This window comes from Benincasa hispida, chromosome 6 (assembly GCF_027475165.1).
Source record: "Benincasa hispida cultivar pf3 chromosome 6, pf3_genome.v1.1, whole genome shotgun sequence".
NCBI classification, from domain to species: domain Eukaryota; kingdom Viridiplantae; phylum Streptophyta; class Magnoliopsida; order Cucurbitales; family Cucurbitaceae; genus Benincasa; species Benincasa hispida.
In genome coordinates, this window is record NC_143483.1 from 3,709,006 (window position 1) to 3,853,184 (window position 144,179).

At 33.8% G+C, this 144,179-nt stretch overlaps 9 protein-coding genes across 23 annotated transcripts; 5 read left to right on the top strand and 4 right to left on the bottom strand.

Annotated features, from left to right (window-relative positions):
• The first annotated feature begins 2,329 nt into the window (after nt 1-2,329).
• Nucleotides 2,330-5,396, top strand: LOC120079034 (complex 1 protein, LYR family protein). The gene is made up of 3 exons (XM_039033216.2): nt 2,330-2,881; nt 3,877-4,164; nt 4,919-5,396. The coding sequence occupies exons 2-3, from the start codon at nt 3,946-3,948 to the stop codon at nt 5,030-5,032; spliced, it is 333 nt and encodes a 110-aa protein (XP_038889144.1). The 5' UTR covers nt 2,330-2,881; nt 3,877-3,945; the 3' UTR covers nt 5,033-5,396.
• Nucleotides 5,397-8,919: 3,523 nt separating this feature from the next.
• Nucleotides 8,920-14,259, top strand: LOC120079032 (TMV resistance protein N-like). Its single transcript, XM_039033214.2, is given in 5 exon segments — nt 8,920-9,496; nt 10,715-11,819; nt 11,896-12,189; nt 12,966-13,911; nt 13,914-14,259. Coding segments are annotated over 5 exon segments (2,997 nt in total). The 5' UTR covers nt 8,920-9,017; the 3' UTR covers nt 14,087-14,259.
• A 2,091-nt stretch (nt 14,260-16,350) lies between these two features.
• On the bottom strand, nt 16,351-19,188 carry LOC120080025 (uncharacterized). The gene is made up of 4 exons (XM_039034558.2): nt 19,023-19,188; nt 18,083-18,294; nt 16,960-17,131; nt 16,351-16,841 (listed from the first exon to the last, which is right to left on the bottom strand). Exons 1-4 carry the CDS (start codon nt 19,057-19,059, stop codon nt 16,660-16,662), a joined length of 603 nt encoding a protein of 200 aa, XP_038890486.1. The 5' UTR covers nt 19,060-19,188; the 3' UTR covers nt 16,351-16,659.
• Nucleotides 19,189-22,428: 3,240 nt separating this feature from the next.
• Nucleotides 22,429-38,165, bottom strand: LOC120079838 (uncharacterized). 6 transcript variants are annotated; one of them, XM_039034267.2, is made up of 5 exons: nt 37,586-38,100; nt 37,214-37,279; nt 36,281-36,492; nt 35,054-35,225; nt 22,429-22,853 (listed from the first exon to the last, which is right to left on the bottom strand). In XM_039034267.2, exons 2-5 carry the CDS (start codon nt 37,248-37,250, stop codon nt 22,792-22,794), a joined length of 483 nt encoding a protein of 160 aa, XP_038890195.1. In that variant the 5' UTR covers nt 37,251-37,279; nt 37,586-38,100; the 3' UTR covers nt 22,429-22,791. The 6 variants fall into 6 exon arrangements, with proteins under 6 accessions (XP_038890195.1, XP_038890196.1, XP_090171030.1 ...); XM_039034268.2 differs by lacking the exon at nt 22,429-22,853 and adding an exon at nt 32,535-33,315; XM_090314904.1 differs by lacking the exon at nt 22,429-22,853 and adding an exon at nt 32,535-33,315 and having other exon boundaries at nt 37,572-38,098.
• Nucleotides 38,166-41,695: 3,530 nt separating this feature from the next.
• LOC120080146 (endoglucanase 9-like) lies at nt 41,696-47,192 on the bottom strand. The gene is made up of 6 exons (XM_039034714.2): nt 46,918-47,192; nt 45,750-46,253; nt 44,033-44,182; nt 43,841-43,952; nt 42,979-43,142; nt 41,696-42,270 (listed from the first exon to the last, which is right to left on the bottom strand). Exons 1-6 carry the CDS (start codon nt 47,134-47,136, stop codon nt 41,944-41,946), a joined length of 1,476 nt encoding a protein of 491 aa, XP_038890642.1. The 5' UTR covers nt 47,137-47,192; the 3' UTR covers nt 41,696-41,943.
• A 25,371-nt stretch (nt 47,193-72,563) lies between these two features.
• LOC120079725 (pentatricopeptide repeat-containing protein At3g13880) lies at nt 72,564-80,861 on the top strand. Of its 9 annotated transcripts, none has more exons than XR_016529969.1 (8): nt 72,564-72,710; nt 74,692-74,805; nt 74,893-74,996; nt 76,021-76,676; nt 76,772-77,916; nt 78,369-79,393; nt 79,620-79,779; nt 80,218-80,861. XR_016529969.1 is itself a non-coding variant. In XM_090314451.1 (6 exons), the coding sequence occupies exons 5-6, from the start codon at nt 76,895-76,897 to the stop codon at nt 79,111-79,113; spliced, it is 1,767 nt and encodes a 588-aa protein (XP_090170577.1). In that variant the 5' UTR covers nt 72,586-72,710; nt 74,692-74,805; nt 74,893-74,996; nt 76,021-76,676; nt 76,772-76,894; the 3' UTR covers nt 79,114-80,861. The 9 variants fall into 9 exon arrangements, 2 of the variants coding, with proteins under 2 accessions (XP_090170577.1, XP_090170576.1); XR_016529968.1 differs by adding an exon at nt 72,801-72,868 and having other exon boundaries at nt 72,649-72,710; nt 78,369-79,779; XR_016529967.1 differs by having other exon boundaries at nt 72,586-72,710; nt 74,692-74,996.
• Nucleotides 80,862-82,538: 1,677 nt separating this feature from the next.
• LOC120079439 (rRNA biogenesis RRP36-like protein) lies at nt 82,539-85,879 on the top strand. 2 transcript variants are annotated; one of them, XM_039033615.2, is made up of 10 exons: nt 82,539-82,709; nt 82,784-82,913; nt 83,001-83,134; nt 83,224-83,290; nt 83,488-83,540; nt 83,705-83,759; nt 83,885-83,959; nt 84,254-84,371; nt 85,385-85,431; nt 85,534-85,879. In XM_039033615.2, the coding sequence occupies exons 2-10, from the start codon at nt 82,812-82,814 to the stop codon at nt 85,642-85,644; spliced, it is 762 nt and encodes a 253-aa protein (XP_038889543.1). In that variant the 5' UTR covers nt 82,539-82,709; nt 82,784-82,811; the 3' UTR covers nt 85,645-85,879. The 2 variants fall into 2 exon arrangements, with proteins under 2 accessions (XP_038889543.1, XP_038889542.1); XM_039033614.2 differs by having other exon boundaries at nt 82,547-82,694.
• Nucleotides 85,880-101,569: 15,690 nt separating this feature from the next.
• Nucleotides 101,570-108,719, top strand: LOC120080136 (mannan endo-1,4-beta-mannosidase 1-like). Its single transcript, XM_039034706.2, has 5 exons — nt 101,570-101,977; nt 103,913-104,107; nt 105,906-106,028; nt 107,262-107,467; nt 108,145-108,719. Exons 1-5 carry the CDS (start codon nt 101,645-101,647, stop codon nt 108,536-108,538), a joined length of 1,251 nt encoding a protein of 416 aa, XP_038890634.1. The 5' UTR covers nt 101,570-101,644; the 3' UTR covers nt 108,539-108,719.
• Nucleotides 108,720-109,370: 651 nt separating this feature from the next.
• LOC120080135 (kinase family with ARM repeat domain-containing protein) lies at nt 109,371-122,149 on the bottom strand. The gene is made up of 14 exons (XM_039034705.2): nt 121,431-122,149; nt 120,269-120,373; nt 119,724-119,834; nt 119,051-119,233; nt 116,441-116,567; nt 115,846-115,907; nt 115,643-115,729; nt 114,543-114,629; nt 113,545-113,658; nt 113,195-113,323; nt 111,803-111,865; nt 111,057-111,218; nt 110,830-110,948; nt 109,371-110,703 (listed from the first exon to the last, which is right to left on the bottom strand). Exons 1-14 carry the CDS (start codon nt 121,920-121,922, stop codon nt 109,749-109,751), a joined length of 2,796 nt encoding a protein of 931 aa, XP_038890633.1. The 5' UTR covers nt 121,923-122,149; the 3' UTR covers nt 109,371-109,748.
• Nucleotides 122,150-144,179: the final 22,030 nt, after the last annotated feature.

The window sequence follows — 144,179 nt, forward strand, 5'->3', positions numbered from 1 at the left end:
GATATTACAGTAGATGATAAACAACATTCATGTGAAATGTAGTAGGATTTTGTAAGAATTGACTTAACCTATGCACAACGAATGAGATGTCTGGACGAGATATTTGTAAATACAAAAGATGTCCAATTAATCGTCGATAACTAGTGTCATCAGGAGACAATGTTGCTCCTTCATCTTTTGAAAGTTTAAGATTTGGATCCATAAGTAACAAGGCTTGTTTAGCATCAAGAAACCCTGTGTCCTCAAGGATTTGAAGACAATATTTTCTTTGAGATATCAACAGACCATGGTTAGAACGAGATTGTTCTAAACCTAAGAAGCATTTCGCTTGCCACAAATCCTTCAATAAGAAGTGCATCTTGAGCATGTTGAGGGACCGGTGATGATAATATCATCAACAGAGACTAACAATGCAATAAATGTATCAGCATGTCCTCTAGTAAAAAGTGAATAATCTTATTTTGATTGTCGAAAATCCATGTGATGATAAAGCACTTGAGAATTTGATAAACCATTTTTTAAGCCTGTTTAAGATCATAAATGGATTTGTTTAACCGGAAAACAAGATGCTCCCCCTCTTTTGGTACTTCAGAAGTCTTGTATCCCGAACGTAGAGTCATGAAGACTTCTTCAAATAGATCTCCATTCAAGAATGCATTGTTGATGTCCATCTGTGCCAAGGACCAATTATATGAGGTAGCTAAAGCAAGGACTATTTTCACTGTAACAATTTTAGCTACTGGTGAAAATGTATCAAAGAAATCAATACCCTCTTGCTGGTTATATAATTTAGCCACAAGTCTGGCCTTGTAACAATCAACGGTCCCATAGTATTTCATACGATATACCCATTTGCTACCCACTGTGTGATGTCCTTTTGGTAAAGACACAACTGTCCAAGTGTTGTTTCTTTCCATAGCATCAATTTCACTGTCCATAGCATCTCTACAACCTTGAACTTGACTGCCTGATGATAGAAAGTAGGTTCATAGACTATGGCCACATTCAACATATATGCTTTGTGAGCTGATGAGGAAATATCATAGGAAAAATATTTGCCAAAATTAATGGAGATGTGGAGTGAGTAGGAGTGTTGGTATAATGTTGCAATGGAAGTCTTTTAAATAGGAAGGTGGCTTGTGTTGTCTTTTTTAGCGTCTTGGAGCTGGTTCACTAGGAGAAGCAACTGCTGTTACATCAGGTACTGAAGTAGAAACCTTTGGTTCTATCAACTGATTGTTATGCATATAATTATGTATTGAGCAATAGACATACTGGCATTAGGATACAGTGAATTTATATTCAAGTTAATGGTACTTGTAGTTGTCAGAGGTATATCCATAAGAACCGGAGAAGGAAGTACAAACTGATTTAAGAAGTAGATATGTGAGAAGGATTGGCAGTGATGCTGTGAAAAGGAAATAAATCTTCAAAGAAGAGGACATCTCGAGAGATAAAGAAACTCTACTTAGCAATGTGATATAATCTATATCCTTTTACACCAGGTGGATATCCCATAAAGACACATGGATGAGCTATTGAATCGAATTTAGATCTCTTAACTAATAGGGTTGAAGCATATGTCAAGCAACCAAAGACTCTTAACAGAGAGTAGTTAACATCTTTCCCATTCTCCCCAGAAAATAATGGGAACTTTGGCTTGAAGCATCAACATCTCTGTTTATCAAGTGGGTTGCAATGAGAACACATTCTCCCCAGAACATAATGGGAACTTTGGCTTGAAGCATCAAGGCTCATGCTACATTCAAGAGATGTTGATGATTCCTTTCAACAATAGAATTTTGTTGAGGTGTGTAAGGACAAGAAAACTGATGGATTATTCCAGTTGTGGCAAAAAATTCCTTAAAGTTGAGGTCAGGTGCATTGTCGGATCGAAAGACTAATGGTTTTAGAGAACTGTGTTTCAACAAGTTTAAAGAAACGAGGGATAATATGCAAAACATCATTCTTATGTTTCAAAAGGTACGCCCATGTATAACGAGATTTATCCACAACTAAGCTCACAAAGTAAAAAAAAAACAGCATATGTGGGATTATGAAAAGGTCCCTAGATGTCACAATGTATAAGATCAAAAGCTTCATCAGCAACTTTATTCAATACATAATTAACTTTTAACTTTATATTGAATTTATAATTAAAAAATCTATTTTAAATTAGTAATTTAAATAAATAAAATAATAATGATAATAATTTGTTTTCTAAAAGATTTACAATTTCCATATAAAGATTAAAATTTAATTGATTTTAAATAAATAATTAATTAAAAATAAAAAAATATAAATAGAGAATTTTTCCGCGATAATCGATCTCTGAATGGGATTTTCCAAATCCAACCCCGACTCTCCAAAATGGAGAATAGGACGGAGATGGGTACTACAAATCTCCAGGGGAGAGGGGTGCATCTCCGACCCTGTCCATCCCATTGTCAACCCTACAAAATGGTACATAACAAACAATTTTTTAGGATGAGGCTAACCATTGAAAAGTTTTGCATTTGGGTGATTTTGTACAATTTCCCTCGAAGAGGAGAAAAGGATTAAAGAATACAAATAAACTAAATCAAGCCCTAGCCACCAAAGCTATCTTTGACACCCTCGACGGCGGTTAAATACTGCTACCCGACATCGATTTTGTTCTTCCTCCGGTGAGCAACGGCGGCGCGACACCGAGCAACTTTCCTTGCGTTAAGGCGAACCCAACAGCGTACTGTTCTCCAGTAAAACACCCGGCAGAAGTTGGACTCCAAGCAGTGGTGAGCGACGACCTGCAGCGAACGCGAACCAGCAAACTCCGACGACCCATTCTTCAGCGAAAAGTGTCTTAGCAGCTTTCAACAACGCAATTCCCCATTTCGACAAGGTCCGACACGTACCCACTCTCATTCGACTTTAGATTTGAGTTACCCACTTCTTAATTGCTTCAAATTTCAAATTTTAGCATATTTGGACACGTCCCAACAATGATTCGAATCCGTTTGGATAGTTTCAAGGGTAAAAATGCTCGAAACTCCTTTTGCCTGCTGTAGCTTAGCTTCTAACCTTTAGAATTTCTCTCTTTGTCGTGTTGGATTGATACTCATATATTTTTTCAGCAAAAATTCTAGTCCGTTTGGTGATTTTTAAGTCGTAAAACTTGTTTAGGCCTTTTTTGAAATCGTTATAAATGTTGGGAAATTAGTTTGTCACTCTTTGTTTGTAGTTGGAGACTGTTTTGGACTGTTCAAATTAAGTTTTAAGGCTGTTGTTAAGGTAAGAATATCTCCCTTGAGCATTGTTGTAGAGTTTGGCCTCCACAACTTGAGTTTGTTTTAGGTGCCAATTCGATTTCCCTAGGTGTTCAAATCGCTAGTCTAGTTGCTTTCTCTTGTAGAAGTTGCAGAAGCTTTTTAAAGCAGGCACCATTTAGTAAGCATTTCTCTGATCTCTACTTCCTACAATGATTTTCTCTTGGCTTTGTTTATCTTTGAAGACGAATTTTCCAATTTTTCTCGAAGGAATTGCACTTATATTTGTACCCCCGATTTAATCCATGTCTAGAAAAGTGCTTAGAGACAATGAAGGTCTTGAAATAACCTCAACTCAACTATCATAATATCTGTAGAAACCAAATCAAATTTGATTATTTGAATCAAGGAGATTCAGTTTCGTTAGTCATTTTGGTCATTTCAAATTAAAACAAACTAATTTATGATGGTTCGGTTAGCGGTCATATGTTGTGATTTATTGTTTGTAATTCTACTTTTAACCACGTAGGTGTTTCTTCTCAAATCTTATTTTCAGCTATTCTGCCTCTGTTTCCGCCACTACCATAAATTTCTGAAAAAATATGTTGTTGTTCAATGTTTTCTTGGGCAGAGCACAGAATGAAATTGTGGAGTTTTTGAGTGTCAAGAAGTGGCCATTGAAGACTTCAAAGTTTTGAAAATGAATTCAGAAGCCTTGCAGGTAGCTAAGGTCTATCGCCAGCTTCTTAAAGCTGTAAAGAATCATATTGGAAAGGAAGAGAGCAAGAAGCATTTTGTGGACTATGTGGCTCAAAAGTTCAGGGATAAAACCATACTTTCAAAACCCCACTCTGTTCAACAGGAAATCAAGCTTGCTCTGGACTACACATTTCTACTTAACAGTGTGCACCATCAAAAGGCAATAATACTTCACTCTCACCACTATCCTTGAAATCAATTTCTTTTGGCGCGTTTGAAAATGAACTTTTGTGACCATTTTGAAAATGCTCTTGTTTTTTCGTAGGTTCTTTACAATGATTTTCGTCTTTTGTAATTTATGAAGAAGCATTTGGATTTTAGTTAAATTCCTAAAAAAAAACAAGTCTTTTTTTAGGTTTCAAACTTTTTCTTGGATTTTGAAACTATCCCTAAGAAGTTGTTAAAAAAAATAAGAAACTCATAGGTGAAAATAGTGTTTATAACTTTAATTTTTAAAAAATCAAATGGTCATCAAATGAGGCCTTTCTAATCCCTTGTTTGGTTATGTGATTCATTCATTATAGTATTTGTCATCCAATGAGGATTTGACAAATGATGACTTGTTAATGGCCTTCAATCATAATTTCCATTCATTTAAGTAGGACATATGTTATAGATACTGTTTCGAGGTGGTTTATCAATCAATTTGTCAAACCACAATGCTAGATTCCTAGGCCAATTAGTTGCTTCTTAGGTTCTTACTATATGCAATTACAGAGTAATGAGATATTCGAATTCTAAGTTCTACTATATGCTTCTTACGTTCTATTCTATCTAAGTCAACTTGTAAATCTTCTTATGTTCTTAGGCTCCAAATTATAGCTCAGAATAAAAAAGAAACAAACTTTTGCTTCTTTCCTCGTTTGATCTTTGTTTATAATTGGTATTGTTATTGGGTGGCTATGTATGCACAGGACTTGCTGTTCTCGTACAATATTGCTGTTGATAGATCAGAGGAAATGAAGCGAATATTGGGCAAGTCTGCAGCAAGTGTGGGGCTTAAACTTCCCGAGCCTTATCAACCCTGATGCCCTGTGGTTGTTTTATTAAGAAGCAATTTTTTACCCTAATCAAAGAAGAATAAGCACTTGGATGAGCTGCCAACTTGCCAGCAAACTTACATATTCTTGATCTTTTTCTACCTTTTGATGCATCAATTTTATGTGCACCGAAAGAAACAAAGGGGGGCGCTAAAATTTTTATCAAAGGTTAGATTTTTCTTCTTGTTACTACTTCTGAAGGTGAATTTGACAGCAATCTGGTGTGTTCTTTGGTTCATTTCCAACTAATATAAACTTGAATAATGTGAAAAGGAGCTACTTAGAAAGACCTTCTATTCTCAATTCTGATATTAATATTGATGCTATGTTGTTTTATTGCTGATAAAACAAACTTGAGCTTACTTATAGTTGAGTTATTATGTTCTGGTTAACATTGTTTTTAAATTTTAGTGTAAATCTATTGGATAGATCATGAATGCATATAGAAGGTAGAAGTTGGATTTTTAAACTTCTTTATGGCACCCATATTCCATAACTTACATTCAACAAATACCATATAGAATTTCGCTAAATCGAAAAGGGAGGGACATGAGAAAGCTGATCTATAGTGTGAGTACGAGAGACAATAATCTCCCCAATCTGGGTGAGGTCAATAGATGCACTATTTAGAAGTCTAATCATCTTTCAACAATCAGATTTCACTTTGATAGTCATAGTAGTCGATCTAGGGGTACAAAAAAGTTTTCAAAGGTATATGGCCATAACTTGATGCAGTTTGCTCAAATATCATGCTGAAAAAGTGTGGAGTTCGTTTGATAAATATGGAAGAAGAGAAGAGACAAAGAAATTATATACCTATATCAAGAACAGTAAGTTGCAATTGCTAAAATTGTAATGCTAGATATGGGTGTACATCAGTTGGTATCGGTTTTGAGAGAAAACCGACACCAAAAACCAACCATATAAATGGTGTGAAAATTGACCGTCGTTTGGTCACTCGATTTTTTCTTTTTATTCTTTTTTTTTTTAACAATCAAAGCCAAGGTGAATAAAAATAAAGATGAATTGATGAAATGTTGCTATTGGTTAACATGATTTGTAACTTTTTTAAATTTAATTTCATCATTTTAAAAAAATTAAAATCAATCATGATAGTGGGTTGGTGGTAGTGAGCTTGGTTTTATACTTATTTAAATTAAAAAACTAATATATATATATTGATCAGTCAATCGATCGATTTTTAATTTTTTATAGGAAAACCGACAACTAGCCAACCTTAATTCGGTCATTTTCGGTCTGTCGGATCAATTTTTTGGCATTTATGTACACCCCTAATTAGGGTTGGCAAAAATCCTCGCTCCGGAGTCCCCAGTTTGATCGGGGATAAAAAACGAGTCCCCGACTGGGAATGGGGCAGGGACAGGGACGCTAACCTCGTCTCATCCCTGTCCCCGACCTCGCCCCAAATATTTTTTTAATAATTTTTAATAATATATAACAGTAGCTACTCTTTTATTTTTTTCAATTTTTTAAAATTTATTTCATAATATAAGTATATTAAACTTTTTATTAAATCTAAAATATTTTTAGTTATTAATTTAAATAAATAAAATGATAATAATACTGTTTTGTTATATTAAATATTTAAAATTTGAATATAAATACTAAAATTTAATTGATTTTAAATAAATAATTAATTAAAAATATAAATATAAATATAAACGGAGATTTTTTTTCCGCAGGGAGAGATCTCGAACGGGGATTCCCTGACCCCAACCCCGACTTTCCAAAATGGAGAATGGGGCAGGGACGAGAATTATAAATCCCCACGGGGGCGGGGTGGGGGACGAGGAGTGCATCTCCGGCCCCACCCCGCCCTGTTGCCAACCCTACCCCTAATGCTAGAAGCCCTCTAATACAATTTTGTATGTAATGCTATGTTTTTATCATACTAGGCGTATGAGTAGTAGATTTGTTTAGATTTTTCCTGACAATTGTAAGATTGGACAATCGAATCGAACCATCCATCTTTGAGATTATAATTGGTGTCTTATCTATTAAATAATATTTGTATTGGCGACTAATCTTTTCTTCTAGTTTTCCTTTCTGATGGGGTTTTGTATGTCTTTTCCATCAAAAGTTCATGGAGGAGGAGAGAATGAGTTCTCTACTATTTCCATCGCTTACAATGAGAGCGAAATGCGCGTGTGGATGTTATGAAGCTGTTTTTATTGGAGTGTACAACGAAGGAGATTGAACCTATTTAAAATTTGTGAAAATATCAATTCACGAAGAAATTATCAGAAATAACCTTTTAAAGTTTTCACGTTACAAAACTAATATTCTTGTTGGAAACTCGTTAGAATAGTTTTTTTTCGGTTCATCTTGTCGGAGATCAGCCATCGAGATTTAGTTAAAAAAAAAAATAATTTTGTAACGTGTTGATTGTTTTGAAATTTCTCAGTACATGTCGTCACATTACACACCGAGATTTGCTAATTTTGTAGGTAATCTTCCCAAATCTTATATCTTTTCAAATTTTCTCCAAATTTGATTATCTTTACTCAATATTATATCAAATTATTTCGTACTTTTTTAAATCTTTAGCATATCTTATGTTTTCACAATTGTATGAATTTTTAAAATGTTAAATGAGTTTTCCAATTATCAAATAAATTTTCCAAATTGATTCAAGATGATTGCGCTATCATTTTTAAATTTTGGGAAAGATCAAATTTTGCTAAAAAATGGGTAAGATTTAAGATATATATTGTATCTTGGTATTAATTTTGCCTGAGATTTTATTGAGAATGCTCAAATATATCGAATCGAATTTGGTGTTAATTATGCACAGGTATCATCGAGAAAGCCCAAATATAGAGAACCTCGATGTTATTTTGCCCGAGATTAATACCAAGATCCACATAATTATGTGAATTTCTAAATTTTTTTGCCGATTATCTAAATAATTATCTGTTATCTTTTCAAATTTCTCGAAATTGTGTAATATTTGGTAGTATGATTTTTTAATTTTGTAAAAATTTGGGAAGCTACATAGCATTTGGAAAAATTATAATTCTAGTGAGATGTACCGAAAAGGCCTAAAACAAGTTAGAAAAAGCTTTTTTAACAAAATCTTGGTGGCCGATCTCGGGCGAGATGTCTGAGAAAAACTATTCTAACCATTTTTCAAAAAGCGTGCTAGTTTTGTAAGGTGACAACTGAAATAGGTTATTTCTGACTATTTTCCTAATTTATACTCCTAAATTTTAGGGATTTTAACTATTAATTGTTTCAATTTAAACCCAGAACTTTTGTGAGTGTATCAATTTACACCCTTCATAACGTTTCGCCTAGAAAAACCTCAGGTAAAACTTATAATTGTATCAATAAAGTTCCTAAACTTTTCATAAATGATTCAATTCAGACTCTTAAACAGAATTTCCTTAAAAAGTTGTCCACATATTTACTCTAGTTATCTTTTTTTTTAAATGACATTTGAAAAAGTCACACACGTTTGAGAACTAATGCATTGATGTTTTTCAAAAGTAATCATAATCAAGAGTCTAAATTGATTGGTATATTAAAATTTAGAAATTTAATTAACTCAAGTTATAAGTTTCCCACGATATTGATCAAACGAAATCTAAAGGAGTGTATAAATTGATACACTTTCAAAAGTTTAAGATTTAAATTAATACAATTATTAGTTTAAAATTTTAATTGGTATAATTATAAAGTTTAAGGGCATAAATTCATATTTACCCAAGACTAAATTTGTAATATAATGGTAAGCAATAGCATTTAAAAACTATCATTATTTTAATTAATTAATAAAATTAATTTTAAAAAAATAATAATAAATGGTCAAGGACAAGTAGTAGACGTATCTTTATGAATCATTAAATATAGAAAGACACGAAGACTAAGTCCCAAGAACCACACAATAGCTTAGGATATGGAGATAAAAATGACATAATAGTAAAAGCTCAAGCAAAACCAGATCTCTCCAATGGCGGCTTCTTCTTCAACTGGCCGTAGATGGAAATATGATGTGTTTTTGAGCTTTAGAGGTGAAGATACACGTGGTGGCTTCACAGACCATCTCTACCAAGCCTTATCGCGTAAAGGAATATCGACATTTAGAGACGAAAATGAGATCAAAGAAGGTAGTGAAATTTCTTTAGATCTTTCAGCCGCCATCGAAGCGTCAAGATTTGCAATCGTTGTGGTATCAGAAAACTATGCTTCTTCAAGATGGTGTCTCGGAGAATTGGTTAAGATCTTCGAATGCCAAGATCAGTTCGGAACGACTGTTTTACCAATTTTTTACAAAGTGAATCCTTCTCTTGTAAGAAATCAGAGAGGAAGTTTTGGTGATGCTTTTCTTAAACATGAAGAAAGATTTGGAAAAGATGAGTTTAAGGTCCAAAAGTGGAGGCAGGTTCTGACCAACATTGCCAACCTTAAAGCATGGCTTCCCCAAGATTGGTAACAATACTAACTCATTATACAATATGTACTAATTTTGTCCTTTAATTTCCTCTAATTACAAGCCTTATTTAAATCTTCATAACTTTTACTTTCAAATTAGCTTCTTGTTAAACTTGAAGGCAATGTTTTAAAAGGCTATTGTGGCTTACACTTTGAGACTCTCCTCGAGGCTAGACTCTAAGTTTTAGCTTCGAGACGTACGTCTTTGTTGAACCATAAGAGGCTTGCGCTTTTGTGAAAATGCATTGAGGCTTAAATCTCTATTGCCTTGCCTAGTGATTAGAAAAATAATAGTCATTTGCCTAATTCTTACAAAATATTAAGATTCGAGATGTGACAATTTGAATTAAGACTATTTTTACCGTTGTGACCTTAAGAACTCTTAAGGCAAACATTTATAGTGTAAATCAATCCTATTAATGATAATAGTAGCAGTAGAGATGATGAAGATGTCCTTATAGAATTTTTTATTGAGTGAAAACTGTGGGGGTGAAGTTTCTTTTAACACTTATATGACTTGATATATTTAGCATTACTTAGTCATACGAATTTAGGTTTTATAAAATATTTTTAATTCACTATGAGGTTTACGCCTCATACCGTCTCGAGGCGTTGAAGAGGAAAAGCCTCAAGGCCGCCTTTAACCTTTTAAAACATTATTTGAATGTTTGGTGAAGAATCACATAGAGATGTGAAAATAAATTGAGAACGACAAATTTGACAACGGTTTTATTTATAATTTTTTTTTTCTAAAAACTAGGTTTGAATAATTGGTAATACTCCAAAAACAAAATCAAATTTTGTAAAATTACTTTTTTTTTTTAGTTTTTAAAAATTTGTTTCAATTTTTAAAACACTTAATTTGCTAATTAAAAAAATTAATGGTTTTATAGGCCTTAAATATAGTGAATTCTTCATCTCTTTTCATAGTTCTTGTTTTTTCTTAACAAAATTTTCTGAGTTTTTAAGCATGGCTGTGTGAGGCTTATGTGCTATTGTAGCTATGTACTATGTATGGAGTGTAGCTTTAAAATTGGGAAACATTCGCCATTTTAATCCAACATGTATAATAATTTGATTAGTTGAGATATGTTCAGGTGACCTAAACAACATTATGTATTTTTTACGTTTTAAGTTGATTTTTTTTTCTTCTTTTTTTTTTTTTAATCAAACCCTTCAACTAAACATGAAAAGCATTTGGTTGGAGTGAAATAGGTCATATGAATCAGAAGTGATAGAAAAAATCTGTGAAGAAATATGGAAAAGAATCAAAAAGAGCTTAACAACAGTCATTGAAGAAGGCCAACTTATAGGAATCACATCAAAACTAAACCAAATATCTTCACTTTTAATCCCAAACTCAGAATCAGAAAATGATGTGATGTTCATAGGAATACATGGAATGGGTGGCATTGGCAAGACGACAGTAGCTATGGCTCTCTACGAGCAAATTCACGACGAATTCGAAGCTCATTGCTTCCTCTCGAACATTCGAGAGACTTTCAAGACCCACAATCTTCCCTATTTACAATCCAAACTCCTCACAAAGATGTTTGCAATAAACAACAATGACATATATGATGCTCAAGAAGGCATTGCTTTGATAACCAAAGCAATTTCTCAAAAAAAGTCACTTCTTGTACTAGATGATGTGGATCAACTAGAACAAATCACTGGATTAATTCCAATTACGAAGAAATGTTGTTTCGGATACGGTAGTCGAGTCATCATTACAACAAGAAATGCAGATTTGATGTCGATATTTGAAGCGAAACGAATGTTCAAAATGGGAGAACTTGAATACAAGGAAGCAATTGAGCTCCTTAGTTTGAATGCTTTCATGGAAAAATGTCCTAAAGAATGTTACTTGGATCACGCCAAAAGTATTGTGAAGCTTGTGGGAGGCCATCCTCTTGCACTCAAAGTGTTAGGGACATGTTTGAGAAACAAAGATTTGAGTGTGTGGAATTGTGTACTACAAGAGCTCCAAGAAGGTGGGAACATTATTGTTCATGAACAAATTTTCAAGTGTCTTAAAGTAAGTTATGATGGATTAGATGAAAAGGAAAAGGTGATTTTTCTTGATGTTGCTTGCTTCTTCAAGGGAAAGGCAAGAGATGTTGTAGAAGAAATTCTAGATGGGTGTGGTCTTTATGCCAAAAGAAGGATTCAACTTCTAATTCAAAAATCTCTTATAACATTATCTCATGACAATAAATTACAAGTACATGATTTGTTGCAAGAAATGAGTTGGAGAATCGTTCGTCGAAAACTCGTTCAAGATCGATTTTGGTGCCACAAAGATATCATCAAAAATGTGGTAAACCTTTCTTATATTAAATCATGTTGTAAATATTTTACTACTGATTTGAATCATGTTGTGTGTTATTTTATAGTTTCAGGATACAAAAGCAGACATCCAAAGCATAATTTTGAAGTCAACAAGAAATATTGTTGAAATCCCACCCATTTTGTTTTCAAGAATGCACCAACTTAGGCTGCTTAATTTTCACAATGTGAGACTGAAAAAGCACATGGAATATTGCTGCATTATTCCAAGTGAGTTAAGATATTTGAAGTGGAAAGGATGTCCCTTTGAGTTTTTGCCATTTAGTAGTTCTCAAGAATATGAGCTTATTCAACTTCACGTCTGCCATAGCAACTTCAAACAATTTTGGCAAGGACAAAAGGTAACAAACTAAATGTTGTTTTCTCAAATATAGAAAAATAAACTAAAATATTTACAAGATATAGCAAAATTTCAGTATCAGTGTCTATCGATATCTATCATTGACAGATTCTAAAATTTTGCTATATTTTGTAAATATTTTCAGCAGTTTTTATGTAAATTGCATGGACAATTTTGATGCTAAATCTATATTATATTGAAATAATGATAGAAGAATCTTTAACTTACCTCTTTCCCCTTAAATATTTCCATAATACCTATTTTGCCCTCAAAATCACGACGGTACTTTTGCACCTTTTCTTTCTTCTCTTTTTTAATTTTACATTCTTTTTGTCATTAGTACTTTCAACCATTCATATTTTTTCCTCGTACCCCTTCATATTTTGCATATACCTCTTCTACTCTTTTTTTTTTTAATCTTTTTCTTCATGAATCCTCTTTGTTTTTTCCCCTTATTTTGTTTCATCAATAATAGATTCGTAAACTAAAATTTATTTTGTTTCATTAATAAAGGATTCGTTAAATGAAATTGAAAATCATACGCATCTTTTGATGTTCTAATTCATTTTACTAAAGAACATGGTTTGTATGTTTCTAAGTGCTACGTTTTTACTTCTTAAGTTTTGAGTTTGGTTTCAATTTAATCATTAGATATTAAAATGTTACTTGAGATTTGAGTTTTATTTCGATTTGGTTCCTAAATTTCAAGAGTTACACTTCTAACCTCGATTTTCCACTAAACACATATATCAACCATATGTTTATGCTTTTTTACAGCATTTGGGGAAGTTGAAGTATATCAAACTGAATCATTCTAAGAGACTTTTGAGAACTCCAGACTTCACACAAGTTCCATATCTTGAAAGATTAGAGCTGGAAGGTTGCACAAGTTTAGTCAACATTCATCCATCCATTTTTGTTGCAAAAAGACTCATTTTTCTAAGCTTGAAAGATTGCATCAATCTCACCAAACTTCCATCCCATATTACCATTGAGGTTCTTGAAGTCCTAATTCTCTCAGGTTGTTTAAAGCTCAAAAAACTCCCAGAATTTACAGGCAACACAAGTAGATTACTACAACTCCATTTGGACAACACCTCCATTGCGTCCCTACCTTTATCTATTACAACCTTGACAAGCCTAACAATGCTAAGCTTAAATAATTGTAAAAGGTTGTTCCACATTCCTACAACCATTAAATGGCTGGTGTCTTTAAGCCACGTCAGTCGACCCTCGAAGCTTGAAAACCGAAAAAGAAAATTGGATGATGTTGAAGGGTTGGAGGAGCTCGATGCACGAGAAACAAGAAAAAGAAGAGACGGTAATGATAATAATAAGGATGAGGGTGGATGTAATAAAGTAAGACGGGTGTTGTTATGGTTATGCAGAACTCTAGGAAGCAATAATGTTTTTGGGATTTCGTTGGTGTTTCGTCTACAATCTCTTACCAAACTGGATCTAAAGGATTGCAACCTGAAATCTATCCCGGAAGAAATCGAGTACTTGGTGTCATTAAGAGAGCTGAATATTTCGGGTAACAACTTCTTACAATTTCCCATGAGCATTTCTCGACTTTATAACTTGAAAAGATTGATTATGAACCGATGCAAGATGCTTCAATATTACCCGAAGCTTCCTCCAGCGATCAGGAAGGCACGGTCAGTTGATTGTTTTATGGTGGAAATGTTTCCAAATTCAACTAAAGAGGGGGGTTCATATTTGGTGAATTTAATTGCTACAGACTAGCTAACAACAAACTCTATAAGTCGATCACGTCCAGTCAAAATGGAGCATTTAACATCCTAGTACCTAGAAATGAGATTGCAGAGTGGCTTACAACAACAAAAATGGGATCTTCAATTCTGATATTTGCATGTGCAAATATCAGAATGAAATAGTGCGGAATTCGTTTGATAAGTATGGAATAAGAGAAGGAGGTAATGAGATTGTGTACCCTTATCAGTAACAAGACAATTGTTAAAAAGGTCATAACATACACAATATTCAGTCTATGCCTTTGTTGATAAAAGCTTATATACCTCACTCTGTCATGTGCTTTGGTTTGTGGATACTGGATTATATCCTTTCACATTTTTTAACAATCATATTTTCCCACTTACATGGTTTAGTAGCTTTTCATCAAACTTAAATAGTCAATTTTAAAGATTTTTCATTAATCAGAAGTAGATTTAATAAATTCACTCGAGTGAAAAAACAAATTGCTGAACTTTAGTTAAGAAATTAAGGTATTAGTGGTAATGAGCTTGAATGCAGGTCAAGTGTAGTTTCTGTTCTTATGAGCTTCAAATTGATAAAACGAATGCTAATATTTACTATATATTTTTTAAAAAGACAACACAGCAGTGACAAAATTTAAGATTTAAGATTTATTGAAGCTACACTAAAAGGGCCCATAATAATACTCCAACCATGAATGGCAACCACTCTGATACAAAATCACCCACATGCTCGGCTTTACATTTCATCATATTCTTCACAAAAACAAAAGGAGAAAGAAAGAGATTGAGATTCCTGAACCCGTACCAATGACCAATATGAGATCGAGATTTCCTTTATAATCCAACAATCAGCGCAACCAGCGGGTTGCTACCAGTTGAAGTTTTGATTGCTAACCGAGATTACAATAATATGCTTCTCTTTAGACAAGAACCACGAATTCTCTATACACCTACACCTGAGGAACTATGCTACTCTAATTACACTGATAGGCAACTCTACTTCAATACAATTCAAATTCATAGTGGTGGCACAAAATCAAGTACAAAACAACATAACACTAGAGCCCACCAAAAAATCAATCAAATTCCCTATATGCTTCAACCTCTGCCTCCAACCATCTATCACATTCTCTGTTCTCTCATCATTCATTTCAAAGCTCCATATTTTCATCAGATTACAGCCAGCCTCTGCCTCCCACACTTGTTCACATCTTTCCAAGTATCTTTAATTGACAATATCATCACATACATATTCAAAACTATAAACATATAAATGTCATACAGAAACAAACTCATATGTATTCTACACCACCATTATAAGTCTTAAATCACCGATTGACTCAAAAGTTTAACACTATCATAATTCATAAGTCCTTAAATCACCAATTATCCCAAAAACTTGAGCTAATGGGTGAAAATAAATTTAATATTATATCATCTAACACTCCCCTCACTTGTGGGCTTGAAATATGTAGAAGACATAACAAGTGGAAATCAATATTAATTGAAGAAGAAATAACATTGCAGGGGTTTAAATACAAAACCGGGTTTAAATACAAAACCTCCTAGACTACCACCATGTTAAACTACCGATGGACCCAAAAGCTTAAACTCAATGAGTGAAAATAAATTTAATATTATATCACCTAACAATAGGTTAAGAGGAACTTTGTCCTATCCATTAGGGTATTGATGCTTTTAATTCTATTTTCACTTCTTGTTTGAAAAAGAAAATGTAAACTCTTTGACGTACCTTTAGGACAAAGCACTTGAATGTTTTTTTTCTCCACTAGTGCTTCATACTAAAGGATTTCACTTAAAAACACTACTTGCCAACTAAAGCTATACGCCTATATCAAAGTTGTACCAAATTTTATAAGGCAGCCAAAGAAAGATCATTTATTATACACATACAAACAAATGTATACATATTACATCAAATACAGGTTTCACAACCAATAAACAGGGTAGAAATAAAAGGAAATGAACAAATTCATATTATGATACAAAGAATAGTAAAACTAATGGACAACTTCAGATAGGAACTTCGAGCCCAAATAAGATAAAGGAGGGATTTAGATTCTTGAATTTTGATAGAAATCATTATAATGATCCTCTGATAGAACTGCCACTAGCCTGATCACCAAATGTTTTATCTACGATCTCACAAAAAAATGAATGGCTCTCAGGACTAGTAAATACTGTCTTTCTCAAAGTAAACTTTTAGTCATTAATTCTTTTCAAAGAAATTGCGTCTTGAAAATTCAAGCACGCCATGCAATACATTTATTTCAGATGAAGCCAAGAATTAGAAGCCTCAAAACAATAAAAGCACAGGAACAAGATAAACAAAAAGTAATCCTTGATAATAATTTTTCTTCTGTTTTCAAAATTATTCTTGAAGAGAAACAGATAATTAAATATTATTTGCTCAAGTAAAACACTTCATAAATAACTAAATACTCAATATACAATAACAAAAACTGACAACGTAATAAAATAGGTTACAATACTTTAATTAGTGTATCAACTATGATGACACATCCAAAATCATATGAACATGTGCACCTAACAAAATGACTGTATTCAATAACATAAACTAGCATGTTCCATAGCAAATATCATATCATTCACCACTAACCCATTTGCATCCTAATCCAACTAAGCAATACTACTTTATCTAAGATTTAAATTACCATTATGATTACCAAAAATGGAAGGCACTAGCTGCATTACTTCAAAAGATCATAAGAATGATAGTATACTGGATAACTTGTAACATGGCGGCGTGATTTAGGTTGGTTAAAGCTATCCAAAGTTGTTCCAGAATATCTCTGACTGTATTCTTTATTGTAGTTATCCAAATGTGATCCATACCCATTATATTGGTTAACTAAACCAGGGTAAAGAAGCGCTGAATAAAAGAAATAAATTTTTGTTGAACTAGTGTGGGAAAGGTCAAGAAAATAAAAATACACAATTCTTAGTGAAACTAACAATGCAAAGACAAATATAAAGAAAGGTAAAATCACCTTCTACATGGTCTTCAGGGTACGTTGAGAACCTGCACGATGTTGACAAGTGACTGGAATACTGAGATATTTCAGAGTAACCTAGAACAATATGTGACCTCGATTTATGAGATACATTTGATGATGAAGTGATTGCACTACTACTAGGTGAAGACTTGTCTTGCCCAGATACCTGCTTGCACAAAGTCGAAACCTATGAATCATTCCCATAATTTAATGACTCGCTACATAATGAAATCTGACAATGGAAGATTGCACAATCATCTAATTAATAAAATTGAAGTATGAAACCACATAGTAAATAATCATACATTAAAAGAAATAATCTATAATAAATATATATTCAGGAAAAGAATCTTTACATTTCTATCTAGCACTTCATTTTTATGTTGTCCTATTTCGTCCAAAATCATATTAAAAGATATTTTTCTAGGAAACTAAATAGATATCATTTTAAATATATAAAATTATAGATTGAAACTTGTTTTGTTTTTCTAATAATGTTTTAGCATCTATCTTCGTTCTCCAAACTTCAATAAGTTCACCTGTTTTTCAACAAAGTCATTAGTAATCATAGTGATGTGATAATTTCTATCTTCCCTTTTTTCTTTTGTTTATCAATAATGTACTAATGCAGAAGCCAAAGGTTTTCCAACCAAGTCATTTAAACTTCTGGTGACATGAACTAACCTAGATTAAATTCATCATGATCCAGGAATATCTTGATTCTTCCCGTCAATTAATTATGATTACAAGGTTTGCATCTAAACGCAAGTTAGGTAAATAACAAGAACAAAACCATATGATTGGAATGTAATTTCTAAAACCTCAAAAAAGTTACGCAATATACTAAAATTAAGTCCATCAAATTTTATTGTTATGAAGTCAAGAAAACTAAAATTTCAAATCCAACGTGCATCTTAAAAGACTAATAATATATATCTAAAAGTGAGGTATTCATCAAAATCCGTCAAATAAGAAGAGATGGTATATGACATGAATAAATAAATATAAAAACAATATGTATAAGTTTGGAAACAAAGTTGATCAAGAAAAACCAAGATAAAAGAAACAAAGGGAACCATGAAGAATTTGCAATGAGAAAGAAACAATAATTACATACTGCAAACTTCAGGGTACGGTTATAAAGAGTCACGAGACCAGAGAAAAGCTTAACAGCATAGTTGGTAATCTCCTCACTTTCATACACTACAAAAGCAAAACCTTTGGGTTTACCAGATTCCTTGTCCCGAGGAATGTGCAAGTCCACTACTCGCCCAGCTTGGATTAGAATATCATAAAGAACCCTATCACTTATCCTTTCATCCAAATTACCTATAGAAAGTGAAAAAAAAGTAACAAAATCAGACTCATAAGAAAATGTGGCATCTTAAACTCAAAATGATAGGTTGCATCCTAAAAACTTTAATACATAACGAACGTTGTATCAAAATATTAAAGGGAACGAAAAGTTCCCCGAAAGAATAAGTTCGTTGCACATCTAGTTATGTTAAATAAATATTAAAGAACAAACTGGCATCAATACTCAAATGGAGGAAGCCTACACAGAAGCAGATAAAAGATGATGGGGTAAGTGAAAATTAAGATTGAACCAGTTAAGCAAAAACGAAGATAATCTAAGAGATCTAAGAAAAACAAAAACGAAGTAAGTTTAACTTCCAACCCTCTTCGCCTAAAAGCAAAGAAATCACGCATGTTATGAACAGAAGTAAAACGAATTTACAAGAGAGGAAAAAAAAAGTTGGGAAGGAAGAAATCCAGCAAACAATGCAATCCTTTTTGTTCAATTATGAACCCGCCAAATGTCTAAGCAGAGCTTTTCCAATCAAGAAATATGTTTTGTGTCCTATAAATCAAATCGTAGAACATGATAGAAGAAAATAAGCATACTCCTTACAAAATTGACCACCCGAAAGCATAATTTTCAAACGGAACTTCACGGAAGTAAAAACACGAAGCTTAAAACGCAAACAGCAGAAATCTCATGAGAGGAAAACGAAAAAGTTCAAAACGAATTAGGGTAGACAAATCAATGAACATACCTACGTAAACGGTGCAGCCATTTGATCTTCCTGACATGATTGTTCTGCAACTCCAAAAGCAAAACCCTAAACTGAAGTTTCAGAAAGCAAGCAGAAAGGGGGAGGAGAAAGAGCAAATTCAGTCAGCCAATGAACCTCTAGTTCTTTTGTTTTTTTTTTCTTTTTCCCTTTATTTATTTATTTATTCCTTTTATTTTTTAGAAAATCGTAGGGGTTGTTTCTTGTTTTTTTATGAAAACTTTTTTCGAATTTGATTTAAATTGTAGGCTCTATTTATAAGAGACTTCATCTAAAGTTTTATCTTACTTCTATTAGGATTAGGATATGAGTTTCCTAATCTAAATTAGATCAAATATTATATTATTTTGTATTATATTATATTATCTTTTTTTTTATTTATTTTACTAGAACAAAATCTTTTTTTGTAAAAAGAATATAAAATAAAATAAATCTTTACCATTTGATGAGTATTGAATGGCTTTTTTAGATAATAGGTGGTCTTATTTTTTGAATTTTTCTTTAAACGTGAATGGTTTTAAGATAAAATGAGATTTAAAAAAAATATTGTCACTCAATGTGTATGGTTCTTTTAGATAAAATGAGATTTTTAAAAAATTATTATTTAACGTGAATACCAATTTATAATGAGATTGTTGAAATATTTAAATGTGAAATTATCTAAAATATCCGGTGTGATCATCAACTTCATGGGTAAGAGGAAAAACTAAAAGTTTTTCCCCTCACCCTTTTTAGAGTATTAGTAAAAAACACCTGACATAGACGTGAAAAATCATAGTTTAATTTAATTTTATAGAATAGAAGACGGTCATTTTAATCTCATGTATTTTATTCAAATTTAATTTTTAATATATATGATATTTTAAAGATAATTGTTTTAAATAGCAAAATTGTTCGATTATAGACAATGATATTTTGTTATGTTTATAAATAAATTAACTCATTTTTTTATATTTGAAAACTATGTATAACAAATTTATATTTTAATTTGTTCACTGCATACTCTGATTTTTAATAAAAAAAAAAATTAACATGATTTTTCTAATTTGCATTTACAAGTGATTAGCCTTACAAACAACATTAGTCCTCAAACATCAAAACCCTATTGCTTATAAAAAAAAAATTAAAAAAAAATTAAAGAAAAAAAATAATAAATTCCATCTTTTTTATTGGGATTTTTCCAAATAACGTCAGCTATATGTGAAAGTATCTATTTAACCTGAAAATACACACGAGGGCCTTCCTCTCAATCTAATTTCTCGCTCTCGATTCTTGCTCTAACTTTTCGCTCCTTCCTCTAGTTCCTCATCAGACACAACTATAATTTTTTTTCTTCAATTTTTCATTTGATCGGATTTTTCCTCTCGATTCTTGCTCTAGCTTCTTGCTCCTTCATCTAGTTACTCATCAGACACAACTACAATTTTTTCCCTTGTTCAGATTCTTCCTCTCGCTTCTAGCTCTCGATTCTGACTCCTTCCTCTAATTTCTCATCTGACATAACTGTAATTTTTTTTTTCTTCGTGAAAAGATGTAGAAAGAAGACGGAAAAGAAAAAAAAAGCAGAAAAAAATGGAAGAATAAGAAGATGAAAAAGACAATGACGTTGAACCAACAAGAAGCGAAAGGATAAAAAGAAGTTGAAAAAGAAGAACACAAAAGAGAAGAAGATGAACGCAAAAGGAGAAAAAAAAACCTTTCCAAATCCCACAACTGCAAAATGAAGAAGGAAGAAATGTATTTGGGATTAAAATGGTAATTTTTCATGGGGCCAAAATTCATTTGTTTACAAATTTGGGGTGAATTTTCATTTGAGCTCCAATAAAGGTAATTTTTCGTGTGTAGATCACCATCTCTTTTTTTTGCAACCCTCTTAGTTGTGGAAGTGAAGCAAACTCTCTAGCTTAAGCCACCCACATATTCTAAAATCTACCAAACTAACTTCTTCAAATTTCAATCTTTCCATTCTTCTTCATTGCCACCATTATTGCATCATCATCGTTGTTGTCATTATATCGAGGTCAAGAACAGTATCATGAGCCTTTTGAAGAAGACGATAGTTGACGTTGGGCAAGAATAAGCGTGAGCAATATCCTGAGCCTTCACAATTTTTATAATTTTTATGTTGTGGAAATGCAACATTCTTATTCTAAGAAGTTTAGTAGACTTTGATGATTCGTTTCATTTTCAAGAAGTTTCATGAGAAACGTAAGTTTTAAGTCTCTTCTTAAATCTAGTAATATCAATACAATCAATATTAACTTAACATAAAACTTTTAAGTTTTCTTTTCAGTTTTTATTTAACAAATTTTACAATTGACAAATTGTACCACTAGTGTAATAGTTTAGAATGATGAAAATGGAAGGAACAAATTGGAGGAGAGAGTTTCTCCCTATAGCTCCTTTTATATATAATATAGATAGATGTTTTAAAAAGACCAAGCTAAATTTTGAAAACTAAAAAAAATAGTTTTCATTTTTTAAGTTTATCTAAGAATTAATTCTTGCACTTAAAAAAATATGTAAATCTTTTTAAGAAACTAAGAGAAAGTAAGTTTAATTTTCAAAAATCTTAAACAAAGTAGTTAACAAATGAGATGTTTATTTTCATATTCTTGTTTTTCAAGTTGTCTACTAAATAAGTTCCTATTTATTATTGCTTTGATTTCTCGCGTTGCTTTGAATTTCTCTTGTGCATAGTATTTTAATCCCAGAGAATTTAACTAACCTCAACGTCAGAGGTTCAAATGTTCTTATTATTAAAAAATAATAATAATAAATAAATAAATAAATAATCCTTGTTTGATAACATTTTTTCTTTTAATTTTTTTTTTAAAACTTATATTTGTCTAATCCTTAAATTTCATACTATTGTTCTTACATCTCTTGACAAGAGATACTTTAGTGCATGTTCACAAGGGATTGTTCTAAGGAAAATTTTCACAGATAAAAAAATGTCAAATTATTTATAAAAATAGCAAAAAAAAAGAAAAAAATATATTGATAGAGACCGATAGACTTATATCAACATCTATCACATAGTACCACTAATAGATTTCTAACAATTTCTATCACTCATAGACACTACTGATGGACACTAATAGACTTTTATCAGCTTATATCATCCTCTATCATAGAAGATTAAATTTTGCTATTTTTATGTAAATAATTTCCCTAATTTCTATTTTTGAAAATCTCCCTTGTTTTAATGAAATTAGAAAAAAGATATTTAGGTGCAATTATTTTTTATATAATCATATTTATGTTTAATTCCAAATTCTTAAAAGTAATTTTAAATTATTGTGTTTGGTTCCAAAATTAATTTTCGAATTAAAAAGTAATAATAAAATAAAATAAATAGAAAAATGAAACAAAACATTTATAAATATAACAAAATGTCTCTATCTATTAGTGATAAACACTGAATTATTAGTAACAGATACTAAATGATTCAAAGTCTATGTCACACCCCGCATCAGATTACCCTCCTAACCTGGATGGAATGGTGACTGCAACAGTTACCAACCCTTTTGCTGGCACTTACTGCCCATCTTACCTGTTAAAGTTTGCTCAAAGTTTGCTCAAACCCTGAATACTTACATATTAATTCAAAACTTAACACATTTACATTAGCGGGTTTCGTAGCATTGTTTATTCATGGATATTACAACTTAGTAAGCCCCATCAAGAATACTAGTCTCTAGACAGACACATGTGTACTAACTAATATAGGTCTTCAAATACACTTCCTTCAATCTATTCCTTTAAGTGGCAGAGCAGCAGCAGAAAAGTCCTTTGGGAACTGACCGCTACCTGAAAAGAAAAACATTTGAAAACGTGAGCTAGAAGCCCAGTGAGTGACTTAATAAAACATAAATCTCATGCTTAAACTGAATGCTCGAAAACATAATACTAGAACTAAAATATACCAAACAAACATGTACATAAAACCTTTAACATCATTGTATCTGAAACATGAATCTTAGCTGAGGATGAACATTTATCGCTCTAATTCCCAGTGCCAAACCATGGCCAAATGAGACCTCTACTTCGATCTCTTCATACTGAACTATGTCTAGGAGAGATCCCTACGTCGATTTCTTTAAATATATCGATGGGCATCTCAAGTAACTTCCTCTAAACATTAGTATTGATAACTACTCTTAAACACCATTAAACATCAGTATTCCTTAGTTGAGAACGAGCATATCTCGCTCTAGCTCTCAACGTCTGTTATCAGCCACGAGACTCATGCTTCGGCCTCTCTTTGCTGGTTTATGGCCTAGGAGACCCATACTTCGGCCTCTCCTTCAAAACTACCTACGTGTACGTGGAGGTTTCTATGTACCGTCAACACCTTAGGTACATTTATTTAGATGTCTTTCTTACCTTCAGTACTCCTCTTCATTGTGTTTAGAAATATCGACGCATGTACTTTGGCAATCTTAGGTATATAAACATAGTACATCAAGCTTCACCCAACCTTAGTTTTAAACCTAACGCATGCTTCATACTTTATAAAATAAGTTGACTTAAATCGTGTTAAACTAGCTTGTAAAAACTATTAGCATGCGTTAGATATGGAAAACATACTTGGAAACTCATAGTAACATCATGTGTTGATAAACATTCCTAAGCATTAGCAATTTCAAACTATCCTTCTAGTCTAGGAGAAGATATGACTGCCTTTATCATTAGTTGAGAGTGAACTACTAGATCTAACCCTCAACGTCAACCTTAGTTGGGGAGAACCCTTTTGCTCAATCCCTCGACGTCGTATTACCTACGTGCACGTGCTCATAACTAAGTACCGTCATACCTTAGGTACTTAACTAGGATACTTTCTCATTGTCCTTCAGTATCCTTAGGTACTTATCTAGGATACTTTCTCGTTGTCCTTTAGTATCTGTCATATAACTAGTCATAAACATTTAGTTAAACACTAAGGCTTAGTGCTCAAATCATCATACTAGTTCATCCATCATACTAGTTCTTCATAAAAATGGAGTTATTAAAACATGCTAAAAGTATTTGAATAAGATAACATATTTAAATCATGTCAATTTCCATGGAAAACATGCTTTACATAGCATGAGAAATAGCTTCAAACATACGTTGCTTGGTACTTCATTTAAACACTTGGCTTGAGGAATAACTTCAAAGAAATCATAGTTTCTAAATCATTAAAACATTAAATCATCACATAGTCGCTCACAGCTCGTCGAGGCTCTTAACGGGTTATACGCCTCTCCTAGCTCTTCTTGGCCTGAAATGACATAATTCCCGGTTAAATTCCTTAGAATTCTTAGCAAAATACCTCAAACAGTTTATTTACTAATGGAACTTTCATCAACAAAGACAGCATTGCTAGCAAGATAATCATTATGAGTGAATTCATCCTCATGTAGATTGCCGAAACCAAGTTTTCGAAGTTCCTCCTCTTTTTAATCTTTCCGCCGCCTCCCGAGCTCAAGGATTAACCGCCACGTCACCCCTATTTAATGCCTCCAGCCCAAGCCAATAAGTGAGCTTCCTTATTTAATATGTTTTTCTTTTCCTTTCTCCACAACTCCTATAAATAACATGGACTTTCACTTATTAGATATTTAATATATCATTCATTTGGCTAAACGTACTTGTCTAGGAAATTTAGAATTCGGGGTTTACATTCACCTCCCCCTTAAAAAAAATTTCGTCCTCAAAATTTGCTCAGACTTATTTATAACTAGAGTTTCATAACATTCTTTGGTCGTAAACTTTACAATCTTCTACTTTTCTTTCTTCTTTTTCTCTTCTTTTTTTACTACGCTTTCGCTACACTACTCTGATATTAACTTTGTTCATGGTAAATAATACTGGTACCTATGAACAACTTGATCCTCATAGTCACTGTATTCGTCACATCCTCTGGTGACTCTTCCATTCTCACTAAGTCATAGTACTCATTTATTACTAGGGTTGTCCTTTTCCATTTCCCAGCAATATCACTGAAACATTCTTTTCCAGTTGTCACACCTTTGAATTAATTGCTAGCTGTAAAATCAATTTTAGGTCAACTAGACTTCTCGACCTAACCGAGGGCACTCTTCTTAGAATGTCCTTTCTATCCATAATTGGGAGAAAATATTCTTTCTACTATAACATTCCCCAACTATGACTTCCCATACTATATACGTAAGGTTTTCTTAACTGTACTAGTCCCTAGCTCAGTCACATTTCAAACTTTGAGCTATTACCTGGAACATCAGCAGATCTGGACCTTTTCCAGGTCAACTAGACTTCTCGACCTAACCGAGGGCACTCTTCTTAGAATGTCCTTTCTATCCATACTTGGGAGAAAACATTCTTCCTACTATAACATTCCCCAACTATGGCTTACCATACTGTATACATAAGGTTTTCTTAACTGTACTAGTCCCCAACTCAGTCACAATTCAAACTTCGAGCTATTATCTGGAACATCAACAGATCTGGACCTTTTCCTTTTTGTCTTCTGCTGACCATTTTGTTCCTTATTTTTTATACTCAACGTACCCCTAGTATATTTCGAGCTCACTGTTGCTCATTTTTTCCCTCCTCTCAGGATTAATCTGACAAGGACTTCCTCTAGATTACACCCTTTCCACTGAATTCACTAGAATAGACCTCATGTTTGCCACTAATCTTTGAGCAAACTTGCTACACATTCTATTTATAGTGAAACGTCTATGTTTACTTGCATGACTCCCAACTTCCACTCAAGTACCGATAGTGGATTGAGTAATCTTGCCGGAATCTGCCTTCCAGGTTTCACTTGTTGACAAATCAAACATCACATAGTACTTTTCTTATCTTGCTAGACTATGCCTTAGTCTATTAGTCTAGAGTGGCCATTCTGCTCACTCCTTATCATTCTTTACTACGTTACTACTTAACCGGGAAGGAACCCTTTTGTTCACTTCCTAAAACATAATTTGCATCCTTAGTTGAGAGAGAACCTTTACTCAATTCCTCAACGTCAATCCATAGTTAGTATGGAGTGATCTCGACACTACCAATAACAACTTTTCTTTCATCATGTGATTCTAGTTTAAGTACCGTCATACCTTAGGTACTACTGCTCAGATACCTTCTCCGTGTACTTCAGTATCGAGCTGCTTGGATACCTTCTCCACGTCCTTTAGTATCGAGCTATTCAATTTCTAAGACTGAGCTTCAATACCTTCTCCGTGTACTTCAGTACTGAGCCACTCATACTTAACTTGCATATTCTTATCTTTCAACGACTTAGTTGCCCAAAAACATTCTATACTGACGCATCCTCGTGGTCATTGAAAAGCGTAGCATAAATACAACATTAATGTGAGATGCGTTGCTTGGTAACTATTTGAGAATAGTTGTCATAAATAGCTTTCAGTAAACATGCATTGCTAAACATTCATAAGCTTTAGCAATTCACTTAAAACATTTTCCAACTATAGCTTACCATACTGTATACATAAGGTTTTCTTAACTGTACTAGTCCCTAGCTCGGTCACAATTCAAACTTCGAGCTATTACCTGGAACATCAGCAGATCTGGACCTTTTTCTTTCTGTCTTCTACTAACCATTTTGTTCCTTATTTTTTATACTCAACATAACCCTGGTACATTTCGAGCTCATTGTTGCTCATTTTTTCCCTCCTCTCATGATTAATCTGACTAGGACTTCCTCTAGATTACACCCTTTCTTCTGAATTCACTATAATAGACTTCACGTTTGTTATACCTTTATTGTTATCTAGCATGTTGCACTGCTTGTAAGGAAGATTGTAGAGAGCATGTCCCTAAGTAGTTATTATTATGTTGTGGAGAAGTTGTAATAGTATAATAGTTTTACAGACTCTGGGTAGTTGTTGATAGTTATAGTTATGAAGTGATTCCGTTAGGTTTCCTGGAATTGGTGTCACTTTGGAGCATGGATTTCCCGAATAAATATTACGACCGTATGAATTGTTTTAAGAATAGATAGTGTTCGAGAGATTTGGTAGGGCAAGAGACAATATTTGTAGGAAGCAAAGGAATGTTTCAGGAAGCTTAATATCAGCAGTGAAGGCTAGAAAGCTGCTAAGTAAAAGATGTGAAGCCTATTTAGGCCTATGACGGTTTCGTAGGGTGAGAAACTGAAACCTGAGGATGTACCAGTTGTACAAGAGTTCCTGGATGTTTTTCCTGAAAAGTTATCATATTTACAACCTGACAGGGAAGTTGAGTTTACTATCGATTTAATTCCAGGTACAACATCTATTTTTCAGGTACCATTAAGGATGGTGCCATAAGAACTTAAGAAGTGGAAAGTTCAGTTACGAGAATTAATAAATAAGGGTTACATCAAATCCAATGTGTCACCTTGGGAAGCATCGGTCTTCTATCAAGAAGAAAGACGGTACTCTCAGTTATGTATAGATTATAGGCAGTTGGACAAGGTGACAATCAGGAACAAGTACACATTGCTTGGTATAGGTGATCTCTTTTATCAGTTAAAGGGAGCCACGATTTTCTCTAAAATAGATTTGAGATCAGGGTATCACCGGTTGAAGGTAGAGGCAGATGTTCCAAAAAACTGCATTCAGGACGAGGTATGGACATTACGAGTTCCTAGTAATGTCATTTGGACTAACGAATGCCATGCAGTATTTATGGACTTGATGAATAGAATATTCCATCTCTACTCGGATCAGTTCATAATAATCTTCATCGATGGCATATTGGTGTATTTAAGCAGTATGGAAGATCACAGGAACCATTTGAGGATAGTTTTGCAGACGCTGCGAGCGAAGCAGTTGTATGCCACGTTCAGCAAATGTGATTTTTTATTAGACTAGGTTGTATTTCCTGGTCATATGGTTCCAGCAGCAGGAGTGAGTGACTCTAGATGCTTTAAATGTTTTAAGTAAATTGCTAAAGCTTATGAATGTTTAGCAATGCATGTTTACTGAAAGCTATTTATGACAACTATTCTCAAATAGCTACCAAGCAACGTAACTCACATTAATGTTATATTTATGCTATGCTTTTCAATGACCATGAAGATGTGTTAGTATAGAATGTTTTTGGGCAACTAAGTTGTTGAAAGATAAAAATATGCAAGTTGAGTATGAGTGGCTCAGTATTGAAGTACACGAAGAAGGTACTGAGGCTCAGTCTTAAAAATTGAATAGCTCGATACTGAAGGACATGGAGAAGGTATCCAAGCAGCTCGATACTGAAGTACACGGAGAAGGTATCTGAGCAGTAGTACCTAAGGTACGACGGTACTTAAACTAGAATCACATGATGAAAGAAAAGTTATTATTGGTAGTGTCGAGATCACTCCACACTAACTATGGATTGACGTTGAGGAATTGAGTAAAGGTTCTCTCTCAACTAAGGATGCAAATTATGTTTTAGGAAGTGAACAAAAAGGTTCCTTCTCGGTTAAGTAGTAACGTAGTAAAGAATGATAAGGAGTGAGCAGAATGACCACTCTAGACTAATAGACTAAGGCATAGTCTAGCAAGATAAGAAAAGTACTATGTGATGTTTGATTTGTCAACAAGTGAAACCTGGAAGGCAGATTCCGGCAAGATTACTCAATCCACTATCGGTACTTGAGTGGAAGTTGGGAGTCACGCAAGTAAACATAGACGTTTCACTAGAAATAGAATGTGTAGCAAGTTTGCTCAAAGATTAGTGGCAAACATGAAGTCTATTCTAGTGAATTCAGAGGAAAGGGTGTAATCTAGAGGAAGTCCTTGTCAGATTAATCTTGAGATGAGAGAAAAAATGAGCAACAATGAGCTCAAAGTGTACCAGGGGTACGTTGAGTATAGAAAATAAGGAACAAAATGGTCAGCAGAAGACAAAAAGGAAAAGGTCCAGATCTGCTGATGTTCCAGGTAATAACTCAAAGTTTGAATTGTGACTGAGCTAGGGACTAGTACAGTTAAGAAAACCTTTTGTATATAGTATGGTAAGCCATAGTTGGGGAATGTTATAGTAGAAAGAATGTTTTCTCCCAAGTATGGATAGGAAGGACATTCTAAAAAGAGTGCCCTCGGTTAGCTCGAGAAGTTTAGTTGACCTAAACATTGATTTTACAGCTAGCAATTAATTCAAAGATGTGACAACTGGAAAAGAATGTTTCAGTGGTATTGCTGGGAAATAGAAAAGGACCACCTTCGTAATAAATGAGTACTATGACTCAGTGGAGAATGGAAGAGTCACCAAAGGATGTGACAAATACAGTGAACTATGATGACCAAGTTGTTCATACGTACTAATATTATCTACCATGAACAAAGTTAATATCAGAATAGTGCAACGAAAGCGTAGTAAAAAAATAAAAAGAGAAAAATGTTGTAAAATTTACGACCAAAGGATGTTATGAAACTCTAGTTATAAATAAGTCTGAGCAAATTTCGAGGACGAAATTTCTTTAAAGGGGGAGGTGAATGTAAACCCTGAATTCTAAATTTCTTAGACAAGTATGTTTAGCCAAAGGAATGATATATTAAATATCTAATAAGTGAAAATCCATGTTATTTATAGGAGTTGTGGAGAAAGGAATAGAAAAACATATTAAATAGGAAAGCTCACTTATTGGTTTGGCTGGAGGCACTAAATATGGGGTGACGTGGCGGTTAATCCTTGAACTCCGAAGGCGGCAAGAAGATTAAAAGGAAGAGGAACTTCGAAAGCTTGGTTTCGGCAATCTACATGAGCAAATTTAGTGAAATCGGTGTCATTTGAAAGCTGAGATAATCTAGTTTTTTAGGTTGTCTTGTCGGAGAAAGATTGCAAGAGAAGAACAAAAAGTGAGGAATTTGTAGAAGAGACAGAATCTCGGATTAATCAAGACCCGAGGTGAAGATTGGAAGCTCCAGGCCAAACCATAAGGAATATTCGGCTGAAATTTTAAGGTAAGAAAGTTACTCAATTCTAAACAAGTTTGTAGAAGAAAGTTTCTTGAAAAGAGTTCAGTATTTTGAGTTATGAATTTTTGAAGTTGAAACAGAGAATTTGTGCAGAAGCAGACAGTTGCTTAGGAAGAACAAGCAAACAACTCACCATGAAGAGCGAGGGCGAGATGTGGAGGATGAGGATCTCGCTCAAGATGATAATCTCGCTAATTTTATGATGAGGATCTCGCTCATGAGGATGAATTCACTCATAATGATTATCTCGCTAGCAATGTTGTCTTTGTTGATGAAAGTTTCATTAGTAAATGAACTGTTTGCGGTATTTTGCTAAGAATTCTAAGGAATTTAATCGGGAATTATGTCCTTTCAGGCCAAGAAGAGCTACGAGAGGCGTATACCCGTTAAAAGCCCCGACGAGTTGTGATTGACTATGTGATGATTTAATGTTTTAATGATTTTAGAAACTATGATTTCTTTGAAGTTATTTCTCATGCTAAGTGTTTAAATGAAGTGTCAAGCAACATATGTTTGAAACTATTTCTCAAGCTAAGTAAAGCATGTTTTCCATGGAAATTGACATGATTTAAATATGTTATCTTGTCCAAATACTTTCAGCATGTTTTAGTAACTCCATTTTTATGATGAACTAGTATGATGATTTGAGCACTAAGCCTTAATTTTCAACTAAATGCTTATAACTAGTTGTACGACGGATACTGAAGGACAATGAGAAGGTATCCTAATGATACTGAAGGATAATGAGAAAGTATCCTAGTTCAGTACCTAAGGTACGACGGTGCTCAGTTATGAGCACGTGCACGTAAGTAATACGACGTCGAGGGATTGAGCAAGGTTATTCTCATGCTAAATTTTATTTGATTCCAAGCAACTTATTTCTATGATTGAAAGCATGATCAATGCATGATGTTACTAATGTATGGGTTTTCCAAGTATGTTTTCCATGTCTAACGCATGCTAATGGTTTTTATAAGCTAGTTCAACATGATTTAAGGCAACTTATTTTATAAAGTATGAAGCATGCGTTAGGGTTAAAACTAAGGTTGGGTGAAGCTTGATGTACTATATTTATATACCTAAGATTGCCAAAGTATATGCATTGATATTTCTAAACACAATGAAGATGAGTACTGAAGGTAAGAAAGGCATCTGAATAAATGTACCTAAGGTGTTGACGGTACATAGAAACCTCCACGTACATGTAGGTAATTTTGAAGGAGAGGCTGAAGTATGGGTCTCTAGGCCTTAAACCAGCAAAGAGAGGCCGAAGCATAGGTCTCGTGGCCGATAACAGACGTTGAGAGCTAGAGCGAGGTATGCTCGTTCTCAACTAAGGAATAATGATGTTTAATGGTGTTTAAGAGTAGTTATCAATACTAATGTCTAGAGGAAGTTGCTTGAAATGTCCATCGGTATATTTAAAGAAATCGACGTAGGGATCTCTCCTAGCCATAGTTCAGTATAAAGAGATCGAAGTAGAAGTCACATTTGGCCATGGTTTGGCACTGGGAATTAGAGTGATAAATGTTCATTCTCAGCTAAGATTTAGGTTTCAGATACAATGGTTTTAAAGGTTTTATGTACATGTTTGCTTGGTATATTTTAGTTCCAGTATTATGTTTTCGAGCTTTCAGTTTAAGCATGAGATTTATGTTTTATTAAGTCACTCACTGGGCTTCTAGCTCATGTTTTCAAATGTTTTCCTTAAGGTAGCGGTCAGTTCCCAAAAGACTTTTCTGTTGCTACTCTGCCACTCAAAGAATCAGGTTGAAGGAAGCGTAATTGAAGACCTGTATTAGTTAGTACACATGTGTATGTCTAGAGACTAGTATTCTTGATGGGGCTCACTAAGTCGTAATATCCATGTATAAACAATGTTACAAAACTCTGTAATGTAAATGTGTTAAATTCTGAATTAAAATGTATGTATTCAAGGTTTGAGCAAAATTTAACAGGTAAGATAGGCCGTAAATGCCAACAAAAGGGTTGGTAATTACTGTAGTCACCATTCTATCCAAGTTAGAAGGGTAATCTGGTGCGGGGTGTGACAGTCTATCACTAATAGAATGTGATATTTAGTTATATGTAAAAATAGTATGAGCAATTTGACATTTAAAATAATTTCTCAAAACATATTTTCTTTTTGAGAAATTACTTAACTACTTTCCCAACTAGGGGTTTTCAAATAACCCAACAACCCGAACCCGAACTACCCAACCCAAAATGTAAGGGTTATGTTGGGTTAGTTTTGTTCTTGGGTTGGGGTTGAATTTTTCTATTTTTATTGGATTGGGTTGTGGTTGAATTTTTCTATTTTTATTGGATTGGGTTGTGGATTAGCTAAAAAAAATTTTTGGATTGACCCAACCCAACCCAAATTTTGTATAAATATATACATTCTTCTTTGTTTAAAGTTTGATTTCTTTGTATTGATTAATTTTTGAATTTTTAATATTTTTCTTTTAAAATTGTTATGATATTTATCTTTGTTTAAAATTTACAATAAATATCATAGATATTTGGTATTTAGCATCTTAATTTTATGAGATTTTAGTTATTAGTCATGTATTGTATTTAAATTTACATATTTTTTATAAAAAAAAATAATAATAAGTTATAACCCGACAACTTATCCCAACCCAACCCGAATTTCAAGGTTTGGATTGGATTGGAAACTTCATTTGGGTTATTTGGGTTGTCAATTACAGGTAAGTCCAAAAAATACCCTCAACCGAACCCATGTACATCCCTATCCCCAACTATGTCTGGAAGCTCCTGCCGTTCGCAATGTAAATCTAGACAAGTCATTGAACCCATTCTTATGACCAATATCAGCTCTAGATTTTCTACAAGCGCAACCATCTGGTTGCTACCCCGTTGAAGTCGGTTTGTTAAGCAGAAAAACAATTCTAGTTACAATTATATGGAAGATATACATTTAATCAAAGGGAAGCCACCAGTCGAACCGCATTTGCACAAGAAACCATTCCTCGTGGGATGGATTAGGAGAGTTGCCGCCTCTTCGCTCTCCTTCAACCAATTCGGCTAAGGAGTGCGTTCCACCACTTGATGCAGATGCAGACGCGGTTCCCTCGTTGCCAAAGAAGTAATGAAAGGAAAGCCCCAGTCAAACCACCTTTGTTGTTACCTGTATAGCTTTCTAGAACAGAGATCTAGAAATGCATTCTAGAAACAGATCATTGCTGTTGGATGCATTGTTAGTTTGGCCTCTATATGGTAAACTATGCTTATACTGATCACAGTTGTAGAACCTCCCTTAATTCAAATTCTTGGTGATTCCACAAAATCAAAATGCTTCAGTATGGGTTCTGTTAAAGCTGGATTATAAACAGAGTGATTTTATTATCCATACAAAAGGATTTCACTTAACACTACTTGCTAACTAAAGTCTAAAACTATTGACTACATCACGACTACTTGAATAAGATTTGTTCTATAAGTTGTACAACGTCTTTGAATTCTAAAACTATGACTATATCAATTTATCCCAAATCTTTACAAGGCAGCCAAAGAAAGACCATTTATCATACACTTACAAATAAACGTATCCATAAATTGAAAGACTCGACATCGATATCAAATATCCATGGATATCTCCAACATCTTTTATAAATACTCGTAAAACATTTAAAAAAATATAATCTATTTTTTACAATATGAACAAGAATACTAATAAAGTATTTATAAATTAGTATGGGAGTAAAAACAACTTAAATATTAATCTAAATAAATTTTATAAATTTAGTGACTTATAGAAATATCCATCAAAATCGATATATCCGCAAAACTAAAATCTCGATACCGACATCGATATTTCATCCTTGATTTCACAAAACATACAAATGGGCAGAATAAAAGAAAATGAACAAATCCATATTATGATACAAAGAATAGTAAAACTAAAAGGCAACTTCAAATAGAACTATCAAAGATCATAACTCTAAGGTAGTTAGCAGATCGACCTTCATGTTGTACTCGCAATTCCAATAGGACTTTTGAGCCCAGATGAGAGAAATTACGTCTTGAAAATTTCAAGCATGCCATACATTTATTTCGGATCAAGCCGTATTTTGATATATAAGAAGCATAAGTCTCAAAACCATAAGAGTACAAGGACAACACAAAAACGTAGTAACAATTTTTCTTCTGCTTTTAGAATTATGATTGATGACAATCAATGAATTTTCTTTGTAATCTACTTTTAAAATGTTTCCAAAAAGTCGGTGGGCAAAGTTAGACGATACCTTAAAATTAAACTGTACAGGCATGTCCAAACGCAGAAATGGCAATAAACTCGAACCAAAATGCATGGGTTTACATGTAATCCAGCTCACTTCATTAAAACCAAAATGTTTATAATATTTATGTATTGACTCAAGTAAAGCACATCAGAAAAAACTAAATACTCAATATACACAAGCCAAAAGCAATTCCTTTCAGTCACCATAAAAACACCATTTATAATTCCATAACACTAAACATGAATATTACAGAAAATCTGAATATTCAATAAAATAGATTACAATAATTAGTTAGAGTATCAACTATAAGTTTAAAATACCACAGCCAAATCATATGAACACATACTCCTATAGAATGACTATGCATTTACTATGCATTACATAACAAAAACCAGCATGATCCATGGCAAATATGGTACATTTTCCACCAATCCTTCTACATCCATCTAAAAGGTTCAACTTTTCCTAAGACTTGTATTACCATTCAGATTCCAAAATGGAAGGCACTGGCTGCATTAGTTCAAAAGTTTGTAAGGTGGTTAATCTACTGGAAAACTTGTATCACGACGGCGTGATTTAGGTTGGTTAAGGCTATCCAAAGTTGTCCCAGAATACCTCTGACTGTATTCTTTATTGTAGTTATCCAAATGTGATCCATACCCATTATATTGGTTAACTAACCCAGGGTAAAGAAGCGCTGAATAAAAGAAATAAAAGTTTGTTGAACTATGTGGGAAAGGCCAATAAAGTAAAAATACACAATTTCTTAGCAAAACTAACAAAGCAAAGACTTATAAAGAATAAGGAAAATCACCTTCTAGATGGTTCTCTGGATATGTCGTAAACCTACATGATGTGGAAAAGCGATTGGAATATTGAGATATTTCATTAGAGTAACCTGAAAAAATCTGCGACCTTGATTTATTAGATATACTTGATGAAGTGATTGCATTACTACCAGGTGAAGGCTTGTCTTGACCAGATACCTGTTCGCACAAAGTCAAAAACAATGTGTCATTTCAATAACTAAAAAGCTCACCACACAATCAAGGCTAATACAAGAAGATTCCACAATCTTGTTTTTTCCCACAATCATCTGATTATAAAATTGGAACGAGACTGCCAGTAAACAATAATATATCAAAGGAAACCATCTATAATTGGAAAAGGAATCTTTATATCTGTTTTGCTTTTCATTGTTGATACTGTTCTTATCTATTTATAAAATCAGTACAGACATCACTTTTTAGAAAACTAATAGATATCATTTCTTAAAAAAGATGAAATTATATATTTAGATTTGTTTCGGTTTTCTATTCATGTTTAAGCATCTACCTTCATTCTCCCAACTTCGATAACAGACTACAGTTATTGGAGTCATTAGAGTAGTGATGTGAACAAATTATGTTTTCCTTTTCTTTTTTGTTTTTCAATAATGAACTAATGCTCATGTTCATCCTCTAAAATTGGAAAGCCAAAAGCTTTCTAACCAAGTCATTTGACATTCTGATGATATACATTAAACTAGATTAAATTTATCATGAGCCACAAATATATTGGTTCTTCCCATCAATTAATTATGATAACAAGAAAAATTAATATAATTGGATTGTAATCTAGTTTCTAGAACTTCAAAAAAGTTATGCAATATACTGCATAAGGCATACGAAGGAATACAATTTTTGGACTACTGTAATTTATCACAAAGATTACTTCATTAGTTAATATATATTTTAGAACACCTAAACTTGGGCATAAAAATCAAATCATATATTCTTCCAAGACTGTTTAATCATTGACTTTTTATTAAGTTCATTAAATTTTAAGATAAAAAAAAAGGTCTGAAGTTTCAAATGCACCAGACATTTTAATACTTACTGATCAAAATGTGTCAAATTAGAGGAGATGGCATATAACATGAATACAGAATCATAAAGCAAATATGTGTGTGTGTGTGTGTGTAAGTTAGAAAACCAAGCTCATCAAGAAAAAAGGAGATAAAATGAAAATTTTCCGTTGAGAAAGAGATAAAATGACATACTGCAAACTTCAAGGTACGGTTATGAAGATTCACGAGACCAGAGAAAAGCTTAACAGCATAGTTGGCAATCTCCTCACTTTCATATTCTGCAAAAGCAAAACCCTTAGGTTTGCCAGATTCCTTGTCCCGAGGAATGTGCAAGTCCACAACCCGCCCAGCTTGGATTAGAATGTCATAAAGAACCCTTTCACTTACTCTTTCATCAAAATTACCTAAAAAAAGTGAAGTAACAAAATCAAATTCAGAAGAAAATGTGTCATCTAAAATTCAAGTAGGCAGGCTGCATCCTTAAAATTTAATAGATCATGTTAAAGTATAAAAGGGGAAGAAAAGTTCCCCAAAAGAGTACGTTCACTGAACAACCAGTTATGTTAAAGAAATATTACAGACAAACTGGCAGCAATACTCAAATGGGGTAAACCCCACATTGAAGTAGATTGAAGACGATGGTGAAAGTGAAAATTTAGATAGTACCAGTTAAAGAAAAAATGAAGATAATCTAAGAGATATATTGAAAACAAAAAGAAAATAAGTTAGGTTTCAACCCTATTAACCAAAGGCAGCAAATCAATTATGCCATAACGAGAGATAAAAAAAAATTACAAGAGAGGAAAAAGTTGGAGAGGAAGGAATCCAGCAAATAACCCAATCCTTTTTGGTCAATTATGAACCCGCCAATAAAACTACATAGCTTTGTGAGAGAATCGATAAATATATCATATGCCATATACATCCAATAGTAAAACATGATAGCAAGAATTTAACACAACTACGATAAAACCAACCACCCAACAAAAGCATAATATTTTTATAGGAAACTTCACAGAAGAAAAAATGCAAACAGAATCCTCGTGAAAGGAAAACGAAGGAGTTCAACGAATTAGAATAGAAAACATGAATTAAGATGAATAGTGATTTTAAAAAAAAACATACCAACGTATATGGTGCATCCATTTGATCTTCCTGACATGATTGTTCTGTAAGTGCAGATGCAAATGCCTAGACCGAAGTTTCAGAAAGCAAAAAGGAACGGTAAGGATAAAAGAGAAAGAGGAAAACGGCAACGAGAGTAAGCCAATAGACGTCTATTTATTATTGCTTCGATTTCGATAGACGTCTATTTATTATTGCTTCGATTTCGATTTTCCTACTGTGGTTTGTATTTCAACCGTATTTCCAATAAGTATTCCAAATTTGTATATCGCGGTCTCTACAAACAAGAGTTCCCAAGTGTTGGGGACAATTCTAAAGCACTTTATTCAAGTTCGAAAGGAATTTAGGGTGTACTCACTCACTAAATCTTACCCAAGAGGACTCGAAAAGTGTTATGATTGTGTTCGATTTCAAAAAATCGACCACCACAGCCTATGGGTAATCCGTTTCAGGGCCGATTGAAGCGTGGGCAGTCGCCGAAGCTGACCTCCGAGATTAACAACGCTGTTGCTTCGAGTCCGATTGCGTGGGTTTGATGGGCCGCCTGCGTTTCGTTTGTGCGTCGGTTGCAGGAGAGGAGTCACTTGGCACAGTGCAGCGCCACTGGAGAACTATGGATGTGTGGGTCGCCGTCTGTTCGAGCACCGTCGACGACGAGGGCTAGTGTAGCTCGCCAATCGCCAGGAACGGGTAAATCAGAAGAAGCTCGGAAAAACGCCGCCGCCGATCGTTGATATTCGCCGGAGTCCCGTGAGCTGCTCTTGGAAATGCTGGCCGGAGAAGAGAAAAACAGCAGATTGGGAGGGGATTGACGGCCGGAAGGTTCAGCAGAGGGAGGGGGAAAAAAGAGAAGTGGAGGAGATTTTTGTTCGTGAAAATGGCCCTATGTTTTAGTTTCGGATAATGAACCATTTATAAAACAAAACAAAAATTGACTTTTTTTTTCCGATTCAAATGACAAAATTACTAAATATATATATAATAACAAAATATCACAATTTATTTATAATAGAGTGCAAAAAACAGCAATATATCGTGATCTATCATATATAAAATGTGATATTTTACTATCATTTATAAATATTTTGATTTATTTTTCTATATTTGAAAATAACTCTTGCCATTTTCGAGCACATTTATGGTTTTTTTACCCACCCCTACAAAAGTTCAAATTCTAATATTATGTTTACATCATAATGCACTATAAGTGTTTTAACTGACAACATGGTTTCAAAGGAGAGGACTATGGAAAAAACATCGATTGGGGTTGGACCTCTCTCATGGGAGGTGATTTCGAATAGAAAAATTGTGAAAAAAATGATCTCGCATTGGATTATGTCATTGGATCAAAGTAGGGGTGTACATGGGTTAGATAGACTTGACGGTGTTTTTTGGACCAACTTAAAATTTTGATTGGTTGGGTTGGCCACCTAGAGAACCCAAATAAATACTCCAACCCAACATAATCAAAATTAGATTGAGTTGTCGGATTATAACTTATTTTTGTCGGATTATAACTTATTTTTTCTTTTTAATTAAAAATATGTAAATTTATAGACAACACATGACTTACCCAAAGTCTCATGATATTCAAATTCTAAACACTAAATATCTATGATATTTATTTCCAATTTTAAACAAAAACAAATATCATAATAGTTTTATCACAAATTAATTAATACAAAGTAATCAAACTTTAAACAAAGAGAAACATATTATATATATGTGTGTGTGTGTGTGTTTGTATGTATATGTATGTATGTATGATTCAGTTTGGTTGGGTCAACCTAATTTTTTTTACCCAACTCAACCCAACAAACAAATAAATTAACCCAAGAACAAAACTAACTTAATCCAACTCTTACATCTTAGGTTGGGTAGTCCGAGTTGTTTGGGTTGTCGGGTTATTTGAACACTCATAGGTCAGAGATATTCTCTTTGAATTATATTACATTGAAATGGGCTTTTTACTATGTTTAATATATGCATCACGCTTTTTCTTTGAAATCGAGATACGGTTGGAAAAAGGCATCAAGCTAGGATGGACCTCCCTCACGCAAGACAATGCTAAATGGAAAAATCACGAAAAAAGTGAGTCATGTCGGGCCATGTCATAGAGTTAGAGATAAGTCATTGTCAGGCAGAGAAGTTCATCTCCAGCACGATGTCCCTTAAAACGATGATAATGTGCTCTAACATGAGTATACCGCTAGAATTCATATATTGATCAAAAAAACATAAAGGCGCTCGAGAAAGAATCGTCCTTGAAAAAAAATAAAAATCAATATTTAGTACATTTCAAGATACACTTTTCTCTATCTACCGCACTTTCATTGCACACACAAAAAAAATTATATACATACATACATATATATATGACACACGACAAGTTATGATTGGATAATTTATTTGGACACTTAAACCTAGGTGTAAATTGGGATATTTTTCTTTGAAAAAATTGAAGTTTGTTTTAGTGACAATCCAAATTATGTTTAAGTTTTTTGATTTGTTGAGTTTCACAAATATGTGTTGCATATTATCTAAATTATAGTTCTAAAAATTATTTTTAGATATCCGAATAGTAAATTTTTTTAAAACAGTAGTCATCCATATATCGAGATTTTGAATTTAAAATTTTAAAAAGCATAATTATAATAAGCAATGATAATAACATTTAGAAATACTAAACTCAATTCTTTATATAGGATAGTCTCACTCACATGTCTCCACATGAATGTTTTGGATTTAGTTGTTTTTAATGATTACAAGGTGGGTCGTATCCATAGTATCACTGGATAAGGCAGCTAATCTTATCCTTAGTTATTGCTTAAACAACATGATTCACTTATATGTTAACTAAGTACTCTTTAAGATTATATAAAATAACATTGGCTCTTTCTTTCTTATTTTGTTTTCTTATTCTATAAATGAGAATATTACTCCTATTTATAGATATGATATCCTTAAGCTTAAGCTACATGATTTTTCTAGACTCTTCTAGGATTTAAACTATTCTATATATTTCTATGAAGTTTATATCTATCTAAAGGAATTATAATAATTCCCGGGAGCCTAAAGAAAGTCTAAGATATTTCTAGAATTTTTTTAGACATTTATTTACATATTTTAGAAAAGTCTAATTTCTATATGTAAATCATATTGTAGTGCTTCAAGAAGTTTTTGGATTAGTTAACGTTACTTTCTATTTTAACATAGATAATATGAAAGTCACTATTTCACCATTGTTGTTTTAAAAGGCATTGTATCAAAAAGTTTTTCTTTGATCTCATTCTTTCATAAAAGTTTGAATGAGAACAATGAATTTGTTGTTGAATCAACTTGTATCCTTACAAAAAGTGTGGTTTGGGTAAGTTTATCTTGCATTTTAAACCAAGTTTGAAACTTGTTTTAGAGATTGTCACAAGGGGTAAAGAACATTATTTTCCAGATTTCTCACTTAGTGTGTTTTTTTTTTCTCTTGCTAATTTTATTTCTTTATATTATCTTATTAAACAATCAAGTTATTGTTTATTCCTTTTATATCGAAGAAATTTGGACAGAGGGAAGAGAGACAATCTTGAAAGAAATAAACTTTTATTTAAGAAAAAACAAAGATGGTCACTTTAATTTTGAGAGATTACTTTTTTACTCTCATGACACTCACTTACTTTTCTATCTAACTTTACTTGCGGCTCACATATGGGACCACATTTGAAATAAGATTTTGACTTTATTTATATCTAACTAATTCTAGATAATTCTATGAAATTATACTTATCTAAATGAATTCTGATCTAGAGTTATTTGGAGCCTAAAGAAACTCTAGGATATTTCTAGATGTTTTCTTTGAGATATATATTTACATATTTCAACATATTTCTAGAAAAATCTATTATACATACTTTAATAGAAACTTCTAGAATAATTAATGTTACATCTATCTCAACGTTTTATTATGAGTTGAATTCTTTAAGGAGTTCGGTTATGTTGATGTCCTAAAAAGAATGAGTTACGCTTGGCAAAATGAGATCACATTGTCATCCATTTTCTTATTTGTTATTTTCCATGTTGATTTATTAGTTGTTGATATACTCACTTTAGTACTTGAGTTGATCGATAGAATTAACTTTTTTTATGGAAGCAACATCTATACGATCCAACGAACTCTACTTTGTGGAGTCGATCAAAGGTCAACAAATTTTTAAATGAGAGAAAAAGTCTTATAAAACAAAAATGTTTTTTTATTCAAGTGAAAACCCATTATTGAAGAAAATGTATATTTATAGACTGATTCAGGGTAATTTAAATAGTCACGTCCCTTCTTCAAATTGTTTAAAATTATAAAAGACATATACATTCATGTAATAATGCAACTCGTAAAATTGAAAGGATGCAAACTTATAAAAAAAAATGACATACCATTAATTTTAACGATGGCCGAAAAAAATAATTTTTTCAAGTGAATAAAAGGAGAAAGAAAACTGAAAAAGTAAAATTTAATTCGATTTGATTTGCCATTTTTGTTACATTCCTTTTTGGTGGTAGGACAAACAATGACAAGCTACAAATTAAAATACTTCTAAAGAAAAAGAGGGAAAAGACTGATTACCATCCACCCTTTGGGGATCAATCTAGCTATATATATATATTCATCTACTACTACGATGAAAGATCGAACTTTCAACTTTAAAGAAGCTATAAATATCTAAACTCTGACATGTAATATCAAATCATTTCTTGCCGGAGAAGAAGGCAAGAGGGCCAACGAGGGCAGCGTTGATATACGTGGCAGGCTCAGAGTGGCTGTAATCGGTGCGATCGTCGGGGAAGCCATCGTTTTGGTTGGGGCCACCCACGACGGCGCCAGTTAAGATATTGGGGTTGGGGTTGTAGGAGTAGAAGAAGGGTTGGAAGCCGCCGTCGCAGGCAATGGCCTGAGGGTGGCTGGCCTTGGAAGGCAGCGAAGATCCTCTATGGTGAATTCTTCTTGGGAAGCTTTTTCCAAACCCCACCATGTATGACATTTTCAATGGGTTCACTCCCAATATATAATCCACCTGGATTTCATAACCCAAAACAAAGAAAAATATGAATCTGAAAATACCCCTCAAGTTATGTCGGTTTTTTTTTTTAAATAACTATTTTGAAGTTGAAGTTATAAAGTGTAAAATGATTTTTTAATAATTATTTTTTATATATATAATTGTCACGTGACAATTTTTAATGGGGTAGGAGGAGGGTGCACAAAGCTTCAACTTAATTTTGAACATAAAATTGATGTTTTTTTAGTTGTGAGGTCCTTGAACTTTTTCAACCAAAACACCCATTTGGATAATTTCAAATTTAGCTATACAATATCACCAAATTTACCGAATGTTATTCAACTTATATTGTTTTCTCATTAGTAGTCTCTAGAGAGAGATTTAGAGAAATTTCACAAGATAGAATATATTTTGAAGAAAAAAATTATCTTTTTTTAGTATCTAAATTTTGGTTTTAATTTCTATTTAGCCCTTAGATTTCAAGATGTTATACAATTAGTCCAAAATTTGAGTTTGATATCAATTCAATTTCTAAGTTAAAAATGTCAAACTCTTTAGGTTTGAGTTTTGTTTCGATTTAGTTTATAATTTTCAAGATTTATGTTTTTTAACATAAATTTTACACTAAATACTCACTTTCGGTATTTTGCTTTAATGTCTATTAATTAGTTTGAAATTATTATGAAATGAAGTTTATAGAAACGACGGCGTTTTGGCTATTACCTGTTTCTTGGCGAGGTTCTTGAGGGAAGCGGGAGTGACAATAAGGCTGCCGCAGTTGAATGTGTGTTTGGCGGCGGACATGTATTTGGAATATGTGGTGAGCAAAAACGTTATGGATGTCACATATTGGAGGTTACTTTCTGGCAACTTAAACATCAACCCACCTACAAAACATAACAAAATTCAATTCAAATTCAAATATCTCTTCTTATCTTATTTTCAAATTACTATAAAATTCTCGCCTTAAACCAAAAAGTACTATCGCTTTTTATATATTATCGTGTTAGGGATGACTATATTTATGAAAGTCTTAAACGACGATCATATTTATCGTGATCTTCATTTTTTTCCACATCATTGTAATATTCATGACGAAAACACTACATAGTGTGAGAAAAATGAAGATCATGATAGACATGACTATCGTGTTAGGGCTACAATAAACATACATAGTAATCCATGAGTTTTTTACCTGAATAAAAAATTAGATTTAATATATTTTTTTGGATTAGATCATTAATCATTTAGGAGTTTGAGGATGAACTATCCGTACAAAAATCTACTAAAACGACAGTCAAAGAGTAACGTTTGAAAAGGCTAAAAATACATTTATTACCTCCAAAATCACTCCAAACAACATGTATTGTTAATACTTCATAATCGATTTTTGATCTTATGAAAATCATATTAATTAATTTCAAAGTGAATTTTAAATTTGACAAACTTGATTGAAATCATTTCAAAATCACTCTCAAATATGTTTTTATTTCTACAACTTACTATAATTATATGCTAAATATATGAATACTTGATCGAACTATGCTCAAGTTGTTTGGTATATGTTGATATTTTGGTTGCGTACCTTGAGTGTATTGAGTACTAGAGTAGGGAGAATTTGGAAGAATTCGGCACATGAACGACTCGGCTTCTTGTTTGTATGAATCAAAGTTCTTGTCATTGTTTAATAACGCTCGCTATACATACGAAAAAACCACAAGATTCAAACACAGTTTTCTTAGAGTGAAATTAAAAGAGGGATATAAATCAAATTTACCCTAGACAAAAGGACATGAGCACCAGCATATTTGTTGTCCCAACTAAAGATATCAGTCACATCGTCACCTCCCAATGACTTCAACAAATTGAAGTATTGAACATCATTTGTTGCTCTTAGAAGCCATGTTGCTCCCCACACCAATTCATCCTATTTTCATATATCAAATACATTTTTAATATCATATATTAAAATTTTGGTTAAAAAATACTTTTGGTCCCTAAACTTTCATGAAAGTAACACATTAACCTCTAACCCTTGGTTTCCAATGATTTAGTCCTTATATTTTCAACTTTTTAACAATTTAATCTCTAAACTTTAGTATATTTAGATGTCAATTTTAGTACTTTATGTTGTAAACTTCATATTTTGTAAAAATATTGAGTTTCTAATTAGTTCAATGGTTATGCATGAAATCTCATTAATCTTAACATTAATTTTCATACTAGGGACTAAATCGTTACAAATTTTAATATTAAAGGATTAGATTGTTACATAGTAAAGTTTAAGGACTAAATTGTTACAAAATCAAAAGTATAGTGACTAAATCGTTACAAACCAAAATTCAGAACTAAATTATTACTTATATGAAAGTTTAGGAACTAAAAGTTATTTTTAACCTAAAACATAAATAAACCACTAAATTTGAAGATGTAGCCTAATTAATATTTTTTTAGGGATTAAATACTATTTTGTTCATTATATTTTGCTCAATGATTTATGTACTTTTAAAAAGTGACAGTTTGTTATTTTTATCTCATTTTTAAATGAAAATTTAGCATGGCATTCAGTAAATTTCTTAAAATATGAGATAAATATGTAATGAAGTGTTTCCATATTTATGTTAACATTTTTCCAAATATAGATCAAATGATCACAATTTAAAAGTTTAAATGCTAAAAGAAAGGAAAATTGAAAGCAAATGCACCAAAATACAATTTAGACTCATTCTAATAATTAAAAAATGAATAGTTTTTATAAGTTTAACTTTGAAAAAGTTAAAGTTATGTCTAGGCCCCGTTTGTTAACCATTTTATTTTTTGTTTTTGTTTTTTAAAATTAAGCTTATAGATATTAGACCATATTTCTTCGTTTATTATCTACTTTTCATTAATGATTTAAAAAAATCAAGCCAAATTTTGATAACTAAAAAAAATAGCTTTCAAACAGTTTTTTTGTTTTTAGAATTTAGCTAAGAATTCAACCATGGTAAGAAATATTGATGGAATAAACTTAATTTAAAAATAAAAAAAAAAAACAAAACAAAACAAAAATTAAATGCTTACCAAAAGGGACTTTAATAAGTATGATTTTTGTTTTTAGTTTTGAAAGTAAAGTCTATAAACGTTATTTTACTTTTAAATTATTTGTTTTCTCATCTATTTTCTTTCTTGATATTTTTAAAAATCAAATAAATATTTGAAATTTATAAAAATAATTTCTAAAAATTTGTTTTCGTTTATAGAGTTTTGGTACTAAACCATTGTATCGGGGAAGATGCAAATTATTTTTTAAAAATAGAAAAGTAAGCTTGACTTTAACTAAACTAAAAAACCAAAAACAAAACATTAAAGTCTAAATAATTGTCAAAGTAAGCCAAGTATTTAACTTATTTTAAAAACAAAAAATATTAGCATAAACAATATGGAAAATTCCTCAAAAAAAAAAAAAAAAAAAAAGGAAAAAAAGAAAAGAAAAGAAAAGAAAATTAGCTGACCTTATATCCAGAATAAGAGCAATAAAAGGGACAAACAGCAGAGGAAAGCGAATCACTATACGACCCACGATGTTCCAAAGCAAACTGCATCACCTTCTTCGCCGTCGCCAATAGTACCCGGGAGTATTTCCGGTCAACCCGGCGGAACACCAGCGATGCGGCGGCGAGTGCGGCAGCGGTCTCGGCGGCAACATCGGATCCAGGGTTCCCGGCGGAAACAGAGTATACGGTTCTAACAGTATCCATGTCCTCAGGTCGTTCCCAGCACTTGTGGTCGACGTGGGGGTCGCCGACGCCGACGTAGAGCTTGCCGGGAGTGGCGGTGGCGCACTTGAGAAGGTAATCGGTGGCCCAACGGATGGCGGCGCGTGCGTTGGGTAATTCTGTGCCCATACGCGCGCCGTACTCGAGTGCTCCCCATGAAAGCATTGTGGTTGTGAATGCCATTGGAAGGTTGAATTTCACATTGTCGCCGGCGTCGTAGTAGCCGCCGGTTAAATCCACCTAACAATTACAAAACAATTCTATTTCTTTTATGGGGTCTTTTTAAATATAAACAACTTTTAATTTACTGGGGGAAATCACTGTTTAATAATTAAAATTTAAATAATAATACTAAAGTGGAATTTATGAGGACATTTCATGGATTTTTTAAATTAAAAAATAAAGATTTGATTGGGTTGTTTTTTTCTAATTTTCTTTAAAATGTCTACTTAATATTTAAATAGTTTAGATGGAGTAATTTTAAAATAATTAAAATTATTTTTGGTATTTTTAGAATCACACGAAAAAAATATTTTAGATTATTCAAAATCACTTTAATAATATGAAAAATGTGATTAAAATGTAAAATTAAACCTGGAATAAAATTTGAATAATTAAAAATGATTTTGAAACTCTTAAATATGCACTTATGAAAATGTTGAGATAATTATTATTTTATTTCTACTGTAAAATTAATTTTATGTTAGTTTTGTTTTTTTTAAAAAAAAATTTGAGAGAGGGAAAAAAGGAAGTTACCAAAAGTAAGAATAAAGAATTACTACCAAAAATTTTTAAAAGAAAAGAATGTTGAATAGTGTAAAAGAAAAAACAAGAAACAAGAAACGAGTATAAATATTATTAAATGGACTCAATAAAGTTGTGAAATATTATGATTAACACATACATGAGCTAGTTCACCATCATAAAGGCCAGAGTTGGACCTCCAAGTGATCCGTTGGTTAGCCGGAATCCTACCGGAGCGTTGTCCTTCAAAGAACAATATCGACTTAGACAAGGCATCTCTGTAATTCGGGTCACCTCGAGTGTGATCGACCAATGAGAATGAAAGCAAGAGGAGGAAAAAGAAGAAGAGAGTTGAAGAATTTGTGATGGCAGCAGCCATGGGGAAGAAGAGAGCTGAGAAATAACTAGAGAAATATTTTAGTTTGGATTATTGAAATTGATACCAAGAGAATATTGGTTTATATAGAGATTTTAAAAAAAAGTGAAGTGGGGATATTCAGTTACATGATTTTTCATTAGCGCAATCTTAGGCTTTTGTGTTGCAAGTCAATAAGAATAGTGATTTATAATATATATCTCTTGAAATTTGCATGCTTCTTTCTAAATTAAAACTTTCCCTTTTTTTCTTTTTCTTGTACCAAAAATCATGTTCAACTATGGACTTTATAATGCTTAAAGAGTTACTATATACCCAAAAAAAAAAAAAAAAAAATCCATTTAGATGATCCAAGATTATGTGTTTAATTTTGTTTGTCTAGAAGAAATAATGAACATATCTATAGAAGATGAATAAGGAATCGAGACGTTCGTTGAATTTAGTTTACGCGTCATCGCGAAGGTTCCAATTTGATTTGATGTTCATGTTTAAAACGTGGAAGTCATGTATACGAGATATTGCAATGGGTAGGAATAACTTGTATGCCAATGATGGGATTGATCAAAGTTATAAAATAGGGTTCTTGGAGATTATATATGAAAATAATGATGATTTATTTAATGTACTCAACATGGTTCAAGCTTGCTTTCATGATCAATCTTCTAATGTTCCCAATATATTTCACTATATGTTTGGTGACGCTAAGAAGCCATTATATCCTTATGGATTGAACTCATATGAAGATATATATTTATTGCCCAGATATAATTGTTAGTCAGTAATTACCATGATGTACAACCTTCCGCCAATGGTATATAAGAAGGAAGTACGTATTTGTCGTTAACACTCATATCGGTATAGAAATATCAAAATTTTGGATGAATTATAGATAATGGTAACTTGCCACAATACACTTAATACTGACAATCTATAATTGTCAGCAATTATTTATTGTTGACAAGAATATGCTATCATAAAAAGACTAATTAAGATACCTTTTAAAAGTGTCATTAATCCTCTTATTTAAGTGTGTCATTCAACTACCAAAAATAACTATCACGAAAATTGGTTACAATAATTTTAAGTGTCATGAAATTCCAATTTTGTTGTAGTGTAATTTGTGCTTAGCTTAATGAATTAAAGACTTTATAAAGTTTATGGCTTAATTTTCTACTCACATACATAGTTGAACTAAAAACAAATTTGTGAATATATTAGTGAGTGAATCAACTAGAATTTTTTTTTTTTTCATTTGTGTAAACGAAAAGTAGACGTGATAAGTCGAAATAAGCGTAATTCAATTGACATAATGTTTGTGCTATTAACTTTGAAATCAAACGTCTAATTTTTATACCTCACATATCGTAAAGAAAATGAACATAATCCAACTAATATAAAGTGTATATTCTTAATCAAAATGTCCAAAGTTAAAAGAAAAAAAACAGTTTTTTTTTTCTTTATAATATTTGGGTGATGTTGATTGAACAAATGGTGGGCACTAATATAGAGGAAACGCTTTTTAATAAAACGGTTGGCTCAAAGTGCTTGGGTTATGTCCGACCATTTCATGCCCAAAAAATAAGGTCTCGTTTATGAGAAAAGCAGATTCCATGATTTTGGCCCTCAATTGTTCTTTAAATTAAACCAAATTAATATTCAAATCATTCCTAAATATTTTACTTATTTTGTTTTAAGCTTTCTTTTTATGCATGCTCTTAAATATTTTCTTCTCTCTCTTCATTATAACCAAAATCCCTTTTCATCTTTTAATTCAAAACTTCACATTTATTTATTTTAGTATATTTTGTCTACATATACAAGAACTCATATGAAATTTAGCCACTCAACAAATATAAATTTCAACTCGATTTATTAACTATGTCGAGGTTTACTCTTTGATACTTAGCTTGAATGTTGTGGACTTAAATTTTATTCCACGATTTTGTAATATGATGGCTCATAATTGCACCAACCATACTGTTTTTTCGGGTTCTTCTTATTTGTAAACTAATGACTTTTCTTCTTAATTTTTTCAAATCGATGAGGTTAAGAAGTTATATCGATGGTGTCTTTGAATATATTTTAGCCTCGAGGTTTTTTTCACTAAAAAAAAAAGGGGAAAAAACTCAATTTGTGACCTCTCATGCTTATTTGAACATTAAGCATGAGACTTCACAACTATTCTCTTTTAGGTTTTTTCTTTTTTTAATTATTATTATTAGTTTCTCTTTTAGTCTTTTAATCTTAAATTTGTATGAATTTATATAGGTAGGATCATAATAGGTTTGATGAACGATTTTTAGGAAGTCTGTTTATTTAGTTTTTCATGTTTTTACAAGATTCCAACAAATCAATAAATTTTTACTTTTTTTGTGTTTATTCGATTTTTATCATTAACCCACATTCATATATGCTACCTAAAGAGTTAATAGGATAGTTAAATTGACATAAAACTTGTCCAATTATCCTTGGAGTTAAAGATTGGATTTTTCCTCCTCATATATTATAAAAAAATAATAATAATAAATAAATAAAATAACTGGCCCAAATTTTACTCACTATAAGCAATATTTAAGCCATGCAATTATTGTACCACATAGAAATTTGAAAATTCTATACTACCATTGTACTTGTCACTCTTTCATCACAATTTGACATGTAATTAAGTGATATTATTTTCTTTCACAATCTCTACATTACTTTTAACTACTACGTATTGGTTCAAATACTAAATAGACAAAACTAACAACATACGGGGTCTATTACATATGAAATTGAAAAAATAATAAATAAAACTATTAGAAGTATCAAACAAGATAAGCACTAATTTTAAAAGTCAAGTGACCAAATTTATAATTCAACACTGTATTTTATTCATTTAGAAGACACGTATAAACTTTAATCAATTGAGTTATGTTCGAATGGGTGAATATAAAAGGTATATAATAATAATAATAATAATAATACAATTAATTGAAAGTAGATATTAAGAGCGAAATAAAGTAAAGTAATTATCGACAATACTCATCTAACATAAATTTATAATCAACCTCAAAATCTAAAATTTCATCCCTGATTCTCCATATTGTGGAAAATAATGGGAGGTTGGGTCAAATTTCAAAATGAGATATAATTAGAAAAAAAAGGAAAAAGGGAAGGGCGCGAATGGCGCATATTTTGGTTATTTAATAATGAGGCCTTGGATTACGGTAAGAAATCGGCGCCCAAAGCGTTGAAGTAATCAAAATTAGGGCAAATTGCAAATTTAAAAGGAGCGAGGGATCAACGATAAAGAAAGGAATCTAACTTATTATTATTATTCTTTTCCCCCACTTTTTCTTTTTCTTTTATTTTTTCCCCATATCCCTAATCCCTTCGCAACAAAGAATTTGATTTCATTTTCTTCCCTTTACTTTCATCCCTTATCTTCCTTTTTCTTGCTTCTTCTTGTACTTTTTTTTTAAAAAAGTATTCCCATGTGTATTTGAGTGGGTCCCACATATGGGTTATCCGTTTTACAAAGCTTGTTCATCTATGCTATGTTAAAAGAGAGACAATAAGGGAAGAATTTCTCTCTTTCATTAACTTTTAACAATTTTCATTTTGTTCCTATTTATAATTCTTCGATTAAAATCTTTCAAGCATTAATCAAACTCTTTCGTCGAAACAACCTTCTACAAAGAGACTCCATCCCTTCTACAATGATCACCCTAACCTTTATTTATTTATTTATTTAAGCCTTTGTAGGATTTTTTTTTTTTTTTTTTTTGTTAGTTGTTCATAAGTAACTATTTCTAAATTACGAGATATTGAAATGGGATCGGAGTGCACGAGACTCTAAAACCTATGCCACCATTGATACAACTAAGTGATGATTCCAAAATGAAAAATTAAGGTTAAATTTCAAAATGATAATTCCATGTTCTTTTTTTCCTCTCTTTTATTTTTGTTCGAATTAGTTTTTGGAAAAAATGTTAATGTTCGTGCAATTTTTATGGTTCACTTTGTGTAGATGCATTGTAAATGTTTTAGAAAGTGTTGGAATCACGAATTAGTTGTTGTGATGTTTGTTTATTAGTAATTTTCATTGAATTATATTTTTTTTAGGAATAATTTTCATTTTTATTCGATTCTGTGTGGAAAGGCGAATAATAAATATATTTGGATAGAATTTTCTAATATTCCCACACCATTACGATAATAAGTATCTACATTGATTTGTTAAGATTCATATTTATTTTTTTTAATATATTCTACATATAAAGGGGGCTAGAAGTAGATAAATTTTATATACTTATTTTGCCATTTTGTTTTTAATAAAATACTATGTAGAGTGAGTATGATAGACTGAAAAATTGAGCCAACCAACCAAATTGAAGTCAATCGAAGAAGGAGAGGGTCGGTTTAAGAAAATTCCAAAACGGAAAATTTAGAAAAGAAACTAAGAAAAAAACCAATCGATGCTTGCACTATTACTATGTTACCCTTTTGTCGACAGAATGAATCTTTTTAAATGTAGGAGTCCATTCAAAATCTAATATATGTGACATTTCTGATTTTTAATTCATAAAATATGTTTATATATTTAAAAATTAACGTTTTATGCAAAATAAGAACAATCGGTGTTGGCAAGACGTAACTCTTTAAATGTATGTGCTTGATGAGCACCAATTGATGCAAATAATATCAATGGGATGTGAGTTAAATATCGAACATATGCTTCTTTTTATGTAGATATGAAATGCACATCTAAAAAAGAGAAATTAAAATCTTTTGATTATGTTTTTAATAAAAAAAATATATTTCATATAACAAAAATTTATTTTTTTAAAAAAATCAGATGTCTTAGAAAGACAAGTCTAGAAGTAAATTTATATATAAAAAAAGTTCAAAGACTTGAATCATAAACATGTGCATAAGTAAAAATTAAGAAAATTGAGATTAAAAATTAGAATAAAAGTTTCAAAACAATTAAGAAAATTGAGATTACTTAATTCTAAAAGAAATGATTAGTTTTCAAATTAAAATGTTTAAATGTATTGGTATTGGTTTTTTAAAATTAATATATAATCTTAATTTTTAAATTATATTATATATTTTTTTTCATAAATTTTGGGAGATTAAACCAAACTTTAAATAATGTTTATTTATGACAAAATAATATTTAAACAAATACTAAACATCTTTTAAAGGCTATAACAGAGAATATTTGTCTTACTATTTAATTCTTAATTTTCCATAAAATTTTCCTTTTATAATTCTCTTCAAGTAGTTATTAATAAAAAAAATGTTTGGCACCGTACAGTATAAAATAATTTATTTATGAAAAAAAAAAATGAAAGCACAAAAAATATGAAGAAAATAAAATTTGTTATCGTTTCTAACTCTTAAAAATTTATGGTAATTAAAAAATAATAATAATTTATTTATTACATGCTAAAATATCATCATGTTTTAAATTTGTATAATAAAGACTACAAGATTCCCCGTACATATATACATGTTTCTTGACTAGTAGATTAAAAAATGTTGCTCCTCAATTATTTGAAGTTTCAAATTGACTATTTTTGTCTTTTTAGTCTATAAATTTTCAAAACATCTATTTTATTTATTATTATTTTTTAAAAGAAATTTTAATTTTAATTTTCAACTAGAAATATTCATTTATTTGCAAGAATTGAGTTTCAATGGGATTTGCTAAGTGGGGATGGAGGAAGGTGTAGGAAGACTTGTCTCCCAAATGGCTAGGGTTGACAATGGGGCCGGGACTGGTGGGGAAGGTGGGGATTTTACCCCATCCCCATCCCGTCTCCACCATTTTGAAGGTGAGGACGGGAGCGGGGATTCCCCATAGGAACCCATTCCCCGTTTTCCTTTGTTTTCCATGGGATTCCCCATATATATATATATATATATTAATTCATAAAATTCTCTTTAGTTTGGGCTTAGATACTTTAATTGGACTTAGATTGAGTTAAATTAAAAATTAGGATAAATATAAAAGTTAAATACCTGATATAACATATATCTAATGGGGGCAAGGTCGGGGTCAAGGACCCTAAAGAGGTCCCCAGTTTGACCCCATCCTCGGTCAAATCGAGGATTCGGGGCGGCACTCCGCAGGAAATTTTACCTACCTTACAAATGGTTAAATGGGTCCCCGTCTCCGTCCCACCTCATCTACCTTTTAATTAAATATAAAATTGATATTTAATATTAATTTAAATTGAATAATTGAATATGTTGTTTTAATATTTAAATTTTAACTTTTATAAACCTGGGAACTAAACATTGTAATTCTATCTTTTACCTAATATTTTATTTAAATAAAAATCATATTGAAAATGATCGATCTAATATTGGAAATTTTGAAAAATTATTTACTTTAAAATAAATTTAAAAAAAATAAAATGAATAAATAAATAAATAAGAAGTAGATGATTTTTTATGTAGAAAACCGAGGAGAATCGTCGTTCCCATTTCCAAAAATTAAATAGAGAATTTTGGGGACATGGATATTAAAATAAGGGAGTAGAGAAGTCTTCCCTATCCCCACATCTCCACCTTACTTCGTGAATATCTCTATTATGAATTTTCAATTTTGTAGTTATTTGGTCTCTCAACTTAAAAACAATCTAACACATCTTTAGAATTTAATTTTGTATCTAATAGATTATTAAATTTTAAGAATTGTTTTATAAATATTTAAAATTTCAATTTTACATTTAATAAACCTCCATTTTTAGTTATGTATTTAAGAAGTTAGTAACACCGAAGAAAAAGAGAAAAATGGAGAATTCATGCCCCGATTCCCACCGAATTAAACGGAGAATCTATGCCCCAATTCCTGTAAAATTAAATGAGTAACTTTAAGAAGTATGTCATAAATTTATAAATCTTCAAAATTTCAGTTTTAAATTTTGTGTGTAAAAAATGAGTAATTAACCGAAACAGAGTAAAAAGAGAGAAATGGAGGGCACGTGTTTTGATTTGACATAATTAGGGTTATAAGCATGCGAGAGGGACAAATTCACAATCCACAATTCACAATCTTACAGAAAGGGATAGCAAATGAAGATGGTAATCAGCCAAAAAGTGTGGATTTGTCCATTTAATTCACAACAAATATCCCAAATTTTTTGGGGCTTTCTCCAAATTCCAATGTTGCCCTTTATAGTGTCTTTACCACTTTCCAAGTTTGCCCTATTTCCATATACGCTTTCACCTCTTCCAACATATTTGTTAAGAGTAATATTTAGTTGCAGTTTTTTTAAAAAATAAAAATATCACATGACAGTATTTTATTGGATAAGTTTAAGAATAGTATATTTTAAAAGTAATAATAAAAATAAGGTATGTAGGAAAGAAATTACAAAAAGTAAAGTAGAGGAAAAAAGTATTGACAAAAATATGGTAGCAAAATCTATACCCGGTACACGATTTTTATGTTAAGGACCTGGACGGGGTCTACGTGAAAAAAAAAATCTACGGTAAAACAAATCTATGTGAAAAAATAGATCTAGCATTCATTAGAAATTTGATTCAATTTTTATTTTACCATATGCCTTTAAAAATTTGAATTTTATAGTAAAAAATTCTCTAAAAATACAAAAAAAAAAAACTCTAAAAAATAAAAGAAGATAGAAGTGGGGGGAAAATGTGAAAAAAATAGATTTAACCTTAATTCGTGACTACAAATTTGATTCAATTTTTATTTTATCGTAAGCTTTTAAGAATTTGAATTTCACAAATTCTCCAACAATGAAAAAAAACACTAAAAAATAAAAGAAGAAGACGAAAGTGGGGGAAAATATGAAAAAAAAAAACTCTTAATTCGTGACTAAAAATTTGATTCAATTTTTATTTTACTGTAGGCCTTTCAGAATTTGAATTTCAATTTTTCAAAAATGAAAAAAAAAACTAAAATGTGGAAAAAAAAAGATTTAGAATTAATTCGTGACAAGAAATTTGATTCAATTTTTATTTTAATATAGACCTTTAAAAATTTGAATTTCACAGTAAAAAATTCTCTGAAAATACAAAAAAAAAAAACACTAAAAAAATAAAAGAAGAAAACAGAAGTTAGGGGAAAATGTGAAAAAAAAAAATTAACCTTAATTCGTTGCTAGAAATTTGTTGCTAGAAATTTGATTAACTTTTATTTTACTATAGGCCTTTGAAAATTTGAATTTCACAAAGATTATTCGAAGAAAAAAATATAAGAAGACATAAGTTGGGAGAAAATATGGAAAAAAAAAAACTTTAATTTGTGGTTGACTCAAAAATCGTAGACCCCGTCCATGGGTCCACGAATTTACAACCCTATTTTTGTCAATAGTTTCAAACAAACCCTATTTTTGTCAATAAATATTAAAATAACATTATTTTTTAAAAAAAATTCCATTTTATTGAACTATATTTGAGATATCTAAGACAGATGCATTCAAGAGAGTACCAAGTTTTTCTCATTTTCTAATTAGTTAGGTTTGTTCAATTTTTATATTTATTCTTCATGAATATTTAGAATATCTATCTTAGTTCTTAAATCTTTTTAAAAAATTAATGAATATAAGATCTTCATATCAATTTCATTTTAATATATATTTAATGATGTTAAATATGAGTGTGATTTAAGTCATATAGATTATAGATGAGTATCAAACAAGTAAAAATTAGATGGAGAAAGATAATATAAAAGCATGGACTAAACTTGATGTTTTTAAAAAGCTTAGAGACTAAATATTATGAAAGCCTCCGAACTAAAATGGAACAAATATAAAAATTTCCGGATCAAAACTGACATTTTGAAAGTTTAAGGACTAAAATGGGATAACTTTATATTGCCACAACCAACTCAACTACTCACTAACCTCCTAAGAATGAAAAGGACAATATTATCTTTCCAGGTCAAAAAAAACAACAGATTTGTTTTCCTTTCAAGGGACGGGACATTATTTTTGTTGGGAAGCATCTAAACTAGGAATTTACAACATGCATATATATATATATATATATATATATATATGACATCTTAATCAATTTAGCTATACTTTAATTGACACTAAATCAAATTATCTTTTTCATTATACTAGAAAAAATTGCATGGAGGTGAAAGGATGCAACCCTAAAGAAAGAGTTGCATACTATTTATTACTTTTATGTATTGTATAGTTTTATTATCAATTGAAAGTTACACTTACACAATAATGGTCTTTGGTCGTCATGAAATATATTTATGTTGGTTGTAATTAATAAAATATAATGCTTATTATTGAAATAGTTAAATTAAAGACACTAAAAATCAAAATAAATATAGTTCAACTGTCATAGTGATTATATTGATAACTTAAATGTTGGATACTTTCTCTCTAAAAGAAGAAAAAAACCCGCACCGAATTGAGTGAAGAATCCCTTGAAGTAATTTGGATAGCTTGATTATAGGGTAAAGGCATGCGGTGCATGAAGACCAAAAAATGGATAAAAACATCCCATTTTGAGTCATATGAATTCAAACATTTAATTTGCAATTATTGCCAAAGCTTTTATTTGATTGAATTTGCCGCGTGAATCAATTGCTTCTTTTCCAAATTACTCATTTGAATATTTTCAGCTCTTTTTGGTGGTGTGGAATCCAAACTTGATTAATCTAACTACCAGAATGAGCTAGATCAAGAGAACTCAAATCAAATGAATACAATGCACTTTTTTTTTATTCGTAATTCTATTTTTTTAATGAAAATAAATATATTAGCTAGTTGAGTTATATTTAAATTATAGTATAATAAATAAAGTATAAAATAATCAACTAACTTTAACTATTATCAATTGTAAAGATATAACTACCTAAAATTTCAAGTATTTATTCTAAACCAACTTATTTCATAAATTCATTTTTTTCAAAAGTAATTTTAAGTAGTTGCTAAACACTTCAATCTTTTCCAAAATAGATTTTTTATAAACACTTGAAAAGTTAAACAAAATACGCCTTATGACTTTTCGTAATATAAAATAATATTTAATTTGGATGAGATTTATCATTGTAAAAACTAAATGGTTACAGGATGGCGCACTAAATTGTTGTTAGTCTATATATATTATGGACTACGAGGAAACATTCGTTTTGCCCTTTTTAAATATGATTATAGGGTTATTTTGAGTAACTTGACAAATAAACCAATTAAAAAATCTAATTTTAAATACTTTACTTATTCACATGGATTGTTTCAAATTTGTGTTTTATTTATTTATTATTTTTTATATAAAAAATCTATCAAATTTAGTTAAACATCAAATTTTCTCCATTTTTTTCAAAATTTGTTTGGAGAGATACATTTGGTTATTAAGAAAAACCATCAAATTTCGTTTCAATAAGACAAACCATGTTTTCTAAAAATAAAAATAATAATAAAAAATCAAATCGTTCTATGAATAATTAAATTAAACCTTCAATTTGCATTAGATATCTTTTCTTTATTTTCTTTTTTTTTTTATTATTTTTATTGTTGAGTTGGTTTAGGTTTTAATTTTGTTAACCTCTTCTCCCTAATTTTTTCTGTAGCATTAATTATATATATATATAAAAATTTGGTTTACAATTATTTCCACATTTTTAATATTTTTTATTCATAGACATTATCTAAGTTTTTCAATTTCAAGTACGTATTTTTTCAATTTTTTTCTTTATTCGTTTAAGAATTTTTTTTTTTTTTTTTTAAAAAGGTTTTTTACTATTTTAAAAGTAAGGATCTCAATTAAGCTTTCATATATTTAAACCATCTCTTTCTTTCTTTTTTAATAAAAAAATTCATTAACATTATGTGACATAACATTTATTTTTTCTTTTATTAAGTTTTTAGCTTTTTTTTTTTTTCAACTCCATATGTGACTTATTTTCCAATTTTTAATTGTTTTCTTCTTCTTCCTTTGGTAATTTTTTTCTAATTATTTTTCTTTATGTTTATTCCTATTAAGAGTTTCTTTTATTAATATATCTATGTGTGTGCATGTGTGTTAGTAATTTATTAAATTATAAATAATCGATCACTATCTTAATTATCAAATCGTGTACATTGCATGAGATTTGAGATTTTGGGTTTCAAGATCACTACCGTTGTGATCTCCAAAGTTGACATAGATTACGGTTAATATAATAATTTTTCAAAACAAATTATAATTTAAAATGAATTATGGTTTGGGATGCAAATAAACCCAAAAAATCGAATAGATAAATTTGTCGATTTTGTACAAAAACTTTATTTTATTAAAATTAAAATTAATGAGTTTATTTAAGATTTTTACATTTTTTTTTTTTAAATAGGTGATATTATTATACAACAACAAGGAGATCCCACAGCTCGGGATCAAGACATCAAAGCAACAAAGCACAAGCAAAGACAGGGCACAAAACCAAAACATAGCCAATAAAATAAGACCAGAACAAAACCAACACATAAACTTAAAACTCGCAAACCATCAGGGAGAAAGCCAGAGAAAAGAGCCTAAAATCCCACAAACTAGGGACAACAATAAAACAAACAACAACGTAAAGTTAAAAAAGAAAAAACATCCATAAACACACTAGATAAGATCAAGAAGATCAACCCGCCAGGAGGCAGCACGAGCACGAACCGTAGAAACCATAAGGTGAACCAGAGTAGACACCGACCTCGGTCGACCTCAATGCAGCCGCCGATTACGCTCATGCCAGATGTAGTATATTGAAGCACACCAGAAAAAACGGAACAACTTACTTCGCACCCCTTTACCCGACCCCACTCGACTCTACATCCCAATCCACCACCCAATGTAACAAACCCAACTGAAGTAACATACCAGACCACACCTCTTTCCCAAACCCACACTCAAAAAATAAATGATCCCGCAACTCTATACAGAAGACATCCCCCTCTAACAACACATCCCAACTCCTCAACCAATCCCGCGTACATAACTTGTCCCTCACAGCTAACCACGCACAAAATGTGTGACGCGGAATACCTCCCCCCCTCCCCCACCCTAGGCCCCACTGCCTGAATAAGACCCCAGATCTCAAGCAACTCTTAAGACACAGTAGGCCACCTCCAATCTCCTTATCCATCCATGAACTCCGACAACCGCGCCTCCAAACTACTCCCTGCATCATAAACTAGAATCCAAAATCGCACCCCCCGGACGCCAAGGATCCCACCAAACAAAACAAGATCGTCCATCACCGACCATCAAACGAACCAGATGTTTGAATCTACCTCTACTTCGCAAAATAGCTCTCAAGCACCAAGACCTCCCAACTTCACTCCGAACAGCACACAAAGACCGCCCACGCAAAACATACGCCTCCACCCACGCCACCCATAATGATCCCGATTTGATTAAGAGAAGCCAGAGCAGCTTCATAATAGCAGCCTGGTTCCAAGAGGCCACAAGCTTCTCACCTAACCCCTCACCTCCCAATGGCAAACATACTTCTGTTGGGGTTGATGCCCTAAAGTCTCGTGTCCTATAGTTTATAAACAGTTTGTACGGACTCTTGTGTTGTATAATATATGATATTTACTTCACATATTGATTTTGCTCAGTTGTATGTTTTATTTGCTTTACCACAAACCAATAAACATAAAATCCCTAGTTATTTGTATGTAACTTAAGCACATATGTGGTGACATACTAGTGGATCGTGTCTTGAGTGATAACCAAAATGGTCTGTAGTATATAGATATAGGAGGGAAAATTTATCCTGGTAACATTATGGATGCGGCCTGCTTTGTGGAATGATCACAAGTGTTGTGACTTGTCACAGATGGTATGATCCTGATCATTCGTATAGGGGACATACGAGCGAGGGCATCCTATACAAAAAGTTTGTATAAGACCTGGCCACGAAGTGTTAACGTTTTGTTATATAACATCGTTCAAGACAAAGACTTCACTTCACTAGGATGATCATAGGTAACAGAGACTTCACTTCAATCCTGAGTGAGTTGGAAACTCTTGCCATTGAGGGCAATCTTTTGATTTGTATGGGTGCGAATGGTCAGGTCGCCGATTCAAACCTACCATTTTGAGGATTAGTCTAATTTGGAAGTTGGGAACTCAGCTACACAAGATGGAATTCACTCATTTCCTGAGGCAGGGGTAAGTATATAGATAGCTCCCTTAAGGGTTGATTCCAGGGCTTGAATGATGTGGCGCCACACACCTTTTCTTGGCCCGAGAGGTGTTCACACATAGTTGGACTATGTTATATTGTTCATTAGAGGAACCAGTGGTACTTAAGGAGTGAGATGTAACTATAGGGGCAAAACAGTAAATTGGCCTAACTATACTTACGAGCATTTATGAAGGGTCATCGTACTCATGATTGGTTATATCCGATGGACACATAAATATATCTGTGGTAAGAAGAGTTCAGTTGTTGATCTTTAATGGAATGTCTAACAGTTAACGAATGGTGGATCTCGTGGTTAAAGAGTTTAGTCAGTTATTCACGTACCGTTGTAACTTTGAGCCACAGGTCCATTAGGTCCCCTGGGTAGCTTGGATAAAGTCGAGAATTAGTGTTTGAGTCAGTTTGAAATGTTCAAATTGACAAGAGGGAGTTCGATTATATATGATATAACTGGACTGGTTAATTATATATGATATAATTGGCTAAATGTATGAATACATTATTTTGGAGGAAATCAAATATAAATATGATTTATATCAAGTGGAGGAGAAATTACTATAGTAGATATGTAATATCAAACTATAGGGTAAGAATATAATATGATTATATTCATTTATTATTAAATTGGTTAATTATATGATAATTGGCCGAAAACTTCTCCTCGGTCGTGCGTTAGTGGGAGAATCCGAAGTCAGTTATTGTAATCGAAGAATAAAATGAAATTTTGTTTCATTTTGCAAAGGTTCATAAATTCACAATCGGTGTGAAAATGTAACGATCGCCTAGTTTAAGAGCCTATACGATAGTTGCTATCGTCTAAACGATCGCACACCAGCGTCGAAACGATCGCTTAGCTTTCCTAAATGATCGCATAGCGTGCCATATTTTCTAAACGATTGTCTACCTTTTATTAAATGATCGCTTAGTAAAACTTACACGATCATGTAGCTTCTTCTAAACGATAAGCATCCCCGGTATGCGATAGCTCTTTCTCTCCCACTTGCTTATTGTCTACACGATCTGTCTTTTCTCCTACCTCTACCAAATTCATCAAAGACCACACTTTGGATTCTCACTCCGAGAATACTAAGGGCTCCAACTGGTGGTGTCTTCCCCGCTGTTCACTTGTCATGACTGTTCGTGTAGACGATCGTGCTGCCACAGCCAACTGATTTGCTGGGCGATAGAGTTCGAGTAGAGGTTCTTCCACTGCTTTTGAGTTCGACGTTTGAAGAGAGTCTTCAACTGATATGAGAATTCTTTCCATTGTATTTTATTGTTCGAAGCATGCCGTTAATTAGTGTTAATTTGCATAACTGTCTGTTGGAATGTATGTGTCGTATTCGGTCACAATGAAATCGGAGAGATGTGAACGCACTCATGGATGCTCTTCATTAAGAGTTCCTTCAACCTCATCCCGCGCCACCCATGTACCACCCCGACTCATCGCACTACCCTTCCATAAATAACTACGTAACAGACGATCAACCTCATAAGTTACACATGCAGGCAACATGAAGATGTTACACCTAAACACCTGAAAAGACTGTAAAATAGACCTAACAAGCTACAACCTCCCAGCAAATGAGAGGGACCATGTTGCCTAACTTCTAATATGAGCTATAATTCTCTATATCAAAGGTGCACAATCCACAGCTTTCAACCGACCCACCAATAAAGGTAAACTTAGATACCTAACAGGCAACGAACCAAGAGAGAAATCCATAAACGCAGCTAGTTCCTCCACTTCTTAGACTCCAAATTCGCAACAAACAAGGAACTCTTCCCAACATTTGCAACTAACCTAGACAGCCCTGCAAAATCTGCCAAGACCTACCTCACAAACTCCAAAGAATCTCTCTTGGTGATAACAAGCAGAAATGCATGTTATTACAGTGCAAATAAGTAAAACAATGAGAGAATACGATGATAAAAATATACAAAATCATGTCCAAAAGCGTTAAACAAAGAATATTACGATCGCATGCGCCCATCGCATAAAAGCAACTAATTTACTTGTTTTGTACAGGAAAAATGCGTTGGCATAATGCAAATTGCGATCCAAGGAATTCGACGACCACACGCATTAAAAGATTGCGACCGCAAAGCCATGCGATCATATGCACTCGCAAGAATTTGCTCAAGAATGTGGCTACATAAAGACGACGCATCAAGGTGAAAGCATAATAAATCATGATGGGACGAAAAGCTGATGACGGTCGAATCCGAATTTAGTTGACAAGCCGTTAATGACACACTGTAGTAAGTACATTCAACTTTTCGGTGACCATTAATCGGCGTATCAGACAAAAGATTTAATGACCTCCCATCATTGCAATCATTATAGGAAAAGCTTCTTCACCTTGAGCTCTATTAATACCGAAGGCCACCACTGATAGAGGAGTTCACCACACATAGAAGATAGATAGTCGCAGTTGTTCATAGTTATTTTTATACTTAGAAAACGGAAATGAGCAAAAAGGAGAAGACGCCGAGAGGATATTCCTGGACAGTTCGGAAGACTGCCGGGAACCACTACTAAAGGAGAGAGGGCCAACACTTGCAGAAGCAAGGACATTCATCTGAGCAGAGTTGGAAAGAAAAGACAGTGTAAAAGGCCACGGGAAGCAAGACATTACTACCGGGCTTCTTATTTCTGCATTCTATTGTTATTTTGTATTCTGCATTTAATCTATAGACAATGGAAATCTTAATTCAACTTTTGCTCAATCTCTCTATATATCGCATGGGTAGCTAAATTTCTGAATGGGTTGAGAAGTACTTAGCTAGCACGACCTGAGATCTTCACTTTATGCGATCATCTTGTCTTATGTATGCGTCATTCATCCTTTAGAGATGCTTGAGAGGGTGGTCTAAAGATAGAATATAGGCTTGGGAAAGTCAGATTAGAATCTAGGCTCGGGAGAGTCGGATTAGAACTGCATAAGCAAGAGATAAAAACTTAGGAATAAGTTATGTTTTCTATTAATGCATCGCATGCACCCTAGAGATAGGATATGATAGTATGCGGTCACCTTGTGTATGTATACATCATTCATCATCGCATAAACAAGAATAGAGGCTTAGGAATAAGTCCTATCGACATTATGTATACATCGCATGCATCCTAGAAATAGGAATTATGGTATTTACATTGGAAGATGATTTGCTGTCATGTGTGTGTAGTATGATCGCATAACTTGAACGCAATCTTAGGAAGTGTTAGCTAAATCCCTTCTCAACTCGACACCGCATACTCATTCTTCTTCTCGTCTTCATCAACTCTTTACTCGAATTTGTCGCACAGTATTTATACTTAAACAAAACACCAACCAAACTTATTTCTTTTTGCCACCGCAAAGGAATCAAAATTTACTAACGCATAGTATCTCAGTAGTCCCTGTGTACGACCCTGGACTTACCAGGAAACCTAGTGAGATTTATACTCGGATTTTACTAGGGAAACTTGCATGTGCATCGCATAACTCATCAACGTAATTACACACCATTATTTCATCATATTTACAACGCATCACTCAGCTGCACAGAAAATCATCAAATCGTCTGCAAAAACAAAATGAGTCAGGCCCACACGCTTACATCGATCATGGAACCTAAACCACACAAGAGGTTTTCAACAACCTAAACAAGACCTCCATCACCATCACAAAACAAAAAAGGAGACAACGGATCTCCTTGCCTCAACCCCTTCCTACCAGGAAAAACCCCTTCAAGGGAACCATTAATCATCATAGAGAACTTAAGCGAAGTAACACAAGCCCTCACCCAACTAACAAATTGAAGGGGCGTACCTATAGCCAACAACACACGAAACAGAAAATCCCAATTGACCGAATTGTACGTCTTCTGAAGGTTTACCTTCAACACACTATGTGGCTTCCCTCTGCCTTCCTTATAGTCCCCCCACAAGCTCCTGACACAATAAAATTTTATCGAAAATTAACCTACTCGGAATAAATGCAAACTGGTTACCACTGATGAAAGCGGGCAACCACAACCGCAATCTCTCAGCTAAGATCCTCGAGATACACTTATACACAACATTGCAACAAGAAATAAGACGAAACTCCTTCATACGTTCCGCTCTCCACCTCTTTGGGATAAGAGTAAATAGTAGTAGAATTAACTCCACCAGGTAGGTAACAAGTCTAAAAAAAATTCAGCACAACATCACAAAAATCATCCAAAACCACACTCCAAGCAGCTCTATAAAAATCTACCAAAAATCCATCAGGCCTAGGAGCCTTCCCAAACTTCATCGAGAATAAAGCCTTTTGAATCTCATCCCGACTCACTAGCTTACCAAGCACCTCCACCCACTCATCGGACTAGTTGAACTACACAATATCCCCAATTCGGGCAGTAAGATCCATATATCCCACAGGCAAAGATCCTAAACAACCCTGAAAAAATTCTACCGCCATCCTTGCCACCCAGTCATGCACTGTCTGGCGAGTCCCCCAGCATCCACGACCGTAAATAAATCACTGCAACTGCAACTGCAACGAGAACGAACACAACGATGAAAAAAGCTGTGTTCATATCACCTAACTCCAGCCACCTCACCTTGCTCTTCTGCCGGAGCGACACCTCCTCCAATCTTGCCACTAATCAGAACACCTCAATGGCCCAAGCCGCCTCCACACACATCGACTCTGAAGCAGGATCCCTTTCTACCTCAGCCTGAGCAGCTTCTATAACCTGTTTAGTTGCCCGCACCTCATCAGCTAACACAGAGATACGCCTATCAAACGTTGCACGAAAAACTCGCTTCACTGCCATCAAATTTCACACAAAACTAACCATAGGAGACAGATCCTCAGACCTTCTCCACACTGACCTGATAGTATCAATAAGACCCTTAGCCTTCACCCAATGAGAAAAATAACGAAACGTAGGAGGCGGCCTACTTCTCGTCTCCCCTGTAGAAACCAAAAGAGGGTTATGATCAGAAATCTCCCACTGACCAACCCTAACCTCCGAATACAGAAAAGCTACCTTCCATGCCTTATTAGACAAGCATCGATCCAACCGGCGCAAGATACCATTCCCCTGAAGTTTACTAGTCCAAGTAAACCAGTTATCCATCACACCCAACTCAACCAGATCCGCCTCAAGTAATGCCCCATCAAACTTCTCCATCTTCTTCAAGCTAGGGCAACCACCAAAATCCTTCGAACTACTACGAATAGCATTAAAATCCCCCAAAACAACTCTAGGAAGTTGTCACGAGACGCACACATTAATCAACTGAGACCACAAATTCCTCTTCCCGCTCACGTGATTAGAGGCATACATAGCACCAATATATACCCTAGCACTAGATACAATATCCTTTAAGGTTCCAGAAATGAATTGATTCCCACTGACATCAATAGAAAAATCATAGACATTCTTCTGTTATATCACCCAAATCCTCTAAACTCCTCGCACACTATAGCTACTCACACAACTCCAAGTATCACCAAACCTACCCATCACCATACCAAAATTCTCGCGACAAACCCTCGTTTCAAGAAAATAGCAGAAAGTAACAGAGGAGGAAGCCCGAAAGTCTGCCATCACTGTACACTTGACAGGGTCATTCAATCCCCTAACATTCCAGGAACACCAAATCACGAACCTTGCAAGAAATCAGACCTACCACCTCCTACTGAGCCTTTTCCCGAACTCCCGAACATCCCATCCATAACAAACAACGGATTAGGATCTGTCTGCACTAGTGTCAATGCCAATGAGTCTTCCACCTCATCACACAAAACATCAAACTGATTATAATCATCAACATGCTTTACAAACCTCGTAATTCCAGGGAACCCATAAACTACTCTGCTCCTCAAGGGCACCGAACCCGATGACCCACTGCCACCACTATGCCCTACACCTCCTCTATCACGCCTACGATGACTAACCATAGTAAATGAAGGAAATCGATCGCGAGGATTTCCATGAGCAGTGGAAAAAAGATCATTCTAAATTATAATCATGTATAAACATTACAATTACAGTCGTAAACAAAACATACAGTTATGCAATCCATACATAAATTACAGCATGATAACTACAAATGAACAAGGAAAATGTTACGAACATTTGTAGACTCGTTTCCACGCTCCTTGCTCACGAACACTCGAACACAGCAACCTCGAAATCTCGAACAACATAACCGCTCCACAGCATGAACACTGCGCACTGGAACTCCGCGATCGCCTCGGTCACGAACACCCCAACTTCCTTGAGATTCTTTTTCCGAGAGAAAATCTTAAAAACAATTTTGACAAAAACTTACTAAAATTAGGATAACATTTTTCCTTTTATCTCACAGTTACCATGAAACCACCAATAACCTCCCACTCAATTGGTTATTAGAGAAAAAGATTTAATTATCCAATAAATAATATTATTATAAATATAAATGATAACCAACTTATCATACTATATTTATAACCTATAGTTTTAATATTTCATCTCATGAAACATATAAACCATAATTTTTTTCTATTCCATGGTACTTAATGTAAATCTCATTTACATCAATCTTCCACTAGATGTACTTCATACATCATACCGATCATATCATATATAATCAAAATACCTCTTGTCAATTTGAACATTTCAAATCAACACCAAGAACTGATCCTCAACTGAATCCATTGAGCTATCAAGGGGACCTTATGGACATGTAGCTCAAAGCTCCAACGATACGTGAATAACTGACTAAACTCTTTAATCACGGGATCCACCATCCGTTAACTGCTAGGTACCCCACTAAAAATCGACAGCTGAACTCTCCTTACCACAGATATATTATGTGTCCATCTTAACCAATTAGCAGTGCGACAACCCTTCACAGATCGCTCGTAAGTACAGCTGGGCCATTAACCATTATGCCCCTGTAGTTACATCTAACTTCTTAAGTACCACTGATCCCTCTAATGAACATAAAGTCCTACTATGATTGAGTCCTCTCTTCCAAAGAAAAGCTGCGGCCATTATGTTCAAGCCCCGGAATCAGCCCTTAAGGGAGCAATCTCTCTACTTATCCCTACTTCGGGAAAAGAGCGAATTCTATCTTGTGGTTTGAGTTCCCAGCTCCCAGATCAGACAAGTCCCCAAAAAGGTAGACATGTTGAGTTGGCAATCTGGCCATTCTTACCTATACTAATCAAATGACCGCTCTCAAAGGCAAGAGTTTCCAAAACACTCAGGATTGAGGTTGTGTCACCTATGGTCGTTTAGGTGAGATGCAAGTCTCTAGTATCAATGACATTATATACAGAGTGTAGTCATCTCGTGGTCCGGATCTTATACAAATTATTTGTATAAGAGACCCCCCCTCACACGTCTCTACATGAATAGTCAGGATCTACCATTTGTAGCAGTTTACAACATTTGTAAACCTCTACAAAGCGGGCCGTATCCGTAGTGTCACTAGGATCAGGTATCCTACCTTAATCCTTATACTACAGACCTATTTAGGTTATCACTTAAGGCATGATCCACTTGTATATCACATATACATGCTTAAGTTCACATAAGATAACCAAGAAACTTTGTTTATTGGATATGAGTAAATGCCATAATTAAATAACAATTATTTTATTCATCAAACAATGTGTATCTTTACTAAACAACGAGACTCCAGGAGAATTAGGACACCAATTCCAACAGTAAACTCGTCATCACTCCTCATGCCCTTATTCCTATCCACTAGACTAACTTCCCTCGCACCAATACCCAAGTCCTGCCCCTTCCTCACACTCTCAATTCTCCCCTTCTCTCCAAACACCCCTCATTAACCACCACAATACACAACTCCTGACCCTTTTCCACACCCTGATTCTCACATACAGCCCCAGTATCCCAAAGGACCCACAACAAGCACACATACGAGGTTTCCACTCATACACTACTGGAATAATAAACTTTTGACCATGCATTCTAACAGTGAATGAATAGGGCATTAACGAATCACTATCCATCTGAACACAAACCCTCACATACGATAACCACCGCCGCTCTCTTGTTGCAACATCAAAAGAGACAGGTTTACCCACGACACTAGCTAGCACTGCTAAACCTCTATCCGTCCACAACTTCAGGGGAACACGCTCCAGTTTAATCCAAATAGGAACATAATAAAAAAACAAAAGTTTCAGGAACAATACCTGAGGACCACTGTCATAATAAGATGGGCTTGCCACCCAAGTGCCACGGACCATTCTCTAGCACCCAATCACGTGACTCTACCTTCTAGAATTTAAAGATATTCAAATTATTCTCCAACAAGGTAATAGTTGGCATCTTTACGCGTCCCCAAATTCTCTGAATAAGTCGACAAATAATAGAATACGAGAGTTTGACATCCACAAACTGACCCACCAAAGACTTCTCCTACAAACAAACACCCTCATCAATAATCTCCTTACAATGTTCAACAATAACTTTATCATTTTCAACCAATGGGGGAATGAACCCTAAATTTTCCCTCAACTTAGACCAAAAAAGGGTCGCCCACGAATTTTCCCCTTTCACGCCGGAACCAGAACCACCAAAACCACACCCCTCCTCCAACTAGTCCGACTTTGGACCAAACCCCCTAGCTAAACAGATTTTGGGAACTGGCTCCTCCCGTTCATGAAAGTTCCCGTGTGTCCACCGAATGACCCTCACTTCCAAAAAGCCCAGCCCATGAAATATCCTCATTGCCTGACTTCTGCCCCTCTGAGCCTCTCAACTCCGGCCCAGCACCACGCGGCCCACCCACCAAAGCCCCCGCGCCTTTCGACCCTTTCCCTAGCTCCCCTTGCACTAGTTCACTTCTTTCACTCAGCCTCAACTCACACCCAACAGGCCTGCTCACCCCATCTCCCTCAAGGCCCAACCCAACACTCTTCACAACCCGGTTTTCATCCGAGCCTCCAACACCCTCAAGGCTCCCAGACGCACCCTTCACTTTCTGGGCCCCAACTCCACACGAGCCCAAAATCCCCTGCCCATCAACTAACCCAATACCTAACCTACCTGGTTTAACCCTTACAACCCGATTTGCTTTCGGTTCTAGGTCAGACGACAGAGGCTTCTTCAACCCAACACTTATCATACCAGGCCCTTCACCTTCCTCAGAACGACCATCAGACAACCCAAAATCCTTCACCTCCGCAAAACGAGCACCCAATCCCAAATCGATCTCCGGTCTAAGCAGACGAAAGGGTTGCCGAGCAACTCGACCTCCATTCTTCTCCTTCAGTCTTAAAGGCGACCGCTTATGCACCATCGTCACCAACTTTCACCGTGGTTAATCTCACACCTCAATACTATCAATGTCCGAACCTCAGAGCAAAGCCGCGGCTGAAAACGTACCAACAGAACACCTCACCTTCATCGCTTGCCAATACCTCAGATCTAAAATCGTCACTGTCTGCCAACAGATCGACTACTTAAAAACAAACGAAATAAGAAACCAGTCGCGAAGAACACCTCGAACGAAACACGAAAACTTCGAAACGGACGAACGGAAATCCCCGGCGAAGACGGTAAAACCTAGAGATAAAGCAAAACCTGACGATCCAAATTAACGTATATATTATTATCTAAAGTGTGGAGTGAGGGTATTGAACCTCAGACCTCGAGGTCGATAGTACAAGTACTATGCCAGTTGAGCTACGCTCATGTTGGCGATTTTTACATTGTTTTAATTTGTGTGGGAATAACACTTTTAATTAGGTCACAGATTTAAGATTGTTGTCTACTAAATTGTGATTAACAATATTAGAATAATTTAAATGTATTTTTATTTATTAAATTAAACAATATTTAAAATTAAATAAATTAAATAATAAAATAATTCAGTCACACATTTATTTATTCAACAGTATTTTGAACTAAATAAATCAAATCATTTTTAATGAAATCTTTCAATATATTGAATTTAATATTTGCAACTAAGAGATTAAACATATTTAAATGACTATTTTAAATTAGAGATCTTTCTATCTCAAATTAATAAAATAATGAGATAATGCATAATAAACATATTAATAGGATAATAAATTCTCTAATATATTGTGATTAATACCTATAAATTAAAGGTTATAGACCATCAATCTCTTTTTTATATTAGTCATAAAACTTTTAAGTGAATTGAAAGTATGTTATTGGAATAAGTGAAAATTATCTTATCTACTTTTCATATTTATTAATAGTCATATACAAAAATACTATTAGGGTTAGTTTGTAGTGCTGAGTTGAGATATAATATTTGGAGTTCATATGTCTATGTAGAGTTCATATGTATGTGTTTAGGGTGTATTATTAAGTTCATATGCTGGATATTTGATGTAGTTTTTCGAATTCTAAATGATATGCTTTTGTGATTATTATTTTTGTTTTGAAACTTTTTTATTCAATAATTTTACTTATCTTTGTTTGAATAAAATGTGGATTGTATTTTTTTTTAATTTTTAAAACTTTTTTTTTTAGCAATGAACAACAATTAACACATTACATTTATTGTAGAAATGTGGTTAAATAAAATGAGAAACCAAAGAGAAATCAAGACTTTTGATTCCAAGTAATTTTTCTCAATGAATTTCATTATCATCTTTTTCTTTTTCATCTTATTCTTATTGCTCTCTAATTTTACTATATCATGATTTTTTTAAATTAAATCTCCCACATCATGTTAACTGCCAATGGAAGATCACCACATTTCTTCAACAATTTCACTTTCAACTCCTCTAAATTTGGAGGATCATCAAAGAACAAATCTTTATTTTGAATTTTTCATTTTACAGTTTTTTTTTGTTTTATATTACATACTTTTCAACTACATACATATTTTTCGTCTAAGTATTCTTAACACTCATTTGGTATGTGAATTCAATTAAATAAAAATATTTTTTTTACAAATCGTTACGTATAAATATTACACTTGATGTAGACAAAATAATGTTTTTTATATAATCAACAACCCTACAACATGCTTTAACAGTCATCAGTCTTATAGTTGTCGAAATTGATTATCGAAGATGACTTTCACTGCAATTTGTAGTCGGAGGTGGTTGTTGGAGTCTAAACATGGTCACATAAAGGTGGTATTGGAGTTGGTTGTCGAAGTTTGTCATCGGAGGTAGTTTTCAAATCCCGGAGTTGGTCGGGAAAGTGGTTATCGAAGTTGATCATTGAAGATGATTTTCGCTGGAGATTGTAGTCGGAGGTAGCTGTCGGAGCCCGAAATTAGTCGCATGGAGATGGTATTAGAGTTGGTTGTCGGAGTCCATCGTCAGAGGTGGTTGTTGAAGTCCCGAGTTGGTCTTCGAAGTTGCTCGTTCAAAGGTGGTCATCGAATGTGATTTTCATTGGAGTTTTGTAGTTGGAAGTGGTTGTCAGAGTTGGTCATCGGAGTTTGTTGTCGGAGTCAATTGGTCGTCGGAGTTGGTAGTGCAAGGGTGGTCGGCGGAGTTGGGTCATCGGAGGTGGCTGCTGAAGGTCGAAATTGGTTGTCGGAGTTGGTCGCACGAAGGTTGTAGCAGACCAGAGTTGGTTGTCGGAGCAATCATCGGATGTGGTCGTCGGAGCCTGAATTTCATCTGAGATGGTTTGTCGAAGCCTGAAGTTGGTCGCCGGAGTTTTCATCGGAGGTGGTTGTATGAGCAGGGAGTTAGTTCATAGAATGTGACAATGGTCGATGGGTGAAACCATTAAAAACATTGAAAGAAGGGAGAGTTGAGGGTGGATTGGTAAAATATACCAACTCAATTCATGTTGGTGAGCCAAACACCCTCTTAGATCATTAAATGAATAACATATTAATAATATTTAATAAAATCAAATATAACTTATATAAAAGATGTTATATTTAAAAATTTTATAACACGTGCATCACATGTTGTAATAAAACTAGTTAGCCAAAAAGAGCATACCTCAATTGACATAAAACACATATTATGAACTTTTACGTCAAAGGTTTGATCCACTTGTTAAAAAAAAAAAATTGTTACTTTGCAAGTTATGAATTCATGTTATCCTTTTGAAAACATTGAAAAATGAGCGGTTGCAAATATAACAATCATGTTCGAAGTATTAATAGATATAACACAAGGTAGAAAAATTTGAAATTTTTTTTGAAGATGTAAAAAAAATTTAGATTTAGTTCTCAAGATCTTTCGTAGATAGATTTTGCTATATTTATAACTCTTTAAAAATATTATTATATACTTAATCATTAGTCTTAGAATATCATGTATTGCAATTGAAAAAAAAAACCCAAATTGTAGAATAAAATAAAAATAAATAAAAATATTCTTCACCTCACACGTACGTGCTCCCACCTTCATCTCCACGCCGTCTCCTCCTCCGTTTCAGGTCACCGCCGCCTTCCTTCTCGCAGGTTTGCACTGATTTTCTCTCTTTGTAGCATTGCAACTGGTATCCTCCCAATCTCCATCTATATCTTATCTCACCTGAAAAACCCAACTAGGAACTCGTCCAATGGAAGAATGGAGGAATTACAAAAAAATAAAAGAAAAGCAGCCTTTCAGCAAATTAGTACTTTTCGAACTGCCTTTGATTTATTGCATATGTCTGTATATCTCTAATTTTCCAGCATCTCCCTTCTTCTTTATTTATAATCAGTCGAAATAATCTATGGTATTGTCCAATTCTTTTTAGTCCCCGACTTGTTATAGTTATTTTGATTGTCCCTAGTTGGAAAGTAGACCTTGAGTTTTTCTTGAAAATTGAAATTCTTTCCCTTGGAATACTAATCACCAACGGTACTTCGAATCCCCCTCGAGATGGTGCTTTTTGGGTTCATCAATCTGAGATCATATCTCAAAAAAAAAAAAAAAAAGAAAAGATTTAATGTCCATTTGGGCTTCATGAACTCTCATATCATGTTAGGTAACACGAGGTTGATTTCAAAAACAATTGAGAATCACAGGGGTGACCCATTCGCTTGTGAGTTCCTTGAGTTTTCCAATGTGAGACCCCCAACAGAATTTTCTGGACACAAGAGTTGTCTAAAGATTCACCCCTTATAGAAAATTTTTAATATTGATTGAAACTAGAGCGGGAGTTTTGTAAATAGCTTGAGGTGGGAGATAGCTTTTGGGATTTTGCATATGAAACTGACTTTTTATCAAGCAATTATCTTGGAAATTTGAGAATTTTGATGGAGACTATCCAATAAACAGCTCTTCTAAGGGTGTTGTTGAAGATGAATGGAGATTAACTTTAGAATGTGCGGAAGTTGGTCTTCTATATTTACTTTATTACCACTTAATGTATCTTTTCTCAAGAATCAAAGAATTGTAGAAAACTTTTTTATTATTAAGTCCTAGTAGGACAACATTGCCTCTCTGAGCTTTATGCACAACAGAACAAATTGTTAGTGACCGTTGGTAAGTTCTGAAGACATTTCCCATTGTTGAATCAGTAAAAATTACATGATGCAAGAACCTTTGAATATGGGCGTTTATTTTAGCCTCGGTTGAATTACTGTCTGACTTGAATTTGGTTGGGAGCTTGAGTGTCGTTCCTTCCTGAATGTTTGGTTCCATCTTGTGAAAGAAATTTTATTTTTTTCCTGTCTGACTTGAATTTGGTTGGGAGCTTGAGTGTCGTTCCTTCCTGAATGTTTGGTTCCATCTTGTGCAAGAAATTTTATTTTTTTCTTAAATAACATTGAGTTGTTAATAATGATAAGAAAAAAACAAGAAGTCATGACCATGCTACTATTCTTTTTCAGCTTCCTTCCTTTCATTTTGGATTTTGTTTGTCATTTAGGATAAATTTTCTTTTATAATTCTCTTCGTTCTTTTGGATTTTTTTTTTCCTGAAGGGATAAATTGTACAATATAGAATTATAAAGTTGTAAGTTTGAATTCTGAACGGTACATAATTACAGGCATTCATAATTCTTGTTGCTGACTGTGAATGGGAGAAAGCTTTGATATGTTTTGAGATTTAAGTCGATAAAATTTATAATGTGTTGTTCTTTAAAATATTTTGCACCATTGGCTGCTTGATTTGGGTAACCTGATGGACAATTGGTATAAGAGACATTAGCACTTTTCTCAAAAGTCCTTGTGTGAAGGTCCAATACCTTTCCACTTTGTGGATTAATTTGTAGTTTATGATGGAAAAGTCTAAATTTATATAACGCTTTGTTTTGATTGAAATCTTGATTATGATCGTAGCTTATGTTCTAAATTTAGTAAATGTTTATAAAAGACGGCGTTGAGGAGGGTGGGCTGGTGGGGGCTTCATGGGAGGTGGTATCTGAGCTAGCTGACCTTAAAACTTCACAATGAAGCCTCATTTGTCAAGTGGTTGTGGTTGCACACTTAAGTATTCTTTGTTCTTTGCAGGAAGAGAAGGTGACAAAGGATCTTAATCACCTTCTTTGGAGTTGCCAGATGCTTGTTCGTTTTGGGATTGTTTTTTTCCCATACTTTTGGAGTTTGTTTGGCTCAATCTAAAAGGTTGCAAACCTATAGTGGATGAGGTGCTTTTGCATCTATTCCTTTGTGGGAAGGATCATTTACTTCATCTGGGTGGATTTTGTGCAGTTTTCTGGGGTCTTGGCTTGAGAGAAACATATAAATTTTCAAAGAAGTGTTCTTGAGAGGAGGTTTGGTCCTTCATTTGGTTCAATTCCTCTCCTTGGGCCTCGGTACACAAAGTCTTTTTGTTTTTGCTCTTCACATCTTTTTTTTGGTTGATTGAAGCCTTTTTTTAATCTTAGTTTGTCCGCTTTTTTTGTCCCCTCTTTTTTTGGTTGATTGTATTCTTTCATTCTTCCTCAAGGGAGACATAGTTACTTATAGAGAAAAAAAAAGGTGTGTGAGTCATCGAGGTAAGTCAAAGAGTGGCTATCTGATAGGATTGCTGTTTAAGTATTATAAGAGTATATTAGAAATTAGTGAGAAGAGTTTGTTATGGAATTTGGTTATAAATAGAGGCTAGGGAAATGAGGAAAGTAAGTAAGTGATTTAGGGCTTGAGAGAGATCTCAAGGAAGGGAGGGTCCAAGTCCCTCGAACGCTTAGTTTATCATGTAGTTTGGCTTTTCTTCTTCTTCTTCTTCTTTTTCTCTCTCTAAATTTTTTATAAATTTCAATATAATTGGGTTCTATCACTGATTCACTATCTAAATAGGTGAAGAAGAAACGAAGAAAGAAATCTTCTAAAGAAGTTCATTGATTTTAGTATTGGTGCTAGGATATTAAGGAAAGGTCCAAGTACATCGAATTCTTGATTTATCTTGTAGTTTGGTTACCTTTTATATTTCAATATAATTGGCTTCTATCACTATCTACATAGTGAAGTAGGGAAAAAAAAACAGAAGGAATCTTCTGAAGTTCATTGATTTTTGTATTGGTGCTAGGGTACTAAACTACTGTTTCTGATTAGTAGATGTGATTTCACTCTTTTTTTAAGTTTGTATTCTTTGAGCACCGGTCCTTTTCACTTCAACTTGTTCAAAAAAAAAAAAAAAAAAAAAAACACAAAACAAAATAGATATGATCTAAATTTATTTCCAATTAATTATATGTTTCATCATGTTCAATTTTTTTTTTAAAAAATAGTAGATATGATCTAAATTTATTTTCGATTATTATATGTTTTGTTGTGCTAACTAATAAAATTCTAATTGTATTTCCTCTTTTGTTGACTACTCAATTGGTTAACTTGCAGGGTTGAAGATATTATAGGAGAGTGAGCTGATCTTTATGCAGTTCATCCACAATGGACCGTCAATATTTTTTTAATGTCACTTAAAACTCCGCATAGGTTTGGTTATTTAGCATATGAAACAATGTTGCCTCAGAAACCATTTCTTTGGAGATTCAATCCTCTCTCCACTCCCTTTGTGTTTCCCATGCTTCCCGTCTCCAGTCGACAACCGATAGAGTCTTTTGCCACTTTGGAATTGATCTCATTGAGCTCATCACAAGTTTCGCCATCACATTCTTTGGCTTTTCTTTTAGAATCTGCAGACTATGTTAAGCTAGTTCAATCAGCTATTAAAACTGGGAACTTGAACCATGGCAAGCTTGTTCATTCCCATATGATTAAAACTTCTTTCAGGCCTTGTCTATTTTTGCAGAATAATCTTCTTAACATGTACTGCAAATGTGGGGATACACACTCTGCTGACAAATTGTTTGATAAAATGTCAAAACCAAACATTATAACTTACAACTCTTTGATTTCTGGATATATCCAGATAGGCACCCTTGACAAGGTCATGATTTTGTTTAATAAAGCAAGAAGACTTGGTTTGAAACTCGATAAGTACACTTGTGCAGGCGCTCTTACAGCATGTAGTCAAAGTGGGAATCTTTCTGCAGGTAAGATGATTCATGGGTTAATTTTAGTTCGTGGTTTAGGCTCCCAAGTTGTTTTGACCAATTCCCTTATTGATATGTATTCAAAATGCGGCCAGGTTGATCATGCAAGGATTTTGTTTGACCATTCTGATAAGTTAGATGGTGTTTCTTGGAATTCGTTGATTGCCGGTTATGTACAAAGTGGAAAATATGAGGAGCTGTTGACAATTCTGCAGAAAATGCATCAACATGGATTGGCGTTCAACACTTATACTCTAGGAAGTGCCCTGAAGGCTTGTAGCTCAAACTTCAATGGTTGTAAAATGTTTGGGACAATGTTACATGACCTCACAATCAAACTCGGTCTACATCTGGATGTTGTTGTTGGCACTGCATTGCTTGATATGTATGCAAAAACTGGAAGTTTGGATGATGCTATTCGAATCTTTGACCAAATGGTGGACAAAAATGTTGTGATGTATAATGCAATGATGGCTGGCTTGCTCCAACAAGAGACAATTGAAGATAAATTTGCGTACAAAGCCCTCAATCTTTTCTTTGAGATGAAAAGCTGTGGAATAAAACCTTCCATGTTTACATATTCAAGCTTAGTTAAAGCTTGTATTACTGTTGAGGATTTTGAATTTGCAAAGCAAGTTCATGCCTTAATGTGCAAGAACGGCCTTCAATCGGATGAGTACATTGGGAGTATTTTTATTGATTTGTATTCTCTGTTAGGTTCAATGAAGGATGCTTTATCATGCTTTAACTCAATTCATAATTTGACTATAGTCCCAATGACTGCCATGATTGTTGGTTATCTTCAAAAGGGAGAATTTGGAAGTGCATTGGGTTTGTTCTATGATCTTTTGACCTCCGAAGAGAAACCTGATGAGTTTATTTTGTCCACAATCTTGAGTGCTAGTGCAAATATGGGCATGTTAAGATCTGGAGAACAAATCCAGGGGTATGCAACCAAGATAGGCATCTCGAGATTCACCATTTTTCAGAATTCACAGATTTGGATGTATGCGAAGTCTGGAGATCTATATGCAGCCAATCTAACCTTTCAACAGATGGAAAATCCTGATATTGTGTCCTGGTCAACAATGATCTGCAGCAATGCACAGCATGGGCATGCAATGGAGGCTTTGAGATTTTTTGAGCTGATGAAGAGTTGTGGAATTGAGCCTAACCACTATGCCTTTCTTGGAGTTCTAATTGCGTGTAGTCACAGAGGGCTCGTTGAAGAAGGATTAAGGTAAGTTATGAAGTGTACTTGTTTTTTAATGTTGAAAGGCTTTGTGATAAAAGGATTATGGCAGGTGTTGTGGAGGGTTAGTCTAATCTAAAGTCCCTTGTCCTATAATTTTATGAAAAGGATTTGTTATTTTATTTTCTCTCTCTTCTGCTCCTGCTCCCTCTAGGCTTAAACAAGGTTTGGAGTTGGAGACTTCTGTCTCATACTCCTTTTAGTTTTTAGTTTTCATATTTGGTTTCTAAAGCAAAAAGTTGCTGGTGCCTTCTTTTGGTCTTTGATTTTTCCCCTGAAATTTAATCCAAAAAGCTCTGTTATATCATATATGGTTAATTTTTAAATCCAAATAGGTGAACAGTACTTTAACTCTCTGCTGTTTTGGAGAGTCACTCTTAGTCTCATGAATGAATATGTTTCTATTTCTTAATCCTTTCATTTGGTTTTGTTGGTGACAGGTACTTTGATTCCATGGAGAAAGATTACAATATGACAATTCATGTCAAGCACTGTGTTTGTGTTGTTGATCTACTTGGTCGAGCTGGAAGGTTGGCCGATGCAGAAAGTTTAATTTTGCGCTTAGGTCTCGAGCACGAACCAGTGGTGTGGCGAGCTTTACTAAGTGCCTGCAGGATCCACAAAGATACATTTACTGCACAACGTGTTGCACGGAAAGTAATGGAGCTTGAACCTCTAGCATCTGCATCTTATGTCCTTCTTTATAACATTTATATGGATGCTGGAAACAAGTCAGGTGCCTCAAAAGTTAGAAAGTTAATGGAAGATCGGATAATTAAGAAAGAACCTGGTCTAAGCTGGATACAAGTAGGAGATAAAGTCTACTCGTTTGTTTCGGGTGATCGATCTCACAAAAATAGTGAATTGATTTATGGAAAGTTAAACGAAATGTTAGCAAGGACAAAGAGATTAGATTCGGCAAAGGATGCATTATATTACAAATTTGAGCATGAATACATGACCAATGTGAACTATCACAGTGAAAAGCTGGCTGTGGCTTTTGGGGTTCTCCATTTGTCAGAATCAGCTCCAGTGAGAGTGATGAAGAACCTGAGAATTTGTTTGGACTGTCACATGGCTATGAAGCTCTTTTCAATAGTTGAGAAAAGAGAGATAATTCTTAGAGATTCAATTCGTTTCCATCATTTCAAAGACGGGTCTTGCTCTTGTGGGGACTATTGGTAGTTGAGATGGATTCATATTCGTCATTTACGTTGAAAATTGAAGTATCGGCAATCTGAAAAGGCTAAATCCAATTTTTTCTAGGCTATCTCATATTTAAAAGGATAGAGAACGATCTGTAAGTATGAAGATACAGACCATTTTTTTCTTCTTGCAAGTCTTCCATCTTCATAGATAGCAAATGCAATCTGGAGGGAGGCTGTTTCTTCTGAGATTGCCAAGGAACTTTAGATTTATCAAGCCTCAGAGAATAAGTTCTTCTGGTCACTGATAGTGAGCAGAGGTGTGTTGTGCAGTAACAGCAATGAAAGCTAAGATCATTTTTTCTTTTAAGTACCACTCTAGGATGAGGATCAAACCCCTAACTTCTAGAAAAGGAGGTCATATTAATTAACATTAAATTAAGCTCATTTGGCTGGTGAAAGTTAAGATCATCCATTAGTTTATATATGCAATTTTTTTATTAAACACTTTTGATTTTGGATCTGGTGTTATTCTTCATGCATTAGGAACTTCATTATGATGTCAAGGAAGACTATCCTCCTATGTACCTTACCACGCTTTTATCTCGGAAGTGAATCAATTTTGTGATGCTATGGAGGGCTGCTAAAGTGCGAAAGTGAACCTGGACTCGAATAAAAAAGGATTATGCACGTTGGGGCCCTTCAGGTATTGTATTTTTGCTTAGTTTATTGTACCTTTAGTTTTTATATAGTGTCATTTCTTCGTGCATATCTTAGTGGATAATGACATCAATTTCATTTCAAAAGTTGATAGTTTGATTTTTACTGGTCGTTGAACTAAAAGGATTTATATATTTGAGAACGAAATTGAGAACTAATTATTATTATTTATTTTTTTTTAAAAAAAAATTAATTAGAAACAAAGACATGCATGTGAAGCACATGCATGGTTTTTCCCCCATATTATTCTTTTAAGAACATACATGTGTAGATCTAGAGATAGTCATCTATTACTTTCTATCTTTTAAGAGGTGTTTGGCTCAAAAACTTTATATGTTGGTGGAGTTGAATTGATATATTTTTATAAACTCACTTCTCCTTTCTTCCAATACTTTAAATAACTCCACCCATTGGCCACTATTAGCGACTATCGCACTGCGACACTTCGAGAACCAACTCTGGGCTCTGACAACCACTTTCGATGACAACTCCGGTGACCAACTCCGGCTACCAATTTTGGATTTTGGTAACAACCTCCGATGACAACTATGGCGACCCAACTCCGACGACCATCTTCGCATGACTGACAACTACCTTCGACTATAAACTCCGATGAAAATCATTTTCGATGACCATCTTTGAGTAAGCAACTCCGATGCCAACTTAGGACTCCGACAACTACCTTCGGCGACGAAACTCCGACAACCAATTCCAATACCACCTTCATGCAACCAACTTCGAGCTCCAACAACCACCTTCGACGACAAACTTTGGTGAAAATCATCTTCAATGATCAACTTTGACAATCACCACCGCGACCAACTCCGACGACCAACTTTGGGCTCCGAAAATCACCTTTGACGACAAACTCCGGCTATTAACTCTAATACCACATTCATGTGACCGATTTTAAGCTCCAATAACCACCTCCAACTACAATTTTCAGCTAAAATCATCTTTGATAATCAACTTCGATAACCATTTGACTGTTATAAGAATGATGGCTGTTAAAATTTGTTGTAGGATGGTGATTATATAAATAATAGTATTTTGTCTACATTAATTGAATTCACATATTAATGAATGTTAATAATATTTGGAAAAGTATGTAACACATAATTAAAAAAAAAAAAAACCATAAAGTGGTGGATTTTTTCCTAGAACATTTTCTGACAAAAATAGTGAAAAATGAAGATTTGTTCTATGATGATCCTCTAAATTTGGAGGAATTGAAAGTGAGATTGTTGAAGAAATGGGGTGACATTTAATTGACTGCTAAGATGATGGATGAGATTTAATTAAAAAAAATTCATAACAAAGTAAAAATACAGAGCAATAATAGGAAGAAGAAAAAGAAGAAGATGATGGTGAAATTAAATTAGGAATCAAAAGTTTTGATTTCTCTCTGGTTTCCCATTTTATTTAATTATATTATTGCAAAAAATGTAGTAGGTTAATTATTGTTCATTATCCAAAATAGAGAAAGAAAGAAAAACTTTAAAAATTAAAAGAACAAAAATTACAATTCATATTTTATTAAACACAAATATCGATAGAATTATTGAATAAAAAAAATTTCAAAACAAAAATAGTTATTATAAAAGCAAATTATTTAGAGTTCAAAACCCTGATATTCCATATATATGAACTCAACTCTACATCCCAAATATGGACATATGAACTCAAACCAAATAATTCTACACCCTCAAACATAGATATATGAATTCTACAAACATATGAACACCAGATATTGTATCTCAACTTAGTGTCCCAAGTATTCTGATTGAGGTCTATTAACGATAGCCATCTATTATTGTACAATCTTTTTGGGTAGTTCGAAATGAGATGGAGTGCAATAATGTATAAGTTTTTTTTTCATAACAATTATTATGATTTCATTGTCTTCCATGAAAAACAATTATGGGAAGTTTAACCATGATTTCAAATTAATAAAAAAAAAGAAAAAAAATTGTGTAAGTTAATTATTTTGCTAATGTATGATAGAATTAAGTGTCATAGTGTGGTTGATGAGCACTTAAAAAGTGTCTTTAATTTAGCATTGCATAAATTGAGTTATTTAATGTCATTATGCTACGTGATTTTTAAAAAACCAAGATAAAGATTATTATTTAGAACATTGAAGTGAAAAATGGGGAAAAGAGTCTTAGATTGACTCGACGGCCATGGCGGTAGCAATTAAGACCCACTCATTTTTGTTTTTGGTCATAAAATTGTATTAATCTAGACGCACAAAGTAAAGATGAGTAGGTAATAATTGTTCGTGGAGTTAAAAAGTGTATAGTTTTTGTCATAAAAAATTTATTAATCTAGTCTTTCAATAAGTAGACGTTCTGATTTCTTTTTATTTATTTAGTATATGATCTGTCGAGTTAGTCATTAAAATTAGCGTCCAAAGTGATCGTCAGAGTTGGTCATGCAGAGATGTTCGTCGCCAGAATTGATCATCAAAGATAGTATTCATCAGAGTTGTCAAAGTTAGTTCATTGGTTGTACGAAGGTGGTAGTCAAATTTGGTTGATAGTAGGAATATTTGTTAAAACCAACCAAATCGAATCGAACAGAAAATTCGTTTTTTTTTTTTTTTAATTAAAGACTCAATTTGGTTGGATTCGATTTAAAATAATAAAAAAACTGAAAAACTTCGGTTTTGGTTTGATTTTAGATTAAAAGAAACTAAATTTAAACCGGACCGGACCGAACCATTATAATATATAGTTTGGGTCACTGAAAGTTTAGGTTTGCCCTCGCCGTCCTCCGATTTGCGTCTCCCGTTTCACAGTGACCGAGTCGCCACCTCACTCGTCTTTTTTCTCTTCTCCTCGACGTCTTCGTCTCCCTCCGGCCACCGTCGACCTCGTCGATTTCTCCTCAGTTCTGCGAGTAACGACTCACACCGTAAAGACTATTTTGTGAAATTGTTTTTACGATTTGCATATAAGTTAGAATATGCATTAACATTAATGATACAGGGTCAATATTATCAATCTTGGGACTGGAATGAAGAAACATAGTAGTTCTGTTCTTAGCTCTGGCAAACAAATCATGGAGGAAGAAAGTGAAGATTTTGAATCTTCTTCCTCAGACGATTCTCTTGACTCGGTATTTTTTATCAGTTAAATTTATGGCTGTGTTAAATTTTTAAAGGAATTCTTTTATTTGCAAGTTGATGTTCACTGTATTGTATAGGAAGAGGAGAATATAGAGCGTGAACTTGCAGATGTGACTTTTGAAGAGTTACAGAGAGCACGGTCTGATGGATCACATTCGATGTTCCAAAAGACCAAACAAGAGAAGAAAGGTGGGCGAGCAAACAAGAACAGGTAGCTTGTGGGTACTATTTTTGCTTTCTTAATTTATCTTTTACAACTTGCAAGTTAATGGAGTAAATGATTTTAATTTCTTTGTGAAGGCCAATGGAGGTTAGCAGTAGGAAACCAGTTAGTAGGTTTAGGGAGGTCATTCAGGCTCCTAAAAATGTGAGTTGGTTATTCATTTTTTATTTGTTTATTATCCAAATTTATGGCATTTGCATTGTTTGTATGGAGCTATGTTTACTGAACGATAATGAAAGTCACATCTCACTTTAATGGAGTTCTAGTGCAAGCTAAGAAATAGTTCTCTCTCTCTCTGCACTAACTGGAGCTTGTTTCATTGGTTATTTTTTGGTTTTCAGATGGTACGTGATCCCCGTTTTGAATCTTTATCTGGTACTCTTGATGTTGATGGGTGAGTTTTTCTTGATATGAGGTTTAACTCTCTGACATGTTGAAAGGAATGCTGTCATCCAACATAAAAAAATTTGTTTTAGATTTTTATTCACGCTATTTACTTCATAATTATCTTTCTTCAAATTGTAATGGTATGTTTGTATGCTTCTTTGAATCTTACAGATTTAAGAAGAGATATAGTTTCATATACGAGAATAAGCTTCCAGCTGAGAAAGAGGTCTATACTTTTCCTTTTCCTTGATATATCCCCCTATTAATATCATTTTTCATTTTTAGATTCTAAACCTAAATTCGACTGACCTAGATGCATTTTTTGTATTGAAACATTTACTGGTTCAACAGGAACTGAAAAAGCAGTTGAGGAAAACCAATGATCCAAATGTTGTTGAAGAACTAAAAAATCAATTATCTTGGATTGTAAGTATAGTTCTTTTGATTCATATCAACGAGTCTCATATTCTTTGTTTATTTATGTAATGCCATAGAAAGAGATGTTTTATGGTCTTTAATGCTAAAAATGGAAGAAAAATTAGAATGAAGTTTGTACTTGGTGATAGTTATTATGGAAAAGAAAGGCTCTAGCTTATTTTATAGGTTAAAGACAAAAACTTCTTACTTCATCATTACCAAGTTTCATTTGATCATAATCTGATTATTTTGTGTACACTGGTTCGCTGTATATAGATTTTAGACTGTTTCATGTATTTTCAGGACAAGCAATTCAAATCCGACTCCACAAAGCGTGTCGATGCTGCAATTCTGGCCAAACATAAGAAGAAAGAGAGAGAGGCAGCCAAACATGGGAAAAAGCCCTTCTATCTTAAGAAATGTAAAACTTTTTTCACTCTCTTTTTGAATGAGTCTTTTCCTCAGAGGTGTGCCCTTAAAATCTATAACATTACGGTCTTCTGCTTGAAACTTTTAAACCTCGGGTGACCTATGGTTAACTCTTAAAATCTAAAACATTCCAAATATGATATGTTTGTTTTTCCTAATGTCTATGTGGTATCCATGTCCTGAATTTATGTACAGGTCATGTCCTAGTTGTGCTTTGGTATCTGCAGTGTGGGTGGGTTTGTAGAAAATCATTAGTTTGGTAGTTCTTATGATTCAACTTTACCTTCTATTGTTGGCCTCTGTTTTTGTTGCTTTTTCAGTTACCTAGGGTTCTATTTAATAGGATCCTTGGTTGTCATTGACCGTGCTAATCACGATGTTTTATTAAAAGAGTCATATTTGGTTCCTTGTTAGATTTTATGTTTCTCTTTGAGTTTTGGCCTAGGAAGGGGAAGGAGGGTCCGAGTGATGTAAATATGCAAGGGTTGAGGGGTGTACGAGGGGGAACTCGTGAGCTGTGATTTTGTGGTTACCATTGGATTTGGGTAATTATACTTTTTAAATTGTGTGTCAGAGGGCTTCTTAAGGCCATTTCAGAGAGGAGAGGGTATCTTTTTGGTATTCCCTGCGTTGTAGCTCTTGTCGAGCATTGTGGAGAGGCAGGAGCTGTCAAAACTCCCTTGGCATTGCCAAAATAATGAATACATAATTCAAGCTCCATCAAAGTACCCTCCAGGTCTTATTTTATCGTATTGGAGCTTCTTTTTGTAGCTTGACTCTTCTATTGTCTTTATTTTTGTTTGGTCTTGGATTCTTTCATTTTTCACTATGAAAGTTCAATTATTCATAGAAAAAACAACGATTTCTTCGAAGAATTAATCTGATCAATGGGGAATCACATTATATTTGAAAAACTATGATTGCTTTTATCTTTAGCGCTTTAAGATGCTTCACTTGGTGGTTTTGCCTTTGTAATAGCCGGTGACATTGTCTTGTTTTTTCCAGCTGAAATTCGAAAGCAAAGGCTTATCGAAAAATACACCAGTCTCAAGGTATGAATCTGTCATATCTCAACATACTTCTGTTTCAACATGGTCAATTTAATGGTATTTATGCTTCTGAATTGGCAATTAACCATTCTGGAGTTTGAACAGTCCACTGGGAAGCTTGATGCTTATGTGGAAAGGAGGAGGAGGAAAAATGCTGCAAAGGATCGTAGATACATACCACATCAAAGGTCTAGTAAGCTTGATGAGCAAGATTGAAGTTAACAGGTCTTATCATGCTTGCTTTAAGGAGATTCATGTTCCATATATTTTAAATTTAGCCTGACTCAAGATTTTACTTTCCATTTCTTGGGTTATTGTGTTTGATATGTAAATCTGATGTTAGATTCCAAATATTTGAAATAACTTATTTGTCTTAGTTTCGCCGCATTTTTTTTTAAAGAAATAATGTGCATATTATCATATTATCAAAGTATGAACTTTTTCTTTTAAATAATCATCTCCATAGGAAGGAAAATCTTACCCAATACTGATTTTGTAGATGAATTGAACTTTTTTTTTAGGCCCTGATGAATTGAACTTGTTCCATTACTTATCTTGAAGTATATTACTTGTATAATAAGATCTTACTAGAACAGGATTTGTTCTATAGGTTGTACACTATGAAACACAAATACTTCATATGAGACAAAGAATCCGTATTAGACATGTAACGGATATCGATACTGTTATATACTTTTCAGATACGTATCTAACATGTGATTTGACGTATCTATTTTTATGTTTACCCTTTTCAAAGAAAAAAAGATAAGAAACTGATCTAATCTTTCTCAACTAAAAATAGATATCCTATTTAAAATGTTCACTACACGGGTGCAAAACTAAAAGGAAAAAGAAAAAGAAAATAAAAGATCAAATCCTAGAATATCTTCACATTTGAGTCTCCACAAAGTTTTCTAAAATATAATCAACTTAAATATCTTTAATAATTCGACGAAGAAGTTCTTTGTTTATCTTTATATTTCTCCCTCTAATCTTCTTCTTCTTCTCCAATCAATATGATTCACTTTTTTATTGCATTTTATTGACTATTTTACTTCAACATTTTAGATGTTTGTTGTATTGTATTTCAATGTTTGAATTGTATTTTGTACTTTTTTTTCATTAACTTGTATCTTAAATTTATCTATATTATGAATTTTTATTAAAGAAAAGAAAAAATGTTTTCAACGTATCAGTATTTTAATTTTTTAGAAATTGGTGTATTGTCGTATCCAATCATATATGTATCTCGTATATGTATTCGTATCTATGTTTCATAGATTGTACAACTGTGTTGCTTATACGATCATTGCTGGAAAAGGTAAAAGTTGAAACACCTGCTTTTGTTTGTTAAATTGTTAGAATTGAGTCTGGCAGAAAATGGGGAAATTGCTGAAGCTAAGACGACCATTTTTTTTTCTTGGTGAAATTATCTTTTACTCTAAGGATTGTAAACACATCAAATGTTCGAAATCTCTCTCCTCTCTCTTCTCTCCTTCACTCTGGTTTGAGCACCACAACTCAAAATTTTGGAAAAAAAAAACATTGTGTAATTGAAATAGATGGCTAAAATAATGACTTTTCGATTCAATGGTCAAACAAACTGTCTTCCAACACGTAGGTTCAAAAAAGTATACGGAAAAAAATCATCCAAATTGATCAATCAACTCAAAGCTATGACCTCTCAATCTAACACTAAAAAGTTAAAGTTGGTATACAAATTTAAATTACAAATTTTATTTCAAGTACATTGGATTTCTCCCATTGAATACAAATCGTGCATGTAAAAAATTGTATTGCGTGATAACGTGTGTTTAGTGTGTTAAGGACTGAGTGTGAAACAAAGAATGATTTAAGTAAAATAATCTTGTAAAGAAGACAAATATAAAGTTTATAAATAAAGGATGTGTTTGGGATTTATAGTTGGAGTAATGATTTAAAAAAAAGAGATTTGGGTACAATTTATGTTTGGTTCCGTAGCAATCAAATTTATATAAATGCTTAATAAAAGTTAATGATAGAGTAAAATATATGTTTCTTGAATATGTAACAATATAATTGAATTAGGCATCCATTGTTATTTCTATAAGATAGAATGTTGAACAATACTTTGGCTAAATCGATTCACCAGTTAGTATATGAGCTCTTTTGTTTTGTTTTTCTATTTTAAAGACATTACCAAGTTTGGTTATTTATTTCTTTGTATTTAGTTTTTTCTGTAGAAACATTACCAACTTTATTGTTCATATAAAAGTTCTTATTATGTTTGTACCTATTTCAAAATTGGAGCAGTTTATTTTGGGAAACATATGTATAATGATATGTATCAAATAAATAATTTTTCATTATTATAGGTATTTCTTTGACATTTAACAAAACTGTCATGAGATGTATTTATTTGACAATGTAATACTATCATCAACCGAACTTTTATGATGATATATTGGTTTAGTATGAACTGTGAATTAAATAATGTATCAGGATTAAGATATCCTTGACATAAAAAACATGACGCTGTTAAAGGTTTTTATGACAATGGCACAATGTCAATGTAAAAGTTCTGTTCATGGTTATTTTTAGTGGTTAATATCTATGTTGGGGGGGTAGAATAGTCAAATTCTTGAGTCATTTATTGACAATGATTAATTATCATAAAAAATTTGATAGTGACAATCTATTAATGTTAGCCGACAAAGTCATAAAATATTCAATAATGACCATTTTTTTTTAAGTGTCATCAATGTTCTTTTCTTGAGGGTTGATTTAAAAAAATTAAAGTCCCATTTCGCAACGATTTTGTTTTTGAAAATTAAACTTATAAATACTATTTATACCTTTAAATTTATTCATTTGTTATCTACTTTTATCGATGGTTTAAAAAATCAAACTAAAATTTGAAAACTAAAAAAGGTAGCTTTTAAAAACTTAATTTTGTTTTTAGGATTTGGTTAAGAATTCAACAATTGTAAATTTGTACTTAAGAAAGATGGTAAGAAATGGGAAGAAAATAGACTTAATTTTAAAAAACAAAAACAAACCAAAGGGTTACAAAATAAGATCTAAGAAATTCGGTTATGACTATTTCTAAGGGTTATGGAACTCCACATTTACAGTAATGATATTACATATAGTTAAGTAATGTTATTCCGAACATAATTTAACTGATTTAAGCATATGTATTCAATCGACAAGTCAAATGTTCGAATCTCCATGATAAACTAAAAAAACACTATAATGTTGAATGATTAGGAGCTTTAGATTTGGATAGAAATAATTCCAATTTCTAATTTTAAATATCACCACCCATAATCACCGATTCTTCAAGGTAGTATGACTATTAGTGGATCAAAAGAAAGTGTCTTCGTCCAATGAACAAAACCCAATCAATTAGATTGTTTTTATTGTTTAGGATAACACAACTCATCTCCAACATTTGTAATATATGGTTTAGCTTTGGTCAAAGTGTTTCTACATTTTATCGTTGTAAAATTTTACGTGGAATAATTTGGAAGTTTTCCCAAATTTGAAAAATTTTGAGTTGCTTGGAAGGCTTTTATATTAAGATATTTGTAATTATGTCACTTTTGCAAATATGTCACAAAATCAATAATCAATATGGCAGTTGCTTGAATTTTTAAATCAACTAGTGTTAGTGATAAACTCTTATAAACCTTTATGGTTTATAAATAATTTATTTATTTATGTTTATCACTAATAGACCATTCTACGTTTATCATGGATTGATGTCTTTTATTATCAACTATTTATATATCTATTATTTGATGAATAATTTTTATGTGTACTATCAATAAACTATTAATGTCCATTAATGATTTTTTAAAAAAATGTTTAATAGAACTATTTTATTTCCATCAGAAACCATTTTTACATGTTTGGTAGACTATTTTTATGTCTATTACTAATAGAAAATATAAACTGACGGTTACAATTTTGTAGATTTAAAATTGCTACTTCATTTGATAGATCTGAAAACAATTATTTTTCTTTTGCTTAAAGTCTTGTGGTTGCAATCTTTACATATTGAAAATTTTAAACTTTTGCTTTCAATTCTTTTCCTTATTTCATGAGGAAAATTGTAATATCGATTCCAATCATTATCTAACAAGTGCACCTTCAAAAAGGGTATAGTATTAACTTCGAGAAGCAACCAACGTGTGATGATTAACACTAAAGTTTTACCGAATTTGCTTTTAAGATACCGATTCTTTGAAATTTTGTTTTACATTTATCATATCCAAAAAAGAATTTTCTTTTTCTAATGGAGATGTTAAGGTTGTATCAAAATCTTCAACATTTGTTATTGATTCAAGACATGTTGGTTTCCTTGACTTCTTCTGTTTAGTCACAAAGGCCATTCTACAACCCATCAAAAGGGCAATCATGTATTCCACTCTAGAGCTTGTCAGTTTTTCTAGGTTAACTTTTTATTATAAATCATATAGTTTCTCCAAAAATCATGAAGCACATTGATGAGATTCTTTTTAAAGTTATGACAAGAAAAAAGAAAAAACTATCTTTCAAAGAAAACAACAACAATAGTAACCCGTCAAGTTTATCCTCTTTAAAGTTTTATCACCGATCTAATATAGCTTGTTGATACATACAAGTTCATTATATTGTTTAGCATTTAAAGGATTGATGTGCTACGATCTAATTATCTTAGTGTATGTTTCTGAGTAATTTTAAAATAACTTTTGTCGTGTTTAAAATCACTTTGAAACACACTTTTAATTGTTTATTTTCTTTTATACTTTCAAATATATTTTTTATACTATTAAAATTGATTTTAAATAATTAATACTTTCAAAATGATTCTAATAATTTTATATTAACATGCCATTAATATATCCTATCGAACCATCATACACGTTTAATAGAAATCAGAGGTGTTCATGGATTGGGTTGAAAGACTTTTTAAACTCAACTCAATTGTTCCGGTTGTAGATTTTTTCAACCCAAATAGCCCTTGTTAAAAAATGAACCCAACCCAACCCAATCAATGTGGGTTAGGTTGGTTCGGGTTAATCGGGTCATTTATTTAAAATTTTGTTGTAAAAAGAAACAAAGCGTAAATATGTAAAAATCCAATTTAATTATTTTCATATATTTAATTAAGATTAACAACTCAATTTCAATTTATATAGTGAAAATTTTCTTTCTAAAGTACAAAGAAACTACTTTTAAGAGTTTTTGAAAAATGAATTATTCAAAAAATATTGAAATTAAATAAAATTAAAATCAAAATATGTATAAATAATTGTGTTATAAGCAATAAAAAAATATATTTTAAAGTTAATAATAAATTCAGGTTGATTCGGATTAGTTTGGGTTATATTAGGTGAACCCATGAATCAACCCAACCCATAAAATGTTCATTTATTTGAACCCAACCCAATCCAAATGAATTGATAACCCAATCCAAACCGCATGGGTTGCGGTTAGATTGATCGGATCATCGAATTTTTTGAACGTCCTTAATAGAAATAAACACTAAAAAACATCCTTAAATAATCATAATAATTGTCTTCTTGTCTTGTTAGTATATTAATATTTTCAAAAAGGAAAAAGTTGATGGTCACGTCCACGTGTCATTTCCATGATAATAGTTAACATAAATTTCCAACCACAAGAGTGTATGCCACATTCACCCTCTTTCTTATGGTGAAGTGAAATAAAGGCATGATATGGAAATTCCAAATATGCCCTTATAGATAATGCATATCTCACACATTTATGCACATACATGTTCATCCTTTAAAATGTTATCCATAATTTGTTCACATTTGGTTGAGTCACGATTCTTCCTTAATCTCTTCTAGGAAAAGATGATCTTTTAGAATCTTATTGTCGTTAAATTTTCTTTATTTTTATGCATAGAAATCTCTTGTAGAATCACCAAGACATATAGTCATTTGTAATAATTTTAGTACTAAATTGGAAATAGATTGTTCGAAATTGTGTTTGGTTTAACTTTGTAATAGATATTCAAAATAAGTATAATTCAATTGACATAAAATTTGTATTATCGACCTCAAAGTTTAAGTTTGATTCTTGTAAGTAATAAAGAATAATAAAAATAACACTATTAAAAAAACTTTAGTGTGTTTGAAAAAAAAAACACTTTTGAAATAATTAGATAGGTTAGTCCTGGTGGACCTACATGAAAATACCATATTTTCTAACAAAAATATAAATATTGAGACATTTGTATATATGGCAATCTAACACAAAATTTTGTAGTTTTAGCATAATCTAAAACTATTTATAAATATATGACAAAATTTCAATGTGTGTTTTTAATTATCTATTGTGGAGAAATTATTTTAAATGATAAAATTGTTGAAAATATTTACAAAATATAACAAAATTTTAGAATTATCAATGATAGACACTGATGAACTTCTATCAATGTCTATCAATGTCACTGATAGACATGGATAGTCAGTGTCTATCATAGTCAGTGTCTATCAGCATCTATTATTGATAGTTATAAATTTTGCTATATTTTGTAAATATTTTGGTTCATTTTTCTATATTTAAAAAAAAATCCTTTAAGAATTATAGTTTTAAATATTTTGGGTTTTAGCTAAAAGAACAATCTCAAATCAACATACAAGCAAAATTAAAACAGGAAGAAAGCTAGCTCTTTAGGTGTTGTAAGTATCCCTGTAAACGAATAAAAAAACTGACCAATGATACCCCTTTAAAACTAACGAAAAACTTCCAATAATGCATTTTTTAAAAAATTACCGAATAATTGTAAGAGAAAAAAAACTTTTTGAGTATGTTTTTCTATAGAGAACATTGGTTCATATTCATCAAACTTGAACATCCTTCACAATGATTGATAAATGAATATCATAACTCAATTGTTTTCACTACATACTTTCAATTATCTGTTGTGGATTTTTCTTTTAAATAATTTTTGGGTGTCACATGTCTTATATTTAGGGTCCATGCCACAACTGTTGTGGATTATATGTCTGGCCAATTGGAGCGGTTCATGGCTCTGTCTAGAGCTTATTGGGCCTATACTAAGCTCTATGATGAACACTAAATTTTCATGCTCCTACTAATGAAGAAAAAGATGATGGAGCTTCCAAAGAAGATTAAAGGAGTTCTTAGTTTCCTTTTTCCCTTTTTTTATTTTTATTTTTATTCTTGCATAGTTTTGTTTGTCTTTTCGTAAATAGGTTAATTTAGTCTTTATTTTGTGTTAGAGCACCAAAACAAACCAAAATTATCTTGTTAATCATGTCAGTTTGAGCATGCTAGTCATTTGTTATGTAAGGTTGTACTTGATGATGATAATTAGAGTTTATCTCTTACTATCATGCTTTTCTATCAAACCCTAAAGAGCATAAAACTAAGAGTATTGTCTGAATTTGAGTGCAAAACCTCCTTAGGCTAGCCTTCCACATGTTCACATAACTTAATACACTAGGAATTCCTATCCCTTCGTTGAGCAATCTAGCCAAAGTGACAACCTATTGTTTTTTGTACTATTTATCCTTTTAGTCAATGAAGATATTGTCTCTCTCAAGTTTGCAAGGAGCACTTTTATGTTTTATTCTATCACAAGTAAAAATGTGCATTTAGTTATATATAAGAATTTATGTACGTGTGTTAGGCCTTATTAAGTAAGGAATAAAAAGTTAGGATGACACTTTTTGTTTTTGAGTTAACCAAAGTATAGCCAGGGGCAAGTAGGTAACATGTGCTTTCTTTTGTAGCAAATCGGTTAATGAAGGAAGTGAATGTTTTCCTTAAATATGACCCATGCTCGTAGTTAAATATCTTTCATGAGACCCATGTGGACAAACGGAGATGGTGAGGGTGACACTAGCGATCTTTTCTAGACAAGAATAAGAAAAGAAAAGAATAAAAACTTTTAAAATGGAAGCCTAGCAAAAGCACAAGTTTGACAGAGGAAGTATTTCCACTTAGGTATGAAGCTTGGTAAAACCGGAGAGTCATTAGGGACTACACTAGGTTTTATGTCTAGCAGCTAGATCAGTGTAGTATATTGGCTAATTAGTCGAGGGACGTTGAGTCTAAAGTTAGTAAAACTCTTGTGAGAGCCCTATTGGAAGTTTGAACAAGTAATGCATTAAGGTTTGAGACCTCTCCTGAAAGTTACATACTTTGCATTTACTCTTGACCAAACATGTTTATTTACTTCCACTATCTGTTATACAGTTTTGTTTGCTTGAGGACAAGCAAAGGTTCAAGTTTGGGGATGTGATAAATGTCAAAAAGTTCATGATTTCATTATATATTTTGTTACTTTTTCTTTAGTAAAGAAAGACTTCATATGATATTTTTAACCCTAAAATGGGCCTAAAATGAGTAAAATGAGAAAACATGTGTCTTTAAATTGTCATAAGTTATTTTTAACTGTTTTGAACCAATTTCATAAGCTTCACAGGGGTTTTGACTATTTTTGCATAAACGAGCAGTAATGCTCTTGCATCAAAACTCTAATTTTGATCAGATCGACCTCGATCATTCAAACTTGTGAGTTTCTCAGTCTACAGTAGTTTTTCAACTCCAAAACTACTTAGGGGATTTTAAAAACATGGATTTCGGTCATTCTTCATCTACCTTGGCCTATATAAAAGATTGGAAGCTTCATGGTTCCATAATATCCATTCTTAAGAAGAGATCTCACAAGTTACATCTAGAAATTCTTCAGGAACGAGCGTTCTTCTAAAAGGGAATAGTCTTTAAGTCTTCCCTACCCATGAGAGCATGTGTAGAGTGAGGATTCACTATTGAAAGAGGTTAATTAAATCTGTCCTAGAGTGCCTTTGAGAGTGAGGTTTTGACTCAAGGAGTTTATGTTACTATTTTTCCCGCACTTATCCATTCATTTCTTTTTGCTTTTAAATTTCTTTACGTTTTGCTCTTTAAATTAAGCATTTGTAATCCATACTTTTGAATTAATGAAGTTTATTCATTATTCTCTAGTCATGGGCTAATTTTCTAAGGGATTCGGTCATGTAGATACCTCAAGATAATATGGCTTGAGTTAATGCTATTGCAACACTTCACTTTATCATTTGTATTTCCTTTATTGCGTGAAGTGTGATTTTGTTAAGTTAAATCAACCATTTAATTTAACATGTTAGTTAAATCTTAATGCTTTAAGATAAAAATGAATTTTACAAAGGAATATGAGAAAATTGTACATAAGGCCTCTTTCTAGGGGCCTACATGAAAATTAGCCATGAGTTTTAAAACGAAAAATTTTGGCCTTATGCTTACGTCAGTGCCATATGGAATTACCACTTTGACCCCATGTGTATGCTTCTTCAAATTGAAACTCTCTTTTTTTTCTTTTTTTCTTTTTGAAATCTAATCTACAAATTTTTTTAAAAAGAAAAAAATTCTGGTAGTTCTTTTTCTTCAATCTACAACTTCTTCTTCTTCAATCGATTCTTTCTATTCTTCTTCGACTCAATCTATAATATTTTATTTTATTTATTTATATTATTTATTTTATTTTATTTTATTTCCCCTCTCTCTTCTTCTTCTCACGCACGCCTGAAACCCCCACGAGATCCTTGCTCCGTGCGTCGCCCAGCCCTTGTCGCCGTCGTGGTTGCCGTTGGATTTGTTGGATTTAGGTAAGTTGGTGTTTCTTTTCTCGAATTAGATCTACTGGCCATAATATTATGCTTCAATATTGTAATTCGCCTTTGTTTGGATTTTGAAATCGAGTTTTAGAAAAGCTTGGAAGTCAAAGGGGCACCGTCGAGGAAAGTTGGAAGTGATTTCGTCTTTGGGTAAGCTTTTGGGAATTTAAATTTTGGTTATCATTGCAATTTGTGGTGAATTGAGTATTTTGGATTTGGGTCTAAGGATTTAAATTTAGTTGTTTGGGCTGGAATTGAATGGTTGTATTCTTGTGATAGGACCGTTACCTTGAGTTGCTGTATTATTTTTGTTGCCAGATTAGATGTGAATCTTGATATCGAGGTAAGTAATCTTATTACTGGAACTGTCCACGTGTCAGACAATATAGTTATGATCTATTTTGTTGTTGACTGGATGTTCATATATACCTTATCTATTATGAGGATTTAAAAGACTAGATGCACATAGAGATATTTGAATGCTAGCATAATTTTATATATTATTATTCTATGAGATTCTATTTGATCTAAGGATGATGATATATATGTTTATGTTATAGAGTCATGTTATGATACCTTTGATGTTGTAAGAGTAATAGCATCCTCACTGTTAGTTAAATACCCACTAGAGATTGTGTTTCATTCGGGATTCACTAGAGGTGGTGATTTCCTTCAGGATCCACCAGAGGTTGTGTTTCCTTTGGGATTCACTAAAGATGGTACTTTCCTTCGAGATTCACCAAAGGTTGTGTTTTCTTTGAGATTCATTAGAGGTGGTACTTTCCTTTAGGATTCACAAGAGGTTGTGTTTCCTTCGGGATTCACTAGAGGTGGTGTTTCCTTTGGGGTTCACCAGAGGTTGTGGGTCCTACGGGACTTACTAGAGGTAGTGGGTATACTTAACTACAGTAGGATGAAATTCAAATATTCATGTATATATGTGTTCCATGAGGACTAAGAGCGTGTTTACGTCCCACCAAAGGTAGGCATCTAGAGGACATAGATGCTTAGCCTGATCCCAGTGGTGTTACTTACTGAGTATTTTATACTCACACTTTCTCATGTTTATGTGTCAGGTAAGGGCAGGGACGCGCCGGCGAATGACAAGAGGAATCTATGAACAAGCCACTGGGGACTAGTTTTATACTTCCGCTCATGATATTCATATTTGTTTTCATGTTTTTCAACTTTCAGTTTTGATGTTTGAGACTTACTATTAAGATTTATTTTCAGGCGTATTTATTATCATTTATGATTTATGGTAACCTATCAGTTGATTTTAATATTTGAATTTAATGGAGGTCTTTTAAATTTACCTTATTTATTTAGCATTTATTTCACTATAAAATGGCGCCGTTTTAAGTTCCATGCATGCATATGTTTAGTAACGGCCTAGCTTAAGTCCTAGGGGGTCGGATCGTTACATACTTTTCGGGAGGTGGAGTCCTTAGAGGTTACGAACATGAACATGAGCTTGTCATTGGATTCAAAGGTTTAAGGATTGCTTATTCCAACTCCATTTTCTCATCTATTTTTCTTCTTAATTCACTATTATGTTGTGTGTTTACCATCACACATACACCATCGCACTCTCCTCATATTTATTCGCTTTTTAGTTTATGATCTATACAATAACAATCATTTGACCATTATTTGATAAACACAACCTTGCATTTATAAATAGAAAGTCATTAATTGAATTTATTTTTCATTTAATTAATATCCCATGTTCAACCTTGGTCCTCATCGAGATTACCTCCTAATCGATTTATACTTGGGCTGTTTAGGAGAAAATTTGTGTGACTTTCACAGATTATTGCAGAACACATTTGAGCACGCAACATCCAAACAAAAATCCCAAGGAATATGGGACTATAAGAGCCTAGACATAGGTTGTCATGTAACATTAGATATAAGTTAAACCATAGGACTTAGAAATTGCATGAATCAATTTAAGTGTCAGTTAGCCATAGAAATATAGGACTAGCTGCTAGGGCTCCTAAAGGAACTTGTGAAACAAGACTGAATAAGAGTAGTTTTCTGTCCATAATCAGGTCAATGTTGACTTGATGTGGCTGCATAAGCTCAAGGTTTAACATTTGTAGGTTGAAGCTTAACTATAAGTCCTTGTTTTCATCTACTGTTTACTTTAATATGCAATATACAACCAAAAATCTCACTTAATTATTTCCATCGGTTACCTTCGATTTTGCATTGTGAATATTGTTTTAGAAAAAGTTGAATTGCAACTAGTCTCTTGGAATAAAATATTTGGAATACTATCAAGTTCTTTAAGACAGTGTATGTTTGCACTAGACCACTTTACATTATATATCTTAACACTCATACACTTTTGGTTGATCAGAAAGGGAGCTCTTTAGAAATGACCAATGGTCTCTCTTTAAACATGATGAAAAATTGCAAACACGACTCCTTAAAATATGACCGAACAATGATGAGAAAAGTAAACTTAAACTTGAATATCTACCAAAGTGAAATTGACAAATCATTATCATAGTTCGATTTTTTCACCATGTGCTTTTAATTATCTGTTGAAGACTTTCTTGTTTATTTTTTGGTGTTACAAGTTTTATATTTAGGGATTATGATTTTAGATATTTGGAGTTTTGTTTCTATAACAATCTTCGATCAATATACATGAAAATAAAAACGACAAAGAAGTTCTTTAGAAATGGTCAACGGTACTCCTTTAAAACTTATGAAAAACTACCAATGTTGCATTTTTAAAAACTGACTGAACAATGGCTAGAGCAAAAAATATTTTGGAATGTACTTTTCACAAAGAACATGGGTTCATATTCATTAAACTTGGCCAATTCCATAGCTAAATTGACAAATCATTACAGTGACTCATTTTTTTCATTACTTGTTTTCAATTATCTATCGTGGGATTTCTTGCTTAATTTCGGCTCTTATACTTAGGTATTATAGGTCTAAATATTTAGAGTTTTGTCTTTATAAGAACAATATTAGATCATTATACACGCAAATTAAGATGGAAAAGAAGCTATTTAGGAATGGAAAATTGTACCCTTAAAAACTAATGAAAGAACTGTCAATGTTACCCTTTAAAAACAACCAACCAATGGGCATAATGAAAAATCTCTGCAATATTTTCTTTTTGAAATTGACAAATGATAAATCATAATTCAGTTTTTTTCACCTTGTGCTTTAACTTAGGTCAACCTAAATTAAAACAACCTCATATCAATATATAACTAAATTAAATGAGCTCCTCTTTTGTTAGGGATTATTGTTTTAAATATTTGAAATTTTGCCTCTAGAACAACCTCACATCAATATATACCTAAATTAAAATGAGAAAGGAACTCTTTTAGTCTTCTTTATACGAATTAAAATACAATTCAATAAAATATTAGATTTAATAGGCAGAATGACAAAAGAATAACTTTAAAAAGAGGGAAGAAAAACTTAAGAGCGAGGGGAACAATTAAAAGCAAAAGATTAGAGAAAGAAGAAAAAAAACTCACTTGAAAATCATATCTCAAATAGTTGGTCCGGAATCACTTTAAGTGAATTTTGGATGCTCATCATCACAATTTTGGAGAAAAAACAATTTTAAGTGTGTCAAGATTTTTATCCTTCAAAAATTACTTTCAACCATACCTTAAAAAGTTTAACTAAAACTTATATTGGACGTGCAAAGAAAAGTGTGACTTATACATATATATGCTTCTTGGAAGAATATTAATTCTTGAGATTCTTGCTTTATTACATCTAAATCTAATTTTATGGTTGAAAAATTAATTTAAATATTTATAGGCTTCTTAAAAGATTCTTAATGCTTGAGATTCTTTACTTGTTTTATATTTTTAACAATATTATATCATTAAGATTCTTACATCTAAATCACATAATTTTAGTTCGATTTTTAATTTAAATACTATACGATTTAACTAAAGTTTTAGCAAACTTTTAAAAATAGTACCTAAATATTATTTTTAAAAAAATAGATCTATATTTTGAAAATCCTTTTACATATTTTCGTTAAGATTTCGATAAATAAACCAAAAAAAAAAATGTTAGTAATCTGATTTTGGAAACAAAAAGACAAGTCAAACCATATATTTCATGGTCCATTAAAACCATATAAAAAATTGGAGAAAATAAATTAAGTTTCACTCAAAGTTAACATTATCATATACAATATCTTGACTATTGAATAACTCTACCTAAGCTCATATGTTTTTTTATTAATAAGTTTCAATGTCATTTCTCCTTTTAAATCCGATCAATTTCAAATGAAAATCTTTTTTTTTTTCAAAGAAAAAAAGATAAAAATGGTAATACTTCTTATTCAAATAAATCCGATCGATTAAGAAAATTGACGCCTTAAATTATGATGGAAATAAATGTTAAATTAATGAAATGAAATCAAATAAAAATCATCTTTATTAGAAACTCTTAAATTTAAAGATAAAAGAGTTTTATTTTTTATTTATTTTTTAATTCCCTTTCAATATTTAAATAGCTTGTAAAAATATTAGATTGAATTAAAATTTTACAATTACAACAAATAATCGAGTTTAAGGTGTAAAGTTTAAGTATTTGATGGAATTGAAAGTTTGTATAAAAATTGATTCACATTGCCCAATTAGAAGTACGTAAGAGCAAATTAAAGTTCTAAATATATCATCAACGTTGACAGAATAAGATATAAATTAATACAAAAATTTGAGTGTTATTATTATTATTATTATTATTATTATTATTATTATTATTATTATTATTATTATTATTAATGGATAAGTGGTTATTAAATGTTGAGTTCACATATTATTTATGAGTTAAATGACCTGTTTTAGGTTTTTCAACTTTTAAAAATTTTCTAATAGATTTTTTCAAACTTTTCAATTTTTGTCTAATAGATTCTATATCCAACCCCTTGAAACATTCAACAATTTTTTTAATTATCAAATTTGTTTGATATAAAATTGTATTTTGTATCTAATTGACCAAATCATTTATCTTTGTATCTAATAAATTCATGAATTTTAAAAAATATCGAATAGATCACATACCTATTATATACAAAATTAAAACTTCAAAGATTTAACTATAAATAAAATTAAAAATTTGAAAATTTATTAAATATTTTTAGGTGGCATGTTTGGGCAAGTGGTAGATTTGTTAAGTTTGAGGAGTTGATGGAAAAATTTCTAGCACTACGGGAGTATTTATTCACACTATAAAATTATTTTCATAGATAATAATAAACTGCACACTAATGTCAGTGGACCACACTTTATTTTGAACAAAATACTACACTTAGTAAATAATAAATGAATGTAGTATAAAAATATTTTGATAATATCATATATGGTACAAGAAATTTTTCGACAATTGTTCAATCGTGAAGTTCACACTGTAAGAAGTTAATATGACTTAAAATAGATATTCATTGGAAGATTTAAAACTAAAGTTGAGAAGGTTAGAATTATAATTTTAACTTAAATTATATTACGCGAAATAAAATTTAAGTACGTTGAAACTTTGAAGGGAGAATTATTATTATTATTATTATTGTTATTATTATTATTATTATTATTATTATTATTATTATTATTTGGAAGATATGATTACGAGTAATTTTGTGTCATTAAATGTCCACCAAATTCCGGAATCTCTCTCACTATTTCCATAAATGACGTTTTCTTTTGCAACTCTCCAACTCTAAATTCTTCTTTCTCTATTTCACTTTCACAAACTTCATCCATTTTTAATAATAGTTTGTAAAATATGCTTTCTTTTCTTTTGTGGTTGGTCAATTATTGGAATTTTCTTTTTTGAAAAAAAGAGAAAACCGTCTATTGAGTATAAAAGGATTTTTAAAGAAAAAAAAAAACCGAATTTTAATAATCATTTGACTTTTTACTAATATCTTTTAAGTTGATTATTAGTATCATATCCATTAAATTATATTCAGATGAGCAAGACTAGTTAAGTTGAAATTTTGAATGCTAACCTAATATTCACAATCTTATATTCTCAAGAAAGAAAAAAAAATAATAATAACTCTAACATTTAGGATTATTAAGGAAAAGATTTGATCAAGGAATGAATGATTCAATCTCCCTCGCCGCTAATCCGAAAGATGATTGACATATCGATTATTTAAGAAAGAAAGATGAAAAAGGGCTTTCTTATATAGTTCAACGGGGGAGAGGGCGCAATATACATACATATACCCCTAATTAGAAGTCAGAGATTCTAATCTTGTTAACAAAATACATGTAGGAGTAAGAATTCAAGCTTATAACTACATGTCTTTAACGCATGTTTTGAGCTATGTCCAAGTGTTAATATTACTTTAATTGACAACAATATGTGAGGTAGAGATTCACGTATTAACATTTTAAGTCGATATTGGATTATGAATTATGTTGAAATTAACTTTTTTCCACGAGTTAATCTCTCTTGTTATAAATATTCCAAGATGATTCATTATAAAAATATCACAAATAAAAACAAAAATAAAAATTTCTCTCTCTCACATCAAAATAAGAAAAAGGTGTATGCATGGTGAAAGAAAAATGAGGTGGTTGATATGGGAAGTTTTCTTCATCCTAAGCGGTCTTTCCTCTTCACCTTCTCCGGCACCGGAAGCTTTCGTCGGAGTTCAAGACGGCCATTTTCAGTTAAATGGTTCTCCATTTGTGTTCAATGGCTTTAACTCTTACTGGATGATGTCCGTCGCCGCTGACCCGAACCAACGCCACAAAGTCTCCAATGTCTTCCACGATGCCGCCTCTGCCGCCCTCACCGTCTGCCGGACGTGGGCCTTCGCCGACGGCGGCTCCCCTGCCCTCCAAATCTCCCCCGGCGTTTATGATGAGATAGTTTTTCAGGTTCTTATTCTTTTCTTCTTCTTTTTCCTCTTTTTTATTCTTCTCTTTCCTGGGTAAAGGTATAATTTCATAAGTTAAAATACGGTAATATTTAATGGAGCCAAGATACACTCATATTCGTTATTTTTAATCATAAACGAAAAGAATAATACTTCTTAAAGAAAAAAAAATTATCACGTAATAATTTATGATTGAACACTTAAGTGAGATGTACAAAAATAATAATGTAGCTAAGTATACACTCCAAGATTTTTTTTTTTTTAAAAGAAAGTAAAATTACAAGTTTAGACTCATTGTTTTTAAGTTTGTATTTATCAATCTAATACACCCTTAAACTTTTCTTTTTCAGATAAAATCTCTTATCTATTTTAAAATTTTAAATACTAACTAATTTATTTGATATAAATTTGAATTCTATATTTAATAAATTCTTAAATTTTAATTTTGTGTCATGTTGAATCATTGATTTTTAAAAAAGTATAAAATACTTAAAATTGAAAATTGGTAGAGGTTCAAAATTTCTTTGATACTATTTAAAGTTAAAAGAATTTATAAAGACAAATAGATAGAAACCTATAAAAATTTAGAGAGTTATTAAACATGTAAATCAATCAATGTCATGGGTAAATTTTTTATTATTGCTTGTAATACGTGTATATATAACTATTATTTTAAATATTTAGGATTAATTTTATTTTGGAAACTCTCAAACGTCTGAAAAGTACGCAACAAAATCAACTTTTTCCTCTTTTTCTTCTTCTTATTATTATATTGACCTCCGAATTTTGGATCCTATTTCTTAATTAGGAAGTTAATGGGCTCGATCACCATTTAATATAAACATGTTCTATAAATAGTTTAAATATATAATTTTTTTCATTTGACAATATTAATTTATATCTCTAATCTTTTAAGTTACATCAAATAAAATTAAATAACAAAACAAATAAATTAGATTGAGTTACATAATCTTTTCGATTTGGTTTTCTATTTTTTCCTTAAAGATAATGTTTTGATAATTACGTGTATCCGTGCATTCTTTGCCTAACTAACTTGATCTGTTACACTTTTAAAATCTTGACCATTTTTTTTTAAAAGAAAAATTAAAACATAAATTTGGAAAAGTCATGAAAATCATTTGATATTTACTTTTTAAAATAAAGTTTATTAACATTGTTTTCACTCATAAATTTCTATGTTGTATAATCTATTTTCTATCCTGATTGTAAAAAGTAAGCCAATTAAAAAATTAGAAAAAAACCTTCGAAAGGAAATTCTGTTTTTTAGAATTTAACTCAAGATTATGTGAACACCAAAATAGAGAAATGCAAAGAAAACAAACATAAATATCAAAAATATAAAATGAAAAAAAGTTTTTTTCTCAAATAAATAAATAGTGATATTTGTTATACTTAAAATATTTTCACCAGTTTTACCATTTGAAATAATTACCAAAAAAAATTTATCATTCTCAAACGAAGCGTACTTTTTTTCTCTCAAAGAAGTTATAGAATTTTAAAAATGTTATACCAACAAATTAGTTTTAAAATAAAATCTATTAACAAATGGGCATAGTTTTGCTCAAATGAGTGTAGCTCAATTTGTATATACCATGTGTTAGCGACTAATAGATTGGAATCTCCTACCCATTATAGTACTAAAAAAGAATCCAAAATTTTAAATTTTAAATAAAAGTATATAAAACGAACCCTTAAAAAAATGTTATTTCGAGGATTTTATTATCAAATTATGAGGACAAAGTTTGAACTTCTAAGAAAATGGAGACTAATCTTGTGTTTAGATTGACTTTCTAAGTGCTTATAAGTAAAAAAAAATGTTTATAAACATTTAGAAAGTCAATCCAAACATATTTTTAAATTTTAATTTTCTCCAAATTATAGATTTTAAGCAAACGATGTGGTTTTGAATGGTTAGGGACTTGACTTTGTGATATGTGAAGCCAAAAAGTATGGAATTAGAATGATATTGAGTTTGGTGAATAATTACAAAGACTACGGCGGAAGAGAACAGTATGTACGGTGGGCCAAAGCTGCCGGCGTTGATATTTATAATGACGATGACTTCTACACTAATCAACTTATCAAGAGCTACTACAAGAACCATGTTCAGGTTTCAACCTATACCCTATCTTAACTAATATTTTTATTCATATACTAATTAACTTTTAACTTTATTTGTGTACTATTTAATTAGTCTTTGAATTCTAATGTGTGCAATTAGAGTTGTTCATTTACCCTACACGGTTGGGACTTTGTGGGACCCACCCTCAAAAAGGTGAGAAATCTTATGGAGGGAGAGGGGAGAAATTTCTCTCCGTTGACGAAACGGAGACGGAGATGGAGACAGAGAATACATTTCTCATCCCCGATCTCGTCTCTACCCCGATAAATTTCTTTTTTCTCATGTATAGTATATATATACATATATATTATTTTCTTATATATGTATATTTTGTTATAATGAAATATATATATATATATATATAAACTCACATTATGTGAGTACTGTGAATTTATTTTAATTTTTTTAATTAATTTTAATTAGTTTATTTTAAAATGCTTTAACAATTATTTTCTAATTTCCATCTAAATGTTTTTATATTTCAATACATGTATATATTTTTTATTACTCAAGATTTATTATTTTTAAATATCTAAATTGAAAGTTTAAATTTATAACATTTATATTTTATTTTTAAAAAAAAGTTATAGGATTAGATATTTTAATTATACTTTTGCATATAAAAAAATTATTATTTTATTAAGAAATCTTAATAGTGTTTATTTTTAGTAAAAAAAAAAGTGTATTGAAAATGATCCATTTAATATATAAAATTTTATAAAGGAGTATAAAATTTTACAAAATGAATAAACCAAAAAAATACAAATAGAAATTTTTTTTCCTACAAGGAACCTGATCCCCGTGAAAAATTTCGCGGGGATGGAGATTGAAATAGGGTGGTGGGGACGGGGACGGGGATGGGGAAGGCTTCCTTGTCCCCACCCTACCCCGTGGACATCCCTATGTGTAACAAATTTGTCCATGATATTTCAATTAGGGGTGAATACTAGAACCAACTAAATTCAATAGAAAAAAAATAGAAAATTGGTTTTTTTTGCTGAAGCACCGATTCGGTTCGGATTTAGAAGGATAAGAAACCCTAAATTTTTTATTCGCTTCAATTTTGGATTTGAGAATTGAACCCAAAATCGAACCAACCTATTTATATATATGTATATATAAAATAAAATTAACTGAATCGAACATTCATCGTTTGGTTTGATTTGGTATATATTTTCTCGAAAATATTTTATTCAGTTCAAACCAACCAACCCAAGAACACCCTTAGTTTCAATTATGAAAATATATCGTTAAAGTTTAATTAAGTTTCTTACCTATCTATATTAGTCAACATATTTGGGGTCAAATGTGTTTATTCTATGTTGTTGCGTAATAAAAGTTGACATGATGTTAGGATTTATTGTTGTACAATTCTTTTCAGAACATGTTGCCGTCGAGATTATTACAAAATTGAAAGAAATTAAATTTTAAAGTATATAAACTAAACTCTTAGTACTAAAGTTCAAGATTAGATTATTACGAAGAATTAAAATTTAGAGATTGAATTAATGGTTTTTATGAAAATTCAAGGACAAAAAGCATGTTCTTAACGTTTTTTAAATCTCATGTTTCTGTTTTCTCTATAGTTCAAGGACATGTTCAAATTTTGACTAGGACATGTGCCAAGCAACAACATTCAAATATTTAGGAAGACAATTAGAAATTTTTTAAGTTGATTAGACAAGATATACAATTTAATTATACTTAATTTATGTGTAAAACTCATGAACAACTAATTCAATTTTGAATCAATTGTTTAATGAGTAATAATATTCAACTTTTGTAGAGAGTATTGACAAGGAAGAACACAATTAGTGGTTTGAGATATATGGATGATCCAACGATTATGGGATGGGAACTTATGAATGAACCACGTTGTCAACTTGATTCATCAGGCAACACTATCAATGTAAGCTTCCAATAATTCATTCCTTTTTTTTTTTTTCTTCTTAATCACTTTTATTAGACGTCCCTAATTTGTTAACCACTTTTCATATTCATAACTAAGATTCGGTTTCATTTATAACTATAACGTTTATAGTTTTTAGTTTTCGGAAATCTAAGTTTGCTTCGTCCAAATTTACTTATAATAATTTTAACTTATCTCAAAAGAAACATTTGGAGTCTTAGTTAAAATTTTAAAAATAAAGATAACTTTTTTAAATTTATAGATACGAGTAGTTTTCTTGAGCTTAATTTTAAAATATATATATTAAAAATCAAATAGTAATTAAATGGAATCTAATTTATATGAACTAGTATATTTTAGAGTTGTCCATAGGATCGGGGTGGGACGGAGGATTCACCATCCCTGTCCCTGTGGAGATTTGTTATCCCCGTCCCCGCCCCACTCTCCATTTTGGGGAGTCGGGGTCGGGGAATCCTCATTCGGAGATTAGGTCCCCACGAAAACTTACCTGTTTATATCTTCATTTTTAATTTTTATTTTATTTAAAATCAATTAAATTTTGGTATTTATATTGAAATGGTAAATATTTTAAATAACAAATTATTATTATTATTTAATTTATCAAATTAATAACTAAAAATTATCTTAGATTTTTTTAATTATAAATTTAATAAAAATTTAAATTAATTATATTTTGAAATGAAAATTAAGAAAAAATAAAACAATATATATAAACAGTAGATAAGATACATATACACACACACATATATATACATATGTATATATTTATAATAAAAAGAATTTGGGTCGGGGACAGAGATGGGACAGGGATACCCTCCCCATCTCCGATCGGGGACCTCTTTTGTATCTTCGATTTGACTCCCATCCCTAGTCAAATCGAAGATTCAGGACAGGTACCCGCGGGGATCTGACACCACGAGGACTTTTGTCATCCCTAGTATATTTGATGTAATTGGTAATCACAGACTTTTTTTTTTTTTAGTTCAACTATTACAAAAGAAAAGAGTTAACTTGTCGACCTTTAAAATGATCATTAATATTTCATTCACTAAACCAAGTTAAAACTGATACATTTGACTTATTTGTATGTCATAATGTCTTTTAACCATTATTCATTAATGACAAGTAGAAATGTGGTCATTGTTATAATTTTGTGCTCCCTATTTTTTTTGTTTCTAATTTAAATAATTTTGTGTTGGTGAGTTATGATAGAGATGGGTAGAAGAAATGGGATCTTATGTGAAATCAATTGACAAACAACATTTGGTGGGAATTGGAATGGAAGGATTCTGTGGAGATTCAAGCCCAACCAAAATCAAATCCAACCCAAATAGTTACAGACTTGGCACAGATTTTCTCACTAATAATCTCAACAAAGACATAGACTTTGCAACAATTCATGCATATCCTGATGCTTGGTCAGTTCTTTTACTCCTCTCTCTCACATCACTAATATCCTATTTTCATAGGTGTTTTGAGGCTTCCATAATCTTTTAATTTTTATTCTCAATTTTGCTAATTAATTTTATAAAGTTCTCATTAACATTAGTTTTTTTTTAATATGACCTAAGGGAGATTTGAACCGCCATGAAAATTCTTATTGAGTTATGTCTACTTTGCTGATTTGTTGAAATTAATTAACAAAAGAGACGATATGTTTATAATAGTTTATTAACATCTTGAGAATGTCACATAAACATGACACTTGATGTTTTAGAGTCTTAACAATTATTTTCGTAAGTAAATGAGAAATATTAAGAGTAATCAAAAAGTATGGAGAATTATAAATTCCAAGGACCCAAAGTGTAAACAGTTAATAAGACAAAATTGATATTTTTTAATCATGGGTCCACAAACTCCTTGAGTTCACAACTTCATTCCCTCAACTTCTCCAACTGTTTGAGTCAAACATCCCGTCTGGGAAAAACGTTTCTATTGTAAACCACAGTAAAGAGAAATGCTTGAACCTAAAGCATGCATTGAGCCAAAACATAGTCAGAGAAGCAAATGGGAAAACAGTAATCAAACAAAGGCCCGACCATCAAATTAAACATCAAGAAGAGAGAGCATCTTAATTTGTTTTCCATTGTCACAGGCTACCAGGGCAAAGTGAAGCCACCAAAATGGCATTCTTGGAGGAATGGATAACAATTCACTGGACAGACTCCAAGACTATCTTAAAGAAGCCATTGATTTTTGAAGAATTTGGAAAGTCAACCAGAGGCCAAAACCAAACATCTAATGTAAGAGACAGAGATTCATTCTTAAGTAAGGTTTATTCAATTATCTACAACCTTGCAAGAAATGGAGCAACCATGGCTGGAGGTCTGGTCTGGCAAGTTATGGCTGAAGGAATGGAGTCGTATTACGATGGATACGAGATCGTTCTTCCCCAGAATCCTTCGACAAATGCCATTATAACACAACAGTCAAACAAGATGGCTGCCCTCAACATTAAAACTCAACATCACCTCAACAATAGATACTAAATACGTGTTCAGACTGTAATAATAAGTTTAGGTTAAGCTGAACTATAGGTTGGATTATGCTATTACTGGCTTATGGGTTAAGAGTAATGGCAAATGATAGCTTTCCAAGTGGATGTCCAAGTGCTAGGCACTTTGTAGTCAGTTTATTAGTTAGAAATAAAAATATTTATTTTCCTTCTGATATGACTATTTATGCCAGTCTCTTCATGGCTTAACTCTTTAAGCTTCTAATTCTCAAAAGGAAAGAAAATGGGCAAGAGGGATACAAGGGATCAAAGAAAGGAGGGAGGAGAAAGGGGGAGATGGAGAGAGATTGTGATAATTGGTACTACTAGGAAATATAATAAAATAAAAATCAATTGTTAGGGACGACGAAACTCCAGATATCTCCACTATGGTATGATATTGTCCACTTTGGACATGCACCCTCATAGTTTTGTTTTTGGTTTCACCCCAAAAGGCCTCTTATTATTGGAGATAGTTGTCATCCCTTACAAAATCACGATCATCCCCTTGTTTAACCGACTTTGAATGCATTCTCACCCAACATCAATCACATCCTGTTACCCATCAACAACTTAAAGGTAGGTATTAAGTTGATCATCTCATGACAAGGATTAGCTAAAAGCTACATTTTCATGAACTGCATATTATATATTGTGGATAATCTATAGTAAAGATTTTTCTAAAACCAAGAACTTCATCTCTTATAACTACACCAATATCTTATGTCTATAATTAATGCTTTGAAGGTAAACAATGAACAGCAGAGAAGTCTATATATAATATATAGGGGAGAGAGCTCAAGCGCATAAACTCTTTTGAAGCATCGTGAAGGCATGAATCATACATACTCTTTTCAACTTCCTTTATTTATTGTCTTTCAAAATCTAGTCACAAACTGGGAGTGGGACTATATATGAATGATACACTTTGAGAGGCATAAAAAATTTTCGATATAGACTAGTTCAAATTTTGACTATAAACAGAAAAAATGCATTTATCAAAAATCAGCTACAGGCATAACACAATAACCGCTTTAATATCAACTCGCACCCCCAACTTAACCTTTACATGCAAGGGTCAAAAAAATATACTCTCATACCTGATATGCAGTTCATCAAATCCATCTCTAGGTGCCACAAGATGACAAATCTACAAAAGACATCTGCATCTTCCAAATATTTCTGATAAACATAGAATTCACCCACTACAGTAAGTCCATTAGGGGAGGTTGTCCAGATGATGATTTATTTTGAGTAGAACGATATGTTGATGAAACCCCTCTCCCTCTTCCTCTTCCCCTACCAACAGTAGTTGAGGGAGGCGGGGCAAGTCTAGGTGCGATGTTATTCTCATTCTTACTCGGGGCAAATATGGATCCAAGATCAGTGAATTTTTTGTCCGCATCATATGCATGTTGAGATGATATGCCCTGGTTTTGCTTCTGGAATCCAATAGAACTTTGGGAATTGTGGGCCCCAGTCACCAGACTGCTTGAGTTGAAAGTCGAAGAGCCATGATTTTGTCTCATCGGTTCACCAGTATTTTTGTTGTTGACGGTCCAACTGGCATTGCTGTTCGTTTGAAAGTTCAAACTGTTTGGTGTACTCATGGATGAACTAGTTACATATTTGTTCATGGATGGCCCAACAGCCCCATTGTTGGAAGCTCCAAAAGCACCTCCTAATGATCCACTAGGGCGTGGAGGCCAGTCAGCAAAAGGGTCCACGTCATCCAAGTTTGAAGTGGATGATGCTCCAGCAGTTGCTTGCATCCCAGAATCAGCTATTCTGGGTGCACCAGCACTAGAGTTCCGGGGCGGCCACTCAATATTCACTGGAAGGCAGGATGCAACAGTTTGATTACTAGAGAGAGATGTTGTCACAACAGAATTTGTTTGTATAGAATTTCCTGTTATGGGTTGACCACCAAGAACAGCAGGAGCAGACGAGATATTGCTAGTAGAATTATGAGGGGGTGTATGTCCCTTAGAAATAGGCCCCCAATCTTCATCCCAAGCAGGTCGACTTTTTATAGTTGGAACGACGGTATCACTTGCTCTGCTTGACGATTGGGACAGTGCGCCATTAGAAACCAGAGTGGATTTCATCTCCGGTATTCCAGAATCAGAAACAGTGACTCCTCTTTTCTCTTCAATTTTCCTGCCATGGAAAAACACTGTTAGAATCAGATATGTACTAAGACTGTCCAAAACCCCGAGGCCGCATGCATGTGCAGTGTTTAGCAAACACTACACAAATGTTGGTTGCAGTGTTTAACAATATTACCTGAGAATGTCCTTGACAAAAAGCATATATTTAGCAAACTGCTGAACATTTAATTGTTGGGCTGTAAGAAGAGGTGTGAGTAAAGGAAGAACGTGCTCCGCAATAAATTCGATTCCATACTGAACAGAACGAGTTTTTGACAGAAGGTAAATTAGTTCAATTAATGCACAAAATCTTTGGCGACAGTATCCTTCCAAACAACAGGTTGAACTAGATATGGTAAGTACCTGCTTAAGGATTGAGTTTGCAACCCCAAGGGTACACATGAGCGTGGGAGCAGATCGGTCCACAGCTGTACAACGTTGAATTGTTTGCAAGATTTCTAGAACTGCATGTTTATCAAGCGTCTGAACCAATTCTCCAAAGCACAGCAAAGCATTGACTCTAACCTGTACATAGGAGGAAAAGCCAACATTATCGCTCACATCTTAACTTATGTAAAACACGTAACAAAATTCAGCAGTGAAGTGCAATTCATTGTAGGGATAACACTGGCGCACCGAAAACCAATAACTAGACCAAGATAGATTAAATTATATATACACAAACACTCATTTACGGGAGAAAGCTAGAATGTGTATATGCATGCAGATACTCATTATTCATTAATCAATAATGACAGAGAACAAATGCTAATTTACCACGAAGACACTCGTTTTTTTTTCCTAACTTCTTCGGTAATGCAAAGCAATAATCAGAAAGAAGCAGGGATCTTCGGTGAGTAATGCATGTCAACGTGGCCTTCAAAAAGCGACCATGTACCAATCTATTGTAAATAAACTTTTTTCTATTTTTCCTTTTTTTCTTTTTTTTTTCTTTCTTTTTTTTTTCTTTTTTTTTTGTGGGCAGCAGATGGTAATTCATTAGAAGGGGGGAATTACAAAAAAAGATGTCAACCAACCAAAATAAATAAACAAACAGTAAAGAACTTCAAAGCATGAAAAGCCACAAAGAACTGCAGATGCATACTTACCGCAGCAACTGTTGTCTTTAGAGCTAAAGCATGAACACGAGGCAAAATTGCTTGTTTCACTAGCTGTAAGAACACGATAATTTAAGTAAATGTGAATGCAAGCCTGCATACCATAAAAAAGGTCAAAACAGATAACCATTGATAATATATGCTACCATAGTTAATCGAAATAATGAATTTTATTGCACGTTGATTTCCTTTTTAGACAAGAAAATACGTATCAATGTAGTTACAGATTCAATGACAGGGAAAATTGCTCTAGGTGTGCAGTCCTGTGTTTGGCCCACGAGAGGTTTGAGACAGAGACCCGTTGTCACCCTTCCTCTTTATCCTAGTGGTGGATATTCTGACTAGACTAGTCCCTTCAGGATCAAAGAAGGGTGTGATCGATGGGTTTAAGGTGGTTAAGGAGCTAGTTCATCTAACCCACCTCCAATTTGCAAATGACACTATCATCTTGGTTTAGGGTAGGAAAGCACCTTCGTTAATCTACATCCGTTTCTGTCGTCTTTTTGCAAAGAAATTCAGGCTTGGGATTAATAGAGGTAAGAGTTCCTTGTTAGGTATAAATTGTCGTGCATTCAAGTTAAGCTTGTGAGCTTCTTGGTGGGTTGTCACATATGTCAATTCCCTTCCTCGTGAGTTCATTTCAGAGTTTGAAAACCAGATAATACTCAAAAACTTGATGAGACAACAGAAACTACCATTTCAATATTAGAAAAGGTTTTGAAGAATTAAAAAAAAAGGATTAGATTCCTCTACGGGAAGTTTGCCACTTTTGTCTCAATACCGTGGATGACTACACGCAAGATGCCATGGTTTTCTCTCTCTCTCTCTGGTGTTGCCCATGTCAGAATAGCTCTGAATCAGTAAATCACCTCCTCATCCATTGCCAATTTGCTCATGCTATATGGACAAAAGATTTCAGTGCCTTTGGATGGAACTTGGCTCCCCCTCTATACACTATGGATTGGATCAAATTATTGTTTTTGGACCACCCCTTCAAGGGTCACAAGGCTAGCTTATGGATTAGCGTCATTTGTGCAGTTTTGACAAAGATTTGGGAAGAGAGAAATGATTGCATTTTCAAAACCAGAGCAAAGCCGATGAAAGACATTCTTGAATCTTCTAAGTTTATTGCTCTTTTTTTACGTAAAGATTATCAACCTCTAAAAGACCACACAGCTTTGATTTTCTTGTTCCAAATTGGCCACATCTGTTGTACTCCCTCTAATAGAAATCTTCTTTACATTCTTTGGAGGATTCATATATCAATGGAGTTGTTTCTTAACAAAACAAAAAGAAAAACAGCTCTCGATGTATTTCCATAATGAAGGGGTTTGAGGGGATAAACTAGAAAGAAATCATAAACACAAGATATGGAGCTCTCACCTGTGTGTCAAGTTGCTTAGCAAGGGAAACTGATTTCCTCAGACCTTCCTCTTGTATGCGAGCATCATTATCATCATAAGCACGAACAATCAATGGCAGGACATTTGTTATTAATTGTTCTTGATTGGTCTAAAAAATGGCAGACTGGTTAAATGAGAAAAATTACATTTGAATATGCTGTCAAGTAAGATTGAAAAACAGAGGAAAGGGGAATATAAACACTGGAGGCTGAAGAACCAGCCACAGCAAAATAGATCTGGACTAGAGCACTACATATAATTAGCTACATTTTAGCTTGTAAATCAACCAACAAGCATCATCACACAAAAAGCACAATTACTTGAATTTACCTTGTTAATTATAAGATCGGCATGCTTCACAAGCAGCAACAATGTATCACCAGCAGCAGTACTCAGGACGGGAACAAGAGATGGCAAAGTTGATACCTCAAAATCATGTTTATCCTGCAAGCTTCAAGAAATTAATCTTATGTTCCAATACTACAGTCCAACAAAACTAATTAGGAAACAGATGAACAGCGGAAGACAACAAACATAAAACATCATGGACTCATTCATTAACAACTGGAATATACGAGAAAGGAATCTCCAATTGATCAAAAAAGAACCACTGGCAACCCTCGTCTCACACTTAGTACTAATTATTTATATGTAGAAAGAATATTTTTGTAAGCTCCTTGATATAGGGGTATAGTTTTCCTTTTTCTACACTTCATCCCATTAATGGGAAAAAAATCTGTTTTTCAGAACAGAGAAGGGGAAGATATCAACTAAGGAGAGAAGATAATAGTATGTCAGTCGCCTAAACATCATTTCCTCTCTTGTAACTGAACCATGAAATGTCTCTACTTTTTATCATAAGACGAATAAATAAAGCGACAAAATAGTCCTGCTAACATATCACAATTTCAATAAGCACTAGATTCAAGGCACTAAATCCATGTATTTCCACACAAATCCATAGAAATTCAATCTCCAGAATCCACAATCAATCTTTTTAAATCTCAACTCCTTGGCTAGTTTAAATACCTCAGACCCAAGGGTAATGCAAAAAACAATCTGAACCTAATGCTCAAAAGACACAAATTTCAATACAAGGAAAGAAAAATAATGAAATGAAAAAACAAAATTACAGAGGGCAACTTCAGATTATTAGTAGAACTACAGTATGCAAGGGAAACTCATTAGAAAAAAGTAAATGGAAATCAGGTACATAACACAAAATGAAACCCCTCGGGGCATCAATTATAAAATCTTCAACGCCAACTTTAGCATTAAGCCTTGGCAAGATTAATAAATAAATAATGAAAACATGAAGGTTTTTGTACCTGTGACTCTGCTATTGTGAGTACCATGGGAAGTATCATAGGCTGCATAACCAGATTCCGTAATTCTGCACAGAGAGGTGGAAGGACCTGCAAAAGACATAACAAAACTCTCAATTGGAGATCAATGACTTCATGAATATTCCTTTACTAAATGTCATGTATATTCGTTGGAAAGTGTAAGACTACTAGCAAACTCCTTGTTTAATCAATGTGTACGAGCATTTGATGAACTTATTCATATCCTTAACGTGTAGAGTAATTGGAATGAGATAACTTGTGACAGTGAAACATGGCACCATCTAAGGAAGACAAGTGTATGGCTGGAAATTGAATTATTAAGTGTGTATAATAAATAATCCAACCTATGAAGAGAAGAAAAAGAATGGGGGGACAACGATTGCTATCCGTGATGTTCATCACTGAGAATTCCAAATTTTGATGTTCTTCTTTGATAAGGCATCTTTGCAATAAAAAATAATATACAGTATCTTTGGTTCTTCCTCTTGCAGTAGCATCCATAAGGAGTTTCTCCAACTAAAGTTGTCTTTCATTTCATTTCTACAAAGTTACAAACTGGGGAAGTTTATTATAAATCCTTGGTTGTTCCTGTTCTTTTCTCTAATTATGAGCACTAAGACTAGCTTAGATGCATCTCACACCAACCACGGAGGACAACCACTTAAATGATAAAAATTTTGGCACAAGAGAAATGAGTAGGTGGTGGCTAGTAATACAGAATTTAAATCCATGATATCAACATAAGATCCTTATAGAAGCACTTGTATTTCCGTTTTGATCATTGTATAACTCTCTTGTACTATGAGCCTTAGCTCTTCTCTATATATTAATATAATGAACCGTTTCCTTTTCAAAAAAAAAAAAAAAACATAATGTCTGTAGCATGTGACCATGTCCCCTTGACCATTAGTCCCTTGGTCAACCAACAGTAGTTTTATTTAACTTGTTTCACATCCTCTTGCATATGTCATTCAATCGATGAATTTTTGTGTCAAACATAAGAGCCAAAAAAATTATAATCAAAATCAGAAAGCATGAGAATAACCAGCAAATTGATAGACCAAATTGGCAGAAACTCAGACCTTATACCGCAATATACGGGGATCAAAATCTTTCCACATATCAGATAGGGCCTTCAAGAAGTCAGACTTTTGCATGTTATCTCTTTCCTGAAAAGTATTAATGATAAGTTAATAGGTTTTCAATTTCAACTATCCTTTCATTGTAAGCAACTGCTTTCAATAACACTGAAACCCATCAGTAAAGCTGAAATGGAAACAATTACAAGCATGTGGTCAAGAAAGCGAAGAGCACGCAGCCTTGTGTCATCTCGGAAAAACGGGGAACCTGCAAAAATATCAAATAATGTAAATTTGAACTAACTACGACAGCACAAACAAAGAAACAATGTCTATAATGTGGTGCTTGGGGGGGGTGAGAATTCTTTTGTGAATCATCAACCATATAGGCTCCAGGTCTTTCCATGAAAAGCATGGCTGACTACCTATCAAAACTTCTATAACAATACATAATTTATCAAATACGACCATTCTGTTTTTGTTTTTCCAATTTTCCTTCTGAAAAAATATCTGACAGTTCATTAACATCCTGGGTATGTCACCACAGCTTTTCATGAAATGAAGTGGATAGTTAAGGACCGAGCATTAAGCATTACCAGTGACATAGTTAAAAGGAAAATGAAATCCAAATCTCATACTAGATTTCATCGTAATCACGTAATTTGTGCAATCCTTTCCATTTTACAACTTCCATGTACAGTATTAAATATTCAAAGTTACACTTGCAACTGACATCACCATAAGTTCCCTTGAAGCTAAAGGAGGATGTATCAATTAGATTGGAATATCAAATTGTATTACCCGTGAATTCCAATGCTGTTGGCCGGAAAGACTCATTTGATGATAGCATTCTCTGCAAGTCAGGAACTAACTCCGGAGGAATTGAAGCAAACGACTCAGTTGACAGGTAAGTTAAGGAATTCATGTACTAAGGGGGAAGGGGGAAGGGGGAAGGGGGAAGAAACAAAAAAACAAAAGAAAAATACAAGAATTAGGAACTTCGATAAATGACATGACTTACAAGAATATTTGAGCCAATTACCTTTCATTTCCATATAAAAGCTCTTTCAACAGGTATATTATTCTCAGTCTATACCAATATTATTGAACAATTATGCATTCATATAGAGAGATGGAAAGTAACTCTATAATGAACACTTCGTACAAAAATAAAGACTCATTGCACCATTCACACGTGTACAAAACCAACCAATATATGACAGCATTATCAAGCTTCCAGCAAAATAATACCTAATGTGGTTTAAATACATAATTCAGCATCAATAACTTCCACTTCACTTAAGTTGAAAAGATTAGCCAATTGATTTGTGTCCCATGAGGCATGAATAAAAGGTAGTGGTACAGTAGCACACAAATGAGGACAATAAAACCATGCCTTAAACAATAACACACTAATAAAAATTATAGGCACACAAATAAAAGCGCAATAACATGAGCCACAGGGCAACAGCAGACTGGAACTTTCAGAATGTTCTGAATAAAATTATAGTAGACCTCCAACCGTACTTTTAAACAATATTTCATGACCAGTCATAAACACAAAGTTCCACCTAACCTCAAAAAAATACAATAAAAATTTTTTTAAAAAAATTAGAGTTTGTTTGGTAGGCGATCTATAAACACGTGCTTGGCAGATGTGATTTTTAAAGCTGTTTTCAGATTCTTTGATTTAAATAGTGCAAATTCCGAGGGGGAAAATGTTTCAATGCATCCAATTTTGAATTAAATTTGAAAATGCAGATTTATATCAAAAAGATTTCTAAAAAATTAATAAATATAGCATTTCACGTAATAAACTCAATTCATTTTTAGAAAAATAAAATAAGTATAATATATTCTAAAACCATTGCATTATTAGTGAAGCCTCATCCACAACATGCATGACAGATTCTTGGTTCAGTAATGGACCCCTCAAACATAGTTTTCCCCCAAACGACATTGCTGACTCTAGAGAAGCTCCCATTGCTGAGGTTTGGAATATTGGGGATCGGTAATGGACTTTGAATTTCAGAAGGAATCACAAAGATGAGGAAATTGTCGAATGGGCCACTTTCACACAACTTATTCCTTATGTTGATTTGTCCTTCAGACTGCATGCTTGGGTTTGGAAGCTTGACAAGAATGGGTTTTACTCCACAAAGTCATTGGATTTCCACCCAACATCAGTCAACCCCTCAATCTCCGAGGATCTTCTCAAGAAGATATGGAAGTTCCCCTGCCCTAAAAGATTAAATTCCTCCTTTGAGAACTAAACCGTTCTTGTCTCAACACCATGGATAGACTACAAAAACGCTGCCTTTGGATAAACCTCTCTCCCTCTTATAGCTTCCTTTGCCAGCAGGATTGTGAGACTCAAAATCACCTCTTCTTCAATTGCTCCTTTGTCGCAACTTTTGGGGCAGATTTGTTTGAAACTTTTCATTGCTCCAAGATCCCTCCATCTAACACACAAGGTTTGGCTAAGGATGTTGCTTATCGATCACACATTCAAAGCTACTAAAGAACACGAACATGTATGGTTAGCATTATTATAGCGGTTTTGTGTGAAGATCTGGGATGCAGAAATGCAAGAACACTCCAAGACAGTAAAATCTTCCAAGGAATTATTTGAATCGGCTATTATCAATGCATTCTTTTGGTAGTTTTTCTTTCCTTGTTGAAAACCCTATGATTGAGCCCATCTTTTTGTATATCTTTAGATATTTCATTCCATCCATAAAATGGCTTCTCATCCAAAATATATTTGAATATTCCATTCAATCAATGAAATACTACTTATCCAATATATGCGTATATGTGTGCACGTGTGTATTAATAATTATAAAGATAAAACTGTATAATATTGTAAAATAGTAATCATACAAAAAAATTAACATAAAACACATAAAGTAATTAACAATAGTTCATCTTCAACCTAATATTTAGTGAGAAAATACAACTAATTTTATGGTTTATAAATGTATTATAAATCACATTTGTACTATTCCTTAAATTGGATCCAATTTCTGAATTTGCTACTAAACACATATTTGAAAACGTGAAATACAACTTTATTTTTATTGATTTCCTTGTTTTCAAATTGCCAACCAAATAGACCCTTGCTAATTCTATAGGCCAATAAATCCACTTTAGTAACAGCACTGATTCTTAACTAACTAAACTAAAAACTGGAGAGAGTTTGTACTTAATTTAAGACCAGGCTTCTTTCTACACAAGAGACTTGAGACAATTGAAATATGTGAAGAAACACTAGAAAAATAAGAATTTCCAACTATTAATCAAAATGATCAAGGCGAGACTTTCCCACTTATCAGATATATATAAGCATAGAATGCAAAGTACACCATTGGCCAAGGTGATTGAGTTTAGAAAGAATGAACTTGGAAATACCATTTTAACATTGTTGTGGCAGTCAAACAAAGGCTTTCTAGCAACCAAATGGTAAGCAAGGCATCCAAAGCTGAAAATATCTGAGGAACAACCCGCCAAAGATGATTTACTCCTAACTAATTCAGGAGCAGTGTAATTTAGAGATGGCTGGAGAGGCAGCACAGAATCTTCAACGTCATATTCCTGTGCAATGCGACAAAATTAAGCATAGACACAGAAGCCTCAATTAGTTTTGGCAATGATGATCCTCGATTCATACCATATTATTGTATGAGCTAAATGTTTATAAAGAGAGGGGAAATTATAGAAAGATGGCTAGCTTGTACATCAACACGAAGGATAAAAGCTGCACAGTTATTTATAGATATAAAACACACTAATAGGATGTTAAAGTTACATGTAAACTGTAGGCTGGAGCATGAAACTGAAAGAGGATTTTTTTTTCCCTTTTTTTACGAACCAATAAAACAGGATTATAAAGAGTGAATAAAATGAAAAAGATTACAAAAGACTAAAAATTCATATAAATTGCAAGTTCCATAGCAAAAAGAGTTGACCTCCTTTTAAAATCTCAACTGCCTGACAAAGGCATCATCTAACAGTTGAGTAGTTTCCCTTATTCTCATTTTACAATGTTTAAAATTAACAAGCAACCAGTGGATATTGGACTCACGGCATAGTGGAATGCCTGCATGGTAGCCATGTCACCTGAAGTCTGATCTGCTGGAATTGCAAAGCCAAATCCAGCAAGTTTCCAAGCTCCATTTGAAGTGATAAGGACATTCTGCAAAGTCATATTTTCAAGCAACATAAACAGATCAAATCTATTAGAAACTCCATAATTATCTGCAGCTATTGAATCTTGATGTTGTCTCCATTTTTGAGGATCTGAGACCAATACAATATCAGCAACAACTCTTGCTCGATTGATACTTGTCTAAGATGTGGGCATTCTGTAATCTTTCCTTTTTTTTTTTCTTTTTTTTTTTTTTTTTTTGGGGGGGGGGGGGGGGGGGGGGGGGGGGGGGGGGTTGTTGTTTTTTTCTCTCAATGGAGCAACAAAAAAATCTCCACACTATCCCAAGAAATTTAATAAAAGGTTTTAAGCAACCGAAAACAATGAGGTACTGAACAGAGAAGAAATTGTTTATAGAAAAACATCTTTACCAATTATCTTAGCCAATTCCAAAGCAGAAAAAGTTGAAATAAAATTGATACCTCCGGAGATATAGCCCGGTGAATGAGATGTGCATTGCTATGAAGAAAGTTTAAAGACTCTGCTATCTGAAGCAAACCATGCTTTATTTCCAGTAATCCCATTTCCTATTAAATGTAAATGAAGAACAAGCTGATGAGAACAGAGAAGCTTTTGTGAAAACCACACGCATCACATGATTAGAGATCCAAATGCCTAATCATGCATATGACACATATGAGAAATATATGTCAGAATTGGTTTTCTCAATCAACGAATGAAAGGGCCCATAAACCGCATAGAAGCTCTATCCCAGCAAATTTATCACAAATACTAAAATCACTTTAGGTCCTAAATTCATAATTTATCCACAAAACGAGCTCTTTACCATACTAGAAAAGGATCTTGGGCTGTGGCCCATAATGCTTCTCTTGCATTGGAGAATCTGCACAACCACTAATCCAACATATTCATTTCTTCTCTAAATATTACCAAATCCAGGCTGCAATCCATGGGAAGAAGCACTAGCATCTCTATTTTCCATTCCATTCGAAACTTAAATACGGGAAAAGAAATGATTTCCATAGAACATCGACTTCATCAAAAAGAAACCTAGAGACTTCTGGGAAAAAAACCTAAAAATTAGGCAGAACTCCGAATGTCACTTATCTTTTGACCTCCTCTCAGTGTACTCTTTCAAGATCCTTCTATACTTTTATAAGTACCAAGGTGAGCAACTTTTTCATAAGCTCTATTTGATTAGGATCGTCTCTACTCTTTTTCAAGCCTTCTACTCTTTTTTTTTTCATTTAAAAAAAAAAATGGTTGGTCTATGTCTCTCATAAAAAGGAAGGTACACATATATAATTGACGGAACAACACAAGCTTCTATCATTTCACAACTTCTTCAAAGCAAGAGCATATAAATTGGAAACTCGTGAAGAAGTCGTCTAAACATCAAGTTCAGTGATCATCGTATCCACAAAAATCAATTCAAATTCCTATAATATGTTGGCATTTACTAAATTACCTACTATCACAACTTTCAGACTAAAATTCAATTGAATAACATAAGAGGCTCCCCAAACTCAATCGGGTTTTGCATTTACTATACTAGTCCATATTGAAGAACACTCTGGGAAAAGAAAAAATCAAAAAAAATCGGCGAATTGTGGCTCTACATACCAAACCATTAAGCTCCTTAGGAACCTTGGCAACATTCTCCACATTCCCAACAACATTTGCCACCGACGCAAACAGCGGTTCGGTAACCATGGCCATGGCATTCTTATTCTCGTCCAACGCCTGCACCACATGAACCACACCTGGATGCCTCAGCCTCACCAACCGCCCCGCATCGGCTCGAATCAGATCCAAAAACGAATCCTCGACAGACTTCGACAACCCCGCGCGAGTCCTAGCCTCCGACAGAACCCTCTTATCCAAAACCCATACGCAAACAGTTGGATATTGCTGAGGCCGGGAAGAATCGCGAGCCTTGGCAGAATACAATTTCCAAGCCATGCCGGGACCGGCGGAGCCGATCTGATCGAGAAGCTCGTAATCCTGAAGGGGCTTGGGTCCGGTGACCTCCTGGACGGTGGTATGAACGGTTTTCTCGATCACCGCGGCGGTCTTGGCCAGGGCTTGGGTGAGGGTTTTCATATTCAACGCCATTTTTGTTCGTCTTCACCGACCAGTAGAAGTTGACCCACTAAAAATGACGAAGAATTGTGGATGAAGAAGATGATTTTGACGGAATGGAAGAAGGATTTGGGGTGTGATTCGAAGGAGAAGGAGATGGAGAATTTGGAAATTTGGATCAAAGCAACAGTGTTTGGGGCTCTTCCATTTCTGTCTCAGTCTCTTCGTGGTTTGGTTTCCTTAATTATTCTGCTTACTTCATTCTTTGCTGTTTACCGTTGAAAGGTTAAAATTATTATTATTATTTTTTTCCTTTAAGAAAGAAAAGGAGAAATTATCCAAAATAATCTCATTTACTTTTCACATTTCAAAAATAGCACAATTGTCACATCCCGCTCCAGACCACCTTCTTAGTCTAGAGAAAGGCGTGCAATAGTTACCAACCCTTGGGCTAACACTTAGTGCCTAATAACTCTTGCGGAATAACTCTGATACCAATTATAATTCATATGCAACGGGACGTCTTTAGGCCCACAATTTATTAACTTATAAACATAATATGTTTAGAGTCGTTACAACACTAGATTTACAAGTCCCGAAACCCACAAACCCTAGTCCCTATATGAACAATAGTAACATGTATACAATATTAACAGTAACCACCTAGCAAACAGTTACAAGTCTTTTGGTCCTTTAGTGACAGAGCAGATGCAGAGCTATCTTCAGAGGATTTGACTGCTACCTGAGGGGGAAAACAAAACATTTGAAAACGGGGTGAGCTTACGCCCAGTGAGTGACCGAGAAAACATAGTAAATTCTCATGTAGGATTTCAGTAATGAGTTTTTAACTGAAACATATAAAGCTGTTTTAATCATAAAACAGTAAAATCATTTCTCAATCCAACGTACCCTGCTATGGGTAAAACAATCCCAATACCAACTACTAGTCCAGAGAGAACCATTTTGCTCAATCTCGGACTCTATTCACCTGTGGCCATACTAAGTACTCTCACACATTAGGTACTTCTGCTCAGATACCTTTTCATTGTCTTTCAATATCGAGCTACTAGGATACCTTCTCAAACATCCTTCAGTATCTCGTTGGCTTGGTACCTTCTCAAACGTCCTTCAGTACCAATAGATACCTTCTCAAATGTCCTTCAGTATCTAGTTGGGTGAATACCTTCTCAAATGTCCTTCGGTATCGCATTTTAGTAAAACTAGTCATAAACGACTTTTCTCTTTAAAGCATGTAAAGTATAACACATATAAAATATGACTTTAAAGATGTTAACGCATGCTGATCAAATCAACACATATAAATAGTTTTTCAATAATTTCTTACACATGCATGCGTTCAAAACATAATTCACAACTTGCTTGGAAATCACTTAATAAAACTAGTAGGCATGAGAATATTCTTGAAAACGTGCTTTCTATAACACGTTGTAATCAAACAGTTTAAGCAAAATGTTTTAGTCAAAACATTTTAGCCATTCACCTTGACTTCCTAGGAGCTTTTCACTCTAGTAGCTCATCAGGCTCCTTTTCACCCCTAGAATCCAGACTCAAATTACAGCTTAGATTACTCATAGTTCTGAACCTTATTTTGAAATACTTCCTTCTACAAACTTATTCTAAGATGTATCAGGAAGCTTACCCTAAAATTTCAGCTCAGAAATCCTCGTCGTTTGGCCGGAATCACAGAATCTTCAAGACTGGCTCAGACTGATCCGACAGTCTGACCCTTCTGCCTTCTTTTCACGAGACTTTAGGGCATCAACCCCAACAATTAGTTTATTAGTTTGTGGTAAATGCAAATAAAATATCTCATATTTCATAGACAACAGTGAAGAAAATATCTCATATTATTACATCACAAGCGTTTGTTCATACAAGTGTTTATAAACTATAGATACCTACGAGATTTAAGGCATCAACCCCAACAATATCCCACTTGTCCTAAAGCGAGTGGGTGTACAAGATAACAATAAGCACAAAATAATAATCTATGGCACTAAAGCCCAGTACAAAAATCTTCTACTTGCCCTAGTCCAGCCGCGGGTGGTCCCGTAGACCCATGCTCTGAAGGTGACCCTAAAAAATTTTAGCCGAGAGAGCCTTCGTAAATGGGTCAGCAACGTTGTGCTCCAAAGCGATCTTTGTGACTTTCACATCTCCTCGATGCACTATCTCACAATGATATTTCTGCTCTATATGTTTGCCGCATTTGTGACTCCTAGGCTCCCTAGAGTTCGCCACAGCACCACTATTTTCACAATAAAGGGTGATGGGCCTAAACATGTCTAGAACAACTTCCAGATCAGTGAAGAACTTACTGAGCCAAACGGCCTCCTTAGCAGTTTCACAAGCTGCTACATACTCAGCCTCCATCGTGGAGTCAGTGACGCACCCCTTCTTAGTGCTTCGCCATACTACAGTCCCTCCGTTAAGAGTGAACACTGAGCTTGAAGTGGATATCCGAGAATCCTTATCAATCTGAAAGTCAGAGTTCGTGTATCCAGTAAGGATCAAATCCTTAGATCCATACACGAGCATGTAGTCCCTCATTCTCCGAAGATACTTGAGGATGTTCTTGACGGTGGCCCAGTGACCCTATCCTAGATTAGACTGATATCTACTGACTATCCCCACAGCGTAGCAGATGTTCGGTCTAGTACACAACATCGCATACATCAAACTACCAACGGTGGAGGCATAGGGGACCCGTCTCATTTTCTCAACCTCTTGAGGTGTTTTAGGACACCATTCCTTAGATAATGTAACTCCATGCAGAAAAGACAGTAGACCCCTTTTGGAGTTCTGCATCGAGTACTTGAGCAACATCTTGTCAATGTACGATGCCTGAGACAGTGCTAACACTTTGTTCTTTCGATCCTGAAAGATCTGAATACCAAAAACAAACTGAGCATCTCCCAAATCTTTCATTTGGAATTGGGTCGCTAGCCAGTTCTTAATGAAGTCAATAAACCTACATAATTCCCAATGAGTAGGATATCGTCTACATACAACATTAGGAAAACTACTGAATTATTGATATTTTTTGTAGACACGAGGCTCATTAACATTTTGGTCAAAGCCGTACGATTTGATTATAGTATAAAACCGAATGTTCCAAGATCGAGATACCTGTTTCAACCCATAAATGGACCGATTCAATTTGCAAACTTTTTGCTCTTGATCTTCGGCTATGAATCTCTCGGGCTGCACCATATAAATGGTCTCCTCAAAATTACCATTCAGAAAGGTAGTATTGACATCCATTTGCCATATCTCATAGTCATAATATGAGGCAATGGATAGGAGGATACAGATAGACTTCAACATGGCAACAGGCGAGAAAGTCTTCTCATACTCAACTCCCTCCATCTAGGTATAACCCTTTGCCACAAGTCTAGGCTTGAAAGTTTGCACCTTCCCATCAGCACCCTGTTTCCTCTTGTAGATCCATTTATAACCTATGGGTTTTACCCCATTAGGTTGATCTACAAGATCCCATATTGAATTGAAGTACATAGACTCCATCTCAGATCCATGGCTTTGACCCATTCATCCCAATCAACATCCTCCATTGCCTTCTCATAAGGCAACGAATCCTCAACCTCGCCATCGGCTACCATAGCCAGAATTTTAGTAAAACCCATATAGCGAACAAGTGGGTTTGCAACCCTCCCACTACGTCGAGGTTCCCTCAACTCTTGAGGTGGATCGGTCCTACCAGATGAACTTCCATCAACAACTCTTGTTGATAGAGCAGGCCCTTCAACAACTCTTGTTGAAACTTCAGTAGTTTCGTTGGAAAGTTCATGCAACACGATCTTATTGTTGGGGTTGATGCCCTAAAGTCTCGTGTCCTATAGTTTGTAAATAGTTTGTACAAACGTTTGTGATGTATAATATGATATTTACTTCACTTCTTGATTTTGCTCATCTGATTGTTTTATTTTCTTTACCACAAACCAATAAACCTAAAATCCTTGGCTGTCTTTATGTAACTTAAGTATGTTAGTGGTGACATACAAGTAGATCATGTCTTAAGTGATAACCAAAATAGTCTGTAGTATATGGATATAGGAGGGAAACCTTATCTTGGTAACGCTATAGATGCAGCCCGCTTTGTGGAATAGTTACAAGTGTTGTGACTTGTCACAGATAGTCTGATCCTGATCATTCGTGTAGGGGACATGCGAGCGGAGGCGTCCTATACAAAGAGTTTGTATAAGACCTGACCACGAAGTGTTAACGTCTCGTTATATAAAACCGTTCATGACAGAGACTACATTTCACTAGAATGACCATAGGTAACATGACCTCAATCCTGAGTGAGTTGGGAACTCCTGCCACTGAAAGCGATCATTTGATTTGTATGGGTGCGAATGGCCAGGCCGTCGACTCAAACCTACCACTTTGGGGATTCGTCTGATTTGGGAGCTGGGAACTTAACTACACAAGATGAAATTAACTACTTCCTCGAAGCAGGGGCACGTAGATAGATAGCTCCCTTAAGGGTTGATTCCAGGGCTTGAACGATGTGGCGCCACACACCTTCTCATGGCCCAAGAGGCGTTCATACATAGTTAGACTATGTTGTATTGTTCATTAGAGGGATCAGTGGTACTTAAGGAGTGAGATGTAACTATAGGGGCAAAACGGTAAATTGGCTCAGCTGTACTTACGAACATCTATGAAGGGTTATCGTACTCATGATTAGTTATATCCAATGGACACATAAATATATCTATGGTAAGAAGAGTTCAACTGTCGGTTTTTAGTGGAATGCTTGGCAGTTAATGGATGGTGGATCTCGTAGCTAAAGAGTTTAATCGACTATTCATGAAGGAAATCGTGCACGAGAATTTCCATGAGTAGCGGAAAGATCATTCCAAATTACAATCATATATAAACTTTACAATTACAGTCATAAACAGAAACATACGGTTATGCATTCATTACAGAAATTACAGCATGAAACTACAAATAATCAAGGAGAAATGCTACACACATTTGTAGACTCATCGTCAACCTTCGGGAATGATTTAGAAGATCCAAAACAAAAAATAGTGGTATTTGCTTCCTTGATCACGAACGCTCGAACACAACAATCTCGAACGCTCGTCTAACACGACCACTACACTGCACGAACACTGCGCCCTCGAACTCAGCAATTGCCTTGGTCACGAACAACCCAATAGCATGAACAAACAACCTTCACAAAACCTCGACATGACACCACCAAAAAGGCTACCTTGGTATTATCGGTGTGAGAATCCATAGGATGGGCTCTGTATGGACTTGGTTTGAGGAAGAAAATGAGGAAACAATAATCGTGCAAACGATTGAGCAAGTGGGAGAAGGTTAAACCTATCGTATAGGTCGATGCCCAATCGTTTAGCAAAAGCTATGCGATCGTCTAGCAAAAGCTAAGTGATTGTTTAGCTCATCGCTTAGCTGCGTGTCCATCGCCTACAAACACTACACGATCGTTTACCTTAGTAAAGCTGTCGCTTAGTAAATCCCATTTACTTGACAACTTCACTGCGATTCTTTTTCGAGAGAGAAAATCTCATATTCACAAAAATTTATCATTACTAAAATTAGGAAAAAAAATTTCCTTTTATCTCACGGTTACCATGAAACCACCAATAACCTCCCACTCAAATGGTTATTAGAGAAAAAGAATTAATTATCCAATAATTAATATTATTATAAATATAAATGATAACCAACTTATCATACTATATTTATAACCCATAGTTTTAATATTTCATCTCATGAAACATATAAACCATGGTTCTTTTTCTATTCCATGGTACTTAATGTAAATCTCATTTACATTAATCCTTCACTAGATGTATCTCAAACATCATACCGATCATATCATATATAATCGAATTACCTCTTGTCAATTTGAACATTTCAAATCAACACCAAGAACTGATCCTTAACTGAATCCATTGAGCTACCAAGGTGTCACACCCTGCCCCAGACCACCCTCTTAGCCTAAAAAAGGACGTGACTGCAACAGTTATCAACCCTTTGGCTGAACTTACTGCCTAATAACTCTTACGAAATAACTTTGTTACCAAAATATAACTTATATACAACGAAATGTCTTTAAGCCAAAAATTTATTAATTTAGAAACATAACATATTTAGATTTATTACAACACTAGATTTATAAGTTCCAAAACCCAAAAACTCTAGTCCCTATATGAATAATAGTAACATGTGTACAATATTAACAGTAACCACCTAAACAGACGGGTTACGAATCTCTTTATCCTTTAGTGGCAGAGCAGATGCAGAGCTATCTCCATACACGAGCATGTAGTCCCTCGTTCTCCGTCTTGACCGTCATCCAGTGATCAAATCCTGGATTGGACTGATACCGACTGAAAATATCTACACATAGTAAATGTCGGGTCTGGTACATGATGCGTTATTTTATGAAGTAAAATTATGGATGATATGCGATGGTGAAATTTGCGTTGAGCACTCAAGTTTCCTCAGAATCTAATTGTAAACCCCACTGAGTTTCCTGGTAAGTCTAGGGTCGAACTTAGAGACTTGGGAAAATAGGTTGCAGTGGTAATTTTTGGAAAACTTTGCGGTAACCAAATAAATCAATAGTTGTTGAAGTTGTTGTTTGCGGTAATGAAAAATAAACAAATACGACGGATTTGAGAAAAGTCTGATTGTGTGATAGATGCACCGAGTATGCGGATGAACGGGTTGAGAAGGTCTTTAGCTAGCGTACTTGGGAATGCGTCAGACTATGCGATCATGCTACAACCATGCACAGCAAGTCATTTTCCAATGCAAATGCGATGCTCCTAAGTCTAGGACACATGTGTTGAATGCAAAAATGTCTATAGAGCTTATTCCTAAGTCTCTACTCTTGTCCTATGCGATGATGCAAGATGCACAAAGGTAAAGTGACAGCACATAATCATATCCTATCTCTAGGATGCATGCGATACATTAATAACAAATAGTGCTTATTCCTAAGCTCCTAACTCTTGATTATGCGTTCTAATCTGACTCTCTCGAGCCTAGATTCTAACCTGACCTTCCCAAGCCTAGATTCTATCCTTAGACTACCCTCCCAGGTATCTCTAATGGACGAATGAGCATACATAATACAAGATAATTGCATAGAATGAAGATTCCCAGTTGTGCTAGCTAAATACTTCTCAACCCATTCAACAGATTTAGCTACTCATGCATAAATAATAGAGAGTAAACAGATATAGAGAAGTAAATTCTATTACGATAATGAGTTGAGTACAAAATAACAATGGAAGATAAAGGTAGAGAGCCTGGTAGCAATTCCTTGCTGACCGAGGCTTTTACACTGTCAATCTCTATTCGGTTCAAAAGATATTCCTGCTTCCACAGGAGTCGGCCCTCTCTTTGTTTTTGAAGCTTCCGGCGCTCTCCCAAGCTTAACGGAACGATCTGTCGGCACAACCTTCTTCTCTCGCATCCGCCTTAAAGTAAAAGAAAATCTAAGAACAAGGCTAAACTATGAACAGAACTTGTGAACTCGTGAGACGGTGAACCCCTTTTCTGAAGGATGCCTTTGGTATTTAAAGAACTTTCAAGGTGAAAGGCGGTTTCTCTCTCATGATTGCACAGATGGGATGACTTTAATTCCCTAACTGATACGCCGAATATTTGTCACCGAAAAGATGAATGTACTTATTATCCTTAGCGACTGTCAACTTAATTCGGATTCGACTATCATCAGCTTTTTGTCCCATCGTGATAAATTATGCCTTTCACCCATATGCGCCCACCATGTTTCACTGACCAAGTTGCGGCAATCCTTCTTGAGAAAATGTTTGTGAACACAATCACCGCAAAGCCTTGCGATAATGCTGCACTTGACCAATGATTTCCTATAATCGCAATTTTCGTTTTGCGTCAACGCATATTCTGCATAAAAATACAAAAATAAATTGTTCCTATGCGATGAACGCATGCGACCGTAATATTATGAATTTGATGCTTTTTGGACGTAATTTAACATGTTTCATCAACGCAAGCAAACATTGTTTAAGAACTTAGCACTATGATAACATGCATTTCTGCCCGTTATCAGTACACAACATTATATGCATCAAGCTTCCTACAGCAAAAGCATAGGGAATTCGTCTCATCTCCTCAATCTCTTGAGGTGTCTTAGGACATTGATCCTTAGACAAAATGATTCCATGCCTGAAGGGTAACAAACCCCTCTTGGAATCTTGCATCCAGTACCTGATCAACATTTGATCAATGTATGATGCCTGAGACAAGGCTAATCGTTTGTTCTTACAATCCCGAATGATTTGGATGCCTAGAATATACTGCTCCTCACCCAAATCTTTCATTTGGAACTGGGCAGCTAGCCAATTCTTAATGTCAGTCAGATACCCTACATCATTCCCAATGAGTAGGATATCATCTACATATAGTACCAGGAAAGCTACTGAGCTGTTGATGATCTTCTTGTATACACAAGGCTCATCAATGTTCTGATCAAAGCCAAATGACTTGACAACAGTGTCAAATATGATTTTCCAAGATCTAGATGCTTGTTTTAACCCATAAATGGACCTATTAAGCTTGCAAACTCGTTGCTCTTGATCTGAAACTATGAACCCCTCTCGTTGAGTCATATAGATGGTCTCCTCAAGTTATTATTAAGAAAGACAATTTTGACATCCATTTGCCATATTTCATAAACATAAAATGTGGCTATGGATAGGAGAATCATGATAGACTTGAGCATGACAATAGGTGAGAAAGTTTCCTCATAGTCAACTCCCTCGACTTAGGTATAACCCTTTGCCATAAGTCTAGCCTTAAAGGTCTGCACCTTTTCATCTACACCTCTCTTTCGCTTATAGGTCCACTTACACCCAATAGGTCTTACCCAATAAGGGTGGATCAACAAGCTCTCAAACTTTATTGAAATACATAGACTCCATTTCTTGGTTCATGGATTTAACCTATTCATCTTTGTCAACATCCTTCATTACTTTCTTACAAGACAATGGATCCTCAACCCCATTACACGAAATGATGTTTTGGGCTTTAGTCAAACCCATGTAGCGATCCGGTGGGTTCATAACCCTCCCACTACATCGAGGTAGTCTCAACTTTTGAGCTGGTTGACTAGATGTTCCGACCTCAACAACTTTTGTTGATCTGTCGGCCTGTTCAACAACTCTTGTTGAATTCTCAGCAGTCTCAATCTCTTTAGAGATCTCATGCAAAACAAGCTTACTTCGTGGCTTATGATCCTTCATGTGGTCTTCTTCCAAGAAGATAGCATTTGTAAAAACAAACACTTTGTTCTCACTCAGATCATAGAAGTATCCACCTCTCGTTTCCTTGGGGTAGCCTACAAAGAGGCAAACCATCGAACATAATTCCAACTTCTTTGGGTTAGTCACTAGCACATGTGTCGGACAACCCCAAATCTTGAAGTGGCATAAACTACTTTTACGGCCTCTCCATAACTCAAAAAGTGTTTTAGAAACACTTTTCGAGGGAACGTTGTTCAGGATATAACATGCAGTCTCCACTGCAAAACCCAAAAACGAGTCTAGAAGATGAGCATAACTCATCATAGACCGAACCATGTCCAACAAGGCTTTGTTTCTCCTTTCAGATACACCATTTTGTTGAGGTGTACCAGGGGCCGAGAGTTGGGATTCAATCCCATGTTCTATCATATAGTTCTGGAATTAGAGGTCCATATACTTTTCACCACGATCAGATTGTAGTGTTTTTATCTACTTACCTAACAAGTTTTCAACTTCAGCCTTATACTCCTTGAACTTATCAAGGGCTTCAGACTTACGTTGCATTAGGTAGAGATACTCGAACCTTGAATAATCATCTATGAAAGAGATGGAATATTTATACCCACCCAGAGCTCTAACATTCATCAGACCATAGAGGTCTGAATGTATAAGCTTCAAGGCTTCCTTGGCTCTGTAACCTTTTCTTGTAAAAGGTCGTTTGGTCATCTTGCCTTTGAGGCATGATTCACATACCGGCAAGGAGTTTTCTTCTAAACTCTTTAGAAGTCCACTTTTCACCAACTTCTCAATCTTATTGAGGTTGATGTGACCTAACCTTAGATACCAAAGATGGGTGTTTTCTTTAGAAGAAACCTTTGGTCTTTTAACTGTTGTTGCCTGATGCGTTATTTTATGTGATGAAATTATGGAATGAGATGCGGTGATGGAAATGCGTTGAGCAACAAGTTTTCTCAACGGAATCCAAGTATAAACCCCGCTGAGTTTCCTGGTAAGTCCAGGGTCTAACTCAGGGACTAGGGAAAACAGTATGCGGTGATAATTTCTAAGAGACTTTGTGGTTACCAAAAAAATCAAATAGTTACTTGGGTTGTTGTTTGCAGTATAAAAATAAATGTATACGGCGGATTTGAGAAAAGATCGAATATGCGGGAGATACACTGAGTATGCAGAGAAACGGGTTGAGAAGGTCCTTAGCCAGCGTTTCCCAGGAACGCGTCAACTATGCGATCATGTTACACTCATGCGACAACAAATCATTTCCCAATGCAATTGCAGTGCTCTTAGTTCTAGGACGCATGTGTTGAATGCAATAATGTCCATAGAGCTTATTCTTAAGTCTCTACTCTTTTCCTATGCGATGATGCAAGATGCACCAAAGACAAGGTGACCGCACACAATCATATCCCATCTCTAGGATGCATGCGATGCGTTAATAGCAAACAATGCTTATTCCTAAGCTTCTCTTTCTTGATTATGCATTCTAATCTGACTCCCCCGAGTCTAGATTCTAACCTGACTTTTCCAAGCCTAGATCCTGCCCTTAGATTACCCTCCTGAGTATCCCTAATGGACGAATGAAGCATACATAATACAAGATAATCGCATAGAATGAAGATCCCCAGTTATGCTAGCTAAGTGCTTCTCAACCCATTCGACAGATTTAGCTACTCATGCGTAATAAACAGAGAATGAACAGATATAAAGAAGTAAATTCCATTTCTATAGATAAGTTTAAGTACAAAACGACAATGGAAGATAAGGATAGAGATTTTGGTAGCAATCCCTTGCTTCCCAAGGATTTTACACTGTCAACTCTATTATGTTCAAAAGATATTCCTGCTTTCGCAGAAGCTGGCCCTCTCTTTGAGCTCAACACTTACGACACTCTTCCAAGTTCATCTGAACGATCTCTTGGTACAATCTCGCTTCTCTCGCTTCCACCTTAAAATAAAAGAAAATATAAGAACAAGGCTATTCTAACTATGGAGAAAATTATCTAAGTATCTGAACTAGCCGAACTGCCTTTTTTACGGTTGCCTTCGGTATTTATAGATCTTCGGGGTGAAAGACGTCTTCTCTCTTATTATTGTACTGATGGGATGGCTTTAATTATCTGTTTGATGCGCCGAATATTTGTCACCGAAAAGCTGAGTGTACTTGCTACAGTAGACCGTTAACGGCTTGTCAACTTAATTAGGACTCGACCTCATCAACTTTTTGTTCTATCGTGATTAATTATGCTTTTCACCCAGATGCTACCACCAAGTTGCGGTGGCTCTATGTGACAATCCTTCTTGAGCAGATATTTGCGAGCACAAATCACTGCAAAGCCTTGTGGTAACGCTGCGCTCAACCGTTGTTTTTTTATGATCGCATTTTATACTTTGCGTCAACGCATATTCTGCACAAAAATACAAAAGTTAACTATTTTTATGCGATGAACGCATGCGACCGCAATGTCATGAACTTAATGCTTTTTGGACGCAATCTTATATATTTTATCAACGTAAACCTGCATTGTTTAATAACTTAGCACTGTAATAACGTGCATTTCTGCCCATTATCATTGCCGTACTGAATATTTCATTGTTAAATAAGGCTTTTATGACTAATGGCCTTAGTATATGTAAGTTACTTTCCATTGAACCATAACAAATCTTCATTCCATTCTTGAAATTAAACACTTTATTCTTAAGAAAAAAAAACAAACAAAGAGACGATATAGCCTTGTTCAATGAGACAAGCAACTGAGATTAAGTTCCTCTTAATATGAGGAACTACAAAAATATTATCCAGTAATAAATAACGTTTCTTGTCAATAAATAACTTCAGCCTGCCTACAACAACAATTGAAACAACCTCACCAGTACCGACTCGTAGAGTCATCTCTCCCTGTGGTAACGTTTGCCAGGAACTGAATCCTTGGCAAGAGGAACTGATATGATTGGTAGCACCCGAATCTAAGATCCAGGTAGAATCATCATTCTCTACCAGACATGTCTCCAAGACCAATAAATCAGATTTACTGTCTTTCCTCTTTTGGAGAGTAGTGGGATCAGTGTCAGAATAACTGACACTGCTGGTTTTGTCATCTTTTGGAGACCTTAATCCTTATACTACAGACCTATTTAGGTTATCACTTAAGGCATGATCCACTTGTATATCACATATACATGTTTAAGTTCATATAAGATAATTATGGAGCTTTATTTATTGGATATGAGTAAATCCATAATGAAATAACATTTATTTTATTCATCAAACAATGTGTATCATTACAAACAACAAGACTTTGGGAGAACTAGGACACCAATCCCAACACTATTCACTTACTGTTGGAGCTTCGAGCCATAGATCCATAAGGTCTACTTGGTGGCTTGGATAAAAGTTGAGAACAGTTTTTGAGTTAGTTTGAAATGTTCAAATTGACAAGAGCAAGTTCGATTATATATGATATAATTGAACTGGTTAATTATATATGATTTGATTGACTAAATGTATGAGATACATTATTTTGGAGGAAACTGGATATAAATATGATTTATATCAAGTAGAGGAGAAAACACTATAGTTGATATACGATATCAAACTATAGGTTAAGAATATAATTATATTCATTATTTTATTAATTGGGCGATTATGAGATAATTGGCCGAAGTTTTCTTCAAATGTGTGCGATAATGGGAAGTTCAATTCAGTTCTAGTAACTGAAGAATAAAATAAAAATTGTTTTTATTTTGAGAAGGACATGCAAAATTGCTCACGGTGTGAAGTTTTGTATCGCTTAGTATTAAGACCCTATACGATAGTGCCCGCCTACTAAACGATCGCACACCCACACATTTCTAAACGATAGCCCACGATTTCTTAAACGATCGCTTAGCGCCTGAGCGTAACTAAACTATCGTTTACCTTTTCATAGACGATCACTTAGCTTTTACTACACGATCGTGTTCCCCGCTTTAAATGATCAAGCACCCGACTATACGATAGTCTCTTCATTCTCCCACTTGCTTGTTTGTAGTACACGATAACCTTTCCTCCACCCCTCTACCAATTCCATCAAAGTCCACCCTTTGGATTCTCACTCCGAGAATACTGAAGGCTTCGAGTGGTGGTGTCGTCCCTGTTGCCTTTTGTTTGTGCGCTACTGTTCGTGTAGACGACCGTGGTGGTGCTAGGCGATTACTTGCTGAACGAGTAGGAGCGAGAGGAGTTCGTTCACGGTTGGATCGAGTCTTGTGAAGAAGAGTCTTCAACTGGTATGTTTTCTCGGTCTTTTATTTTATCTTTTAAAGCATGTCAATAATTAGTGTTTTCAATGCATATATGTATGTTAGAATGTATATGTAGAAATTCTGTCATAATGAAATTGAAAAGATCCACTTCTGCTCATAGGTACTCTTGTATAAGAGTTCCTTCACTTACTATGTGGACTGTGCTCCCTCATATGATCCTCCTCCAAGAATGTAGCGTTCGTTGACACAAACACTTTGTTTTCCTTAAGATCATAAAAGTAACCCCCTCGTGTACCTTTGAGGTAACCTACAAATAGCACAGCCTCAAATGTGGTTCCAATTTCTTTTGATTGGCCTTAAGCACATGTGTTGGGCAACCTTATATGCGAAAGTGACGCAAACTAGTTTTACGCCCATCCACAACTCCAAAGGTGTTTTGGCAACACTCTTAGAAGGAACACAATTGAGGATATAAGTTGCAGTCTCCACTGCAAAACCCTAAAACGAGTTCGATAAGAATGCGTAACTCATCATTGACCGAACCATGTGCAACAGGTTTCTTTTTCTCCTCTACGATACACAATTTTGTTACGGTGTACCAGGCGCTGAGAGTTGGAAAATGATTCCATGTTCTATCAAATAGTTCTGAAACTCAAAATTCAAAAACTCTCCACCTCGATCTGATCGAAGTGTCTTAATCCATCTATCCAATGCGTTTTCAACTTCAGCCTTGAAATCTCTGAACTTTTCAAAGGATTCAGACTTTCATTGCATCAAATAAACATACCCATACCGGGAGTAATCATCAGTAAAAATGATGAAATACTCATAGCCTCCCCTAGCTTGCACATTCACCGGACCAAAAGGCTTGAATGTACTAACTCTAGAGGCTCTTTGGCTCAATGACCTTTTCCAGTAAAAGGTTTTTTAATCATCTTGCCTTCAAGGCATGACTCGCACACAGGTAAAGAATTTTCCTCTAACTTGCTTAGAAGTCCATTATTCACCAACCTCTCAATCCTATTGAGATTGATGTGTCCTAATCGAATGTGCCAAAGTTGGGCATTTTCCTTAGGAGAAACCTTATGTCATTTATTTTGAGTTATGGCAATTTTAAAAATCTCTATGTTATGGAGGGAATTTGTTACTAACGGCCTTAGCACATACAAATTATTTTTCAGTTTTGCTGAATAGGTCTCAACACCATCTTTCAAAATAAACACTTTATTCATCGAAAAGTAGAAGAGTATATTTACATTGAATCAGACACTTTAAAGAAATTAAGTTTCACTTTAACTCGGGAACAACATAAACATCATTCAAAATGATAAATTTCTTTTGTAAAGTCAATTGGAGTCCTCCCACTACCGTAGTTGAGACGACGTGTCCGGTGCCTACTCGCATCATCATCTCACCAGCCTCAAATTGTCGCCAGGATCTAATCCCCTAAAAAGAAGAACAAATTAGTGGCCCCAAAGTCAATAATCCAGGCAGAATTATCATTATCCACTAAATAGGTTTCCAAAACTCGTAAATCATATTAACCTTGTTTTTCCTTGGCCTTAGCCTTCTTCTTCTCCTTCAACCAGCGAGGACAATTTTGCTTACAGTGCCCATCCTGGTTGTAATGAAAACACTTTCCTTTTTCAAGCGGCGCTGGTCGCCTTCCCCACTGAGCGACAGGTTGCGGGATAGCAAGTGCCTTCCCCTTTCCCTTACCACACTTCTTCTTCTTCCACTTGGAAGTATTAGAAGTAGAAGGTGCAGACTTTATTCTTGAGGTCGAACCTTGATGGAACTTCTTTGGAGATGATGCAATACTTGCCTCACCTACCTTTTTCTCCTTACTTTTCAGCAAGGATTGGAATGTCTGCAACTCGGTGAAGAGAGTTGTAAGGGTATATTCTACTTTGTTCAGCATACATTGCTTACAAAGTGCAGGAAGCTATCTAGCAACGAGTGCAGAATTATGCTATCCTGGCTGCCCTCATCGATGCGTGACCCATCCATCTCTGCTACATTGAAGTGGACTATCATGTTCATAATGTGTTATCGAATAGATGTACCCTCATCCATTTTGGAGTTGACGATGCTTTTCAGAGCTTCATGCTTGAGCTATCAAGACGATTGTCCGAACATTCCCTGCATGGACTCCATGATCTCATGTGCCGAGACCATAAGCTCATGCTTCTTGGCCAAAATGTCGTTTAGACTGGCCAAGATGTAAGCTCGGGCCTTCTCGTTCGCCCATGTCCATCTCTCATAAGCCTCCCAAACATTTTGAGTGGCGTTCTGAGTTGGAATAACTCCTCTATAAGGACAAACCTCAAGTCATCGATGATCAAAATAGTAGTTATCGTGTGTTTCCAACTATTGTAGTTTTTGCCAGTCAGCTTATCGGCGCTTAATAGAGCTAATGTGGCTGCAGCCATTTTAACGTTGATGAAAAACATGAAAAAACTTAATAAGTATATGCATTACCACTTTTTAACACCAATTTTAGTTTTAGCAAAATAGTTCCCATGTACCATAAATGAAAAGGAATCTATTTCGTAATGATGCCCTAGCGAGGCAGGACAAAAGTCACTGGTGGGGTGATCAGGTGCCCCTTCACTGGGATGAGACATTCTCAACCATTAGACAGAAACAACTCTTGTAACTGACTATAACAGTCACCATTTTTCGGTCCAGAACTGTTAACCTTTAACAATTTTGCGTAAGTGTAACCCTTCGTTTTTTGCCCTAGAGTCCCGCCCTAATGCGCCTACCGTAGAGAAAAAGTGGATTAGGACAAGAGACTAAAACGACCTTATCCTACAGGAAATCAGATAAAGAGCCATGCAAAACTGCCATCCTATAGGGGGGACACTCCCAGGGTGCCTCGAGGCGATGCACAGAAATGTTATCCAACCTAATGAGAGAGATCGTGGGATATGTTGTCACACGTCCCGCTTCCATTTACTATGAACATTCTCTCCATTCACCTTGGTATTGACCTACCCAAACACCATCATTTAGGGGGGACACTCCCAGGATGCCTCGAGGCCGAGGATAAATCTCACAGTGTGAACATTAGGGAGAAACGTGAAAAGGTTAAAGTGAAGTATCATATACCCCAAGTACCTCCCACTGAATGTTCTACCTATGGGTTCATTAACTTAGACAACCCGACTACTGATTTTATCTAAGTGAGTTTAATTTTCTCAAAAACAACTATTATCTTTGATAATTAAACAAGTTCAAATCAAGTCCCATTAAACTCTTTAACGGACTATCATAGAATTTGCATGCATGCAGCAAATCTATCTAATCCGCCTTTACAGGTAGGTTCCCAGGTAGGGATGTTCCGTTTCCGTCAGCTTAAGTACCCCAGCCTAGACAAAATCCGCCTTAGACAAAAGGTCCCTTAAAGATAGATTTGGTACATATTTAATCTTTTATTAGTCAATTTAATCCTATTAAATTGGAAAAAAAGATTAAACCTTAGGTTTCTAATTTTATTAGAACCGTGATTTTAGGTCTATCTCCATCAAATTTTAAAACTCTTTGAAAACATGATTCAAGCCTAAGTTTGCATGCATGTCTTTCTTATTGATTTTAGTTCTAATTTCCCTTATAACTCTTATAAAAGAACAACCAAAACTATTCACATTACTAAGCAAAACTACGTATTTATAACTTTTATAAATTTAACCTATGTGTCATGCTTCATGCAATGTCCATTCATTACTATATATAACTCTTATATACTGAAGTAATGAACTAAGCATACATGCTTCCATACATCCTTATACTATAATACTTATAATATAAAGATGATGCATGAATACGCTTAATGAAGGAAATCAGATTCGCAATTTTCATGAGCAGCAGAAATAAGATTATCCCAAATCACATTCATGAATGAACATTACATTTATAGTCAACTTCCAAACAAGCGGTTATACAATTCTTACAGAAATTACAACATGAAAAATACAAATGCACAAATAGCAAACTCTACGCACATTTGAAGATGTGTCTCCACGCTCCTTTGTGCACGACCACTCGAACAACAGCAACCTCGAACGCTCGATCTACACGACCGCAACACTGCACGAACTCTTCGCACTCGTCCTCAGCGATCGCCTCGGTCACGAACTCCTCAGTAACACGAATGGCCTCCACAGAACCTCGATGGTGTCGAGTTGAGTATGACACCACCGACAAGGCTACCTTGGTATTCTCGGTGTGAGAATCCAGAGGGTGGGCTTTGTTCAGACTTGGTATGAGGCAGACAGAGGAGGAAACACCGATCGTGTACACGACTGGGCAAGTAGGAGATGGCGGAGTCCTATCGTATAGGTCGATGCCCAATCGTTTAAATAGAGCTAAGCGATCGTCTAGCAAAAGCTATGCGATTGTTTAGCTTATCACTTAACTCGGTATGTCGCCTACATATACTATACGATAGTTTACTTAGGGCAAGCAATCGTCTGGCAAAACTATGTGATCGTTTGGTAAATACCATGCGATCGTTTAGCTCGCCCTAACCATTGTTTAGTAAATTCGTATTTACTTGATGACTACGTGAATTTCTTTTGTGCGAGAGAAAAACTCAAAAAACTTTTTACGAAAACTTTTCAACAGTTTGTAAATCATACTAAAATTAGGAAAATCATTTTCCTTTTAAACTCACGGTTACCAGGAATCCAATAACCACCCACTCAATTCGTTATTAAAGAAAAATAATTAATTCAAATAAAATGATAATCAACTTATATACTATATTTATAACCTATAGTTTTAATATTTCACCTCATGAAACATACAAACCATAGTTCTTTTCCTATTCCTTGGTACTTAATGTAAATCTCATTTACATCAATCTTCCACTAGATGTATCTCATACATCAAACCGATTATATCATATATAATCAAAATACCTCTTGTCAATTTGAACATTTCAAATCAACAACAAAAACTGATCCTCAACTGAATCCATTGAGCTACCATGGGGACCTCATGGACCTGTAGCTCGAAGCTTCAACGGTATGTGAATAACTGACTAAACTTTTTAGTCACAGAATCCACCATCCGTTAACTGCCAGACACTCTACTAAAGATCGACAGCTGAACTCTCCTTACCACAAATATATTACGTGTCCATCTTAACCAATCAACAGTGTGACAACCCTTCACAGATCGTTCGTAAGTACAGCTCGGCCAATAACCGTTATACCCCTGTAGTTACATCTGTCTCCTTAAGTATCACTGATCCCTTTAATGAACATAAGTCATAGTCCTACTATGACTGAGTCTTCTCTTCCAAAGAGAAGTTGTGGCCACTATGTTCAAGCCCCGAAATCAGCCCTTAAGGGAACAATATCTTTACTTATCCTTGCTTTGGAAAAAGAGTGAATTCCATCTTGTGGATTGAGTTCCCAGCTCCCAGATCAGACAAGTCCCCAAAAAGGTAGGCATGTTGAGTTGGCAATCTGGCCACTCTCACCCATACTGATCAAAGGATCGCCCTCAAAGGCAGGAGTTTCCAAAACACTCAGGATTGAGGTCGTGTCACCTATGGTCGTTTAGGTGAGATGCAAGTCTCCAGTATCAACGGCGTTATATACAGAGTCTAGTCATCTCGTGGTCCAGGTCTTATACAAACTCTTTGTATAGGACACCCCCGCTCGCACGTCTCCTCATGAATGGTCAGAATCTACCATCTATAGGAGTTTACAACACTTACAAACCTCTACAAAGCAGGCCGTATTCATAGTGTCACCAGGATCAGGTATCCTACCTTAATTCTTATACTACAAACCTATTTAGGTTATCACTTAAGGCATGATCCACTTGTATATCACGTATACATGCTTAAGTTCACGTAAGATAACCAATGAGCTTTGTTTATTGGATATGAGTAAATGCATGAATTAAATAACACTTATTTTATTCATTAAACAATGTGTATCTTTACAAAACAACGAGACTCCGAGAGAATTAGGACACCAATCCCAACAATCTCCCATTTGTCTTAATGACTCGGGAGACTAATGTACAATATAATATAAAAAATGTACAATATACAATAAACTAGGGCATACCCAGTATCATCTCCCACTTGCCCTAGACAAGATGTCGCATATCCCGCAAACCCAAACTCTCCAAGTGACCCTCGAACACTTTAGCCGTGAGGGCCTATGTAAAGGGATAAAAAACGTTGTGCTCCGATGTGATTTTCGTGACTATCACATCATCGCGATGTACAATCTCCCTGATCAGGTGATATTTTCGTTCTATGTGCTTACCCCGATGATGACTCCGAGGCTCCTTTGAATTGTCCACAGCCCCGCTATTATCACGATATAGTGTGATAGACAAATCCATATTTGGAACAACTTCCAAATCTAATAGGAACTTCCTCAGCTAAACAACCCCATTAACTGCTTCACAAGTCGTTACGTATTCGGCTTCCATAGTGGAGTCCGCGATGCATCCTTGCAAGATGCTTCACCAGACTACAACCCCTCCATTCAAAGTAAACACTTACCCCGATGTCGATTTGCGAGAATCTCTATCGGTTTGAAAGTGAGAGTCCGTTTTCTGAAGATACTTGAGGATCGTCTTGACTGTCGTCCAGTGATCAAATCTTGGATTGGACTGATACCGACCAACAATCCCTACTCCATAGCAATGTCGAGTCTGGTACACAACCTTGCATACATCAAGCTTCCTACAGCAGAAGCATAGGGAATCCGTCTCACTCCTTGACTTCTTGAGGTGTCTTAGGACATTGATCCTTAGACAGAATGATTCCATGCATGAAGGGTAACAAACCCCTCTTGGAATCCTTCATCTTATACCTGATCAATATTTGATCAATGTATGATGCCTAAGACACCGCTAACCGTTTGTTCTTGTGATCCCAAATAATCTGGATCCCGAGAACATATTATGCCTCATCCAAATCTTTCATTTGGAACTGGGCAGCTAGCCAACTCTTAATGTCAGTCAGATACCCTACATCATTCCCAATGAGTAGGATATCATCTACATATAGTACCAGGAAAGCTATTGAGCTACTGATGATCTTCTTGTAAATACAAGGCTCATCAACATTCTGATCAAAACCAAATGACTTGACAGCGGTGTCAAATTTGATGTTCCAAGATCTAGGTGCTTGTTTCAGCCCATAAATGGACCGGTTAAGCTTGCAAACTCTTTTCTCTTGATCTTGAACTACAAACCCCTATGGTTGAGTCATATAGATGGTCTCCTCTAATGGAACTCGAGACATACGCAGTGGAAAAAAGACCTAATTACACTCTAATTGATTTTAATTTAAAGGAAAAAACATGCAATTTGAAGGGAAAAAAACAGTAATCAACTTACCTTTAAAGCTCCTAAAAACCGCTTTTCCTTGTTGAATCTCGACCCGAACTCTTTCGAACCACCACTAGAGTTGACCTACCATCCTCTGGACTCAGAACCGAGTTGTGGAACCCGGTGGATTAAGAAAACTGAAAGAAAGAAAGAGATAGAAAAAGAAATGGAATTTTGGATTAGGTTTGGATTTTAATTTTTTCTCCAAAAAATGTGATTTTTCTAGCCCAAATTTACAAAAAAAAAAAAAAAAAAAAAAAAAAAAATTGGCAAAATGGAAAAATTCTTTTCATTCAAAATGAAAGCCCATTTTATGGAAAAAAACCATGCAACAATTGTATGAAACAAATCCATAAAAACCCAACACCTATAATCCACTATCTTAGTGGGTTTAATGTCTCCACTATAAGCCAACACCTAGCCCACTATTTTGTTAGTGGAATTATGTAACAAAAGTTTGGATTTTTCCACTAACTTTAGTCAAAGGGCAAAATAATCATTTGGTCAAAGTTAAACTTTGACCAAAAAGTCAACATTTTGACTTTTTATGATTTTTTTCCATGTTGACTAATTTTGACCTCACGAGCATGAATCCACATTCATTTTCTCCAAATTCAAATCACATTTGAATATAAGGTCGGTCAAAGTTTGACTTTTTAAATTCAAAAGTCAACTCTTTGACTTTTTACATCTTTGACAATTTCCATTATTTCCAAGCTTTCGAATATGAACATATTCATATTCTTGATATTTAACTCACATTTAAATATTAAAGCTATATCTCTAAACTGAAAAACCCGACCACTATATCACATATACTTGTCAGTTTCTCTCTTTTCACCTAATTCGAACAATTCGAATCATTCTATCCTACTGTTCTAAGTTTATTCCATATGAGCTAGTAGGGGAACCTAATGGACCTATAGATCATGGGCTCCAACGATCCGAGATTAGTTGGCTAAACTCTTTAGATGGAGCTAATCAACATTCGTTAACTAACGGGTCATTCTACTATAGTCTCGTAGTTGTAGTCCCCTCACTATAGATATATTTGTGTCCATTTGATATAACCATGATTAGTAAGCTAATCCTTCACAGGTTGTTCATAATCTCGACTGGGTCATAAAAACGTTTTACCCCTAAGACTACATCTTGTTCCTTAAGTTCCACTGATCCTCTAATGAACAATTGGTTTAAGGTTCAACCTAAAACCGAATCCCTCTCAGGCCAAGGAGAGGGTGGGGCCGCTTGTTCAAGACCTGAATTCAGTACTAAAGGGAACAATCTATCTACTATCCCTATAACGGGTAGGAGTGAATTTCGTCTTGCACCCTATGTTCCCAACT

Coding starts and splice junctions, on each gene's coding strand:
- LOC120080135 (XM_039034705.2), bottom strand. CDS start 121,922: ATGGCGTTGAATATGAAAACCCTCACCCAAGCCCTGGCCAAGACCGCC. Junction 111,866..113,194: donor CTAAGCAACTTGACACACAG/GTGAGAGCTCCA, acceptor GTGTTCTTACAG/CTAGTGAAACAAGCAATTTT. Junction 111,219..111,802: donor TAAAGACAACAGTTGCTGCG/GTAAGTATGCAT, acceptor TCCTATGTACAG/GTTAGAGTCAATGCTTTGCT.
- LOC120079034 (XM_039033216.2), top strand. CDS start 3,946: ATGAATTCAGAAGCCTTGCAGGTAGCTAAGGTCTATCGCCAGCTTCTT. Junction 4,165..4,918: donor ACAGTGTGCACCATCAAAAG/GCAATAATACTT, acceptor ATGTATGCACAG/GACTTGCTGTTCTCGTACAA.
- LOC120080136 (XM_039034706.2), top strand. CDS start 101,645: ATGCATGGTGAAAGAAAAATGAGGTGGTTGATATGGGAAGTTTTCTTC. Junction 101,978..103,912: donor ATGATGAGATAGTTTTTCAG/GTTCTTATTCTT, acceptor TTGAATGGTTAG/GGACTTGACTTTGTGATATG. Junction 106,029..107,261: donor CATCAGGCAACACTATCAAT/GTAAGCTTCCAA, acceptor GAGTTATGATAG/AGATGGGTAGAAGAAATGGG.
- LOC120079725 (XM_090314450.1), top strand. CDS start 76,895: ATGCATCAACATGGATTGGCGTTCAACACTTATACTCTAGGAAGTGCC. Junction 77,917..78,368: donor CTCGTTGAAGAAGGATTAAG/GTAAGTTATGAA, acceptor TGTTGGTGACAG/GTACTTTGATTCCATGGAGA.
- LOC120080025 (XM_039034558.2), bottom strand. CDS start 19,059: ATGTCAGGAAGATCAAATGGCTGCACCGTTTACGTAG. Junction 17,132..18,082: donor ACCGTACCCTGAAGTTTGCA/GTATGTAATTAT, acceptor TTGTGCAAGCAG/GTATCTGGGCAAGACAAGTC. Junction 16,842..16,959: donor CCCTGAAGACCATGTAGAAG/GTGATTTTACCT, acceptor TCTTTTATTCAG/CGCTTCTTTACCCTGGTTTA.
- LOC120079439 (XM_039033615.2), top strand. CDS start 82,812: ATGAAGAAACATAGTAGTTCTGTTCTTAGCTCTGGCAAACAAATCATG. Junction 83,135..83,223: donor GGGCGAGCAAACAAGAACAG/GTAGCTTGTGGG, acceptor TTCTTTGTGAAG/GCCAATGGAGGTTAGCAGTA. Junction 83,291..83,487: donor TCATTCAGGCTCCTAAAAAT/GTGAGTTGGTTA, acceptor TTTGGTTTTCAG/ATGGTACGTGATCCCCGTTT.
- LOC120080146 (XM_039034714.2), bottom strand. CDS start 47,136: ATGGCTGCTGCCATCACAAATTCTTCAACTCTCTTCTTCTTTTTCCTC. Junction 43,953..44,032: donor CTCATGTCCTTTTGTCTAGG/GTAAATTTGATT, acceptor TCGTATGTATAG/CGAGCGTTATTAAACAATGA. Junction 43,143..43,840: donor TAGTACTCAATACACTCAAG/GTACGCAACCAA, acceptor TATGTTTTGTAG/GTGGGTTGATGTTTAAGTTG.
- LOC120079838 (XM_039034264.2), bottom strand. CDS start 37,250: ATGTCAGGAAGATCAAATGGATGCACCATATACGTTG. Junction 36,493..37,213: donor TGGATGCACCATATACGTTG/GTATGTTTTTTT, acceptor CACTTTTTTTAG/GTAATTTTGATGAAAGAGTA. Junction 34,937..35,053: donor TCCAGAGAACCATCTAGAAG/GTGATTTTCCTT, acceptor TCTTTTATTCAG/CGCTTCTTTACCCTGGGTTA.